The sequence below is a fragment of the Typha angustifolia genome, chromosome 10 (assembly GCF_048772165.1).
Source record: "Typha angustifolia cultivar Huaian chromosome 10, ASM4877216v1, whole genome shotgun sequence".
Taxonomy (NCBI): domain Eukaryota; kingdom Viridiplantae; phylum Streptophyta; class Magnoliopsida; order Poales; family Typhaceae; genus Typha; species Typha angustifolia.
Window position 1 is genome coordinate 12,502,633 of NC_133248.1, and position 102,518 is coordinate 12,605,150.

At 38.7% G+C, this 102,518-nt stretch overlaps 16 protein-coding genes across 27 annotated transcripts; 11 read left to right on the forward strand and 5 right to left on the reverse strand.

Annotated features, from left to right (window-relative positions):
- The first annotated feature begins 5,159 nt into the window (after positions 1-5,159).
- On the forward strand, positions 5,160-14,216 carry LOC140768484 (protein GIGANTEA). The gene is made up of 15 exons (XM_073108767.1): positions 5,160-5,323; positions 5,568-5,974; positions 6,820-6,891; positions 7,054-7,108; positions 7,205-7,347; positions 7,506-7,780; positions 8,117-8,175; positions 9,153-9,393; positions 9,468-9,618; positions 10,205-10,414; positions 10,542-12,065; positions 12,746-12,814; positions 12,985-13,203; positions 13,469-13,561; positions 13,652-14,216. Exons 2-15 carry the CDS (start codon positions 5,888-5,890, stop codon positions 13,952-13,954), a joined length of 3,501 nt encoding a protein of 1,166 aa, XP_072964868.1. The 5' UTR covers positions 5,160-5,323; positions 5,568-5,887; the 3' UTR covers positions 13,955-14,216.
- Positions 14,217-15,422: 1,206 nt separating this feature from the next.
- On the reverse strand, positions 15,423-18,315 carry LOC140769157 (uncharacterized). The gene is made up of 3 exons (XM_073109753.1): positions 18,023-18,315; positions 17,129-17,209; positions 15,423-16,164 (listed from the first exon to the last, which is right to left on the reverse strand). The coding sequence occupies exons 1-3, from the start codon at positions 18,179-18,181 to the stop codon at positions 15,790-15,792; spliced, it is 615 nt and encodes a 204-aa protein (XP_072965854.1). The 5' UTR covers positions 18,182-18,315; the 3' UTR covers positions 15,423-15,789.
- A 1,436-nt stretch (positions 18,316-19,751) lies between these two features.
- On the forward strand, positions 19,752-23,992 carry LOC140769255 (uncharacterized). Its single transcript, XM_073109916.1, has 3 exons — positions 19,752-19,960; positions 22,517-23,170; positions 23,718-23,992. The coding sequence occupies exons 2-3, from the start codon at positions 22,614-22,616 to the stop codon at positions 23,785-23,787; spliced, it is 627 nt and encodes a 208-aa protein (XP_072966017.1). The 5' UTR covers positions 19,752-19,960; positions 22,517-22,613; the 3' UTR covers positions 23,788-23,992.
- Positions 23,993-24,618: 626 nt separating this feature from the next.
- On the forward strand, positions 24,619-28,674 carry LOC140767979 (TSL-kinase interacting protein 1-like). 2 transcript variants are annotated; one of them, XM_073108046.1, is made up of 8 exons: positions 24,619-24,889; positions 26,175-26,360; positions 26,648-26,853; positions 26,923-27,164; positions 27,282-27,492; positions 27,587-27,964; positions 28,128-28,214; positions 28,321-28,674. In XM_073108046.1, exons 2-8 carry the CDS (start codon positions 26,246-26,248, stop codon positions 28,444-28,446), a joined length of 1,365 nt encoding a protein of 454 aa, XP_072964147.1. In that variant the 5' UTR covers positions 24,619-24,889; positions 26,175-26,245; the 3' UTR covers positions 28,447-28,674. The 2 variants fall into 2 exon arrangements, with proteins under 2 accessions (XP_072964147.1, XP_072964148.1); XM_073108047.1 differs by having other exon boundaries at positions 24,619-24,865.
- A 2,457-nt stretch (positions 28,675-31,131) lies between these two features.
- LOC140769402 (group 2 truncated hemoglobin 3-2) lies at positions 31,132-34,530 on the reverse strand. The gene is made up of 4 exons (XM_073110114.1): positions 34,290-34,530; positions 34,085-34,215; positions 31,498-31,642; positions 31,132-31,378 (listed from the first exon to the last, which is right to left on the reverse strand). The coding sequence occupies exons 1-4, from the start codon at positions 34,427-34,429 to the stop codon at positions 31,285-31,287; spliced, it is 510 nt and encodes a 169-aa protein (XP_072966215.1). The 5' UTR covers positions 34,430-34,530; the 3' UTR covers positions 31,132-31,284.
- A 649-nt stretch (positions 34,531-35,179) lies between these two features.
- On the forward strand, positions 35,180-38,549 carry LOC140769199 (FRIGIDA-like protein 4a). Its single transcript, XM_073109818.1, has 3 exons — positions 35,180-36,110; positions 36,897-37,072; positions 37,908-38,549. Exons 1-3 carry the CDS (start codon positions 35,228-35,230, stop codon positions 38,412-38,414), a joined length of 1,566 nt encoding a protein of 521 aa, XP_072965919.1. The 5' UTR covers positions 35,180-35,227; the 3' UTR covers positions 38,415-38,549.
- A 1,573-nt stretch (positions 38,550-40,122) lies between these two features.
- LOC140768646 (aldehyde dehydrogenase family 2 member C4-like) lies at positions 40,123-44,331 on the forward strand. Its single transcript, XM_073108996.1, has 9 exons — positions 40,123-40,297; positions 41,808-41,950; positions 42,201-42,584; positions 42,861-42,950; positions 43,067-43,240; positions 43,334-43,471; positions 43,545-43,682; positions 43,781-43,842; positions 43,940-44,331. Exons 1-9 carry the CDS (start codon positions 40,195-40,197, stop codon positions 44,211-44,213), a joined length of 1,506 nt encoding a protein of 501 aa, XP_072965097.1. The 5' UTR covers positions 40,123-40,194; the 3' UTR covers positions 44,214-44,331.
- A 3,148-nt stretch (positions 44,332-47,479) lies between these two features.
- Positions 47,480-48,152, forward strand: LOC140769117 (transcription repressor OFP13-like). The gene has a single exon (XM_073109680.1). The coding sequence runs from the start codon at positions 47,511-47,513 to the stop codon at positions 48,114-48,116; it is 606 nt and encodes a 201-aa protein (XP_072965781.1). The 5' UTR covers positions 47,480-47,510; the 3' UTR covers positions 48,117-48,152.
- Positions 48,153-49,460: 1,308 nt separating this feature from the next.
- LOC140769236 (DDT domain-containing protein DDR4) lies at positions 49,461-54,331 on the reverse strand. 2 transcript variants are annotated; one of them, XM_073109880.1, is made up of 11 exons: positions 53,919-54,331; positions 53,710-53,820; positions 52,985-53,071; positions 52,848-52,885; positions 52,683-52,752; positions 52,286-52,392; positions 51,734-51,899; positions 51,559-51,651; positions 51,327-51,447; positions 50,460-50,502; positions 49,461-50,218 (listed from the first exon to the last, which is right to left on the reverse strand). In XM_073109880.1, the coding sequence occupies exons 1-11, from the start codon at positions 54,090-54,092 to the stop codon at positions 49,606-49,608; spliced, it is 1,623 nt and encodes a 540-aa protein (XP_072965981.1). In that variant the 5' UTR covers positions 54,093-54,331; the 3' UTR covers positions 49,461-49,605. The 2 variants fall into 2 exon arrangements, with proteins under 2 accessions (XP_072965981.1, XP_072965980.1); XM_073109879.1 differs by having other exon boundaries at positions 52,671-52,752.
- A 2,476-nt stretch (positions 54,332-56,807) lies between these two features.
- On the forward strand, positions 56,808-62,200 carry LOC140768248 (heat shock 70 kDa protein 15-like). 2 transcript variants are annotated; one of them, XM_073108455.1, is made up of 10 exons: positions 56,808-56,965; positions 57,263-58,478; positions 58,959-59,186; positions 59,300-59,395; positions 59,496-59,711; positions 60,386-60,580; positions 60,673-60,819; positions 60,896-61,045; positions 61,476-61,606; positions 61,775-62,200. In XM_073108455.1, exons 2-10 carry the CDS (start codon positions 57,309-57,311, stop codon positions 61,989-61,991), a joined length of 2,550 nt encoding a protein of 849 aa, XP_072964556.1. In that variant the 5' UTR covers positions 56,808-56,965; positions 57,263-57,308; the 3' UTR covers positions 61,992-62,200. The 2 variants fall into 2 exon arrangements, with proteins under 2 accessions (XP_072964556.1, XP_072964557.1); XM_073108456.1 differs by lacking the exon at positions 56,808-56,965 and adding an exon at positions 56,977-57,101.
- A 1,192-nt stretch (positions 62,201-63,392) lies between these two features.
- Positions 63,393-72,363, forward strand: LOC140768032 (DNA mismatch repair protein MSH7). Of its 2 annotated transcripts, XM_073108110.1 has the most exons (17): positions 63,394-63,961; positions 64,933-65,470; positions 65,678-65,773; positions 65,980-66,035; positions 66,420-66,486; positions 67,217-67,312; positions 67,563-67,694; positions 67,773-67,806; positions 67,874-67,921; positions 68,305-68,513; positions 69,252-69,378; positions 69,512-69,789; positions 70,003-70,188; positions 70,311-70,727; positions 70,822-70,918; positions 71,001-71,128; positions 71,683-72,362. In XM_073108110.1, exons 1-17 carry the CDS (start codon positions 63,645-63,647, stop codon positions 72,133-72,135), a joined length of 3,279 nt encoding a protein of 1,092 aa, XP_072964211.1. In that variant the 5' UTR covers positions 63,394-63,644; the 3' UTR covers positions 72,136-72,362. The 2 variants fall into 2 exon arrangements, with proteins under 2 accessions (XP_072964212.1, XP_072964211.1); XM_073108111.1 differs by lacking the exon at positions 67,217-67,312 and having other exon boundaries at positions 63,393-63,961; positions 71,683-72,363.
- On the reverse strand, positions 71,150-74,731 carry LOC140768033 (uncharacterized). 3 transcript variants are annotated; one of them, XM_073108115.1, is made up of 4 exons: positions 74,640-74,731; positions 73,880-73,931; positions 73,648-73,807; positions 71,150-71,182 (listed from the first exon to the last, which is right to left on the reverse strand). In XM_073108115.1, exons 1-3 carry the CDS (start codon positions 74,707-74,709, stop codon positions 73,651-73,653), a joined length of 279 nt encoding a protein of 92 aa, XP_072964216.1. In that variant the 5' UTR covers positions 74,710-74,731; the 3' UTR covers positions 71,150-71,182; positions 73,648-73,650. The 3 variants fall into 3 exon arrangements, with proteins under 3 accessions (XP_072964216.1, XP_072964215.1, XP_072964213.1); XM_073108114.1 differs by lacking the exon at positions 71,150-71,182 and adding an exon at positions 72,447-72,545; XM_073108112.1 differs by lacking the exon at positions 71,150-71,182 and having other exon boundaries at positions 73,486-73,807.
- Positions 74,732-76,604: 1,873 nt separating this feature from the next.
- Positions 76,605-78,119, forward strand: LOC140768976 (uncharacterized). The gene is made up of 2 exons (XM_073109469.1): positions 76,605-77,054; positions 77,235-78,119. The coding sequence occupies exons 1-2, from the start codon at positions 76,652-76,654 to the stop codon at positions 77,981-77,983; spliced, it is 1,152 nt and encodes a 383-aa protein (XP_072965570.1). The 5' UTR covers positions 76,605-76,651; the 3' UTR covers positions 77,984-78,119.
- A 5,173-nt stretch (positions 78,120-83,292) lies between these two features.
- LOC140769323 (FCS-Like Zinc finger 8-like) lies at positions 83,293-86,124 on the forward strand. Of its 3 annotated transcripts, none has more exons than XM_073109993.1 (3): positions 83,293-83,758; positions 84,327-85,451; positions 85,597-86,124. In XM_073109993.1, the coding sequence occupies exons 2-3, from the start codon at positions 84,376-84,378 to the stop codon at positions 85,745-85,747; spliced, it is 1,227 nt and encodes a 408-aa protein (XP_072966094.1). In that variant the 5' UTR covers positions 83,293-83,758; positions 84,327-84,375; the 3' UTR covers positions 85,748-86,124. The 3 variants fall into 3 exon arrangements, with proteins under 3 accessions (XP_072966094.1, XP_072966095.1, XP_072966096.1); XM_073109994.1 differs by having other exon boundaries at positions 83,293-83,522; XM_073109995.1 differs by lacking the exon at positions 83,293-83,758 and adding an exon at positions 83,840-84,245.
- Positions 86,125-88,324: 2,200 nt separating this feature from the next.
- On the forward strand, positions 88,325-92,823 carry LOC140768226 (MAR-binding filament-like protein 1-1). 4 transcript variants are annotated; one of them, XM_073108415.1, is made up of 4 exons: positions 88,325-88,711; positions 89,124-89,191; positions 89,302-89,430; positions 90,975-92,823. In XM_073108415.1, exons 1-4 carry the CDS (start codon positions 88,453-88,455, stop codon positions 92,697-92,699), a joined length of 2,181 nt encoding a protein of 726 aa, XP_072964516.1. In that variant the 5' UTR covers positions 88,325-88,452; the 3' UTR covers positions 92,700-92,823. The 4 variants fall into 4 exon arrangements, with proteins under 4 accessions (XP_072964516.1, XP_072964518.1, XP_072964517.1 ...); XM_073108417.1 differs by having other exon boundaries at positions 88,568-88,750; positions 89,291-89,430; XM_073108416.1 differs by having other exon boundaries at positions 88,568-88,750.
- Positions 92,824-93,412: 589 nt separating this feature from the next.
- Positions 93,413-97,061, reverse strand: LOC140768704 (probable sulfate transporter 3.4). Its single transcript, XM_073109080.1, has 13 exons — positions 96,692-97,061; positions 96,550-96,598; positions 96,273-96,480; positions 96,026-96,197; positions 95,864-95,929; positions 95,304-95,417; positions 95,084-95,200; positions 94,870-94,996; positions 94,492-94,778; positions 94,220-94,410; positions 94,039-94,124; positions 93,863-93,939; positions 93,413-93,767 (listed from the first exon to the last, which is right to left on the reverse strand). Exons 1-13 carry the CDS (start codon positions 97,016-97,018, stop codon positions 93,624-93,626), a joined length of 1,965 nt encoding a protein of 654 aa, XP_072965181.1. The 5' UTR covers positions 97,019-97,061; the 3' UTR covers positions 93,413-93,623.
- Positions 97,062-102,518: the final 5,457 nt, after the last annotated feature.

The window sequence follows — 102,518 nt, forward strand, 5'->3', positions numbered from 1 at the left end:
CCTTTCCTGTTGGTAGTCATCAGAGTTTTTTCTGTCTTTCTCCCTCTAGCCTTTGGCTAGGTAGAGGGGAGGAACTTTTCCGTCGGCTCTAGCAATGCTCTACTAGGGTCTGGAGTTTTCCCCCTTTCTACAATGGTTCTCTGGTCGCCTTCGACGGTGTATTTTATCTTCTATCCTCTCTTTTTCCTCCCTCTCTTTAATCCATCTTTCTCCTAACCACTGACTACTCTTGCCTCTCCACTATTATAGGTGTCGTTGCCATCCATCTTATTGTTGTCCCCTCCTTGACTCTCCGTGTATCCATCGTTTGTGATGAGCGCTGAGGGCAATAAATCTCACCTCGGTCTCCTCTTTGTCCTATTGCCTTAGCTCAACTCGTCTTTGTCTCACTTTGCTCTTGCTCTACCCTAGGACCGAATTTTCATCTGAGCCTTTGAGGATAGGATTCTTAGTTTTGTGGATATATCATGCTCATCCTTCTTCTTGCGTCTTTTTCTTTGTTATTTTTTTTTCTTGCTTTCACATTCTGCTCAAATAGAGTTAGCAAGTAGATTTTGATAAATCATTGCACTCCTAATGTGCCTAGATTCCCCATCTAAAGGCTCTCCTTTATTGAGAGTTTCGCCTTAAAGACTCATGCTATTAAATCTATAGTGCTGCCGCGGTTGGCCAAGCGAGATGCTTGTTTTAAGAGCATTGCTCTATCTCCTTTTTCTTATTATACTTAAGTAATTGATCATTCTTGATACTTTATTTTTATTGTTGCAATGTTTGTAAGCCGACCAAGTGAGAGGCTTGTTTTTAGAGTTTTCTCATATTTTCCTTTCTTCTCTTATATCAAGTTATAATTGTTTGATTAAATTAATGATATGATTAGTCTATAAAATTTTCTTCAAAAATAAAATAATCTATCTCCTGCATGAATTTTTCACTCTCATCCACGATGTGATTGAATTTGAACTATTTTAGGGCTCTACTCATTTTATATTTGCAAACATGAATTTGTGAAAGCTTCCAAAACATCAAAAGTTTTAAGCAAAAATAGGCAACCCAAGTATAATAAGAGTAATCATCGATCATCAAGAAAATATATTGTTTATCTCCAAATCCTTCAAATATAGTTTGACCTATGAAGTCCATGCGAAGAAAGTTCTAAAATGAGTTGTCATAGGGATATTTTTATATTAGCAAGTTCGTTGACAAAATTATATTTATTTAAGTTGTATAAATTATATAGTTGATGAAAGATTAAATTATATAAATAAATTAAGTCAAAAAATGAACAAAATAATATTTCACCCATAGGTTTTAGACCTTATTTGGATGGGATTAGGGGCATCGGAACGGTTCACTTAAGAAAATGTAAATAGAGTTTGAAATACATACACACGACAATACATACGAAGAAACTCAAACTAAAAAACTGTTTGAAAGTTTTATTTAGTGGGTTATACTCGGCAGCCATATGTTGTGAGTAATTTGTTAATAATATCTTGTATCTCACTTAAATAATAATATTTATATTGTTAGTAAATATAAAATATTAGATGAAGTAAAGAGGAAATAGAAATAGATACAAATGGTTAGTATTAAAATAAATTACTCTTCAGTTATTACAGTAGTATGGACCTCAATGTGTTAGTAATAAACTTTTTGTCTGATAGGATATTTTTTCGTCTTCTGACATTCTTAATTGTTCTGATATTTTCTTATTCCGCCGTTGAAGGGCAGCACCGTAATATACTCGTTCCCACTACCCCGCCCGCCGACCGCCGTTGACCCTACCGTGGCGCACCCGCGCCTCGCGTGGTCCCCACAAACCATCCATATTCCATACGATGCCCCCCCCCATCTCCATGCCCATGCATGACATCATTATGCGGGGCCCGCCACATGAGCCCATCACGACAGCGATGGCGAGATATATTCCTTGCACCGCGTCGCGCCACGTAAAGGTCCGCCCGAGATCTGGGCCGAGCTTAGATATATCCTTTGCTGGACCCTCATTGGCTTCGCCATCCACGTCTCACTGGCATTACTGGTATTTTACCCTTTTCTCGTTTTTAATTTCCACTAGATAAATATCCTCCACTAGATACGCCCTGCCCGGGCCATCCCAGCCACCCAGTTCTACCACGTGTCGGTATCCTAATCGTAGGACCAAGATTGTTCCGGCAGCTGCCCCATATCTGGCACTAAAGTTTTTCTCCTCCTTTTTTCACGATTCACGTTGAACTAAGCATTAACCAGACGTTATGTCACCCTAAATTTTAGTTAATATATTAAACTATTTTACTATAAAGTTATTACGCTGTTAAACTGTTTCTTAAAATTATTTTACACTATAATTTATTTTATAATAATTATTTAAAATTATAGTCAAACTATATAAGTCTTTAACAATATAAAAAGATACTTACTAACTTTTCTAAAGTAGGTTGATGAATGTATAGCTTTTCGATATTCCAAGCGGTGGTCCTCCTTTTTCTCTTTTTCTTTCTTTTGATTGTTTTTTACTGGACTGGTTGGCCACAACTTTGGGCATCGGACTCTTCTGAGCCGTTTAATATGGATGGGAGGGTACTTTGATCATGATTGGAAGTTGGGCAGCGGTTCTTCTACTAAGAATGGAATGGTATATTCCTGGACCTCAAAATGGAGCGAATATAAGATGTATTTATATTGAGAGTGACAACAGATTGGTGCATTTATAATACTTACTCTAACCTCTTGGGTAACATAGAAAATTACAATTGATTCTCGGTTTTCTGAGAGGGGTCTTCTAGCCTGACGTAGCAAATTACAACTTATGGTAATACTTTTTAAAACCTTAATTAGCTTTTTTTTGTAATAGTTATTTGTTAGATTTTCTTTTTCTTGGTTAAAAATATCATGCGATTGTCATGTAAGTCAATTATAGATCATCTAGGGACCGTTACTTTTGTTTTAAAAAAAAATTTAATAATTTTGTTAATACGAGTGAAATATATTAAATAGTTTGAGACAGTTAAAATTTTGCAACAAAATAAATAAAAAATAATTATGTATATATAAAAGTGTGATGCCTATTATCCATATCAATTTTCTTTGTAACAAATACAAATGGCAGCCATTATCTAAAATGACGTGGAAGATCTAAATTCTCAATTGAATTGTGTGATAGCGTTGTTTGAGGTTGTTATGTTGCCGTGGATGATCTTACTTACGGAATGAAGGTCAAATGCAAACAGACTAAATAATTTATATGAAGCCAGCCCTTTTTAGGTATAAGATTTAACAATATATTACATTATCACACCATATCATCGTTGTATCTTGCACCTTCGTACTTTTTTTTTTTTTGGTTGCAATTTATTTATATTTTTGTAGCACATTTGATCAAATAAGTTAGAATTTTTTTTAGGAGATAGTAAATATTTACGACGTTCTAAAAGTTCTTAATAAAAAGTTTGGTATCTAGAGTGTGGCTTTTGACTGCATGATTTAAGATTCCTTAGCACCTGATATCACTGATCTGATGGCATATGTTCTCCCTTTGAATGCAGATCAGTTTGTCCGGTTCATTAGCTTAATTTCCCATGGGACTCAAAAAAATAATGTCCTTTTGTTAGTTCTAGTACTTGATTGGCTTTTGCTTTGTGGGACAATCTAACTACGTGTTCTTTTTATCATTCTAATTATTATTGAATGATTAAATATAAGCTAAATGAAGAGTTAACCTCTTCCTAAATATAAAGATACTCAACGTTAGGCTTTTCTTAATCGTAGGAAATATATCTATTAATTTTACAAAGAGTTGGTTGAAGGGAGTCTAGCTATAATTTTTTTTTTAATCATTCATGAGTCTAAAGGCTATATATAAGTCGGACAAAAGACTAACATTTCCTAAATATACTGCACTTAAGTTTCACTAAACTTTAGTTAATATAATAAGTTGTCTAGTATAAGCTTTAAGTTATGTGCGCTGTCAAACAATTGCTTCGAATTAAATACCGTCGAGACTTGCTCCAAGCTGTTGAGACTCATTCCAAGCTGTCGCACTGTCAAGTTATTTTCCAAACCAACCGTACTGCCAAACTATCAATCAAATTGAGCCGTTAAGCTAAAACATCAAACCACTAAACAGTTTTTCTCCATAATAATTATTTATGATTAGAGTTAATTTTATGACCTCTTTAGTCATAAGAAAAGGTACCTACCAAACTGTACTAGAAGTAGTTTGGTGTGACCCAGCCGGATAGAATATAGTTTGCACCTTTTTAATCCTAGGATATATGGGGATGTAGTGTTAAATGGTTCACACCAACTATATGCAACTGCTAATTTCTAGAACTTTCTAATGGGGGGGTTGTTTGGCATGTGAAGTGGACTTTGAGATGTGCATTTGTATTGATTCACCATAAAAGATGATGCAACTTGCAAAGCACATTGTGGACCCAGTTGTGGTAACAAAGAGTATCTATTACATTACATGGTGTACCTAACTTGCGAGTCTAATCTCACCCAAAAATTTCATTTGGCTACAAGTAGGCATAGGCATGCTCATCCAAATATACAGATCAATATCAAGGATGATGTTTTCAATCGATAAACTTGAATCTTGTGTCTATTTTGGTAGCAGAGTCAGTAGTATGTCGTATGATATTTCCCAACATTTATTCTAAAAAAGAAAAGAGAAAAAAGAAATATAATAATTATAAAACCTTTTTTTTTTTTTTTGGTTTTGGGAAACAAAAAAAAAAAAAAAATTGTATAATTGGATGGCCCACCGGTGTTGCACGGCATCCAACCTCTATTGCGTCCAGAGTCCTCTCTAGTCTATCCATTACACCGGCTACTTGTCCACTTGCGCCCCCCCACGTGACGAAGCCAACATAGAACTAGTTGCTACGTGTCACCCCACTAGTTGGTACACCGTCCGATCAGTAATCCAGCCCATCCAACGGATGAGGGTGTTTCGGACATTGTATCCCGTCGAAACTTTTACGTGGAGGGTGGATGTATGTGGAGGGGATGTCATGTATGTGGAAGGGATGGAAGTGGGCATGAGGCATGTCATGAGAGGGAGGATCCGCGAAAATATCAATGCCACGTCAGCGAGGGGCGATCAGGAGGGCAAAGCCTAGCCTCCAAAACGGATCGGCTAAGTATCTTGTTTGCTCTCCACCCAAAAATAAAAGTCTCTTCCAGCTAAAAAAAATCTAATTTTTCTCTCTCTCCTCCCTCCCCTCGCTCGTCTTCCCATTCCACATCTCTCCTAACTCCGCTTCAAACTAAGAAGGAGCTCTAAAAATCCTACACCCTGGCTTGAAGAGAGATCGAGGTAATTTTTCTCTTTTTTTTTTTTTTTTTTGGGGGGGGTGTTCCTTGATTTTTTTTCCCCGTTTAGCTGGAGCTTCAATTTACTGCTGCATATCTCTTGCTTTCTTTGTTTTTACTCTCAGATGTTCCAGGAGTGGAGCAATCTGGTTTTTTGATAACTCACTCTTGATACTTCTCAGTATATCTGTCTATTTAATTTTTACTTTTTTTCTTCTGTTTTCTTTATGTTATGTTTTCGGATGCAGAGATCTCGAAATTTGATGTGGTCGGAACCGACGTGATGATTCTTAGAGGCGTCATGGAATTTGAACGCTTTGCGGGGGTTTAAACAAAGGAGTAATTTATTTTATATTTGAAGAGAGTTGGTTATTTGAGGATTACCGGATTTAAGACATACAGCTGATATGCAGAATAGGATTCGGTGGGTAAGATAGATGTCTGGGCTCAATGGTTCTTAGGATGCAGTATTAGTTACAGGTGTTTTGGTTCTTAGTAGTTGAACAAATTCTGTTGCTTGGGTTGGTTATCGGGGGTTGTCGAGAAGAGCTCCGTTGAAGGACTTGATATGTCTGCTTCATGTGAGAAGTGGATCGATGGTCTCCAGTTCTCGTCCTTGTTTTGGCCGCCGCCACAAGATGAACAACAGAGACAGGTATTTGAAGGGTTCCTGATTTCTTCCTAACATTCTTTAAAATTTTCACTTTCATTTATACTGATACGATGTTGCCTGGTTTCTTTTTTCTGTTTTTGTTTTTTCAGTTTCTCTTTACTTTATAGCATAAGGTTTCTTAGTTACACGCTGAGTTAAAAAAAAAAAGAATCTCTAGCAGATTTTTAGGTCTGAGCTTTGCATATTAATAATTATCCTGGGAAGAACCTTAATCTGTCAAGTGAAACAGTTTCTTTAAACTAGTTGTACATAACTTCTGAAGTTTATCAGTCAAAAATGAAAATATTAGGTAACTACGCCATTAATGTGAGAAGAAGTTAAGTTGTGTGCTTTTATGCTGGCCAACAGGATGCTCATAAATAACAACTCCACTTCTGTTATGGTTTATTGTCTTGTTATCAAGACTTAAAATGGTCAGCTTTTTCTTATTACTTAAACAAATTATGACATATTTTGGGTTGCTAATTTCATACATTCAAATTCCCCACTTATGTAAATCTTTTTGCTGACGTAGAAACATCAGGGAAGTGGTTCATAGATGTATCAGCAAGCTATTCTAGTTCTTTTTGCTCTATGTTATTGTCTTCTGAAATCTGTGTAGGTGATGTTAAATAAAACTTGTCATTAACTTGAATTCATGGCTAGCATGTACTAGTAGTTGAATTTTTACAATACAACTGTTTCCTTGTAACTCTGAGTTGGCATTAAATGTAACCAGTAATATGGACATCTTATTTTAGGAACATCAAATACTCTTCTAAGCAAGTATTTTCTATTATTTTTAAATATTCATAATTGAAATAATATGCTTTTGGTCATTTTTAAAGGCACAAATTATGGCGTATGTGGAATACTTTGGTCAGTTCACCTCAGAGCAGTTCCCAGAAGATGTAGCTCAGGTATGTGGTTTTCTATTTTCATAACATGTTAAAACTTATTGTGTAAGAAGAATAAATCATAAGCACACCATCCCTTTGCAGTGTCGAAAGTATAAATGTGAATGAAAGATAAAGGATTAAATGATTTATTCTCTAACTTGCTGATTGGATAAAATTTTGCAGCTAATTCAGAGCTGTTATCCGTCTAAAGAAAAGCGCTTGGTGGATGAAGTTTTGGGTAACCGAATTTACTCCATGTCATATATGATATATTTTCATCAACTTGGTTTGTTATATACAATTTGCTTACCTTCAATATTTCCTTGATATCCAGCAATTTTTGTCCTTCATCATCCTGAGCATGGCCATGCTGTTCTCCATCCAATTCTTTCACGAATAATTGATGGCTCACTAAGTTATGATAAAAGTGATCCTCCATTCAGTTCTTTCATATCTCTAGTTAGCCAAACTGCTGAGGTAAGGAGCTCTAATATCTGGGCTAGTCTTCAATTAACTTTATGATATATATGGGTGAGGCTGTAAGATGCAAAACCAATAGCATATGTTACATTTGTTATTATCACATTATCACTGTACTTGAAAATCGTCATAATAGTTAATAATCCTAATCACAGAAAGACTACTCAGAACAGTGGGCTTTGGCATGTGGAGAAATTTTACGGGTGTTAACTCACTACAACCGGCCAATATACAAGGTTGAGCTTCAGCATAGTGAAGTGGAAAGGAGCAGCAGCGGTGATCATGCCACCACAAGTGACTCCAAGGAGATAAAAGCTAGCAATTCTCTACCGAATGAACTCGACCGAAAGCCACTGCGGCCTCTATCTCCTTGGATTACAGATATATTGCTTTCTGCACCTTTGGGTATTAGAAGCGACTATTTTCGATGGTATGTAATTGACATAATCGTTATTGTTCTGGTGCATGCTATCTTGCATTTATAACCTTCTTGATTAATATAGGCATACTATGTTTGGAAATTCCTGTTTGTCTAGAAGGCAAAACTATTTTATTTTGCCTCACTATACATTTTCCTTTTTGTTGTATATCCAGGGCTTCAAACATCATATTTACGACATGTAATTACTAATTACAGAACTTATGAAATTGCCTCCAATTCATTTAGTTATTGCCATTTCTTTACCTGCTGCTATCCATGAAAAAAAAAATTCTAATGCTGAGGATGCTTTACTTACCAGATCATTATGCTTGCATCCTTAAACAGGTGTGGTGGGGTCATGGGCAAATATGCAGCTGGTGGAGAATTGAAGCCTCCAACAACTGGTTAGTGAACTCCAGTAAATATCTTTTAACTTATTTGAAGTTTCATTGGTAGGAATGTTGCTCAACTTCGAATCAGTTGTCTTTTCTGAAACATTAATTCTTACTTCTACTTCATGAAGTTTTTTAACCATCAAATTAGTGTAATAGAAAACTAAAGCTATAATTTGTGGGATTTTAAGTTTGTCAGAGGAGGGGAAGAACTTGTTAATCTTCGAGTGTAATATTCAAAAGCAAAATATATGATAGCTAAATATATTGTTCTTAAAAGGCAAGGTCAGTTGGAAGTACATGCAAAACCTTGTCTCTAGAACTTAGTGGGTATAATCATAGTTAGCTCCATCTTGGTTCAGGAGAAGAGGACAATCAAATTAGACTTGATATCCCTTTTATATCATTTTTATTTTTGATGTTTTTCTTTGTTTCTTAGGTCAAAATAGATTCGTTTGTTCCCTTATTTGATTATTTATGTTGTGGAAGAGCAAGAATCGGGAGCATTCACATGTCTACTCCTTCACTAAACTAGCCTATTATAGCAGCGAACATTTACCTCTAAGTAGTTGATATTTACAAAGGATGTTCTGCTGCTGGTCTACTGTCCTGGACAGCACAGATGGGCCACTTTAACTGGATGGATCAAATTTGCTGTTTACTTGAATGACTGGTTATGAATTTATAATCATGTCTTGAAATTATAGATCATGGTCTAGACAAGTATGACAAATGTACTAATGATAGATAGCTAGCTAGCATGACTTCTATTTAGAAGGTAACGGACATATAATATGAAAGAAAACTGATTAAAGTTCCTACATTTATGTCAGCTAGATGACTCTTTTTGTGATCATTTTGTCAGATTTGATCTGAAGAAGAGGAGGAAATTATATGTTTGGACTCTTCCTATTTCTTTCATGTTATTAATAACCTTATCTGGCTTTAATTCTTCTGACTGGTAATTTCTTGTGAATTTGTGATGTTAGCTTCAAGTCGAGGATCTGGAAAACATCCCCAACTTATGCCCTCCACACCTAGATGGGCTGTTGCAAATGGAGCTGGTGTCATATTGAGTGTTTGTGATGAGGAAGTAGCACGTTATGAAACTGCAAATTTAACTGCAGCTGCTGTTCCTGCACTTCTGCTTCCTCCCCCAACTACTCCATTAGATGAGCACTTAGTAGCCGGCTTGCCTCCGCTTGAGCCATATGCTCGCTTATTTCATAGGTAGTATACTGATATTAGCTTCTTATTTATATTGTCAAGGACATACCATTTATATCTGTTCTTTTTTTTGTCAGGTACTATGCAATTGCTACTCCGAGTGCAACACTGAGGCTTCTCCTTGGACTTCTTGAAGCACCACCATCATGGGCCCCAGATGCACTTGATGCTGCTGTGCAACTTGTTGAACTCCTCAGAGCAGCTGAAGATTATGCATCGGGCATGAGGGTATGAAAATTATGTTCAGATACATTTCATGACTACACGGTTGTTTTGTTTAAATATAATGCGGTATTTGCTTGTCTCTTGATGCCATTAATAATAGACCATCTGTTTCTGGACTTTTGCTTCATAGTAAAGTTATCAAATCACAAATGCGCTTGAGGTCATATTTTCACAATCATCCAACTTGTGACTATTTTATGTGATCAATGATGCAACATAATAATATTTACTTGACATGTATTTTGTCAGGATTTGTTTGTTAAAAGGTTAAGCTACATTTATAGCGAGCACTGATCATTGTTTTAGATTTTTGAGTGTTCCACATAATAATTTTTTTCGTGTGTCAGCAAGTATATAACAAAATCTTTATATTGTTTGTAGTTTTAAAGCATTATCAGGCACATGGTACTTCCACAACATTTCCTAGTTATTTTGTTTTTCTCGTAAGGTTCAATTTATCCAAAAGCTTTTGGCAGATATCCTTTACATTTTAGCACGAGAAACAGTTAAAGTGTTATATTTTGAGAAGATAATGGATTTTGGAGCATAATGGACAGCATATGACTTCTGACATTATTTTCTTTTCTAGCTTCCAAGAAATTGGATGCATTTGCACTTTTTACGTGCAATTGGCACCGCAATGTCCATGAGAGCCGGTATTGCTGCAGATGCTGCCGCTGCTTTACTTTTTCGCATATTATCACAGCCTACTTTGCTTTTTCCTCCATTAAGGCATGCTGAAGGAGTTGAAGTCCAGCATGAACCATTAGGTGGCTACATATCATCATATAAAAAGCAGGTAAGTCATGACAATTTGGATCTTAATTCTTAACATTTCCTTTGTCCTTCTCTCATTTTTGTAATTGATCTCATCATTAGTATTTCTTCGATTTAATGTCTATCACTGGTGATGAAAATTTGACCAGTTGGAAGCTCCTGCTTCTGAAGCAACTATTGAGGCTACTGCCCAAGGAATAGCATCGATGTTATGCGCTCATGGCCCAGATGTTGAGTGGAGAATGTGTACCATATGGGAAGCTGCATATGGACTGTTGCCTCTGAGTTCCTCAGCTGTTGATTTACCTGAAATTGTAGTTGCTACCCCACTACAGCCTCCTACTTTGTCATGGAGCTTGTACTTACCACTTCTGAAAGTCTTGGAGTATCTTCCTCGTGGAAGTCCATCAGAAGCATGCCTTATGAGGATCTTTGTGGCTACAGTGGAAGCTATACTGAAGAGGACCTTTCCGATAGAGACCTCAGTTGAACAATCCAGAAAATTAAAAGCGCATGGCAGTATGTGGTCTACAACTAAGAATATTGCAGTTGCTGAGCTTCATACAATGATCCATTCACTATTTCTGGAATCTTGCGCATCAATGGACCTTGCCTCCCGATTGCTGTTTGTGGTTTTAACTGTTTGCGTCAGTCATGAAGCTTTGCCTGGTGGGAGCAAAAGACCAACTGGTAATGATAAGAATTCTTCTGATGAAGTTGTTGAGGACTCACAATTAATCAACGGAAAGTCATCTATGAGAAATAGAAGCAAGAAAAAACAAGGACCTGTCGCAATGTTTGATTCTTATGTTCTAGCTGCTGTATGTGCTTTGGCTTGTGAACTGCAGTTATTTCCTTTAATTTCGAGAAATGGTACACATTTAGATTCTAAAAATTCTGGGAAGTTTTCCCGAAATGGAAAAACCAATGGAGTTGTTAGCGAGTTACATAACAGTATTAGTTCTGCAATTTGTCATACGCGCAGAATACTTGGTATTCTGGAAGCTCTTTTCTCGCTGAAGCCATCATCTGTTGGTACATCATGGAATTATAGTTCAAATGAGATAGTCGCTGCAGCTATGGTTGCTGCTCATGTGTCTGAGTTATTTGGACGATCAAAGGCTTGCATGAATGCGCTCTCAGTGCTGATGCGGTGTAAGTGGGATGCCGAGATTTCCACAAGGGCATCATCACTTTATCACCTGATTGACATACATGGTAAAACAGTTGCCTCCATAGTTAACAAGGCTGAGCCCATTGAAGCACACTTAGTTCTTGCACCCATAAAGAAGGAAGATCAGTTAATAAAAACGAGTTCCGATAAGAGTGGCATTGTTGAACAGGAGGATGCTTCAACCTCACATCCGAAGGATGGTTGTTCAGGAACATTCTTGAAGTATGAGAAAGGGGTTTTACTAAATGATGATATTGTAGGTACATCAGGGAAAGTAATTGGAAGTTTGCCATTGGATGCATCAGATTTGGCAAATTTTCTTACAATGGATCGGAACATGGGGTATAACTGTCGATCTCAAACTCTTCTAAGATCTGTACTTGCAGAGAAACAGGAGTTATGTTTCTCCGTTGTTTCATTATTGTGGCGTAAGCTAATTGCAGCACCAGAAACACAGATGTGTGCAGAAAGTACATCTGCTCATCAAGGTTGGAGGAAGGTACAGTCACTTTCCTGAAAACTGTAGTCCTCAGTTATTTTGTTTTTCACTTTCTTCACCCAGCTTTAGTCATATTTCATTCTGCATTTTATGATGTTTATGTCCTTGGACTTCCTCAGCCTATACTGATGTGTAATTATAGACTCTTCTCCATCTAGAAAGAGAGAGAGAGTTGCACAACAAACTTTTCAACACCTTTCTAGGCTTGGGATATGCTTTGGGATTGTGGAAACCAATCCCAAGTTGGAGAGAGAAAGTACTCCACTTTTTTCATCTTGGGATAAGGTTTTATGCATCTTGAGGTGTACTCAATGCCTAAAGAAGTCTTAAAAACGATTGCAAGTGTGATTATGATGCACAATGATTTCTAGACTTTGCTGGGCAACTTGCACTTACTCTTTCCACAGCAATCTATTTAACAAGCTCTTAGCACTCAATTGATGAAGCACCATATTTTTTGGGCTATAAATGAATTGCTTTCATTGTCATCCATAATACTTTCTTGGTTTACAAGTATGAACTATAAGCTTACACTTTAGAATTTAAATAAAGTTAGATTATATATACCCATGATGATACTATGGTGGCATGGCAGTCTGAATGCTTTTATCCTCTAATGGCTGACTTGCTTTAGCATTTGACAGATTTGTGGGGCTAATCAATTTGGTCACTATGTGTAGGTGGTAGATGCTCTTTGTGATGTTGTTTCAGCTTCACCAGCAAAAGCATCAACTGCTATTGTTCTACAGGTCCAAATTTCGTCTTACTCTTCTTTCTTATCCGTTGCTAAATTGCTTTACTTATACATTTCAAGATAATTGCTTAGTTCTATTGTATTAAGGCCTATTGCTTGTACTACTATGTTTCAAATTTGCCCGTTTTTTCAGTCACTGTTTTGGACCCTTGTGTTCTTGGACAGGCCGAAAAAGATCTACAGCCCTGGATTGCGAGGGATGATGAGCAAGGCCAAGGAATGTGGAGAGTCAACCAGAGGATTGTAAAGTTGATTGTGGAACTTCTGAGAAATCATGACAGCCCAGAAGCACTGATAATTCTTGCAAGTGCGTCAGATCTTCTTCTTCGTGCAACAGATGGAATGCTTGTGGATGGCGAAGCGTGCACTTTGCCACAGTTAGAGGTAACATCTTTATGACCGATTACTGAACAGTTACATACAACCTACTAAGATTTCAACTCATTTGAATTGGAAACGGAATATTATATTAGTCACGTTAGAGCTGAAACTAATAAAAACCACAAGTTGATTTTACTTTAGGCATTATTTCGATATTCTGTCGAACCTTGTGTATTGTGTACTATACATTTGTACCTATATTATTTGCTTACTAACTATGTGCTTTAAATTTCCTATTTCTGAGTGCCTTCTGTATAAATGTGAGCAGCTATTGGAAGTAACAGCTAGAGCAGTTCATCTCATGGTAGAATGGGGAGAAACAGGACTATCAGTTGTTGATGGCCTTTCAAATCTTCTGAAGGCATGTTTTCTCACTTATTTTCTACTCACTGTTCATGTATAGGTATGAAACTTGTATCTGACTATGAAGGGAAATACATAATTTATGCAGTGTCGTCTATCGGCTACAATCCGTTGCTTGTCTCATCCGAGTGCCCATGTCCGTGCTCTCAGCACATCAGTTCTTCGTGATATCATGCAGAGCAGCCCAATCAAGTCCAATAATTTTATGCATGGCGATAGGCAACGCATTTTTGATCCGTCTTACCAATGCTTAGCTGTGAGCCTCATTAACTGGCATGCAGATGTTGAGAAATGCATAAAATGGGAAGCTCACAGCAGGCGTGCTACTGGTCTGACTCTCGCTTTCCTTAGTGCTGCTGCCAAGGAATTAGGTTGCCCTGTACCATGTTGAGATCTTTTCAGGGATCTATGGAACAGATGCATGCAAAAGGTGGTGCTGTAATTCAGCGACAGTAGGTTTCTAATCTCTGAGGCATTTGTTAGCCTTGTTAGCATCTGCGAAACTTGCAAACTATTTGTTGTTATAAGTTCTCAGCTTAGTTCTTGAAGACGGTAAGCCAAGAAGCAGGACCACGTTTTTTCATTGTAGATAAATAGCACGTTATTTTCATCATTGAATGATCCTGGGCAATGGAATACATTTCACCCTCGCATTTATTCTTATGTATCTGTTAATCATATTACTTAGTTCCAGGTGGATTTTAGATCCTGACTCGTTTTGCAATCTGATGAGAAGCTATAATGTATCTTTTTGCCCACAAATTGGTAGTGTTAACAGTGCATTTCTTTGAGGTTCATTTTTTTGCCTTTTTTTTTTTGAGGTTCTTGACCCATTACAATATGATTCTAACATCATAAGCTTTTGGTTTCTCATGCTTCTCTCGAACTGTAGAAGAACGTACTATCCTAAGGTACTGCATAGCTATTCGATAGCCCCATAGATGCAAAATAAATATATTCGCGGAATTGAATTCCAATAACAGGGAATACTAAGAACGTGAACTTCGAATATGGAATATATGCAGATTCACAATTTGTCTGTCCACTCGAAATAATGGTGTATGCGGATGAAACCTCTCAGAACTATCAATTCCCAAAGGCCAATTTTAAATTGCGCCAGTACTCAGATGCAATGAACGAGGACAAAATAAATTGATTCTATTCGGAGAGACTACTTTTTCCTTCACCTTCCTCCTCTAATTGCATTTTATCTCTCCCGACGTCGATCATTTCTTTTCCTCCGCACTCTTTTCCTGTCTCCCTCTCTCTACTTTCTAACCTGTTCCTTGGCCTTGCTTGACTTTTACCCCTGTCGGAGTGGATTCGGAAGATGGTATAGGGGTTAGGAGGGGCTCCCTCACCGGTCTCTCACTTGTCTTAACCGTGGAAAGTGGCGGTTGTCATGGCGTCGTCGATGGGGGTGTTCGGTGCTCCGGTGACAGGTTGACGTTAGGCTGTTTTATGGGTGGAGGTGGCCACTACCAGAGTATCTTCTCTGTTCCTGTTTTAGATTAAGGATTTTTCATTTGGGTTGTTCATCATATTGTATTTTGTTTATGCCATAGGACTTGGATATCTTATCTCCATTATAGCGTTGTTCGTTGTTGCAACCAAATGTGAGGGTTGTGTCAAAAACTTCATCGTACTTCTCCTTTTATTTAGTGTATTAGACAGTCTTCAATAAGTGAATGAAAGTGAAAGCTCGAGGCTCCTTAGTACAATCCCAAGAAAATAAAAGAACGAAAATTGGACTCTTCTAATTCTTAGATAATACACCTTTACCCATATAATCAAACAAATGCCATCGCATATATTCCATAATCCATGCCATGAATGAACAGATGTTGTACCCAAAGTAATGAGCAATCACGGATAAACAGCCTTTACTGGAGTAATGCATACAACAATTGCAACATTTACAGATTATCGGCAAAGAACAAAAGTTGATTGCACTAGACACACTAGGCATTCTTCGACCATCACCACCTATATAAGCTAACAAGTTCAACATATTGAAATGGTTCAATAATCCAAAAAAATTAAAAAAATTAAAAACACCTAAAATTCAAAGAGATCTGCTTCTTGAATCCTCGCAAACCAAATTGGAATAGCACATTAATTTCACCACGTTCTGGAGCTGTTGTTGCCATGAACCAATTCGAGGTAAGATTACTAAGCTTTGCAAAAGCTTGTAAACAAGCATTGACCTCTAAGATACCTATATATTCAGGGGCTATCTGAATGCATATCCATAGAGAAATCACCGAGACCAGGATAATTAGGTTCCTGACTTTGATTGGAGTAGCTGGCACCATGGTTACCATTCGGCACAACCCCATTTGAATTATACTCCCCACACTGGGAAAGGTGACAGTGAGTTAGGCCATGACGTACATGGTTCGAGAGATCATTTGCAAAAGATGTGTTTCTTGTTTGATCGATGTGGCCTGTCCGAGAGGCAACTCCAGTTGTCACTTGTCCAAACAAAGCAGAAGGATTTGGGATATTTGGGCTTGTAGAGTGCAACAAAGATTGAGAATGCTGATGTGGGTATTGCGACCGTGGGGACATTGACCCATCCTCTCCACAATCAATCTCCTTCTGCAAGACCAACAGGAAGGAATAAAAATACTAACAGCTCTAGCTCCTCAGAAAGTCCACCCACAAAATGAATATATACCATTAATGATTTGAGCGTATGTAATATTAAACAAAAGATAAAAAGACAACCAACAGCAGTGGCATATGAGCAACTAAACTGGCTAGAATAACAAACCTGAGCATCCACATAGAGAGCGAAGAAAGTACTATAATCTAGCAAGAAGACTTTGTTGGCAATACGGTAGGGAACAAGCATAAGCAAGAACTCTGGAAAAATAAATTTGTTTAAGCTCAAAAAAGATATATTTCAAAGAATAGGTTGATATTCTAGCATCCATAAAAGACGACGTGGTTGTGGCACATGGGAAATCAAGGGAACATAAATTGGATACATGATAGGTGGACACATATGCAATGTGCTTACATCGTAGCAGAAACTTGCATGTTTTGATCACAGTGCACAAAGATGTTGCTCCAAATTGCTCACATGAAGTTAGTCATGACTCCAATTCAAATACTGATACCTCATATCGCCTCGCCATTTCTTGCTCATATGCACTTCATGTTAAGATGGGAGACTTTTAGTATTGAAAGAACAAGTCACGGCTGATCATCACAACTCCAGACCATCATCCAGATGTACACAGTTTAGTTGGGATGGTGTAACAATCTTACTACCTTTCTAAATACAAACAATTTCAAGACCTGGCGGCAATCATCACTAGGGTAGGGTTATGTATGAGAAACAAAAAAAAAAGACCAATACCTAAAGTTCCATAATGAGATACAGAAAGGATGACCACAGCAGTAAGTCATACATGCAGTTGCATTTAACCAAAATGCTATAAATATGCTGCATCTGACCAAGTTAAATGATCACCATTAGATGTCCTAGAAGATACATAATAAGAAGAATAGCACACAAACACATGATTCGAAATCGAAGTATAAGTCATTGACGAACCTGTAGATAAGCAACTATATCAGGAACAACCACCCTTGAACCTTCCTCATGCTGAGTTAAAATCCACCTGTAGATTTTCTCCTGCACGAAACAAAAAAGAGAATTAAAAAAAAAAAACAAGTATAGCAACTAGATTGCTTAGTGCATTCCATTTGATTTAACTTTCACTGCAACAAACATATCAAGTTAGTAGTTCACTCTAACCTATAACACCAAAAAGTCAAACAACAGGATCAATAGACCGAAATTAATAATCCCCAGGTAATGGCTCACTATATAATGTTCCATAGAAGTATTATTAAAACAACCTACTGAACCCAATCATGCCGCATAAACAACCAATGAATGATTAATTGCAAATCGCCCACATACCCCACTAATAGATACATATATGTGACTGCATTCGTCGAATCTCTTAGTGAGGCATGTGGTCAAGAACAAATCTCCCATTTCATGCAATAAACTCCAACAAGCAATGCCTAAAACCCAAAGAGAAAAAAGAAAGAGAGTTGATCCTTCCCTCAATCTCACTGTAATAGTTCGCACCTAACAACAACTACAGCAAATCTACCTCACATTAAATCAAATATCCAAGCACAACTAACTTTCGCCCGTTCCATTGTGCAAGCTACACAAAACCCACAAATTAAACTATTGCACACGATCGGTTTATAATAACCCAGTGGTACAAAAATCAAGACAAAAAAACTACATATTTATACGGCGTAAAAGAAAAAAAAAATCATTAAGCAACCTAAGCAATCAAAAAATGCGCACCAAAATTTAGCAATAAACCGACAATAATAAAAAAAAATTCTCAATTATAAACAGGAAAACCCTATCCAATGGAAACCACAAAAGGGAAAACAGATCGAAGTGGTAAACGAAGTGAACCAGAGCGTGTCGCTCGCCGGCCTGGAAAGCGACCCTCTTCTGGGCCATGGCCTGCGTGTACATCTGCGAGAGCGAGTTGGCGGCGCCGCGGAAAGTTGCGTACATCGTCCGATCCACCTCATCAAGCCGATTTGCCTCCGATTTCCTCTTCTTCGTCATCGATTTCGACCCCTTTCTCTCAATAACTAAAACCCGTATCCTCTATCTTCTCCTCTCTCTTCTCTATAACGAAGGCGACGGGCAAGGAAGAGAGACAGACAAGGGAGACGAAGAGGAGGGTCCGTTTCTATTTCTATGGCGTTATTACGGCATCGTCTTTTAGATTCGGACATGGATCGGAGGAGACTTGGGCTTCATGGTGGACCCCGTGAGGCCCATCGTACATTGACACTTAACCGTACGATGAGAGTTGTAGATGTTTGGATGGCCGCGATTTACCTGCCGACTGGAACCGTGGTCCCCACCGTTGTTGGATGTTGGTAGTTGATAGGCCACGGAGGTTTCCTACTTCTTGCTCCGCTTGGGTAGTGCGATTTTATTAGTGGGTTATCGGGTAAACCCGTTAATTAAAACAGATCCTCCTTAAACCCGTCATCTGATGGGCTGACTGGGTTGGTCTTATAAGGGGGCCAGCACTAAAAGTCCTAGTACTCAGATGAATCTTTTGTTGGGCCGAGATTAATCTGATGAATAGATTGTCGCACTTAGGACAAGTAATAGTGTAAATAATATTCATTTTAGGTTCTCATCAAAGTGCCAAGCATGGTTAGGTTAACCAAATCCTTCACAACTAAATTAACGATTCCTGCTACTTTGATTCTTTGAACAAATTTGAACAAATGCACTGGTCAAATTAGAACAAGTAGTTAGCAAGGCAGATACGGATGAAAATATAATAATATGTAGGGTGCTAAATGAAGATTCCTAGCGATCAAATGCTCTCAGTAGGTTCAGTATAAGTCAAAATCATGACTATACGTGCAAACTATTCCCTCTACGTCTCAACTAACGCAAGAAATCTAATGGATTAGATTGGACGGACCAGATTTAATCCGAATCGACCAAATCGGATAGAGACTTATTTTGGCAATTTGGCCCATGCTTTTGTTTAATATTATAACCACCATGCTCGAAAAGGCCGCTTTGATCTGATGCTACAATCATTGCCATCATCAAGTGTTCGGCACCCAAAAGGAGTCGGTGAGGGTCCAGTACTGGACCACGCCTTAGGCCTTAGCCTTAGTGGATCGGATCATCTCACCTTTCGTCTGGGACCCGCGGTTTAGGACCAGCAACCGTCCGTAACCACTCCTTCCTATAGCTCATGGGGCCCACGTCATCTGGATTCACCCAATTCAAACGGTACGATGACAATCGGACGGCTGTAGAATACTATCCTTATAGTTTCGCTATTCGATTACTTGGTTGCTGTAGCCTTCTGATTGGTCTAAACTTGCAAATTTTGTATTGTATTTAACACCCAAGAAGTAATTTTGCGGTTTGAACCTTTCGTTCGACTATCTTCAGTGGAAAGGATAGTCGGGACTAGGGACAGATTAAATTACTCTCTATTATTTTAAAAGATGTAAGGCTCAAATTATAAATATCACGAATAAAAAAGTTTGAATCATAAATTGGTTGAAATATAAGGTGTTAAATGGAAATCTATTTATTTTGGGATAGTGAAGCTACTATAAAGCGGAACTTATTGGCGAAACATCCTACCGCAGCAACGAACCCCACTTGATTGGAATTACTCGGCGTACGGACGCGCGTTGTTCCTAAAGGGCGTCGATTTTCTCTTACCGCCTTTGTGATTGTGTCCGGTTTCGAGCAGCGAGATCTGTCGATCGTCGAGAACTCGGCCTTGTTCGATGACGCAGGGATCTCCTCTGGATCGCCTAATGTAGTCTCTACGGATTCGTTTATCTTCTCAAGGTTCGATCTCTTCTCCTCTTGATTTGTTCGTCGATCACTTCTTTTTTTCACAAAATTTTATCAAAAATATCAAAGATTCCTTTAGACAGAGCCCTAGGATTTTGGCGAGCAAAGGATGGAATGGTAATGGCATTAGGATTATTTAATCCCCAGAGAAATGCAACTTGGTCTTTTAGTTTACTTCTTCTCCAAATTTTAGCGCCGAAATTTCGATCTTCTTACGATTTCTCCTTTTTAGTTTGATATTTTTTATTTTCAGATTTATGATGCACAAAATTGGTTCTGTTTAATTTGGATGCATCATTCTTTCTGAGCATAATTCTCGTACTTTACGGATAAATTGGAGTGTACTAAAAGTTCCTGGCAGTGTTTAAGAAGTTGATGGACAGTGAGATTTCAGTGAATGTGGAGAAGATCGGTTAAATATTATCTCTTGCTTTTTCTGGTGCTTCGTTCTTTACTTTTTACTAAGTCGAAACTTAAGTAGATCTAGTTTCTTCGTTCACCTAGAGCGTCTTTACCTTTCTATGTTTATATATTGGGTGCTTTCTTCCCCATTCCCCCCACCATTTTTTTCCTAAACTGAAGACTGAAGGTAGTTCTCCTTCTACTTGTGAGACATTGTCATTTTCTTGTATCTCTTTTTCAGATTTCTCTATAATTTAATAATTGCTGTAGATCTATTTTTTCATGTTATATATGAAGTAAGAATTGATTGGATAAATATTTTTTGCTTGGAAGTCGCCTAGCGCAGTTTGTCTTCTAATCATTTACTTCTACTATTAGGAGGTTTACAAACAGGGCTGCGTCCTTTTTGTCAAAATAATATTAATAATAATAAATATATATATATATATATTCGGAGGTTTATGGTTTAAGAGATATTAATCATTGGCACATTGTCTGTAAGTGAAATTTGTACATGATTATATATTGAACTATTATTGGCAATCTACTTGAATTTTGGCAATATTGAGTTATAGCAAGCAGCTCCAAGCCTCCAACCATGAATTGTAAAGTACAGAACTATAAATGCGATAAATAACCCATAGAAGTTGTGCTCCAATCATATTCTGCCAACTCTTCTGTACTAAATCTTAGTTCTGGAGGTTGGTTTGTCTTAACTGAAATAGGCTAGTGATGTTGCTCGATATGAATGCTTCTGTTTTACTTGTATGGTTGGTCTTGCTATCTACATAGTACATACTTCAGTCCAAGGATCATCCCTATGATAAATACTATTTGTATGTTTGAACTAATATCTATTTTATTAAAGGAATTACCAAGAATCATTTGATTGTATAATCTTCATTATTTATTGTAATATCGAGCTTAGCCTGCTCTCTGTCTTTGTTGCTTTGTCCTCTCAGATCCCACACAAGACATTATTCAACTATATTTTCAGTTGTTTCAGGTTCAGTTTTTAACACAGAATTTTGTGTAATTCTATTTAGATTTGGAGCTATAAAACACGAACACTTCAAATAGTATGCCGTGTCCGTGTCCGACACTTGTCAGACACCGACACTCGTTGGACACTCATTGGACACGTGTCGGATACTTCTACGACATATCTCATATTTAAAAAATTATAAAATAAATTCGGACACTCCTTAGACATTTTTAGACACTCTTGAGAAACTTTTTAGACATAAGATTTATCATATACTATAAAAGTTGATAACATAAATTATCGATTTTAGGAAATTCCTGCATATGCCATAGAAATATAATGCAACAATCACAAGTTAGTACATACAAGAAAATTAATATTAATACAAATTATTGTAAAATCACAGATTCGCCTATGCCGTTCACTGTAGTTAAGTAATGGTAGTTAGTTATTTATTCTCAAGTAGTTAGATATTTATTATTATAATATAGAATTGTATTATCACATATTAGCATTATCATTTTTGGCTTTGTAGTATTATATACGTTTTGTTTTTCTCTCATGAATAATTTATGCATGCTTGTGTATTTATTTTATAAGTTTAGAAAAATATTTCTTTAAACGTATCGATAATATATATAATGCTTTTATTTATTTATTTTGCCGTGTCCTAAACGTATCGTGTCATGTTTTTTTAAGATTTGTCGTATCCCCGTGTCCGTATCGTGTCGTATCCGTGTCTGTGCTTCTTAGATTTGGAGACTCTAAGTAGGGCTTATATGAATATGCTTTAATGTGGTATGTGATTGTTTAGCAATCTTTCTATATTTATAGTAGAGATATAGAAAATGATATAGAAAGTGCAAGGTCAAGAAATTATGACAAAGCTTAAGGAAGCAAAATATAAAGCTGCCAAATTATAGCTTCCTTGACATTTCAATACCAAAGCACTCTTGTCAACTTCAGCCTTCCTTCTTTTCTGCCTGTCATTAATGAGCAATTATTAGCGATGAATATACTACTCATAAATGTACTTAATATTAACTTAATGGGTAGAGCATTGTAATTTCAATGATAATGTGACTTCAACATCTTTGTATAAGATCATATAAAGTGAATATTCTTTTCCTTGCTTTCCCTGATGCATTCTAGCTTCTGAGTAGGTGGGCAACTTCCAGAATGGAACACCTAACTTGCTACATCCTCAAGATATCTAGGAAAAATGATTCTACTTTTCTTTGACACGGATGAGCAGCTAAAATGTTACTGGCTGTGGAAGGAGGAGGATTTTTCTCTTCTTCAGCTTCAGGATATAGGAGTGGCCTTTCTATTATCCTCCTTGGACAGAGAAAAGAAGAAGGACACATGAAAGTATTACCGTGGAACCAATATCAGTTGACGAAACAAGAAGTTGACCCTGATCTTCAGCTGGCTTCAAGAAGAAACCGAGCCTTCCGTGGATGCGCTTCCTTCATTTGCTTTAGGCGCGTGTCTACAGGAGTAGATGGCCCATGTCCTCCTAAAGGGGGCCCCATTCAGCAGTCTAGAACTTTGCCAGATTTGTCTTCTGCTTCTGAAAGGAATGATGACTTTAAAACTAATGGTGTTGTTAATGAGAGTGAAAGGGCAATACCTTTCAAGAGCAGCCTTAAGAAGCCATCTGCCGACTGCTCTGTATTAGCCTGTCAAGCTGCTGATGCGCATAACTCTTTAAGAGAGGAGCCGAATGATTTGTCTTCTTGTACTGAGAGGAGGAAAGTGCAGTGGACAGATATATGTGGAAACGAGCTTGTTGAGATAAGGGAATTTGAACTCAGGTATGGTTGCTGGAGAATGTAAATCAACATAATTCACCTGTTCTCTCTATAGCTCAAAAATCCTTTTTACTTACTAAAATGAAGACATAAAAAGTTAGCATTAGCTCTTGATTAATCACAACTTGTTCTGTTCTAATTGTTCTATCAATGACTCAGGTCCTTAATGAAGTCAATACATTTCCTCCAAGAAGTTCTACTGCATTTATATTTGCTGGAAAACATTGTTCTGTATGTATCCGCATTCATATGGGCTAAATGTTCACATGCTCTTACTACTTGCCGAATAAGCACATCTTATCCTAAGATATGATACTGTAGAACTATTTGATATATTGTTAGTACTTGTGTTTGATTTGACCTAGATAAAGGTGGTTTTCAGTTGAATTTGGGTCTTTCATCCTTTCAATAAACTAGATGTTCAAGATCTAAACTTCACTTTGATTTACTTTAACATGTCTAAAAGAACAGATGGATGCTTTAACTAGGCACGTGTCTTCACAAGTTATTTGTCAATGATATTGTTTCTAATACTGCTTAAATGATGCAGTGACGAGGAAGAGTTGAATGCTGAATATGGTCATGATGGTGATAAAAGATGCGGATGCATTATTCAGTAAATATCGTCTCCTGTACAGATTGACTCTACTCGAATCCTTATGCAATCATCGCCATCTCGCAGGATCTTCAAAACCTAGCAACTGATTTGGCTGTCTATTCCCTCTCTCTCAACTTACTCGTGTAAAGTTTGACTGCAGTTGTTGGCAGCTAAAACATTAATCCAAACATTGCTTTGAGCAGTGAGAATGCAGCTTAATTTCTTGACGTTCTTCCCTTTCTGCTTGCAATCAATTTTTTTATAGCTAAATATGTATCTACTATATTCCAGTTCTAAAATGTGATTATCAAATCCTCACCTGCTCGTAATTTTATCTCTTGTTTTATTATTCTTTTGTTCAGAGATGTAATGTAACAACAGGGCAACCAACCTAGATACGAGAACGGCACAAATACTCTGCAGAGACATTAATCTGATTTAATTGCATTAAAGCAGAAAGTTAGAGATTAAAAAAAAAAAAAGGCAGTTATTTATTTCAGGGGACAATCCAAAGCCTGCATCACAACTGGGAATGAAATTTTTGCAGCCAGGATACGTGTCGCTTGCCTATTGGCTAAGAGAGTGTAAATGCTAATCATTCATCTCATTATTTGTCTGAGAAAAAGTATCATATATCCCAATTAATGATTATAAAGTTGTTTATGTACTAATACTACGGAATAGAGTTGTTTCTGGTTCGGGTCGAAAATTTCCACAAGTCCGAATTCGTAAACAAGTTCAACGCATCCGCTCTAGAAAATCCGACCCGTTAAGAGGGACTCGAGAATCGGGGCTAACCAGTAGCTATATTATACAGAGCGTATCCCGGCACGAGATACGCTAGTGAGCCCATATTCCTATTTCTCGAATACGGCTTTAAAATTCTCTTGGGGAAAAGGCGGCAACTCTCAAGGGAAGTAACGAAGCCTTTAAAATCCCAATTTTTTTTTTCTCGTCTTTCCTTTCATTTAGCTGAAGAAATCCCAACGCGTCCTCGAAGAAACTTGCTGCGTCGATCTCCCTTTCCTCAAGGATTTCTGGGGCGAAGACTGCGAGATTTCGGGCTTTTGTTGGAGCTAGGGTTTTCTCATCGGAGAAAGGTAGATCGAAGGCGGATGATTTGGGTACTGGCTTTCTTTTATCTTTTTCTCTTCTAAATTTCAATTTAGGGTTCTAACGAGCAGTTCGTTGGCTCGATCGATCAATTCGTTTGCTTGATGCAGTAAAACTGATGTCTTGTTATCTCATTCTGTTTTGTTTCTTTATTTTATTTTTCTGGCGTCTTGAAGTCTAACAATTTTGAAGATGACGTCTGCCGTCATTGACTCCTTTAATGTAGTTCAACCTCTTTCTCTTTATTGTTTTTTATTAGGTTTCTGACACAGTTCATGAAAGCAAGGATTTAGACGTGAGGAAGGCTGCTTTTAGCATAATATGAATTGTTTGTTAAACCTAAGTCATCGCCTTTTGCGATTATATTGTTGATCTGATGAGATATTGTATCTTTATCTAATTGACACCATATTAATATTTCTCTTTGGTGTAGCCTATAATTTGTCAATTAAGAATAAATATAAATGGTGGAAAACATGCAATCACATCCATTTATTTTGAAGCCATGGATGCAATTGATTAAGGAATCCTTGTGCGGTCTCGTGTACAATGGATTACCTTGGATAGCACCTAAGTGGTGGTGCTAAAGTGTTGAGCCATCAGACATCCAACTTTAGTTTCTGTCTTGATTCCTACTGCATGAGCATGTGCTCGGACATGAAGGAGAGAAAAATAGAGAGAAATTTAAAGCTGCCTGAAAGAAAGTAAAAGTTTGCAAGTGTTTTCGAGAAAAAAAAAAAGATTGACTTATTTATGGATCAGCTGATGCATGATGTTTCAGGGGATTAGAGAGAAAGAGAGATTTTCGTGATTTAGCCCAACTTAGAGAGAAGATGATTACAGTGTGGTGTTTTGAGGGTTGTTTAACAAATAGAGGAAAAGTATATAGTCGTATCTTGCAGAAGTATTGGTAAATGGATTAATGATGGTATGCGTGCTGTTGGAGAAGAGAATGAGGTTAGATTATGCACAAAGATCTAGGGAGGTGATTTTTCTGGAGTTCATAAGGTTTTCAAGGTAGTGTAAAGGCATCTGTTGGTGTACCTATTCTTGGTTTTCATAAAGAGCATAACTGCATAAATGACAGCAACCAGATTTTCTCTTGGAACTTGTACTGCATGTGCTGTCATGTTGTTGACTATTACTTTGTAGAAGATAATTGCATAGTTATGTTTATAATTTTCTTCATATTGTTTCTATTCGTAGTTATGTTTATAATGAGAAACAACAGTGAACTTTCATTAAATTTCCTGCGTACATTTGTGCTCAAACTTACTGTCATTTTTCTTCCTCCAGAAAGAAGCTGACAGTTAGCGTAAAATAGTGATCTATTTGAAAAGGAGTTGCTTACGTCCAAGCAAGCAGTCATGAAAACTGCTGGTCACCAGAGTGAAACAACTAGCGCTGCAAGTTCAAAGATTAAACTGGGCTGCTGTAAGTCGGAGATGTTGAAGCATGGCAAACAGAGACACATAAGATCTGGTAATATGTTGTCACATAATGTTAATGCTGAAATTGCATCGTATTGGCAGAATTCCTTTAATTGTTTTCGCTTAAACTCTGTCCACATCTTGTAATTTTAGAATGGATTCAAATAACTCACAGCATCTTTCAGCTCGAAATACTCTTTCTTCTGAAATTTGAAAACCATGCGTAAAACTAGAATTGATGAGTTGGCGTTGAATCATATTAGCATAACAAAATTTTCCACAAAGTAACAATTTTTCAAATAAGTAGTTAATTTTTCAAATATGCTCTTCTCTTTTCAGGAAAAGCAAATGTGGATCGCAGTGAAAGGCTTTTTCTTCCTCCTGTTCAACCATCAACTTCACAGATTTCAGTCAGGAAGACTAAATTGCATGAAACAGCACCTGTGAATTCTACAGTTTTACCATGTCAATCTCCTCATTTTTCTGGAAAGCTTAAGCTCCAGCTGTTTCCAATAGATGAAGCAACTCAGAAAGGGTTGGAACAGGTTAGAATCTCAGTATATTAACAAAGCTTCTTTGCAGCTTGAGAAATAATGAACTTTTCTATATTACAGGATCAACACAACCCTTACCTGGAGTTGACTTTAAGTACTCGAAAGAAAATATCCTCAGTGGTGAAACACCTAACTCTCAAGTGGGGCGGGTTGAAGTACGCAACAGGAGAGCTCATGCTCTTTCCCTACAATGCTAGGCTGGATAATATTTTGGGACTTAAAAGATGGACTTCCAAAAACTCTGATATCACTGCAGCTGATGTGCATGCTGCCGTTGGTAACCCATCAATTTTTCGCTTAAGGTATGACTGTTTTATCCAAATAGTATTTGGATTCGTGTTATCTTAGTTATACATGAGAAAATTATTTATCTGTTCGAGCTGGTTAGCTGAGGGGTATGTTTCTGTTTTCTTTTCAAGATATGGATGGTTCTCCCACCTTGAGCCAATGACCTGTGGGACGCCTCTAACATCTCTTCATAGTGAGGACGACATACTGGCCAAAGAGAGACTCTGTGATGAGAACAAACCTAACTATCCTGTTACCTGTGATGAGAAGGTCAATATTGATGGATCATTCAATCGAGGTGTAGGAACACCTGTGCTGACGGAAAAATCAGTACAAGCATTGGTATTCTCACTAACTTTAAAGTTTTAATTCTTCGCATCCAAATTTCCCAACTCTGTTTTCAATTCCTTTTTCCATTTTATGTTTTGGAAAATAGGATAATCAGAATAAACCCGCAGCACTTTCATGGATTGACTGTATATCTAACGTAAGCTTTGGAGCTCTACTATCTGAAACCTCACCATCTACCGATGGCAATCCATTACACTCACAAAAGAATTTGAGTCTCCATCAGATCCCTATCAACTGTGACTCATTTGATGCTGCTATTGCCGCCTTTGTTTCCCGCCAGCAAACGATCAATCAGCCAACGAGGATGTCTAATTCATCCATTTGGGATGCTGAAGAAACATGCCATGCATTTCCATTCCAAAATGCCACTTCGAGCTTATCTGGTCCAGCTTCATGCAAAGATGTGCCTATTCTTTCATCTCCCCAGAATGTCAGTCCCGATTCGGTGGAACTCAATGATAAGGTTGCGATTGGCTTCTTCTTAATAATATATTTAGGAATTTTCTTTTCCTCAAATCTCTCTTGAGTAGAGATTAAATTTGCTTTTTAACTATAATCTTGCTGCAGGGGTGGCTTTATGTACCACCTGATGATGTTTTACAGAGACCGATATTTCTGATTTGCAGGTTGACAACCATGATGATGTTAATAAGGAACCCAAAGAATATTTGAAGCCTTACACAAAAGATTTGCATAATGACGGCCACCATTCGGTACTTAAGTGACACTCATTTTCAATCTATTTCTGCTTATCATTATAATTCTTGGATTAATCTGGCATGAAATTCATGATTGTCATTTTGCTTATTTGTCTCCCAGCCTGATTCTTTGGGTCCCTTGGAACACACGGCGCTGTGCTCTAGACACCCAAGTGCTGACAGTATTGGTCTTGGTGGTCTGATCTCAAGCAGTCTAGATGCATTCCAGAACTTCTCAATTCTCTGAAGAGAAGTGTTTTCCATGAGAAATTGTTTCTTAGGTCTATATCCCTGTTCAGAATGAGCAATCCCTATTACCATAGCCATGTATCTCTGATTCAGATTGTTATTCTCTGAAACAGTTGAATTCCAAAACAAATAAATATCTAACATCATAATATGTTACGAATTTGAATTATTCCGGTATTTGTGCCAGTGAATTCACTATAATGAAAAATGCTTCGGGTTTTTTGTAGTGTTTTGTAAATACTATCTATCTTAAGTGTTTTTTATAGGACACCTTTACAAATGACTATTCAGTTTACAACTATCACATTTATAATTATTACACTTTTACTCCAATGAATACCCACTAAGAAAAGTGGCTTACTAATTACAAGAAACTGTGGTGTTTCAAAATAAATGGTTCCCTTCATCTGAACATCACAGTCAACAATCTTTCGCATGAAGGGCCCACTGATTGTTCATCAAAATTAATGGGTTATGGACCCAAACCGATCTATCATTAATGGTATTATCCCATACCAGTTAGCCCATTAATTACTTTACAAACAGTTAGCAGTTAGCACCCAAGGTTGACTTCTTAATTCTCTCTCTCTCTCTCTCTCTCTCGTATTATATCATTACATAGTACTCCCTCTCTAGGTAGAAGTGAAAGAAGGCTTAAGCTATGGATTGCAATCCAAATCTCCAGCATCGGATATCCTGCGGATGCTCCTCAAGGTTCAGACAACTAGCATTCGCCGCCAACGACTACTACGATAAGTACGATCGCTTGTATCACCCATCATCGACTCGATCCACCAGGACAAGATTGCAAAGCTTGTGGAAGAGGATTATGAAGGAGAAGAAGAGGATACTACAGTTTGCAAAGCAGATGCATGAGCCATATGATTCATACACGTATGCCCAGAACTTTGATGAAAGATCGATATGGGACGAGCCAGAAGACTTGTCTCGGTCCTTTTCGGCACGGTTCGCCGTCCCCTCCAGATTACTGTTGGATTGATTTGAGGAGGGTGTAATCTCGTTTTCTGGTAGTTGTTGGTATCTTTAGTTTATGTTATCAAATCATGAAGAGAATGCTGAGCTATGTTGATGTTCTCTCTCTAGTTCTTTTTATTGGCACATACGATTTAAGAGGGAGTTGAGACTTCGAATAAAAGATACCTTCTTTTTTTGCAGTTTAATCATTTAAAGATGAAGTTTTCTTAGACATTGTTTAGCATAAGGTGGTAGGACTTTGGAGAAGAAAAGGTGATCATTTAGTATAAAGTTCTTGCTGTGATTGGAGCTTTCACCTCATTGAGAATTTTAAGGGAATTAATAGAGACTAGAGAGAGGAGGCATCAAGGCATTGCAATTTTCTTCTTCTTTTTCAACTTCATCGAACATTTGGGATCTTATGAGATATTATCTTTCACTGGCTATTGTCCTCTAAATCAGGTATCAATTATGTAATACCTTGTTTGACATATAAGATACTCATTTACACCCTTAGATCTCTAAAAGCGTTGAATGTTCAGTCGCATTTAATGTTTGTAGAAACCACCTTCAGTCCTTCACCTCCACAATGTGATTCTCCCATATATTTTTGTCACCACAACTAGAAGTTAAATACTAAATGAAGTGAACAATTGAGATCTGTGCATCGATCATGATCTTGAAGTATATTTCTTAGAATTTTCTATGTGAATTTATCTTCATGCAAGTGAAGGCGAATCACGTACACCATTGGAAAGCATGTGAAGAGAGCGAATTTTAAGGTATTTTAACATGTCCAGTTGCAGAGTTCTGATTTTTTTTTTTTAAAACAGTAATCAGACTAATCAAGTCATTAATCTCATCAACGAGTTATAACTTAATACACAAGAAGAGGGAAAATAGGGTAAGATTAAGCCTTATATTGGACTGTATTACAGACTGAACTACACTATAGCAATTCATTAAGAATAAGCACTCATGCACAATAAGAGAAAGAGAAAATAGAGTAAAGCTCTAAAAATAAGCCTCTCACTTAGCCATCTATAGCTGCACTATTACAACAAGCCTAGAAAGAAATACAAGCATATCAGTGATGGAGTCCATTAATTATATCAAGATTGTCTTAAAGCTCTATTCGAGCAACCTATGAAATCAAAAACAGAACCAAGAACAAACTAAAACAGTAAGAAAATAAATCAGAATAACGAGAAGGGGCAAATCTGCTTATTATATTCACGAAACAAAAAATCTAAAAATCCAAATAAACAAACTCGTGATATATCCTAATGATCTAGGCAGACATCTGCCCTTGAAGAAGGGTGAGGCAGAGCGATGACAGCTTGTGCAGACCGATTGAGACCAGGGCTGACAATGTCCACGGCAGTCGGTGCAAATGGCAGCGAGGCGGAAAGACGGGAAGTGGGTTAAGGCAAGGTCCACAACCCTCGGCGCAGACAATGGAAACACGGACAACGACAAAGGCAAGGTCCACGGCAACCGACAGAAATGCATATGGCCGAGGAGGGGACAATGGCAAGATGGAGGAAGTCAAGAATAGGAATGGTTAAGTTCCTGAATAATAAATTGTGGTCCACAATTACAGCCTCAAGCAGTAGAGCAGGAGAGTAGTGCGATAGCATCATCCAGAAAATTTCTACGTATAAATCACAATGTGGAAACATAAATCCATACAACAAAAAAAACTCAATTAGTGCAACCTCTAACAGTACACCTAATTTCATATATAAATTTATTCTTTTCCCAAACTCATGTATACAGTATTTTAACCACAGTTGATTAAATTAAAATACATAGATAACTGTAATCAAGTCTAGAAAGTGGGTAGTGAGTAGGGACTCTCTTATGCAGACGGTTTATCGGTTGCATGTTGGCGGGGAACTCCTTGACATTGCCTTGTCATCTCATTCCCAGCAACAAGAAAGTATGCAGTGTGCCTGAAAAAAAGAAAAGAAAGGAAAAGAAGAAAGCAGATGTCAAGATTATTGTATGGTGGTAAAGTTCAGCACCAGAGAACTGGATTTAAAGGAACAAGATTCTGGGTGCTAATAATTACCTGAAAAAATTCATCATTTTGGTCTTTGAATCTGGGTCAATACTTGCAGTGCTGTCTAATGCTTGTTGCATGTGGTGTAACCACCTCTCAGCTGCTTGATGAGTAACTGGAAATGGGCGATGCCGTCCAATAAGTGCTGGATGGCCTGCAAAGGAAGAATAAGGCAATCAGCAATGTAATATTCTCAATCAAGTACCTAATGTTGTTCAATGAGGAATAAAGTAGGCTTGACAATTCCAAGGGACTGCAGTTTCTGCAAGGGACAGTCAGCACTGGGTTTGTCCAGCAAACAAGTTGATGTACAGGTACTAACCTAGATTCCGGTTTGTGCTTTATACATCACTTGGCTGCTAGAAATAGTCTTACATCGTCCATGGATAGTATATCAAAATAAAAGACAGAAGAATCACAAAAAGAATTAGAAAAATCAAGATTGAGATATGTTATATAGACCATCAGGAAAATCAAACTTAAGAGAGGTGGGCCAATGAACTTCTCACTAAACAGCATGGGTGGTGATAATTGCAGATACAAATTCATTAATAGTTCCAATACAATGCCTCTGGAATGCTCTCTCAAGTAATAAGAAAAAGAAAAAAAAAACATAGGCAAAAGAAATATAGTAAACAAAGGATTAGCAACTGACCAACTTCCTAAGCAGCACTAGCCACTTCTCAAGATAATCTTGAGGGCCCCGATATTCCAAAACAAATAATTTTCTTCAGAAAAAAGGAAATGACTGATTAGTCTAATTTGGTACTAAATCACTACTGTATCCATCACCATTTGTACACAAACAGTGATAGAGCTATATCAGCATTGACTGAAGTCCAGAAGCTCTCATCCATTTGTGGGCTCTGTTCTAGTAAGAATGAGTGTTGTACCACAATTACCACCAATTAATGCCACACATCGCGGAGGTACTAGAAGAAGGTTCAAGAATGATTCAATTAGAAAGCCAGAACAAATTCTTGTTGTTGATTTATGTTTTTCTCCCCCATTTTCTTTTATAAATGTTGGTTGTTGTCTTGTTGATTTACTGAGCTAATAGAAATGCAGGAATCCACATAGCCCATTAGCCCTAACGAAAGACCCTCATGGCATGACCCAATTAGATCGACACTAACAAGTCATGATTTCCTGTCCTCAGCGTAAAGAAATTTATGTCCTGAGCAACATGTAAGGGTGAAAATGGGTCGGATTAACTCCGACCCGACCAGCTATCCAACCCGACTCAGATCGGATTCGGATAAAAAATTTCTATCCGACTCGGATTCGGATTCAGATTCGGATATGGATAGAATTTTTGAAAAAAATTCGGATACGGATTCGGATACGGGTCGGATAAATTTTTCGGATTCGGATATGGATATCGGATATCCGTTTACCCATATTTTTTTTAAATGATTTACAGTTTTTAGTTTACTTATTTAAATAGTAAGTATTAATATTATTACTAATAATATATTATATATTATTTATAGAGATTAATTTCTCTAATTTTATATATTTGACATACAAAAAAATTATTTGTTGTAAAACTCTTATTAATTTTGTGTTGATTATATTTAAATAAAATATTATAATTATTTTAAATTTAATCAATATCCGTTTAAGATCCAATCATTTATCCGAAAATTATCCGTATCCGTTTAGTTAGGATATGGTTTTAAATTTTGCTATCCGTCCAATATCCGTATCCAAACTAAAAATATGAATCCGGATATGGGTTGAGCACTATCCGATCCGTATCCGATCCGTTTTCACCTCTAGCAACATGTAATAAGAACAAGTACAAAGAATATCTTCCATCTTGGAACGACACCAAACTGTACAAACTTGACAAATGTAAATCATCTTAGTAGTTGCATTGGAATTCATACTTCAAATCTTGACAACGTACACTATCTTAAAAGAGAGTCTCCACCAATTCACGTGCCAAAATTCAAAATCTTCAACATACCTCTCAGCAGGAATCCTATCTGATATACAACTTCTATCACTTTCTTCCAGTCTTACCTAAATTGTAACTCCAAAATCTTATCTGCTTCTTAGCAAGCAGATAAGTGATAAAGTATTAAACATCTATGATATATTTTTCACAGCAGCCTAACAGGAACTGTGCTGCATAGATAGCTTGTAGCTGACAAAAGAAACTTCAGCATAATTATATGAAAAAAAAACTTTTTCTGCAGTTTATGTTTAAATGGGTGCTATTCTATAGTAAATGCAAAACTTAAACTAACCAACTTGATGCAATTTCAAACTTTTGATTCAGTTTTCTGTTTGATGCTTTGATTCTGCCCATATGAAACTTTATCCAGGAATAGCTTAAAAAACAAATACGCTCATTAATCAATCAATCTGCAATCCCTTTGAACTAGTCTTCGATTTAGTAATTACAAAAATCCCTTGAACAACGAACTAACTCGAGATAACTGGAATCCACTAACTACATAAATAAAGATATTATCAGGGCTGCAAAAGATATTCTTTATGTGTCTCACCTGTGCCAATCCATCTATTTTCCACCGAAGAAATTTACTTGTTCAAATAAAGAGATAAAAAGAAGAAAAACTCAATTTACCTCTCCTCTGGGAAAAGAGGGGAGGCCCTCCCATCCTCTGCACGAAGAACTCATACTGGTTCCGAATCGCGTCCTCCTTCTTCGAATTAGCAAAGATCGACCGGAACCACTCCTCCTCGTCCTCGTAAACTCTATCGATCAACGACACCCAAGGTCACAATCGAGGACCAGAATCCAGAGGAGAGAGAAAGAAGCAAAAGAGAACCTAGTGTAGAAATTGGTGGACAGATCGATGAAGGGTTGGAGACCACCGAGGGATTCGAAGAGGTTGGTCTCATCGATCGCGAAGGCGTCGCTCGCCGCTACGCCACTCCATTCCGACGCCTTCTCCTGCAGCGATTGCATCCTGTACTTCGATTCAAACGCTACGAATTTTTTGAGACTGGCGAGAGGAGGAGGAGCACGAGCACGAGCATTTAAAGGACCACACGCTCTCACCAATCGGCGTCTCCGTAGGTCTCAAGCAGCTGCGCTTTCCTGTGGGCTGTAAAGAGTAACCCCTGCAGGCCCCAATGCAGGAGTTTTCTATGTAACCAAACAAATATACGACACGTACCCATCTCAAAGTTTGTGGGCCGTGGGCCATGGGCTCTGGGCCTAGTTGTCTGAGGTGACGCACGTCGGTACGTATGTGCGTTATTTTTTTTATTTTTTTTATGGAAAACATAGTGATTGTAAAATATGGTGACATAGTTAGCGCATGATCCACTCATGTCGACACTTCGCTTTGTAGATGGCGACATGGGTCATGGAAGAATGCTTGTTGTACTAGTTTCTATATTCTATGTTCTTGGTTTGTGTACTTTCTCCATCCTGGGATTCCATGAGACGAGGGATTAAACCACTTCTGTTAAGTTTGTAATTGAAGGTGGCAAGACACATCGCGGATTAGTTAAGTAGTGGTAAATACAACTCATCTGGTCGGATTAATTATAGAAACAGAGGCACGCAATCTACACCCCTAAGAACTTAGCATTTGGGCTGTGATCTGTTAAAAGATATTCAAAGCCCAATCCTATCTAGCCCAAAGCTGAAAGGCTAAGCCCAAAACTGGATAAGACTAGCTTTAGTTACTACCCCACCTGCTCCTCTTCTCTTCTCTTCTCTTCTCTTCTCTTCACTCTTCGTTCTCCTCCCTTCACTATGGCGGCCGACGTAGTCTCTTCCGACCTAATAAAGAAAGCCCTCGACGACCTCGAATCCCAGAAATCTCTCCTTAATAGCTGCACCCTCCTCTTAAACAATCTCTCCGACCACTTCGCCTCCTTCAACAAAACACTAACCACCCGCTCTCAAGCCCTAGACGCCGACCTCCAAAACCTCGACTCTACCACCCATCAAACGCTAGAATCGCTCTCTCAGCGCGAATCTTCCATCCCCGACCGCGAGTGCGCCGCCACCGAGCTTATCCGCGAACGCCGCGCCGCGGCTGTCGCTGAGATCGAGGCCGCCGGAGAACCTCCGGCGCAAATACGTGGCGTGCTGCAGTGGCTATGCCGCCGTATGGACTCCCCAGGGCTCTGGCAGTTCATGGTCTCCCACCGCCGAGACCTCTCGGTGCTACGACGGGAGATCGGGGAGGCCGTCGCCGAAGCGGTGGATCCGCCGAGGCTGGTGGTGGATGCGATCCAGGATTTCTTGGATCAACAGGACAGTGGCGGAGATGCTAACAGTGGTGGCGGAGGACACGATCCAAGCTGGGCTTTTGGAATGCTGCTCATGGCGTTGTTTTATCCGGATAGGCGCAAGGCGCCGGAGGTGTCGGGGAGCATGAGGGAGAGGGCGGCGGCGGTGGCCGAGGCGTGGAAGAAGAAATTGGATGGGAAGGAGGAAAGGGAAGAGGGAGTGGAAGGTGAGGAAGGGGTGGGTCGGTCGGAGGTGCAGTTGTTTCTCCAGATAGTGGCGGCGTTCGGGTTGAGTTCGAGGTTTGACGAAGAGTTCTTGAGGAAATTGTTTATGGAGCACTCACGGAGGAGGGAGATGGCGAGGCTTGCTCCTGCGCTAGGGTTTGGTGAGAAGCTCGCAGGTAAAATAAAGTCTTTGTTTGGTTTATCTTCTTATGAGAAGCATTTATTTATTCTAGCTGCTGTCAGGTGGCTGTTATTCTCTGTTATTAACTTGATGTTGAGAAATCAATGAAAGTAAGAAGAATTCTTGTTATATTGCACTACTTTTTGGCATTGCTTGTTTGGACTTCATTAGAACGTGTAGTAGTGTTAATGTTGTTATTTGCTTTCGCTTTCCCAAAATAAATAGGAAAATTCAGTATCCTAGGAGTCTTCATTTGCACCTTGAAGCATTAGAACATGATAGACCTTGTAATTTTTCAGACAGCAAGATATTAAGCAATGACAAGGAGGAGATTATCTCCTAAGTCATTCTTGTGGACACAAGAAAAACTATAATTAAGTTGTATAGATTGTAATACTCCTAATTTTATGTCACTGGGTGACTATATTGGGTTTCAACAATGACTATGCAAACTGTGGGTCAGTTAGTCAATTATCACAAGGAAAATATTTTGCATCCTCTGGTTGGAGGATCTTAGTGATGCATTTTCAATTGAAGAGACTATGGCTTAATTCTCTATTTGCATGTGTCATGTGTGCTACTTGATTCTGCAAAAGGATATTTTCTTAGTAGCTTAAGATTTGCAAATCTTGTAGAATATATATCGACAGTTTCATTTGCTGATTCTGACAATATAATACCTATTCTGTGAATTGTTACTTAAAGCATTTGGGGGAATTTGAAAAGGCAAATTCTTGCTATTGAGAAAAATTAATCTGAAGCTTATATATGGTCACCACAGATATAATTGAGGAGTTGGCAAAGAATGGGAAAGAGGTTGAGGCAGTATATATTGCTCATGAGTCTGGTTTGATTGAACAATTTCCACCTACTCCTTTACTGAAGTCTTATCTCCAGGCTGCCAGGAAAAAAGCTAATGCTATACTGAAAAGTGGGAATCGTTCAGTTGCTGCTATGGTATGCTTGAAATATCCTAGCTGTCTTACTCTTCTACCCTTGTTTAATTTGGGGGCATGCGCTTTCATGACATGGTTTTGTGTCATGCTGAGATAGATAATTCTAACTAACTGGAGTGGGCCATTATTTGCTGTTAATATCATTACTGTTGATTATTTACACTCTATTTTGGATATAGGATTAAATTAGTAAATAGTTGTGATGTCCTTATGATTTTTCACATTGTAAGATTGTAGTGCTGGTTCTTCTCCTCAATACCTTTTCATATCTGAAGGCACATTTTCTTTTATATCTTAAGTTGGCTTTCTATACCTTCTCTTCTTCCTTAGTGCCATTTGACACCTTATTGCCCTCTATGATCTAAAATGAAGCTATTTATTTTCTCATTAGCTCCACCTAATCTAACAATACCTTGGTATCTTGTCCTGTTGTCCATTTCTTTTCCCTCCTTTGTTTCTTCTCACGTCTTTTTGATCTTTGCCTATACATTGGTTCTTCTCCTTTTGCATTCAGTGGTAAGTATGCTTACTGCATCACCTAGTTTGCCGGTAGGTATCCGCTGGTGATGTGTAATCATGCCATGAAAAGTCCATCTCTGTAATAGGAATAAGGTTGCATATGTCCTCCCAGGACCAGCATTGGGAGGATCATTTTATGCTTTTCTTCATATAGATCTATTTAAAGGAATTAGCAAATGGATGAGCTTCGATATTGCTTCCTCTGATTGCAATCTTTATGATCACATGACATCACCCTAAAGGAACTTCAAGCCCATTTTTTACTTAGCCTTCCTTCACTTAGATCACACATTTACGAAAACTTAACTGTCTTCCAGGAAGAGTCAAGAATTTTAGAGTGCAATGCCATGAGGTCCATTATCAAGTGTGTTGAAGCTTGCAAACTGGAGTCAAAGTTTAGCATTGAGGGCCTAAGGAAGAAGCTTTCTCAAATGGAAAGGGCCAAGTCAGACAGGAGGAGGTCTGCAGCAGCCAACTTCCACAAGAAGAGGGCACGAACTACTGGAGATGCCCCCTCTTCCCGACCTGCCAAGGCAAGTAGGAGCTCCAATGCTGCTTATCCCTCATTCCATCGGAATCCAACTGCTGTACCTCCTGCTCCAGCCTCCCGCCATTCATACAATTATCCCGGCCAGGGCGGATTTGGTAGCCCTGTATCTGCATCATATGCCCAAAGCCCCACTGCAGCTCCTCAACAGTTTCATGTGCCCGAAGAAATTGGCAAACGACGCAGTGCCATGCCGTACGGTGGAGCAACACTTAACTATGGTGCCTATGATTATGCTGCTCCACATTCAGTTCCTCAGCCATCATATCCCCATTGAATGTAAACGAAGGTGCCGAAGTTACTTCACCTATATACTAGATCAGAAGCTATAGATGGGTGTACCTTTTCTTTGTCTCAGGCTTCTTGTTTACAAAGCTTTGGCTGATATTCTATAATTGACAGTGTTGCTTGATTTTTTTTTTTTTCTTTCGTATGCCTACGATCTCAATGTTTAGCTGATCGATAGTCTGCCGTGAGGTCCTATACACTATAGGGCAGATTTCTCAAAGTTACAGGTTACTTGTTCACTGCTACCGTTTAGTCTGCAACTTTGCCCTCTTAGAAGGCTTGGCATTCTCCCTCTCCTCGTGTTCTCTTGATCTAGTCTCTCCTTTCTCTCTTTTCCCTGTTGCGATCTATCCCCCTTCTTACTTCATCGACTCCCATTCATCCTCCATACCGTCGCTATTAGCGTCGCTATCGACTTATCTTTCTCCTCCTTTATCGTCCTACATCAACAGAGGCTGGATCTGTATGATAACTCAAGTTAGGTCGGTCCCAGGCGCTAGGCTTCCTCTGGTGTCGTCGTCATCAACCTCTAATCCATTGGCTTGACCTTCATCACCTTGAGTTGCCCACCCTTTCACCTTCGTCACCGTGTTTTTTCCTACTTTCCCCTCACATCTCGCTATCGTTACCACAAATGGAGCTATCAGAGTGTTTAATCTCTTTGTTTGTTGCAGTTGTAATATTTTGTCTTGTCGTTCGCTTTTATTATTTGTCTTAGTTTGCTTGGCACTAACCCTAATCCCTGCGTTATTCCTTACAAGAGTCTTTATGCATTTCTGAGTGTGTTGTTGACGTTAGCCAAAAAAGAAACTTGTTTCTGAGATTGTCGCCATTCCTCCATTTTCTTCCAACATAAATGTTTGTATTGGTATACATGTGCTTAATACTATTTCTTTTTATTGTTCTGACTGTATCTTAGCCAAAATGTGGGGTTTCCTTCTCGTCCTTCTTCCCATTTCTTTTTATATACCCGGTACAAATTGCAACACCACATTACATAGATAAAATAATATATTAATTAAAAAGATTAGATTACGTGCACTATTTTCTTCCGTAAAATTTTTTCTTAGATACGATTATACTTTAATTATATAACATATTACTTAAAACTAGACTATTTAAATTTAATTATTTATATTTATAGGAGATAGACTTTTATTTATATCTGATTCTCTATTTTAATACGTTATTAAATTTTAATTTAAATTAATCTTAAATATATATATATATACACACACATTATTCTCAGGCATATACGTTGAAGGGTATATATATAAGTATGAATTTTAAAATGATATATACATAAATAAATAAAATTGAGAGGCTATATGCAAAAAAAAAAACATAAAATAGTGTTGCCCTCAGTAATTATAATTTAGAAATAAGTAATCACCTGTTGAACCGGTTATAGGACTCAAATTTCTAGTGTTACTATTATACCCTTTAACTATATTGACCATTAGATTTTTTTTTTTTTTATTCTACAGAGAAAGATAGATAGATAGATAAATAAAGGGTATTGAAAGTATTAAAAGTAAGAAGTTTATAACAGTGAGTACTTTTTTTTCTCTCCACATTTTAACATTCAAAACAATCACATCACATATATTGAGAGAAAGAGAGAGAGAGAGAGAGAGAGAGAGAGAGAGAGAGAGAGAGAGAGAGAAGAGAGAGAGAGAGAGAGAGAGAGAGAGAGAGAGAGAGAGAGAGAGAGAGAGAGAGAGAGAGGGTGATATAGTTCAGAGTGGCTGCTTCCTTTCTTGCTCCTTATGGCTTCTCATTCCAACGGCAGCTCGGCAAATGGCTTCAAGTTGCCAGAGATCAAATTCACCAAGCTCTTCATCAACGGTCGCTTCTCTGATGCCATCTCCGGTACCACTTATCGTACCCTTTTCGTCTTTCTCCCTCTCTCTAACTTGTTAATCCTCTTCATTTCTTTCTCCCTTCTCTCCTTCTCCTTATTTTTCTTCCTTTCTTCTTTAGTTTGCTGTTCATTACTTTGTTATAAAGTTTTTCTTTTTAAACGTAGTTATAAACTTTATGTGAGTAGCTTCCTATCATCATCGTAACTGTTTTTATTTCATTATATTTCCTTGCTTGAAGTTGGAACTCGAGAGCACCTCGTTATGCTATAAAACGAGTGAACCAGAGCTCTTGGTTCCTAAACAATATACCTTATCCTGTAAAAAAAAGGTTGGAAACTTAGGCAGCATTATATTGGCTGCCAATCGGCTAATTTTAGCTGCCCCGGTTCAGGAGGGACCTACGGGCTGTAAGACAACCTGCTGCTAAGTAAGTAGTCTTGGACCAAACTAGTTTTATTTTATAATTTTTTCATTCATATTAACCGCAGTTTAAATTTATTATCGAATAGAGTCTAATTTACTATAGTCATTTTAAAAAATATTTTTTATTAAAAAATTATCTTAACCGCTAAATAACTAAATTAAAGATATTAAAAAAAATTAAAACAAAACTAGCTAATTTGGTTAAAAACTCACGAAGTGGCACAATTTTATTCTACCTCCTTAGCCAGGTTAGTTGTGGGTAGAAAATGTTTGCAGCAGTCAAAATACCATAAGATCCACAGAAAAGTGTTTCTTCCTAATAGGGTAGTTGTATTCAATCGTGCCAACTGGAGAGACAAAAACTAAACGAAAGTATTAGTAGGCTAATCATACTACTCCTTTCTAACAATCCGACTCTCTCTTTCTCTTGACCAAGGAGTAGTTGATACCGTCGTCGGTCGCTATCATTTACAGTGACCATGGTACCATAACTTCTGGAATGTAAGAATGGCGTAGTTGCTCACAACTCTTTTATTGTCTTGTATCAAAATAGTCCAGTGAAATCTACCCCCCCCCCCCCCCCCCCCCCCCCCAAAAAAAATCTCCTTTTCCTTGGAAAATAAGAAGACCAGTGAACAAAAGAGAGGACGAGGATTGAGCTTTTGACTTTGTGTTAGGAAACGGCTGCTATAATTAACGACTTTTTAAATTTAAGTTAAGCGATTTACGTAAAAGTTTGAAATGTTCTATCAATTTTGTGTAAGTTTTATGAAGAATTCAGCGAATTTATATGAGTATTTTTTAGAGAAAAACTCTCCCAATAGGGAGATGCAGTGTAACTCGGCACCTCCTCTTATGCCACGATATTTATCCAGGGCCTCGCACCGTTCCGGTGCCAGTCTACAGTGGAAGTGGGGCCCTTAAATTACAAGTATATATGAGTTAGCTTTATAGGAATACTTCAGCAAGTGTGGAATCGATTTTAATACTTGTTGGATCTACCTGCATGAAAAATTAATCAATTTTTATCATGTTATTTTTTTTAAAATTTTTGTTCTACTTTTTTACGTTATTTTTTTAATTTTGTTCTAAAGGGAATACATTGGAGACCAGAGATCCACGCACAGGGAATGTGATAGCAAGCGTTGCTGCAGGTGACAAAGAAGATGTGAATTTGGCAGTGAAAGCTGCCAGAGAAGCTTTTGACCATGGCAAGTGGCCTCGCATGTCCGGCTACGTATGTTCTCTCTCTCTCTCTCTCTCTCTCTCTCTCTCTCGTGTTATTATTTACTGATGGCATCTTTACAAATTTTAAAACATGAAGGTTTACAATTTTATAAACATCAAAACAGAGTCATTTGCATCGATTTACAACCATCCTGCGTTTCTTCATACAAGCAATAAAAAGTAGAATGGAAAAGATACCCGAGTATAAAACAGAGCCCTTCTGGTAACTCATATAACCTTTTATGCACAATGGTTGCCAGGAAAGGGGGAGGATAATGACGAGATTTGCGGACTTAATCGAGCAAAATGTTGACGAACTGGCAGCACTGGAGAGCTTAGATGCGGGGAAGTTGTTCTTCCTGACAAAGATAGTTGACATCAAGGCGTCTGCCGATGCGCTCCGCTACTTTGCTGGGGCTGCTGATAAAGTTCACGGCGAGACCGCGAAGATTGCAGGAGAGTTCCAAGGTTACACGTTGCGCGAACCCATTGGCGTAGTTGGGCACATCATACCTTGGAACTTCCCGTCTATCATGTTCTTTAGCAAAGTATCCCCCGCTTTGGCTGCTGGTTGCACTATGGTCGTTAAGCCTGCTGAGCAAACTCCCTTGACTGCTCTCTTCTATGCCCACTTGGCTAAGCAGGTCCTTCCTTATAAATTCTTATTGTCTTTTTCTTGTTTTCATGCAACGAAACCGGTATCGAATATAAAAATAGGATACATTTATCTTTTCTTTTATATCACGTGGTGTTAAAATTAGTATTGAATATAAAAATTGGCTATTATAGTCGATAGATAATAATTTTAAATTTGGGAAAGGTATTGAAGAAGTATTTGACTTACTATTTAGGTTTAAACTCTTCTCTTCAACTTAAGTTGCCTAGACTAATTTTATGTTCGCTAACTTCTCATGTTACAGGCAGGTATTCCTGATGGGGTGCTCAATGTAGTCACAGGCTTTGGGTCAACAGCAGGAGCAGCCATTGCTTCTCATATGGATGTCGACAAGGTAATTTGTGATGTATCAGTAACCTAGCTAGGAAAATTTATTCCTCAATTGGCATCGTCTTGACAAAGAGATTCCCTTCCTGCAATCAGTTTGTTGAACTAACTCTTTTGATTTAGGTTAGCTTTACAGGATCGACAGCAGTTGGACGTCTCATAATGGAGGCAGCAGCGAGAAGCAACCTAAAGGCCGTCTCACTTGAACTGGGTGGCAAGTCGCCTCTCATTATCTTTGATGATGCTGATGTAGACATGGCAGTTGATATTGCTCGCACCGCCACATTCTTCAACAAGGCATGCAAAACTTTCTCGCCGGAGAGTTTATTAATCCTTAAAAAATTGAGTAGAAAATAACCACGCGATGTCATTTGTTCTATGAACTTCTAGGGAGAAGTTTGCATGGCAGGTTCTCGTGTATACGTTCAGGAGGGGATTTATGATCAATTCGTGAAGAAGATCGCAGAGAGCATGAAGAATTGGAATGTTGGAGACCCTTTTGATCCCCATGTCCATCAAGGGCCTCAGGTAGCCTAAACCTTTCAGATTGTCTGATCAATAGATTCTGCCAGCAGATGATCCTCTCTTATATATAGTGCAGGTTGATAAGAAGCAATATGAGAAGGTTCTTGAATACATTGAGCATGGAAAGAGAGAAGGAGCTACCTTACTGACAGGAGGAAAGCCTTGCAGTGAGCAAGGCTACTACATTGAGCCAACTATTTTCGTTGATGTGAAGGTGAAACAAACACTTTATCACGCCGTGTTCCATATGGAATGAATTAAAACTTAGTCATCAGCTAAACATCATAAATAAATAAATAAATAAATTCACAGGAGGATATGCTGATAGCCCAAGATGAAATATTTGGTCCTGTGATGTCCCTCATGAAGTTCAAGTAAGTCTGCCACAACTTAGTAGACAATCTCAAAGACCAACTATTGTTCTTGAATTTCTACTCTTCCTTTTTTTTTTTCTTTTTCTTGTTTTTTGAGGACTATTGAGGAAGCGATAGAGAAGGCGAACAATACGAAGTATGGACTAGCTGCCGGGATCGTGTCGAAGGATCTAAACATTGCAAACAGGATGTCGAGATCGATTCGTGCAGGAACCATCTGGATCAATTGCTACCTCGTTCTTGACACGGACTGTCCTTTTGGTGGTTATAAGATGAGTGGGTTTGGAAAGGATAACAGCATGCATGCTCTTGAGAAGTATTTCCAAACAAAGACTGTGGTCACTCCTATCTATAATTCCCCTTGGCTGTAGTCTAATAACAGAAGCAAAAATAAATAAGAAAGGTGAGAGAGTGAAACAATAATAGTGAGTGCCATTTGTGATGACACATTTCTTAATATGCTATTCCATTTTACAAACTCTTTATATATGTTTCGCACTGAGAATATTTGTAGCATTTTACTAAGGATAAGCTTGCAAAATTAAGAGAAAATTGCATACGAAGAACGCCAAACAAAACGAGAACATCTCATAAATGTTCTCAATCCCAAACAAGAGTACCTATTCTTCGAGCACTAAAATGAGAGAAGAAGAATCAAGAGCTACAGCTGGGACTGAGCTGGGCCCCATTAATACTATTAGCCCAGTTGGGCTTTTAATTTAACTTATATGATTCCATGCTTAACATATCTTAATTTCATCTAAATTGATCGCTCATTTGACAGTAACTAAATAAGTCTCTGTTTCTTATCTTTTTTATTGATCCAACTCTATTTTTTTGCATTAGACCCAACTAATGAGCTATAATGATAGGTAAGCTAGTTTATCTTATACTGTGAAACTTTTAGCCACTTTTGTTAATATTATATAAAAATGATTATAACCTGGGACAAGCTACTCTATATATTATTATATTTATCTTCCTCTTAACCCATTCAACCAATAGAGACAACACTTGGCTGACGTCTAAACGTAGTCAAACTCTGACGAGATCAATAAAAGGGTTGTGCGAGTGTATCCAAAGCTCCAGTACGTCTACGAAAACTGCAGGCAAATTCTTCAATCTTTGACCTCTCATGATGCGAGTATGAAACAGCGTGGCCAGCAATTCAATTAATTTAGCATACTTATTCTATTCGAACTCTTATACCTCCCTTTATATAATCTAAAGCTAACACCTGCACTGCTCTCCCTCCATATATATTATATATCATTCCTCTCTTCTTCTCATCACCGTACTCTTATTAAGCTTAAAGAGCTAGCACAATCAATTACTCTAAAGTTACATTCTTGTTTAGTTCTATTAGTAAGATGAACACAGTCAAAGTTTATGCTATGATCTTCATCACATTCTTCTTGTCTGGCCTTATGCGGCCACCGAACGGCAAAGCGGCGCCGACATCTCTGACCAGCGAAGGGACGGCGGTCGACCAAGGAATTGCCTACGTGCTCATGATCGTGGCTCTCCTTGCTACGTATCTTGTTCGTTGACCCCTAAAGAAGCTTCAGTCATTGCTTGTTAGATTCAGTTTGTGCTTCTATTTTTATCTGTTTTAGAGTTTGAATGGTGTAAGGAATGCAATGCTCTGTCTTCTTGATTCGATAAATTATTTACTAACGCAAATGACGATAATATATAGTGCACTGTTGATAATTCGTTTGGCCTCTCACGTAGCATTCATACGCGAACCCATTAAGAGCCCAACAACAAAACTTCTGAGATTAAGCGTTAATTAGCTATCTAATACTATCCATGTGTAATGTAGAAATAGGACATGGTCAGATGTATAAAACAAGTAGAATAGAGGATCTCCTCGTATTAGATTAGTTATATATTATTTCAGGTTTATTGTGTTTAACAAACATTTAACCGATCACATAAATATACTCATGATAACAGGCCACAGCAAACACATCTCCACTCTCGATTTTCCATCCAACGGTGCAGAGGAATAGAAGACAAAATCTTATCCAGGAGATTTGACCGAAACTGGAGTGAGCTCTACGACTCGTTGACCAGTGACTGCCGTCCAAGCTTTCGGCAGCCAGGTTGTTTCGGTCAACGACTTGTCGTCCCCACTAGGCAACCAGGTACAATCGTATTAACTTTCCTGCAGCTAAGAATCTAGTAAATGAAATACACCCTATGAGATGTGGCATTCCATGAGTAGTTCCCGTGTGTTTGTAATCAACCATCGGTTTCCACATATGCAACTGCAGAAATTCTCTGCACTGTGAGATGCAGAGGACTAACCCATGCATCACTCAAACATCCAAACACCGCCATGGAATTTGCTAGGTCACAGCCAGAAACAGATCGAGTCAACGTTCAAGAAATTGCTCCAATCCTTTGTCTCTTCCTCCGGTGGAGAAAGAAGTGGTCGAAAATAGATCAACAGGCGCAGCAAGGAGGAGAGGAAGGGCAAACTTCCCTATAAATATGTCTACCACTTCCCTCTTCCAAATGCCAACCAACTCTACTTCATCTAAAAGCTCCATATATATATATATATACTATATATACACACACACTTCTCTTCCAAACCTTTTGAGTCTCCTTTTAAGAGAGTAAGATGGGTTGCATGAGAGTGTACGCACTGCTCTTTGTTGTAACTTTCTTCTTTTCAGGGCTGATTCAGCTCGGTAATGGCCAGGCATGGACGAAGTCGTCTCGTCGGATCGATGGCAAGGCGATTGATCAAGGGATCGCCTACGTGCTCATGCTCATAGCTCTCATCCTCACCTATTTGTTACATTAGCTTACACTTGTTACTCTTAGCTAGGCACTACGTCTACATTAACGTTGTATGAAACGGACTATTTGTTATTTATTGTCACATTTATGTTGGAAAATGCTGCATGGTTGGCTTCCTACCATGAACCCACCGCGTGTTGGCTTACCTCATTGAATGTGGAATCCAGGACATGGGTTCGGTTTGAGTTCCATTAGTTGGTCAAGGTTTGGCCCTCAACTTAACCTAACAACATTTTGGCTATAGCTCTAATAAGCCTTATGCAAAATGGTAACTTTGAATAGATAATTTGGACCAATGTTTCCTGTTTTGAAGAAGAGAACAAAATGCGCTCCCTAATCTTCAATCTTGGAAGTTAAGGACGAAACCGTCATCTAAATCTATGGGAGATTCTACTGGAGAAGAGTAAATACTTGCCTTACAATTAATGTAATCCAACGGCTCCCTTTAAAGATTCACAAACACTCCACCTTTATTTCCATCTATACATCAACTACCCATTTCGCACTTAAAAGTATAGAGCCAGATGTCTCATCCGTTACAAATAGAAAATAGGAAATACAACTTTATTCTCGGTAGAAAAATAACTTTTGTCCTCCACAAATGGCATGAAATTATTCTTAAAGATATCGGTAATTCCCTTTAATTGTAATACAACTCATAAGAATATCAGTTTACAATGACTACAAATAGGTCAAAGTAGGAAACTTTTCGCCATTTCATCCAACTTCCCTTTCAAGTGGTCCATCTACTCTATATATAACATTCTTGAAAACAAAGTTATAATGCAATAGATACAAGAAGAATATAGGAAAAGAAGGAGAGAGAGAGAGAGAGAGAGAGAGAGAGAGAGGAAATGGCAAAGAAGAGCAAGAAAAGACAAAGTGACACATCCCAATCCAAGCCAAAGACATCCCCGCCTCACTGGCTCTTCTCGGACTGCGACCACCTGAAGACCCTCTCCTTTGACCGCTACGTCGGCGCCGGGGATGACGTCACCTGCGGCAGAGGCCCGACGTACTGGTACGGCCCCACCGAGCTCTCCCCTCGCCTGACGGAGCCGCCACGGGGCTCCATCAGCGCCACGGACCGCTTCTTCGTGTCCCCCGCCGAGACTAGCTCGCTCGTCGAGGAGGCGCGGCGGAGCAGCGCCGCGTCGTCATCCTCCACCTTCGCCGACAACACGGGACACCACGTGACCGGCGCGTGCGGGGGCGTGGCGGTGGTGGAGTACTCGACGGACCCGCGCGGGGACTTCAAGGCGTCGATGGCCGAGATGTTGGTGGCGAGGGACGTGGAGCGAGGGGAGTCGTTAGATTGGGAGTTCATGGAGGAGCTACTCCTGTGCTACTTGGAGATCAACGAGAGGAGCGTCCACAAGTACATCCTCAGCGCCTTCGCCGATCTGCTGACGTTTCTATATCCGTCGCCGGCGCCGTCCTTGATGAGGGAGATCAAGTGACGTCATCTATTTTTTTTCCCCGTATGTATACCCGAAAGAATTCAAAGCACTTATTTTTAGCTACATGGCTCCATTACTTTTTGACAACTAATAAGTTAAATATAAAATTTCTAACCTCAGAAAATCATAGATTATTTATATTTGTGTTATGCAAAAAATAAGGAATTATGAGGATATTGCTGCAAATAATATATATAATTTGAAAGGTATTTATGCAAAAAGAATTATGAGGGTGTCCGTGTATTTAAAAGATATAAATACAAATACATAATATCTTGGTGTATATATATATATATATATATGGATTTTAAAAATATATATGCCGGAAATACTGACATTTGTGGGCAAACTTTTGGCCTACCTCATAAATTTATAATTCACTCTAAACTTAAGAACCAGTAGAGTAGTGGTCTACGTTGGTTATCACCTCATATTTCTAAAAGAAAAATATTGAACATTGATTTTAGTTAAGTTGTAAAGGGTTGAAAGTGAGCGTTTAGTTTGTTTTTATTTATTTTTAAATAATATAGAACCCTAATCAGAGCCGGGGAAACAGGCGGATGCTTGTAATCCGTGTAACTTACAGTTAATGCGGTTGATATGTGTACCCAATTATTTCATTCCATCTACTATCAGAGTTTGTGTATTCTTGGAGATTGTGCTCTTGGTCCGGTAGTCGATCTGTATCAAATGGGTGGATGTAACATAGGAAGTAGGCGCGTTAACGCGAGTTTCGTGACACTGACATAGTATAATAATATAAATTTTAATTGATTTAGGCAATTAATATGTACTTGCATTTCCCGTGAAAGGAATTGAATTTGAAATTAGGTTGTTAGATAAGCATCATGGTCTAATTTAGCCATATGTTTCAGATGGGTTGTACTTAATTATGCGATCTCAATGCCCATTCCCCTGTTGTAAGATGGTAGTTTGAAATTTGGCTATCTGGGGGTAGTTTAATAAGCACCACAATATCCAATTTGAATTCAGAGCTTATACTGATGGAGTATCTAATTACAGCAAAATGATAATAAGGTATTATTCAAACTGACACCACCCACCTCAAAGGAAAAGTCTAATGCTTTCCTTTCCATCCACAGATCCACTCAGTATTCCAATTGTCAATAATTAATTTGCAAAACAAGATACAAACGAGTAGAAGCAAATGCTTCATGTATTAAGAGATCAATTTCAACTCTCTGCAAGCATAGTCTGTAAGAATAAATATATAGAAATTTAACCTAGATCAAAGATGAAATTTACACTTTGTCACTAGTTTTGGCGAGGCAATTTCAGTTAGGAATGACATTATACAAGTTGTAGCCTATCTTTCAAGTACAGTTAGAAACAAAATAGGATCAGCTCTTGCTTACCATGTTATGATACCAGGAGGACATCTCATAGTTCAATCCTTCCACTTCTGAAAAGCAAAACAGTTCACAAGATATAACCCCCTTCACTATATACTTAATTATATTAAAGGCACCTAAGATCTATCACTGGAACCTGAGACCTCAATGCCTGAGCCTTCAGTCCCCTCATAATCAGAAAGATCACCTTCTGAGTTTGAAATAGTATCAGCAGCATAGTTTGCATTATGTGTTGGTCTTTGCCTCAGCCTCTTCTTCATCTCTGCATAAGTAGTAACTGCTCCATAATATTTTTCGTCATTATCACTGGCTGCATTCCTTCTACTCCGACGAAGTCCTACGCTAACAGCAGGCCTGTTATCTAATCTATTCTGAGCAGCTCCCAACCTTGTCTTCCTTGTAAGAACATTCTTCTCATTAGAGCTGATCTGATGGACATCATTGTTGTTGTAGTCGTCATCGTCATCGTCGTCGTCATCGTCATCATCTTCGTCATCGTTGCCATCAGCATTAGTATCATTTTTCTCCCTGTCAATCTCCTCATTGTGATCATAGCTAATCTTGCCTTGGCAATTGCCGTCCTTGCCATTATCATGCTCTGCAGCGGAGTTCACTTTATCTAGACGCAAAATACCATTGGAGGCTTTGCCCTCCTCCCTTGACAAGGACACATGCTCAGCTCGTCTGCCATCATCATCATCCTCAGGCAATGTCTCTGCCTTTAGTCTCCTGAATTAAGGAGCAAGAACCCTGGTTAATGCAAAGCATTGGAATACTTCCTGAGATTCCATCTAATGAACCATGATAGGGATTCTACTTAGTGCAGCATTTTAGATTTCAGAAGTATCTATCTTCCTGTTTCCAAATTTCCAACAGAATTATGGCAAACTTGCTCACATATAGCTGTGGTTAAGTAAATTAATGTAATAAAATAAAGGAAGCAGGTATTTGAGGATCTTGTTGAACTTACTTTGATATCTGTATAGCCTCATTAATACTACGATCAAAATCATCTGCACACAAAACAGAGAAAGGAGGCATACTTGGTGACGATTGGACATTTGATTATATGCATTACTATAAGAAAATCAAGAAACACCAAGTAAGACCTTTTAAGTGCTTAAAAGTTTATTTATAAATGCCCAACACATACATTAGTTGCAAACATTGCGGTTGCAACACATAAAACATAAAATTTAATCAGCAAAGCAGTTCAGCAAGTTGTTATTCACAGTAATTCCAACAAAAAGAAGTCCAGCACATATGTATAGCTCCACTTCCTTTTTGGTGATGCATGGACTCCAAGGATGTTGAGCTAAGTAGTTCTCGTCCACTAACTATTTAATTCTAAAACAATGCAGTGGTAAAGAATATTTAAATCTCATGCTTTACGAATAGAATGTAAATTCATGGCAACCATCCATAGGACTCAAAAGTAAATCCTTGTAGGTTGTAGTCTCACGCTCTAATTCTCTAAGATCTAGGAAATAACAAGGGACATGAATAAAGCACTGCTACAAAGGTTCCAATCCACAAGAAATACACCACTAAAGCACTGCTACAATACTAATGTGAGCATCCCTTCAAGTAGCAAAAATAAGGAGCAACACTCCTTAGCCTTCGCCCCACTGATTAAATGGCTCAATGTTAACTAGACACTAGGTATCTACATGAACCAGATCATCTAATCACCTAATAACATTCAATTATAATTCCAAACAATCCTAAACCCCAGTATTTATATAGAGCTACTGCATATGAAACAGAATACTAAGATAAATCCATGTATACATATGCATATGAACATCGTATGTATGTGTATCTGAATGCATCATACCAAAAGTGTAGTTCACTGGCCTGCGCTCCCGGCAGGAGCGAGTAGTTCCAACTCTGTTGATTGGAAAATCGCCCAACAGCATTGCTTGTCTTTGCTGGCGTTTTAGCGCCCTCATTTTCTTCTGTTTGGATACCACCAGGACAAGATTAGCTATTAAGTGAAGAAGAAAAAATAAAAGAAAAGGCCTAAAATATGATTGAGCCAGTCTAAAACAAGGTGGCTGGATTTTCACCTTTTGAACTTCCTCAAGAAGTGGTATGACTTCAGTTTTAATAATCTTCCCAACTGCAGCTTCCCCTGTAACTTTGCTAGATGACAACTTCTCCTGAATTTACACAAAGATAAAGTGTAAGAAAAACAAATCTCTTGCCAACAAAATAGAGTAAGTATTAGGTCATGGGGCTTACTGATATGTCCTGAAATTCCTCAAGATTGGTCGCAACTGTTTCCCATCGAAAATCCATAGCTGGCTGTGATAAATGGCCCTTCCCCTTTCCTTTCCCCTTCTTCTTAAAGTCAATCCTAACTTTTTCCCTATATAACCGATAACCAGTAACTGGATCCCCATCATACCTAGCAGAGAAAAGGTGAAAGGAAACTATCAGCATATAACTTCTCAAAAAAAAAAGCTTATGCTGTGAAGAAAAATGTGTGTATGACCATGCTAACTGACCATCTACTTTAAAAACTTAAGTTGTTAAAACACGGTAGTTTTAATCTTTTATATTCTAACAGAGCTAAGTATAGAAGTCACAAGATTAAGTCTAGACTTCATGAACCTTGTAGATTACAACCAACACTCTTGATTTGGATTCACAGCATAGTTCGATAAGGCCTCTATTTTACACCCTAAGTGTGTTAAGAACCATACCCATACATCTATTGTCTGCTAGAAACAATGACTATAAGATGGATAAAACTAGATGAACTATTATAAAGATTCTCAGCTTGTCAATTACCAATATGTAGTTCCATTGACGTCATCTGCTATTCTTTCTTTGCGGAAGCTAGTAATATTGCTTCCTGCTTTCAGTGCATCAGTGATGTACCTCAATACATCATCTTGCTGAAACACACAAGTAAATTCCTTAAAACTCATATGAGGACTGAATTAAAGTAAGGCCATGCATGGTATGCATCTGACCAGAAGCCAAGAAGAATTAAAACACGAGTAAAAGCACAAACTCAGCCCTCCCTCCAGTCAAGATAAGCTAGATTAGGTGACACATAGAACAAACAATATGCAATCTTTAACTAGCTAAAAGGACAGATAAGCTTATGTATAGCATGTCAAAAATCAAGTTGAAAAAATGTAAAAAACAGTTCATGGGGAAAAGGTGTTACTTCTGCACGAACTTCGCATAGCGCTTTTAGGATTAACAGACGTAGCATAGGATCGAGTTGTTTGTATGTCGTTATCTCCTTCCTGCACAATCCAAAAGAGTATTATGCCACCGACCTACAAACTTCTATGATATCAGATAAATATAGCTGAACAGGTGAGAATTCATCCATGCGTACCCATGATCAACTTTCAGTGGGTTCTCACCATCAGCAACCTGCCATAAGACAAAGCTACATGTTCAAGCAGTCCTAGGTTCCAATATAAACCTGAGTAAAGTTAAAAAAGATGTGCGTAATATAGAGTGGAATCCTACCCATCGCCACCACATTTCCAGCTTTTTACAAGTTGCCGTTACCCATGCACCCGGTTCCTTTAGCTTTCTGTTTAGTGGTGGTATTCCCTGTACAATAAGGTACAAAATTGCAGCGCATGTAAATTTTTAAGACACAGTATCATACATTCTGCATCAATGCAAAAAAAACAACCAGCTAGTACATGCATTTAAGAGGTTTTCTGTTTGAGAAAGATATCTTTACAATATAAAACGTTGTCTCAGCCTTTATATTCTGCACATGCAGCATTGCGAAAAACTACACTGCTAGAAAAATATGTACAAATACATGAGCATCTCTACGTTGCAAGACATGCTAAGAGTATTGTCACTATTCATATTCTGCATATTGCAGGTACGTGATGATGATCTGCTATTCCAATGCAGCACACCTGCTTCAGAAGTGAAGGTAGGCAATCGGCAGAAGTGAATAGCACAAGAACAGCTTCGACAGAAATTGGAAAAGGAACTTCCAAGCTAAACGAATCTCTAGATTAATGAACATAAATAGCACTTTCTTTCCTTCTTTCTGTATCTGCTAACTAACGCTAAGCCTCCAACCATGTTTGCTGATTGCAAAAGAATAGATGTTACAAAGAAACGAGCTCGTAAATTTACCACATATATTGACAAATTTCCGAGAAAATAAAAGGAATGCACGAATATCTTTAAGGAAACAAGGAGGAAGGGTAAGGGATCATCAAAACCTTCAACAGGGAAATGTGAAGCCGAGCCAGGTTATTATTGGGAGAGATCAGCGCTGTCTCTATCTCTTCCGCAGATATCTGTAGCTTGCTGTCAATCAAAGGCTCGAAAACCTAAAGAAACACATCCAAAGAAACCATCAAACGAATAAAAATATAGGATTTGCTCAAAAAAATTACGAAAAAACAAGGAAAAAAATACGCAATCTTACGTTTAAGAAGTTAAGAACGGAGGCGAGTTCCCATCGTCGACGAAGAAGACGCCGAGCGATCTGAGACTCGGAGAGGGAAGGATCGGAGGCGTCATCGTCGAGATGCACGACAGCATCCTTCTCCTCGGCGATCGTGCGGCTCGCCGACCTCGTTTTCCCGCGCTTTTCGGCCATTTCGAATTGGCAAAAGAGGGGGAAAATTCCTCGATTTAGGACATGAGCTTCTTAATGGAGAGAGAGAGAGAGAGAGAGAGAGATTTAGGACACTGGCGGGGTAGGCTTTTATAGGAGATCGAGTCGGTGGGGAAGAGGTAGATTTGGAGAGAAGAGGATGAATTTACGGCGCAAACTGAAAAGGGAAGGGCTCCCGCCGCGAGTTGTAGCTTTTGGTTCTTTTTTTTTTTTTTAACCCTTTTCTTAGGGTTTCTTAAACGTGGATAATTTGTACACGAAAAATAAAGAGCCCCACCGACAAACATATCCCAGACCTGTAGCACGGCGATCTTCCTTGCGGAGTCCAAACCAAAAGGCAAAAATCACACCAATATCAAACCACACACACAAAATTAAGTAGAATCACATCATCCAAAGTCCCACACCAAGGGGGCTCTCCTATCCAGAAAATCCATAAATTTTACCACCAACAAAATAATAAGCCATATAAACCACCACAAACTAGCAGCTATAACGTCGTGAACACAAAATGCCATTAACTAAGTCAGAGAGTCTCTCCTCCTGATTTACTAACCAGTCAGTAGAACGATTGGCTCTCCTACAAATATATGTAGCTTTACAAGTGTACAAGTTACAAGAAAAGTTAAGAATATCATCAGCAATGGTGTCGATAGCTAAGTAGCTTGAGTCTTGCTATTGAGCATATTGACAATATATAGCAGAAGAGTATGACTTGATTCATATGTTGTTGATCCTCTCGTTTTTTTCAAAAAAAGTAAAGCATCATATACACAGCAGTCGTTTCAGCAAAAAATGAGAGCCCCGTTAGTTTCTCTTCTCGGCTCAGGAAAGAAAGATTCATCGATAGTAACGTTCACCCAGTCTGAGGTGGAGGTTCCCATCAAAGTTGAGACTGGTTTTGCATACCAAACTAAAATCTAGTCAAGACCGTACCTTTTTAGAGGTCTTCCCCCTCATAACAAGACATTGTTTATGTACTTCCAGAAAGCCAACATACAACAACAACTATGACACTTAACCAAGCTCTCTGCTAATCTTGTAGACCATCTCCCTTTTTTAACAAGAGACCATCTGCCCACCCTTCCCAAAACCCGAGGTTAATCGCAAGCTAGTTCCTCACACAAATTTTGTATTGCAATTTAAAATGCTACAAATGGGCATAATGCCCTACATGACATATTAAAAAAATAGTGTTTACTTGCACTTAGAACTATGGGCCTAATGCCACAATGAACTCCTAGGGTTTAAACCGTAACTATCAACCCTTCTAAACTATTATTCTTTTCTTTTTTGTCGGTGTGATATTGTTCTTTATTTATATCAATTGATTGCATCGGTCATAACATACCCACTTTACCTTTCATAAAGATGGATAAAATATAATTTGATTTGGCAAGGACGACAGCAAGACACTTTTTCCCACTCTCAGTATTCTACTTTATATCTTTAAAGGTAATAAAACATTTTCTATTCTTAGCCAGTTTAGAGATATAATTTACTCCTAGTATTCTTAAATCATCAAAAGTAAAATATAAGAGCTTAATAATAAAATGTTTCTGATAAATTCTCTAAAAATATAATATATATAAAGTCAATATTTATAAGATAAAAGGAATAGTCTCGGGGCAAACCTCTCTTTATATATAGAGAGGCAAAAGAGTAATGCTATACTTATAAACCCTTTACACGATGATATAATAACATATTAAACTTTAATAGAACTTATTTTTATCTCATAACCATTAGTATAAATGGACGCGGTAATATCATATGCAAAGATTTTTGTAGAATGCTTAAAAGTTGTTCCTAAGCCTATCACTTGGTGAAACCAACGAGACTAAAATGCATCACAACTCACTAGTCATTAGGAATGGCTCAGATTATAATATAGGTGGTCTCCAAAGTTAGTGGCACAGGTGATCAGCATCATCCAAGTGATGCCCACCATGTATCGATGCATTAGACGCCTGTATCACTATCAACCCCCCCCCCCCGCCCCCCAGCATCACACACTTGGATTGAAAGACCCCCCCCCCCCCCCCAGCATCACACACTTGGATTGAAAGAAGACGATAGTGATTACTAATTAAGCTACATATCAATTGCAGCTAGAAAGCAGTACAAAAGACTTTTAAAAGTATTTTCTTAAATAAAATTGTCGTCGTGCTTTCTTAGGGGAACGGGGAATGTTGGCTAAAAGGGATTATAAGCATATAAAGAATAATCTTCCTAATCTTCTTATATGCATTCAATTTTTTTCTTACAATTTAACATCGATAATGGATAATTGTATTGACAACTATATTAAAATAAATATTTAAATTTATGGCAAATATAGAGAATACATCTAAAATGGAACATTAGCGTTCTGTTCATCAAGGAATTAGTGCACTCTTAAAGAATATTAAGTCTTTAATCGAATTATTGATACAATTAATATCCCAATCTAATTAATTTAGAAGAATTACAGGCCGTAGAACATTCTGGAAGCATTCCGACTTCCGAGTCCAACACCGAGAACGGTCGCTCGGTTCTCCAGACTTCTCCACCAGCTTCTAAGAGGGCAAGCCTTTGCTTGTAGATTCGGAAACAGCGCTTCTCTGTCGACAGATCTAGAACGCCCATTTGGTGTATCGTTGATCTCATCGTGACCACAATTGAGTCGACGGCTGTGATTCAGATCGAGGCCATCGAGATTCCAAGGAGGTATACGACGACCCGCACCTCTGAGCCGAGGATTAGAGGCTTCTAGAAAAAGCTACTCCTCTACGTTTAATCGCCGCCTCGGCTCAGTATTCTGAAACGGAAGAAGTGGGAGGCCTCCTCGCGTCGCAAATCTGCACCCTCGCAAGGTGTCATTTCCTATTATTTTCCCTTCGTTTTTTTTTTCTCCCTCAAAACCCTAACTTTTATGTAAGCTCGATCGATCCGCGGATCCAAAACCCTAGCTTTTTATGTCAGATCGTTTGCTGTTGATGTTGTCATCGAGTATGTGCTCTTTGTTTAAGTTTAGATCTCATCGAACGCACTTTTCCGGATCTTTTCTGTTCTGCTAGTAGATCGAGATGTTTATGCTATTTGAGACTAATTGATGACACCTTAGCGAAAATTTTGGTTTTTGTTAATCTATTTTGTTCATTGCTGTGTAGATCTGTTAATTTCGTACAGCGGAGATAGTACTTTGTAGCGGAAAAGATGAGCGTTGTCGGTTTCGACATCGGGAACGAGAGCTGTATTGTTGCAGTTGCTCGTCAACGAGGCATCGATGTGGTCCTCAATGAGGAATCCAAGCGTGAAACCCCTGCTGTGGTGTGCTTTGGCGATAAGCAGCGGTTTATAGGGACAGCTGGGGCTGCGTCCTCAATGATGAACCCAAAGAATTCCATCTCTCAGATTAAGCGCTTAGTGGGCCGGAAGTTCTCTGATCCTGAGCTCCAGCGTGATCTTCAATCCTTCCCCTTTGTGGTCACCGAAGGGCCTGATGGGTTTCCATTGATCCACGCTAGATATCTTGGCGAGCAGAGGACTTTTACACCTACCCAAGTTCTTGGGATGGTGCTCTCTAATCTGAAGAGCATTGCTGAGAAGAATCTCAATGCAGCGGTAGTTGATTGCTGCATTGGGATCCCGATATATTTCACAGATCTCCAAAGAAGGGCGGTGATTGATGCTGCTACCATTGCTGGATTGCATCCTCTTCGTCTGTTCCACGAGACAACGGCTACAGCCTTGGGTTATGGTATTTATAAGACTGACCTGCCTGAGAATGATCAATTGAATGTGGCTTTCGTCGACGTGGGACATGCAAGCATGCAGGTTTGCATTGCCGGGTTCAAGAAAGGGCAACTGAAGATTCTGTCCCATGCCTATGACAGATCTTTAGGTGGGAGAGACTTTGATGAGGCTCTCTTCAAGCATTTCGCGGCTAAGTTTAAGATTGAGTACAAAATTGATGTTTATCAGAATGCCCGTGCTTGCCTCAGGCTTCGGGCAGCATGTGAGAAGCTAAAGAAAATGCTCAGTGCAAACCCTGAGGCGCCATTGAATGTTGAATGTCTGATGGACGAGAAAGATGTGAGGGGATTTATTAAGAGGGAGGAGTTTGAGCAGATCAGTATCCCAATATTGGAGCGTGTTAAGGGGCCACTGGAAACGGCACTGACGGATGCTGGATTATCTGTGGAGAACATTCATTCTGTTGAGGTTGTTGGATCAGGGTCTCGTGTTCCTGCAATTATTAAGATACTGACAGAGTTCTTCGGTAAAGAACCTAGGCGCACCATGAATGCCAGTGAGTGTGTAGCTCGTGGATGTGCCCTCCAATGTGCTATTCTTAGCCCCACATTCAAAGTGCGGGAGTTTCAGGTATTCACTTTGTATTTCTTCATTCAAGTGGACTCTCTCTCTCTCTCTCTCTCTCTCTCTCTCTCTATGTATGTATGCATGTGCATAGTTTGAACTTGATTCATGTTTAAAACTGGTAGGAACTGCACGTTTGGTCTTTGTTAAGTTTGAACTCGATTCATTTCTTTAACTGTTCAATGTTTCTAGGGCAGTTCAATTGTGATGATCTTCTGGTTTTATATGCTTTTGTAAATTATAAGCATTAATTTATTGTGTTATAAATTAGTTTTAGAGTCTAAGTAACTTAATATTGACTCTGAATAGCGATTGAGTATTGATATAATTATATACTATGAGACAATCATTTTGGTGCTTCTCTTTGTATGCTATCTTTGTCAGAGCTATTAAACTCTATATGATCTTTTGTGTATGCATTGTAAATTACGATTCTTCTTTGATTTGCTTATTCACATATAAGGTGATATTCTCCATGGTTTGCAGGTTCATGAGAGCTTCCCTTTTCCAATTGCATTGTCATGGAAAGGATCTGCCCCCGATTCTCAGAATGGAGCAACAGAGAATCAGCAAAGTACTGTAGTTTTTCCCAAAGGAAATTCAATACCTAGTGTCAAAGCTTTGACATTTTTTAGGTCTAGTACATTTGCAGTTGATGTTGTGTACGCTGATGTTGGTGACTTGCAAGTTCCAGAAAAAATTAGTACATACACCGTAAGCAGCAGAAGGCCTCTCTTTAAATGAATGATGATTTTGAGAATTATATTTAATATCCATAAAATTTCCTTGGAGCCGTACATGACCATCTTTAGTATGTTGTTGTACAGATCGGTCCATTTCAATCTAGCAAAGGCGAAAGGGCCAAATTGAAAGTCAAAGTCCGATTGAATCTTCATGGGATTGTTTCTATTGAATCAGCTACTGTAAGTATGGCAAGAGAAGCGTAGAAGTAGTGGATTATTTTCTTGTTATCTTATTTACTAGTTCTCTTTTTTAATTTTTGAACGATTTGGTGCCATGCAGATGTTGGAGGAAGAAGAAGTTGATGTTCCTGTATCAGCTGCAAATGAAACACCAAAGGAATCCAAAATGGATACAGATGCAGCACCAACTGACTCCACTACTGGAACTGATGTGAATATGCAGGAAAATAAAACTGCTGCCGAAGCTGGTGTTAAGGATGAAAATGGTGCACCAGATTCTGGGGAGAAGCCTGTGCAGATGGAAACTGATGCAAAGGTTTGTTTGTTGTCACTTGTGAGCTGCCTGTCTCATGAAGTTAATTTTCATTGGAACCTCAATATTTTTTTTCTCTTATCCTTTTTAAGTCGGACTTCAAGAGAGCTGCTTTTTTTTTTCTTCATTTGCATTTGCATTTGCTGCACATATACACAATTTCAGTTGCTTGCATGTTTTTGAAAGATGCCTACCTACCTAACTTTTATTTTGCGATTTGGCTTATTTCTGTAACAGTTGTCTGATTGGTTCATGTGACTGGGACTAAGGGTTAGTCATTGGAGTTTTTTGGTTACATTACACAGAATAGTGTTAAGATTTATCTTACGATGATTCAATGAGCATTCATCTTCATTACTAGTCAAGCGGAAATTGGGCATCCTTCTCTTGACTGACAGTTTTGCTTCATAATTTTATCCTTGTATTACATCTTGAAGTGGCTTTTCGTCTTCTCCTTGAACATCCCACTTTAAGTAGTTAGTTATAGGTGCCCTGCGTAACATTCCTACTACTTTTTAATTTGATAATGGCATGGGGACGTCTTAGCATCATGTTGATGTTTCAACATTGCCATCCATGTCCGCCTTTTGCTATTATTGATTCTGGAATATCCCTATTCAGAAACCTGCATGCCAGTTCTTAAGTGCAGTTATTTACAGTGTTATGTTCTCTTATAGGTGGAGGGTTCAAAAAAGAAGGTAAAGAAAACCAATGTGCCAGTCTCTGAATTTATCTATGGTGGACTGCTTGCTGGAGATCTTCAGAAAGCCATGGAGAAGGAGTTTGAAATGGCTCTTCAAGATAGAGTAATGGAAGAAACCAAGGACAAGAAAAATGCCGTTGAAGCATATGTTTATGACATGAGAAACAAGGTACAATTTATTTGCTGCACTTTCTGTTTCTTGTTATATGTGCTCTAAAGTAATCGACCTAATGCTATGTTGGTACTGTATTCTGTTTTTAGCTTTACGACAAGTATCAGAATTTTGTTACGGCACAAGAGCAGGAAGTGTTTATAGCGAAGCTTCAGGAGGTTGAAGATTGGCTATATGAAGATGGTGAGGATGAAACAAGGGGTGTGTATGTTGCTAAGCTCGAGGAACTACAAAAGGTGCTGCCTTTTATATATTTTTTTTCAAATGTATTTTAGATTTTGAACGACTTCTTACAAGGTTTTCTGGATTCAGCAAGGTGATCCAATAGAAGTGCGCTACAAAGAGTGGACGGAAAGAGGGCCAGCAATTGATCAACTTGTCTATTGTATCAATAGTTTCAGAGAGGCAGCCTTGTCTAATGATCCCAAGTTTGATCATATCGATCTAGCAGAAAAACAGAAGGTATTGTGTTGAGTAACATCTTTGATTTCCTCTTATTTTGGTAAATGTGCTTCTCAACTCTATTCCATATGCTGCTGAAAAGCATGAATATAGGATTGAGCATGGCTTCTATAGTCAGAATTATTTTCTTTATGACATAGACACATGAACGTCAAAAGGGGAGATATGCAGCAATGCTTGTAGAATTCCTGCCTTTTAATTGATTAACAAGCAACTGCTTGTATGTAATCCTGCCTAGTCCCAATTTATGGGGTGATTGCTTGTTAGAAACGGTGGCCTTGATATAATTTTTTTTATGTGAAGCCTTGATATCATTTTTATTATGTGAGTTAAAATTATGAGTGATGCTCTGGTATATGAGTGATTATATTTTTGTATGCGGAGTACCTCGTTCCTTGTTCATGTACTTATCTTTTTGTCCATGTAATAGGTCATCAATGAGTGCTCAGAAGCAGAAGCATGGTTGAGAGAGAAAAAGCAACAACAAGATCCCCTGCCAAATTATGCAACACCGGTTCTTCTTTTTGCAGATTTGAAGAGAAAGGCTGAAACACTTGATAGGTACTTAATAATGGGCAAGTTTATCACTCATAAAAGTGTTAAATGTTCCTCTAAATGCTTGATAAACTTTCATGTTTATCATTAATGCCTATCTCTTGATACTCAAGAAAAGCATGTACTAGTAGTTGATCAAGTGTACTGCCAGGGCTTATACATCTCCTTCAACAGGTTTTGCAGGCCAATAATGACGAAGCCAAGGCCTCCTCCAGCTAAGCCGCAGACTCCACCTCCAACGGAGACACCAGCCCAACCTCAACCAACTGAGCAGCAGCCTCAAGGAGAGGATGCTGCTGGCGAGCAGAATACTGCGGCAAGTGCTCAGGCACCTGCAACAGAGCCGATGGACACGGACAAGTCAGAGGGAGCTGCCAATCCGGCAGCTTAGTAGGAATGCGGACTAAGATTTTGCAAATCTTTGTGTCATCATTTTCTTTGTCAGTTATGCCTGCATAGTTGGAATCTGTAGGAATGGATTTGGGATAATCAATAGTAAGTGTCTGAATATTTAATTATCTCTACTTTGTACTTGTATTCCCCATATCTAGGTTTTTTGGGAAGGTATCTATGGGAAGAAAGAAATATATTGAGATTGAACTGCGCTCGATTTTGATTGTGAATCTTCCTTCATTATTGTATTTTTCTCGGCCCACGCAATATTTTGGGTTCATTTTCTTGATTAATGACTTTTATATGGTGATTATCCATTGACAATTCTGTTGTTATATTATTTGGACATAAATGGACATGTTTTATGGTTTGCTTCTAGTATAATTACAGGCAGGGCAAGATAAGCTCTTCGTCTTTGTACTGGGATACTTGTTGTTTCCCCATAAGCATTATGGTATATTGATACTTGTGGACTTCAGTGTTATACATACGCAGGAATTATGACTGGATTGAGCCTCGCCTGTAAATGAACGCGATTGGTTTGCGAATTGTTAAAGGATCTTAATCTCGTCAGAAGCGGATGCTCTTCAATCAACATTGCTGCATGGATATTCTTTTGCCTAACCTTCCCAGCGATTGGTTAGTTTTCGATTGACACTCCTTATCGGTACGACGCAGTTCGTTCTTGTCCTGTGTCGTTTAGGAGAGTAAACAAGTTTGTCAGCGATGTTTTGTTTTGGTTGGATTCTTACCGAACTAATTTTGGGAGAAATGCTCTTTCTATCTCTGTCTGAGCATTTGTTTGCAGGTGGCGGCTTAGCTTGGCTCACGATTGTCGGCTTGGCAGTGCAGTGACCTAAAACACTATATTAGCGCGAGATAGGTTGACTCGTCTGTGACTCAGATTAATGGAAGGATGGGTTAAATTGTTCAACCTATTATATTATACGCTTTGAAGCTAAGATATCTTTATATTAAAAGACGATTAATTGTTCCTTCAACCTATGGTTAGCTTAATAGTTCTTCAGAGCTAAAAGAGAGAAAAAAGAGAGTAAAGTTGTATTTATCCCTATGTAGTTTGATCTAATTGCATGAGACTTTTATGTACTTTTAATTATTAACCTTCTGTGGCCTGAATTAATATGTAACTGTTATTTGTAGCAAAAGTATATTTTTATAACAAAAATAATCGAGCCAAGCCATGAGGATTAAGGTGAGATTTGAAAAGGAGAAAAGAAGAGCTTTGTCGCGTGGAAGAGAAACGGGAATGACGATCGATTTGAAGTATATAGAGGGTGTTAGAGTAATTGAGCCAAATCATGAGGATTAAGGTGCGATTAAAAAAAGAGAAGAAGAGCTTTGTCGCGCGGAAGAGAAACGGGAGACTGACGATCGACCTGATGATTCGTTGGGCTCTTTCTTAACATTCAAAATTAAATCTCAATGCCTTCAATTATTTTCGCATATCAAAAGGGTAATTTCGTCATTCGAGTGCACGAGGAGCAACAATTTTGTCCGTATATCTCATCCCAATTCCATTTGCCGCCAAAACTTCCCCCTCTCCTCGCACCACCCGCATATAAATATCCCACTCCACCCCCTCCAATTCCAATCTCTCTCACTTCACCGCAATCCTCCCTGGAGCTGATCGATGCAGCGGCAACGATCCATCCTCTCCTTCTTCCAGAAGCCGCCGTCGGGGAACAGCAAATCCTCTGCCGCCTCTTCGAATACTTGCTCGATCCATGTCCAGATTCCGCCGATCGGAGAGCCGCCTGTGACATCCGATCCCGATAAGACCTTGCAAGGTCCGTTTCCGGACATCCGGGGAACCGATACTCCGCCGGAGAAGCCTCGCCGTCCTTTGTTTCCGGCGGTTGAAGACGATGGCTGCCGCAGAGCTCAGCCGGTATCGAGCATCTTGCAGAAGCTTGCGAGGGCACCTGTTTCGGGGAGCTCAAAGAATGGGTATGCAATTCTTCTCGTGCGCTAGGGTTTCGAGCGTTCCAACTTTTTTGATCTCTCTGTTATGCGTCTTATTGTGTTTGTGTACTTTGAATCGTTTCTATTTAAATTATGCTCTCGTGGATGTACTTCACGTCATTTTAGAGTAGATCGTTTTCTTACTCGTTGATCTATACTTCCGAACGAGTAGACCTTTTATGGAGTTCTCTTTCACTCCTCGGGAAATTAGGGTTGCGTCTTCTCATTTCGGCTTTACTTGGTTTTTGATCTGAGGGATAAGCTTTGAAGATTTTTTTTTATTTGACGAATTTAGATTTCTTATGTAAACTCCTCTTATCTTTACGACCATGTTGTCGACGATGTTCAATGTTAGATAAGCAAGCTAAATTATTTCATAAGGCCTTCATTATGGGGTTTCCTGAACTTTTTTATTTAATCTTTAGGAAGTTTCAACTGAGTGTCGTTGTCTCGTGATCCTGGCTGCTGTAGTTATATGTAGAAAACAGTGATTAAGTTGATCGGTGGTTCTAAATCTTACGTACTTTCTCGCCATCTTCTGAATGGATAGGTGTTAATAGGCTGTTAAATATAGTCTAGCTTTACATTGTTAAGTCTTTATTAACTTGTTTCCGTACTTGTGTTAGCTTCCTCCTCCCTTTTCGGATAGGAGATAACTATTTTTTCGCATATTATTGGAGCTTGACTAAGATTTACGCAGCTTGTTTATTTTATGACCTACAAATATTTAAATAGATGGATCTGTTGTTCCTAGTAAAAGTTCTACTCCGAATCTTCCACATATTTGATTAATTTATGAATGCAATGGTAACTAATTTTTGGATATTTTAGCCTTAAAATCTTTTATAAATCAAGCACTCCATGGCCTAAAACTGACTGTGTAGTCATGACAAGTTTGTGCACGGTGATTTATGCTTGCCAAAAAGTAAGTGTAATACCTTTACTGGTTTCTGCAGGAACCAAGGGGACAAATACTCCCCTACTTTACATTCTAGACCTGCTGAAGAGAACAATGTGTCTGTAGAACCTGAAACTCCTTTTCAGGAACGTTCAAAGACATTCATCTCGAAGTCTTTAAATGACTTCGATGGAGTGGATCCTCTGCATCTTGAACTTGACTTTGATTCTTTGGGGCCAGAGACCCCAGCTATGCGACCACTTGTTCCTCGTTTGAAGCGGGTACAAGAAGATTGGCATGATATTGACAAAAAGGAAGTTTCTTCCCCTTTAGGCTCTAGCAAAAGGATGAAGCTTCATGACTCTCCATTTCACAAGAAGGCACACAATGAAGTTTCTGAAAGTGTAAGCAGCAAGTTTCAGTGGCTCAACCCTTCCTCCATTAGAGATGCAAGTGGCAGGAGACCAGATGACCCAATTTACGACAAAAGAACTCTTTACATTCCACCTGATGCACTAAAAAAGATGTCTGCATCTCAAAAGCAGTACTGGAGTGTGAAATGCCAATATATGGATGTTGTCCTCTTTTTTAAAGTAGTAAGTCTCTTTAAACTTTGTTCAGTGCTACCTAGTATTTGTAAACTTCTTCAATCGTGACCCAACTATATACCAACTATTTAATCTACAAACCTTTAGTGTGAAGAGTTACAATTTCGTCCTAAAACAATATTTCTACATCAGCACTATTGTTATTTATTACTTAGATCCTACTAACGGAAAGCTGTATAACTTCCTAAACTCTAGGGAAAGTTCTATGAGCTGTATGAGATAGATGCTGAGATTGGCCAGAGAGAGCTTGACTGGAAAATGACTATTAGCGGTGTGGGTAAATGCAGACAGGTAACTTCCCTGAATCCATTTTATTAATCCAATATCAAAGCCACAGGTTGAATCTTAAGGATAATATAAATATGCAGATTTTGTCAGATAGTTGATCGACATCTTCTGGAAATCTAGGCTTATGATGCCTTGAGAGTTGTAGTTTTAGTTTCTTATCAGTACATCGATCACAGTCTAGAATCTGATAGTACTTATCTTCTGTACAGGTTGGTATTTCTGAGGCTGGGATTGATGAAGCCGTGCAGAAGCTTATAGCTCGAGGGTAAGGATCCAATTCTAGGGATTTGATGTCATGGTACTTTTTGGAGCCTTATTATTTGAAAATGTATCAACTAAATAGTTTTAGTTTGTGTTTATGATTCATTATGGTCTAAAGGCACAAATTTTCCCAACATAATGTCAATATCAACTATTTTGTTACCCATAAAAAATCTTGTTCAACATAAACGTAGGTAGTTAAATAGCAACAGTTTCTCTGTAAGAGTGGTTTTTAAGTTTTAGTCAGACCTTTATTGTCTTTTTTCCCCATTCATCTGGTACTGTTCTTTGCCCAAAGGGTCAAGATATCCTTGCATGTATCTTTAAGCTTGATATTTTGGTTTTATGATTCTCTACCATTTCTTCATAACTGCTATCTTGATCCTAGGTATAAAGTTGGAAGAATGGAGCAGCTTGAGACCTCAGATCAAGCCAAAGCGAGAGGGGCAACTTCTGTAAGTACTTCTCCTTGCCTTGTAAAGGTTGAAACTCAACTTTTGTTCAACACATTGTGATGTCGACCCATGAAACAAAATGGACGCTTGCTATTTGCTCCCCACATCTCCTCATAAACTTCACTCTGCAGTCTATTGCCTACTTGGACATCATCAGATTTAATTACCGGCAACTGTGAATTCTCTTTGCTTTCTTCAAAAATTTTGGATACACCTTTCAGTTTAAGAACATCCACATTGTAGTATCAGTCTACTTCGATTATGTACAGTTTTCTTGCCTTACATTTATGTTCCGAGATTTCTGAGCCCTAAGATTCCATGTTAGGTTAACTAAGTTGTCAAGCATAATTATGTGGTGATATGCAAGAAAGAGAAACAACAGATTAGTTGAGAAGACATAGTGATTAAGTCATCTTCTGTCTTATGATCTTGAAGGTCATATTTCAGGAGATTGTGCTTAGTGCCCTTGTCTCTTGAACCCCTTGGTGACTGTCTAACAGATATTTCATGTGCAAATGACCACTTGAGCTACTGTCAATCTAAAAGAGTTTAGCCACCCAAGTATGGAATGCTTTTGTTTTGGCTTATTTATTAGTATTAAGGTTCAAATCTTGGTCTTCCAGAATTCTCTTGGTGTAATAGAAAGAAATGATATCTGACTACATGTTTTATTTATTTAGCCTTTTGCTTCTGTAATTAGCTGATGGAATATAAAATGTGATATTTTTAGGTTATACAAAGAAAGTTGGTTCATGTGTCAACACCATCAACGGTAGTCGATGGTAGCATAGGACCAGATGCTGTTCACCTTCTTGCTTTAAAAGAGGTGCTTTTACTCTGCAAATCTTGATATTCTTGGGACATTGTCTCTAGCTGCTGATTATCTTGAGGCATGGGAATTCCATTTCATCCTTTGATGTTTCTACGTTTGTTAATCCATTTGCTCATCATTATCCAAGACAGATTGTACGCTAAGCATCATAAGTTTACACTTCCCCACTAGTGTTTTCGTACTCTTTACTCTTTTACTTAGAAGAATTGCCACTCTGACATTATTTGTCCATCTCAACTTCTAGGGAAAACAACTTTCAGAGAAAGGCTCTGCGGTTTATGGATTTGCTTTTCTTGATTATGCTGCTTTGAAATTCTGGGTGGGTTCTATCCGTGATGATGATTCTTGTGCAGGGCTAGGCGCTCTACTGATGCAAGTAAGTTCTTTTCTTCACCTATTTTTCTGTTGTGGCCTCAATGAATATCCACAATTTATTGATGGTCCCTTTTTGCAGGTTTCTCCAAGAGAAGTAATCTATGAAGGCTCAGGTTTGAACAAACTCTTTCATTTAGTTGTTGAAATCAAACTTTAACTTCATTAATCTTGTCGCTTCAGGGCTTTCCAAAGAAACTCACATGGCACTCACCAAATATGCTTCAGCTGGTAAACATTAGAATTTTGCTTGTTTCATTTTATTAGAAACGATGCTAAAAATTGTAAATACAGTAGGTTCCCAATGAGCCAATCAGGTTGAATTAATGATAATCTCTTAGTTTCATTCTTTTTTTTTTACAAGGAAAAATTGAATGGCTGATCAAGAGTATTTGTGCATCTGTGTTTTGAAATTTATGTTTGTTTGGGAGAAAGGAGATGACCCTTAGAAAACCAGCATGAATGTTGTGAGAGGGTACTTCATTAATTTGGAATTAGTAATGGAATGGTTCCTAGATCTCGATCAGTAGCTAAAATGTGCAGTTGTGGCTATTTGGGATTAATCATAAAATATATTGCAGCATTCTATAACAGCAATTTTGCTCGAAATGCAGGTTCCATTAAAATGCAATTGACTCCTACACATGCTAGCACAGATTTCTTGGATGCTGCTGAAGTTCAAAAATTGAATCAATTGGTACATTCTAAAGTTTACTTTAGAGCATCTACAGATTCGTGGTCATCAGCACTTGATTATGTGGTGAATCGTGATATTGCTGTTTGTGCTCTTGGTGGACTTATTCACCATCTGTCTAGGCTTATGGTGAGTGTTACATTACTGCTCTCCCCCTTTGTTCAGTCACCTTCTGTCAGAAAGTCCCCCCTGTATATGCAAATACATGAAAGCCCCAGTTTTTTGTATTTGATTAATGTCCCAAAAGCATATGCTTGCTGTGCAACCGCAATTTAGATCCCATCCCATGTGATTTCTTATTCTATCCATGGTAGCTACCACTATGGAGGTAGATTCAATTAATAAAGACTAAATAGGAGTTTCTATGAGCAACTATCACAAAACAACCATATAATAGTAGTTCTACACGTCTACGCACATTTTTAGTTGTGTTATCTTTTTACCTGCTTGATGCTGGTGTCCTTTCATGCAACCTTGGTTAGATTCTTAGATGGTTATGCTATTGAGACCTTTAATTGACACATGCTCAATCTCTTACCATGTAATGATAGGAATAAAAATTATTCAACCAAGTAGTTATCATTATTGTTGTTGTTGTTGTTATGCTCTCCTTTGAGTTTCACTTGTTTCTAGATGAAGTAATTATGTTTTTGAGTTTGTCATCTTCCACAAAAGGCCTGAGTCAAATATAATCCATTTGATCTCTAGGTTTGAAGACACTAATCATGAGGTTGTGCATGGTAGCTTGAGGTTTTATGCAATCATTCAAACTGCAAAATTGCATCATTAGCATTTCTAGGAGTTAGTTGTTATACTTGCAACACAAAGCGGTATCTCATGTTCTCATAGTTGTCCATCTGAAATCAGCTAGAAGATGTTCTCAGAAATGGTGAAATTTTGCCTTATCATGTATATAAAAGTTGCCTAAGGATGGATGGTCAGACTCTCGTGAATCTTGAAATTTTCTGCAATAACATTGATGGTGGGTTGTCAGGTATGTGTGCTATTATTCTCCTACTTCCTCCTTTTTCTTTTTTTTCTTCTTTGATAGCTAACATATATTCAAATGGAAGGCATTTTTTTTTTCTATGCTGACTACTTGTTTTTCTTTCCTTTTTCTCATGAAGGAACCTTATATAAACATCTTGATCACTGCATAACTGCATCCGGCAAAAGACTTTTAAGAAGGTGGATATGTCATCCCCTTAAAGACATTGACGATATCAATGATAGGCTTAATATTGTCGAGGGATTCATCAAAGATTCAGCTCTAGTCTCCATCATTATTGAGTATCTTCGCAGAACTCCAGACATCGAGAGACTGCTGGGACGAGTCAAGTCTACTATCGGTTCATCATCTGCACTTCTATTGCCTTCGATTGGAAAAAGAGTATTAAAACAACGGGTAAGTTGGTACCTTCCCTTTTGAATGTGTTAAGCTTTCTTGGATGGGTGGCAGTGTTACATTTGTTCTTGATCCAATATAGTTATCATTTTTTTTGTCGGAGAAACAATCTAGTTATCATTTCTAAAGTTACATAAAAGGGTTAAAAGCCATGAGTACTTGGCTCAACTAGCGACAGTAATTTTGCTTCAACGTGCATCTGGTCTATTTCAGGTTAAAGCATTTGGTTCTCTTGTCAAAGGTCTTAGAACTGGAATAGACTTGTTAAATTTGTTGCTGAGGGAAGACCACGGAATCTTGTCACTATCAAAGCTGGTCAACCTTCCAACACTAAGCTGTCTTGGTGAATTCCTGCATCAATTTGAAGTAGCCTTGGATGAGGACTTTCCACAGCACCAGGTTTGTTAAATCTACTACTTATTACATCCGAGTTAGGTTTCTGCACCAAATGCTGAAGCCTAGAAGCATAAGGAGTTCCTTTTACTCGGCTCTGTCTTCTGACTTTATGAAAATTTTCCTAGGATCATGATGTGAAAGACTCTGATGCCGAAACTTTAGCTGTTCTAGTAGAGCTTTTTGTTGGAAAGGATACTAAATGGTCTGAGGTCATCAACGCAATCAACTGCATTGATGTGCTTCAGTCCTTCGCATCAACCACAGCGACATCATGTGGTTCTATGAGCAGGCCAGTGTTTCTGCCCAGGAATTCAAGTTCTGTGGGTTACAACAAAGAAGATAAAGGCCCCGTACTTCAAATGAAGGGTCTATGGCATCCTTATGCTGTTGCACAAAGTGCGAATGGGTTAGTTCCCAATGATATTTCTCTTGGTGAAGACCCAACTGGTCGCAATCTTTGCGCATTGCTGCTGACCGGACCAAACATGGGCGGGAAATCAACATTAATGCGTGCCACCTGTTTGTCTGTTATACTTGCCCAGGTTAGAAATGAAACGCCTATCGTTTGATATACTAATTTACTTAGCTATTGATTATAAAGTTTCGCTCTGCTTCCTGCCATGTTCACTATTGCAGCTCGGCTGTTACGTACCTTGTGAATCATGTGTGCTGTCTCCTGCTGATATTATCTTTACGCGGCTTGGTGCTAATGATCGGATCATGTCCGGTGAAAGTAGGTGATTCAAAACCCACAATATTGCTCTGCTGCAATTTACAGATGCTCTCATGTTTTTGGCAATAATACCTTTTTACAGGTACATTTTTTGTTGAATGTGCGGAGACAGCATCGGTACTTCGAAACGCCACTCAAGATTCTCTTGTGTTGCTCGACGAGCTTGGTAGAGGAACAAGCACATTCGATGGATATGCCATTGCCTACGCTGTAAGTTTTCCTTCCTTTTAACTTGTTACTATGTACGGTGTAATCATGTAAGTGCTGCAATGAAAAGACAACATCAATCAACAAAAGGTTATTAGGCATAACCCTATAAACTTGTCGCTCTAAGAATATTCTTCTCGCATCCTCGAAGAGGTGGATTAAGATGTACGTTAATTGTAGTATCTACTTGAGCATCAGTAGAAGTAATTACCAGTAAGGACTAAATTCCTATCTATGAGGCTATTAAGGGCTAAAGCTATCAAAAAAGAAAGATTTTATTATTATTATTATTATTATTATTATTATTATTATTATTATTATTATTATTGAATGTTAATGGACGCATACAGTTCTTACGTCTCTGATCTAACCTGAAGAGCCATCATCTTTTATCAGGTATCATCAGAAGTTGAGTCTCAAAGCATCTCATAATATCCTGTAGAAAAGAGTGTTAATTTTAGGATTCTCGCAAGTTTCATTACCTCCCCGTCTGTGCACCCACATACCTGTAAATTGTAATGTCTCTGGTCTAATTCTAATCTTGGAAGTCTTGTCAGGTATTTCGCCATCTGGTGGAAAAGGTCTGCTGCAGGTTGCTTTTCGCCACTCACTATCACCCTCTCACGAAAGAATTTGCTTGTCACCCTCACGTGAACCTGCAGCACATGGCCTGCGCTTTTAACCCAAGAAGCGGCGAGGAACTCGTCTTTCTCTACCGGCTCTCGAATGGAGCCTGCCCAGAGAGCTACGGTCTGCAAGTTGCCCTGATGGCAGGGATCCCGAGCCATGTAGTCGAAGCTGCGTCAAAAGCTAGCCAAAAGATAAAACTGGCCATCACCCAAAATTTCAAGTCAAGCGAAGGAAGATCCAAGTTTTCCACCCTTCATGAAGAATGGCTTAAAACCCTTTTGGCTGTTTCCCGGGTTAACAACAGAGGCTGGGATGAAGATACCTCTGATACATTGCTTTGTTTGTGGCATGAACTAAAGAGTCACCACGCCATCAGTTAAATAATGATAGGAACAAGGTAGGTAACCTTTTCGCAAGTTTAGAAAATTTTGAACAGATCCCATCTTATCCTAATCCTTAGGGAGCGGGATCCTGCCCAGGTGTCTTCTCTACGTAAAAGCTACAAGTACAATTATGTAAATTTTTAGTCGGCGATGTAAATGCGGGTAGTTGAAATCGCAATACCTATTGAAAGAAAGCCATTACTGCTTATGATGTTATGTGCGAGTAATGACTGAAACTAATAACCATAAAATCACCTCACTTGCATGAAGATTGGGAAAAAAAAGAGAGGAAAGGTTTCTCATATGTGGCAAAATTCAACGTATCCCTCGGACCTCGGTCCATATCTATCTGACCACAGGAGCTCCTGATGATGATTGTAATGGCAAATTCAATATATCCTTCCTGCCTGCGGTCAGATTAATAGAAAACAATGTCATAGGAAACGAGAATAATGTTCAGAATCACAGCGTTCCAGTGCTTGTCATTTGCACTTTTACGTGAATCCTACCAGCGACATGTCATATTATTTGTTTACTGTTCAAACTGCTGATGATGTTGAATGCATTTTAAAACAACCTTTATTCCAACAGCCATCATTTAAACCAACGTATCATTATGATAGATACTCTGTCAGAGGCATCTGGACTAATGCTGCACTAGGGACATTATGGACGTTTTGTTTCTCCAAGGCATTGAGAGTTATATGCAAGACAACAAATGCAAATGGTTAAGCAAAAGTTTGCTCTAGCTTCATGTTCTAAGGTTTTATATGCCTACAAATACATACTAGATAACTGTCTTACATGCTTACACATAACATAGAAATATCTATAGATGCAAAGACTTCAGCACAGTAGAAAAATTTCTGCTCCAAACTACAAATAAGGTCATCAGTTTGAAAATTCCAGAAGTGTGTGTACCTTGCAGGAAATCCATTGATTTGCAATGATGGTTTGTTAGTATAACTTTTCTCTCCGTGGCTAACAATTCTAAAGTAGGATTTGCATGAGCAATTTCAATAATACCATGGAGCTATTTACACAGCATATGAATTAATTTCACAACGATGGGATAATAAACAAGCAATTATAGATCACAGAAGGGCATGGAAGAAGCGAACAAGTCATCAACAATACTTAGATTGAACATAGTCAATCAAACTGCATAAAGTCTCTAAAGTTATCTTTTAGGACAATTGCAGCAAGGTGTATATATATATATATATAGAGAGAGAGAGAGAGAGAGAGAGAGAGAGAGAGAGAGGGCACAGAGACATGCTCTTTGTAATCAAACTCCTTTACATTCTAATTTCTTAGCAACTAAAAGGACTTCAAAACAGTGTAAAAATAGGGTCTGTGTGTGTTATGAAAGAGAAAGACAAGCCAATATCCACAGTATTCATATCCTAATATATGTGGGTTGGATGACAAGCAAAATATATGTTCAAGGATCATATGATGCTCTAGAGCTACACAATCAGAAAGCTGCAGATGACTAAAGTTGTCTACCTGTCAAATTGCGTCACTGCCATTAAGCATCTCTAACACAGCCATAGCGGCTTTCTGGAATCGTTCTTTCTCCTCCTCCAGGATCGTGTTTTTAACAGACGCAGACTCCTTGCACTTCTCTATCTCTTCCATTATCTCACCAGAGCTTTGCTCAATCTCACTATCCAACAGATGTTTTAATCAGGATCATTGTGAGATCAATAATTAGGAGTAGCAATCTTATGATGCTCACCTTGTCATCTTAAGCATCGTCTGAATAGCTCCGTGTACCTGCTTTGAGACATCTGTTTCATATATTTATTGCAAAATAAAGATCTAGTCGAAGAACAGTAGAATTGTGGTTAGAGATGCAAAGTAGAAATGCTCCCATCACCAGAGGAGATCACATAAGGGAATGTTGTTAAGTGGCGACTATTTGATTCGAGAGGTAAATAGATAATATTTTCAGTAGATAATCACATATCCAAGCAGAAAACATCTCGCCTCATCAGATCTTCTACATCTAAACAAGAAATCACAATGTTTTAACTCAAGAATTTTTATAGATAGGATTTAGAAACAGAATGCACTGAAAAGATTATAGCAAAGAACAAAATAAGGATATGGAGCGAAGGAATTTGTCAGGTCTCAATAATTCAACAGAATTGATGAATTAATGTAATATCTTGAACAAAAACAAAAAAAAGATCAATGAAATCATGGCAGAATTTATCGATCGCAAATCCCTCACCAGACCAGAAACAAAGATGCTATGGTACTATGATCTCAAGAAAACGGCACAATAATCTCGAAGTATTCATTGTTCTGATCAACTAAATTTACGAATTCCTTCAGATCTTGAACAAAAGCAAACAACTAAATCCAATTAAACTACTATATATCTTAACAGATCCTAGCAAATCCCTCACGACATTCCAGAGATGCAGCGGCGATTCGATGAGATCGCAAGGAAGCTTCACAAGAGAATCTAGGGTATCCGGAATAGATCGTACCGTGGAGGAGAGCTGCGATGTGGGAATCGGAAGGCGATGAATCCGCGAGGATCGCCTTCGACTGCTCCATCCCGAGCGCTCAACGAGAAGACGGAGACGAAGAGTGCTGTAGATATAGGCGGTGGCATCGATACTTATACCAGGACATTGGAGGGAAATGGTTTGATTTCAAATCTCAAATCCGACATTTCTGATCAAACGGCTAGGATTTCACTACTGGATTGATACTGGGCACGTCATCAGGCGGATCGTTGAGTAGAGCTATCAACGTAGGTCCTTTTCCTGAATAACTAGTTTTGGTTCAAAATTTTGTTCCAGATATAAACGAGTTTGACACGCTGGTTTAATAAATGAGTTGAATATGACTCAAAATTTGGGCTCAAATTATAAATGAGCTAAATACGAGTAAAATTTAGGTAGCTCTTGTTCAGCTAGATATAGCTCGAATACATACATACATACATACATACATGTTATGTAAATACCTAAAATTCTATCTCCCATACAAGTTTTTATCTCTTGCAAAATACCTACATAAAATTTTAAAACCCAACATTTTTATTTATAGAGTCGGTTCACATTGGGTTTTTCCGTGTCGCATTCGAATGCCCTTGAGGGCGCGTTCGAACGCGCCCAATATCAGAACAGCAGAACCAAAGGGGCATTCGAACGCAAGAGGAGATCGTTTAAAACACCTGTAGAAAATCTGTTCTTGGATTGGCTCACGTTCGAACGTGACTAGGCTATTCGAACGCCTGCATCACAAATTGCTCTTTGTCTGGAACTTGCGTTCGAATGCCCCCAGGGTCCGTTCGAATGCACTGGCACATTAAGCCTATAAAATGCTAAATCTGAATTTGATCCTAATTCCAACAATACGTATATACATATATATTATTGACTTTTATACTCAAGTCTAATAGTTAAAAATTACTTACTAAATAATAGGTAATTAAGTTGTTTGATGAAAATTTAATGGTTTTAGTCCCATAAATTTATTAGGTTTACTCTTAGCCTGTCAAGTTGAGCTAGCTTTGTACGAGTTTGTTTTAGCTGGTCAAGCCAAACTGCCGAATACGCTCGAATTCTTTATAAGCCGAACATTATATAAGGTTTCAGCTCATTTTAATTCCAAGCCAAACAATGAGCAAAGACCTAACTAGTTCTATGTTCGGCCCATTGACGCCCCTATAGTTGACAGGAAAAGGCCAACCAGACAGCATCGGACGGTTATTGACTGACGAACATATAAGGACCGTGTACTGCAACTAGCATGCATGACGGACTTGCTTAATTGCAATGGTATTTGTAGATTGTTATTGCCTAATTGGGTGATGTTCATATGTCTGAGAATATATTTAGTAACGTTGCTGATGTGTAGAATTTCCTCGGACTAGATGGGGGTTTTATCTCCGTGATGAGTTCGTTTTAATTATCGTTATGTGGAATAAGGTATCTTAGAGGAGGTTAAAACACACTCGTGTTCGCCTCTCCTAACTCGACAACCAGAATAGCGGGGGCAGTGAAGACTGCATGCATTTATTATTTGCGTACCAATCTTTAATGAAAAAGAAAACCCCAAAAGCATACACCAGCACGAGAGAACGCAGTAGAAACTAGAAAGAGGTCCAAGAAGAGAAGAGGTTTAATTTGCGGAACACTACGTCGTTTTCTTTTATATCCGGATGGGTTGCAGCTGTTCTTGTCTTGCATATTCCCGAGAGAAAGAAAAAGGTAAAAGAAAAGAGAATGATAAAGGAAGGAAGCCATGAATGCAGGAAGCGCGAAAGCTTCACGTAGAAGAGGAGAGATGGTCGTCCAAAAGCAAAAGGCGGAGCATTTAATCGCCGCTGCTCTACCGACTACCAGGAACCTTCACGTACCTTTCCCAAAGCCAATTAAATTAATTACACCAGCCAAAAGAATAGTTTCGAGTAATGGCGGGAGAAGTCCTATTTAAACGTTCCAGCTTCTTCCATCTTGCATGCAATCCGAAACACTTCGATCTTGTCATGGGTAAGCCTACGTTGATCCTATTGGTGGTCTTAGGGTGGGCGGTAATTAGTGGTACAGCTAGAAATATTGGAAATGGTGGGAAGCCACTGAAGAAGCCGGAGTCCTTCTTCGATTCTGGATGGGGCTGGAGTAGTGAAGGACGGAAAGGGCGGGGTTTTGGGCACTCGGTTAGTTTTAAGAAAGGTGGGAGTTTTATCTATGGGCTTGGGAAACTGGGGTTTGGTGTTGGTAATGGTGGGGAAAGGGTTGAAGATTGTGCGGGAAAGGGAAAAAAGGGTGGTGCGGTTGGTGGAGGTGGTGGAGCTGGCGGTGGAGTTGGAGGTGGGATAGGAGGAGGTGGTGGAATGGGAGGAGGGATAGGAGGAGGTGGCAGAGTGGGAGGAGGGATAGGAGGAGGAGGTGGTATAGGAGGAGGTGGTGGAATGGGAGGAGGGATAGGAGGAGGTGGTGGAATGGGAGGAGGGATAGGAGGAGGTGGCGGAGTGGGAGGAGGGATAAGAGGAAGAGGTGGTATAGGAGGAGGCGGTGGAGTAGGAGGTGGTATGGGAGGAGGGATAGGAGGAGGTGGTGGTATAGGAGGTGGGATAGGAGGAGGTGGTGGTGTAGGGATTGGTGCAGGTGTGGGCGGTGGAGGTGGACTTGTTATCGGCGGCGGCGGTGGAGGTGGTATTGGTATAGGTGGTGGGATTGGAGTGGGAGCTGGGATTGGAGTGGGAGCTGGGATTGGAGTTGGTGGAGGTGGAGGTGAAGGTGGTGGAATAGGAGGTGGAAGTGGAATTGGTGGCGGAGGCGGCGCAGGCGGCGGCGGTATTGGTGGTGGAGCTGGTAGTGGTATTGGCGCCGGAGTCGGCGGCGGTAGTGGTGGTGGTATTGGTGCAGGAGGCGGCGGTGGTATTGGTGCCGGAGCCGGCAGCGGTATTGGTGCAGGAGGCGGTGGAGGTAGTGGTGCCGGAGTCGGTAGCGGTATTGGTGGTGGAACTGGTGGTGGTATTGGTGCAGGAGGTGGCGACGGTATTGGTGGTGGAGCTGGCGGTGGTATTGGTGCAGGAGGCGGCGGCGGTATTGGTGGTGGAGCTGGTGGTGGTATTGGTGCAGGAGGCGGCGGAGGTATTGGTGCCGTGGGCGGCGGCGGCATTGGTGGTGGAGCTGGTGGTGGTATTGGTGGCGGAGCCGGTGATGGAATTGGTGGAGGCGGAGGAATTGGTAAGGTTGGTGGACATCATAGAGGTAAGAAGCGCATAGGAGGAAGGCGGGGTGATCATAGTGGACAACGTGGTGATGGTGGCATTAGCGGTACTCCTCTCAATGAGGAGGTTAAGAAGCCTTAGAGGAATTAATCTCCAGGAAAATATTCTGCAAGGTGCTGGCATATGTCTCTTTGTTTTGCTCGCATGAGAATAACGTTAGTTCATTCTCTATTATCCTTTTGTTGTAAGCTTGTTATGATCTCTTATTAATAGTCTCATTCGATGCATAGAAGACCACTTTGTCCTCTTACGTTCTTCCTTAATTGCGTACATTCACGTAGTAGGAGGCTGCCACGTACCACGGTAGTTTGGTCCACCATTTGCCTACAAACCCATTCGTACGTAGTACACGTCACGTAATTATTTGCCAACGTTTGGGCTTTCATATGGGCCGGCCAGTTCAATGGCAATGGGATAGAGCACTTATCCAACCCTTCTATAATCTAATTATATGGGATTAGTTAAAGATTAACACTCAAAACTGAGAGTGTCCTAAGAGAATTGAGAATGATAACAACAATATAGAAACCTACCTTCTCCGTTGCATGTTAGTCTCATTTTTTAGAGATCATCCTACATTCCAATAACTTTATTCAAATTTTAGATTCTTTCATAACTAAAAACAGAGCAACTTGTGCTACAAATCAACCCTCTGATGTATTGCAAACAGTTCACGCAATCTATTCCCACCTCCCACCAAACATACAGACAAAAAATAAACAAATTTTTAATGGTTTAAACTAGTAATATAACCGTCGAAAATATCCTTTAAAATGCCTTCCAGGGAGAGACGTTTATAATGAACTCCTCTATTGCTGCTATTTAATTCTCTCCCAGAGAGAATCTTGGTAGTATAGTAGGTAGCTGTGTATGTTTGCCAATGACTGGTACCAACCGGTTGATTCAGTCCACCAAATAACCAATTGGGCTGTTCTTTAATTTTTTACATAGTTTCCATTAAACTCATATAAGATATTCTTGGTGACCCAAATGGGGTTTTATTGGACTTCTATCTATTGCCTGGAAATTAAGTGAGCCCAAAGCATTGCACACAAAAGAAAGGGGAAAAAGAAGAGAGAGAGAGAGAGAGAGAGAGGAGAGATTCCAAGCCTTTATTAGATTATTTCAGGAATAAAAATAAGAACAGTTTAACATCATATTTAAGTTTATTATCTTTTTCAGATGAATAATAGTAATTTTCTCTCGGATAAATACTTCCTCATTCCATCTGCTTTAACTATCCTAAAGTTTGGATGTGAAAGTTAACAGAAAAAATAAAAAAGAAGAAGAAGAAAGGAAACCAACCTCACCGAGCTGTGAGTGGGTTAGCTAATGGCAGCAGATCATGTGCAGACCAAGCTGCAGGAACTACTGTATCATTAGAGTGTACCGAGTCAAGTGCTTCCAAGTACGCGATGCAGCTGAATGCCTGCAACAGGGTATGCAGGGAATCTAGACTCAGCACTGAGCTCACGAGTGGTAATTTAGAGTAGGGGCCCACGAATAATAGAAAAGAATTGTCCGGGCCCACTAGGGCAGGGCTTAAATGTACTAGTCTAACACAAACAAATTAGATACATGGAACCACTCAACCACCACTCACAGGACCACTATTCCATCTAAATAATGGAGGATTAAATCAAACTATCTGTCAGAATAACCCACTTATCCAACGATCCGCTTGCATAATACCAGTACTGCGTCGACACTCGAGAGCTAGGCCACGTACACTCCGATATTTTTTTATCTCCTCTTTTAGGAAAAAGAAGGGAATAGATTAAGAACACAAGCTGGGTTTAATTACTCCACTCGTAAAATAACACTGTCAACTAAGTATTAAATGCTTAATAATGCATATTTCTCTGGTTCTGTTCCTCTTATGCCACCCACTTCCTTGAAATGATAGAGGCATTAAAATATGGCACTAAAAATACATGGTAGGCCACTATCTGATGGAATTTCTTGTTCTTTGCGACTGGAAGCAAGCAGCAGCCTCCTCCTGCAATTATTACGTATGCAAAGGGAGAAAAACAAAATAATATAGTAGGAAAAAGTTAAAATACTCCAAACATATATGTGAAATAATCTTCTCTGATAACAAACAGAGCTTGAGCTTGTTTATATTCTGGCTTCTTTTTTTTTAAATTCCGTAGTAGGCGAATAGGTGTGGATAAGATACCTCGCTATTCCTGTGTAAGTACTCAAAATTACTACGGTCCAAAGCATCGGCGCGCTCTGGAGAACCGCCTCCTCCGATCGCCACACGTGCGGCGGGATCCACAATGCTAGCCACTCGCTGGGCCGTTCCATGCGCCGATATAAATCGGCACTCGTAAGGGAATCTTCTTACCTCGCGCCGTTAGTCCACCTCGTGATTCGGACCGGCACGCGAGGGCGAAACGGTTCGCATTCGTTTGGATTTCGGAAGCGTAACTGTGGTTAGCTACGGTTTGGCTGGCGCGCAGCGGAGGGCCCTGACGGAGCCGTCACGACCGTTACTATTTGGTCAGGGGCAGTTGGGTTTCTTTTTCTGGAACTTGATCGGAGAAAAAAAAAATAAATAAATAAATAAATAGAAAACACTCGGCGAGTTGGAAAAATCTGTACGGTCCGGGACCACCACAAAGTAAAATGTTTGTAGTGGCATCGATTAAAGACTTTGTAGTGAGCACATGTTGTACGTGTACCATAATTCCATGATGCAGACCCTGCACATAATTCCATGCATATATTAATATATAATGCCATTAACCAACAACTCCCCCTCTTCTCCCAATATTAACCACAATTTATTCATATTCTGAAGGATATTAAACAAATAATTAGAAATAAATAGAGAGGCTTTCCAAACGAAAGAGTTGGAAATAATTACGTAATAAAACAAAATGAATCTCGCCATATACATGCATTCAGAGTAATTACACCTTGAGATACTTTTATTGAGCACTTGGTGGAACATGATTGAGCTAACTATTTGGGCCCTCAGCATTTTGTACTTTTTATGAGCATAAAGTTCTCTTTTTTAATTTATTTTTGAATGAATTATGGGTATAAAGTTGACTCTTTCCTATCATGACTTTCTTTCTCTCTTTTTACTTTATTTTTTCCTTGCTCAACTGGGGTAGACCTTAGTGGGCATGTTGCCGTCCTCAAGATTTGATATTATTTCGCCTTTTAGTTTATATCAAACTAGCATGTTTATTTCTGACATAAGCTGATTCAATTATATCTGGGGATTCTGCGGTCATATTAGCCGATTTAATGTTCTTCGGAAATGAGAAACAGATATATTGTTATAAGAAAAGGAGATTTTGGTATTGTTTATGAGGAGAGCTATCAAAACCGATAACCTCTGAGCTACAAAAAAAATGTTAACAGTTTATAGCATTGAGGCTCAGAAATTATCAAATGGCATGGCATAATCTAGACCAGATACTGAAGAGGGGAAGTATAAATATAAAGAGAAATTTTGTTTTTAATATTTTATCTTTTCTCTTATTTTCTCTATACTCTTTATATCTGCAAATTGAGTAACAAGTTTTACTAAATAACTGTTATTTAAATATAATTAAAATATTAAGTTCAATTAACTATACTAAGAAGCTTACTGTAATACCGTCCCTAAAATATCTTATCCAAACAATAAAGAAAAGAGATTGCTATTATGCTTCATTTTTTGTTATTAAAGTTTGCCCGAACAAATTTGTGACGAAAATAAAAAGATAAAAATATTTTAGATAAATAATAATTTGTAGAGTAGTATTAACCCGACGAAAAATATGTAAGTAAACTGTAAGATAAATAAAAAATATAGGGTGTTAAATCAAATTTCTGAAATTATAACAACTCCGACTCTTTTAAGACGCTAATGAAGTGGGATGGCTAACTAACATCGATTGATCAAATTTATAGTAATAACGGCTTTGACTATACCTAGGTTTGGGTCAGTGATGGAAAGTTTGGCATTTCAAAATATATGCAATTTTTTTTCTCACTTAGATAAGATTTATTTAACCAACTACGTCGATGTATGATATAAGACATTAGGAAGAAAAGAAAAGAAAATAAACCGTAGTGTCATTTACGTAAATTTAGAGGGCTGGTCGTCGACCAAAACCCAACCATTCCTTGGTGAAGAAGCCCACAGGGGAGCACAGACATGCCTCTGGGCCCAGGTTGGGGCCCACCAAGGGCAGCTTTGTCCTCTTCTGCCACTGCCCTCGCCATAATGGAGAGAGAACCGAACCTTTCCTGTTCAAAACCGGGGCCCACCACAAAGGAGAGATCTCAGCCGTCCACTCCCAGATCCATCATACCTCGTTATTCTCTCGATCGCCGCCGTCCGTCTGGCAACAAGAAGGGAGGACTCCTGAGAGCGAAAGACTGCCTCCTTTCGATCACGACCGTCCACGTGGGAGTTTAGTAGTAGCAGCAGCAGTAGCAGTAGTTAAGGAAAAGGCCAAGATTGAAGCGAAGGGAAGGGAAGGGAAAAGAAAAGAAAAGAAAAGAAAAAGTTGAGGCCTCGTCAAACGGGGAAATCTGATTGGCTGTTTTAGCCGTTTCATGGTCCAGTCCTCGTGTACCGTGCCATGTCCGAACCGAGGAGGACATCACCGACCACAGCGACGAAGTGGGAAACGCTAGTTTCCGGAGGGCGTCCCCCCTCTTTATCACTAACTTAATTTTTAATTGAGAAAATTTCTGTTCATTTTTCCACTCACGATAAATTGATCGAAAACAATACGAGAGCACTACTAATTTATCTTTGATAAAATACTTTTAATTAGTATGCTTGCAATATATTAAATATGATCCAATATAGTTTTGGATAATAATTAGTAAAAATAGTGGTCCGATTATGAGTTGGATCCTAATAACACTATTAGGATAGCTAGTTTTATATATATATATATATATATATATATATATATATATATATAATTTTTTTTGGAGACAATCAATCCACCTATTACAATAGTGATTGCTTGACATTGAAACCCAAAAGGAATATCCTACTTTTGAAATATGCTTAAGAATCGATTTGAACCAAAATTAAAAGAGCATTAGAAAAGTGAAAAAAAGCGAAAACGAGAGCCAACGAGCCATCCCTTTAGAATCCTCTGTTAATTAATTCGCGTTTCCTTCGTCTTGCTCTTGTTTCCCCGAGCAACGTAACTATGTAAGTGGTACGACTTTCGAGTGGCCCACACACCCTTCTTTTTGGGCATTTTGTACGTACCAATCGTATAAAAGATGTATGCGATTTATCTAAATTTCTATCTTTTTTTTTCTGACAGTCATGAATGAGAAGAGTATATCAGAAGCCACTCTGATTTTGATGCATGCAGCCAAAAGATACACACACACACATATAGAGAGAGAGAGAGAGAGAGAGAGAGAGAGAGAGAGAGAGAGAGAGAGAGAGAGAGAGAGAGAGAGAGGAGTCGGGGGGAGAGGAAAAAAGAACGGTACAGTATAAGCTTTTATACCTTTCTCGAGCTATTTTTACTCCTCCTGGCTGGGTCTCTTCAGAGGCTCCATCTGAGAGGTTGTTCTCAGATACAGAGCCTGAGAGAGAAGGAAGGAAGCAAAAGCAAAGCTGGGGTTTTTCCTTTTCCTTGTGGGTTCCCTCTCTCTGCTCTTCTCTCTGTTCTCTGATCTTTGGCAGGCATGCATTTGTGGAGTCATGTCATTTGGGTTGTGGAACTTGACTGTCCGTGAAATACACTAATAAATTTCCTGGGGGATTTCAATGTATTTGTGTTATTTGGAGGGATGCATTGATGAAGATTCTGTATCTGGGTTGTTGGGTTTTGGCTGGAAACTTCAGATCTTGAACTCGACTGCTATTTTAATGTAATCCCAAGTTTATTTCTCAAGATCTTTGATTTCTATTGATTTCTTCATCCATCTAATGTTACTCTTTTACTATTTCAGTTGGCTTTGGCGAGCTTTATTTCTTCAGAAATTGCATCAATAGTTTGTCCTTTTGATGATTTCTACTTGTTAGTGCATACGAGTTTGATCATCTAGTTGCTGTTTTATTTTTTTATGCTGATTATTAAATAGTAATAAATACTGCTGTGGATGTCTATTATCTGCCTTTTATGTTGTAATGGCCCCCAGAAACCAGTGATAGAATAACACAACACGTTTCTATCTAAATCCTTTGGAGAGCCTTCTGTTGTTTGATTGGAATCCAAGAAAAAAAAAATATTTTTTATGGAGTATTTTTCAGCTGGATCTTTTATGATTACCACTGCATGCCTATTATGATTACCAAACTTGCAGTGTTCCTCTTTCACCTTCTGATCGCACTCTCTAAGGCTGGTTATGATGTTTTGTGTGTATCTACGATCAGTCGTACTTGTTAGTATTGCCATCTTGAAACTTAATCCTAAATATTTCATCTTTAACATTTCAGTTCAGGAATCTCCTAACATCAACGGTGGAAGAGGAGGGCATTTGACACTATGCTGAGGAAGAGGAGCAGACCAGTCCAGAAAGAGCAGAGCAAAACCCATCTGATTCCAGGTTTAGCCTCTGATTCCTCCTCTTTTGATGGGGTGATGCAGAAGGCCAAGAGCACCTCGTTCTTTAGTGTTCCTGGGCTCTTTGTAGGATTCACCACCAAGGGCTTATCAGATTGTGATTCAGCTAGGAGTCCAACGTCTCCTCTGGACTACAAGGTGTTTTCCAATGTAGGCAACTCCTTTGTTAGGTCTCCTAGAACACCAGGCCCTGATGGGCAACCAAAGAGCTGGGATTGCAGCAGGGTGGGCCTTGGTCTTGTGGGTTCTCTCAATGATGAGACTAAGCCATTTGGGAAGAGCCTAGGATTTCCTGAGAGAAGGAATATAGTGTTTGGATCACAGATGAGGATCAACATCCCAAACCCTAGTGCTCATCTGGGTGGTCTGAGAGGTGAACCTTTAGGTGCAGCTCCTAAATCCTTGCCTAAGGATTATGGGGTTTTTTCACAGACTAGGATAGGGTCACCTCATCATCTGGGTTCCTCGAGAATGGCACTGGGGCGCAAAGGAGATGAATTGGTATGTGGGGAATTTGGCAAAATGCGATCTTGTTCTGCGGATATCAGTGGATCATCTCTTCCCCCGAATCAGTTTTACGAGAACCCAAAGTTTAATTCTGAAAACTTTCCATTAAATTCAAAGAATTCTCCGTTGGATTCTCCTCCAGCTGAAGGGAGCACCAGTTTTGACAAGTTTTCGGGTTCTCTCCCTATATCTATTGGCGCATCTCATGGTTTTATAGGTGCTCTATCTGCAAGTGAGATCGAGCAGTCGGAGGATTACACTTGCATTATTTCTCATGGTCCTAATCCAAAGACTACTCACATTTTTGGGGATTGTGTTCTGGAATCCCACTCAATTCAGTCACCTGATTATAATAGGAAAGAGGGTATTGCTTCCTCCAAATGGCTGCTTAAGTGCCATCAGGATTCTCCACCGGGTCTTTCCGATGATTTTTTGAGCTTCTGCTTCTCTTGCAAGAAGAAATTAGAAGGAAAAGACATCTATATCTATAGGTTAGTCCTGGAATGGTTCTGCAATTCTTTTGATCTGCTCATATTCTCTTCCTGTTGTATGTATGGTAGTAAATCAGAGAGCATGCACATAGATACACTGGCAATCATGTTGTTTTAGTCTCTAAGTTTCTCTTATGCATTGCAGAGGTGAGAAGGCATTCTGTAGCTGCGACTGCCGTGATCAAGAAATTAGTACTGAAGAAGAAAGGGAGAAAGAGACAACTTATTCATCTGACTCTCCTGAATTGGCCTTCGACGATGACATTTTTCTCGCTGGGACGGTCGTGGCTACATAGCTAAACGATCGCTAAAGCCAACAACATCAATCTATGAGAAATGGAAATTTTTTAAGGTAAACAATTTGATCATCCGTTCATGAAGAGCTGTCTATGTGGATCTTTAGCAGCCATGGATGGTCACTATGTACATTCATTTGTTTGCTGATGCTGTTTCAGCACTCATGGTGGTGTTGTGGGTCATGGTCAAGACTGCGTTTTTCTTTTTATTTTCGGATATCTCAGTTTCCGGATAAACTTTGATTTTTGGTTTATAATTTTGATAAGAGGGGTGTTGCCACTGCATGGGCTCCCCATTTTTCCCTTGAATCTACTTGCAGCAGCTACTGTATAAGCTTCGAGAACTTCATTAGTTAATGATATGAGCTAGTTTTTACTTTTTGAGTAATACCTATTGATTTTCTTCTGATATGCATCTAATCATTTGCACCTGCTGTTGCCTACTCTGCAGCACTGACTGAGAAATGCTGGAATCATGGAATACTTGTTCTACAAATAGATGTCAAATAAGACAGCTTGCCGCAATCATATGAATAGTAGAATCTATACTTTTAGCTAATATCAATCTACTGTTATCTGATATGTCTCTTAATGAAATTGATAGTCTAAGTTTAGTCTACATGGATACACAATTGTAACACTCTGCTTCTCTAATATTGTTGCTGCATAATTTCTTGAAATGATACTTTTATGTTGATAGCACTCATAATAGTAGAAGTGATATCAGGCAAATATAAAAAGACTCTTGTATTTATGATCTCAATAGATAGATTTTATCCTATTATTGCCACATCGAGTCAAACTTCAATTGTGTAGTATAGCCAATCTAGTATTGAAACTATGTGCCCAAGATTGTCTTCTTCTCTTCTAATACTTGCTCTGTGTATTCTTGTAATGATAGTGATGGTGTTCTTAATCATACTATCGAGCCAGTGGGTATGAGTTATTCTGCTGCTTGATTGCTTTGATGATCTTGTCATCTGATATCTGCATTCATATTCTAATCCATCTAATAAGAGGAAGTTTGCAGCTCCCAGTAAATTATCAGTTCTAATTCCTTTTATCTCCTAACTTCACTAATCTGATAGTAGTTTTATACCTTCACTGCAGAAGTCATCCAACATTTTGAGGTACTCAATTTTTAGGTATTTGATTAGAATTTCTCCCAGGAATTTTCATCTCCAGCTCTCAATATTGCTCCCATCTCATGAACTGGCTATCAAACCAAGTGTCAGCAAAATCTGGACACAAACTTTTCCCTGTCTATGCAACACATTAATCTAGAAAAATTGGGACATAATTGTGCTAATTTCAAGATTTGGTCTCAGATTCTTCTCTTCATTAGAGAAAGTAATGGTAGATAGTACTCCCAGAGTAGACTTTTTGTAGCTAATCTGGGTAGCAAGTATTCAAGATAGGAAAACTCAATTATGAATAGGATTTTGAGCTCCTTAATTAGGCTTACCATCTCTAGGTACCACATGGGATAAACCACCATATTTTACATGATTAAATGTGAAGCTACTTGGATCAAACTAAATTTCTTAAAAATAATATGGGTAAAGGATAAATCACTCCTCTTTGTCCTCCCTCCTATGGTATGGTTTAAATTAAAGTGAAATGCTTAACTTTTTCTATCCCAAACTAAACTGAGAAAGCACAATTTCTTTTTTTAAATTATTACATAGAATTATTCTACCATAATAAGTATTAAAATGTTTAAACTGTCTTTCTTCTTTCATTTAGTTTACTCACCTATTTTATTATTCAAAGTTAAACTAAAATACAGTTTCAACCTCTTCTAGCTCCTATATAATATTACAGGCATTAAATCTTAATTATTATCTAACTATCACAATGCACATACCTGTAAATTAATAATATTAAAATATAGATAGAAGATTCATATTAACTCAAATAATAATATTATTAATATCATAGTGATATTACATCAATATGTAATTTCTTTGTTAAGTTTGGATGAAAAAATTAATATTTTTATATTAGTCTAAACTACGGGAGAGTAAAATAATACAAATAAAAATTTAGAAATAAGTAATTTATAATATTACGCTGAAAGCTCTAATATAGAATCAAACCAATAGCTTATGGTAATCTCATAATTAAAAGAGAAAAAGAAGAAGATGATCGAGATTGTTTACCTTTGTACGAGAGCTTAGCATAAACAAATCGCTCTATTAGTCGTATTATAAGATTAAGAGTCAGACTATCTCAACTTCAACTCGGGTGTGCATCATTCCATGACTCGCAACAAAAGAAATCTACGTGGTCCAAATCCATTCTCATTGTGAGGATAGAAGCCCTTCCCTTACTGCTGAGCTGGCAGTCAGCGAATGGCCAATCGCCAAAAAGATCACAGCGATGATGCTGACCTGGCGTCCCAAAGAGAAGCCGAATGTCGTCATGCCATTGTATTCTCCAAACTAGCCCCAGATAAACACTGCAACGCGAATGACATCGTTGCTGACTTCGGTCTGCGTAACTCAACTACTGTGACCGACCACAAGGGTAAAATAATAATTTTAGGTTGGATGAGCCCCTCGCGTTCTTTCGTTGTTCAGAGGAAGTGGATGCCGCTCTTCCTCAAGAAAAGCTAAGAGAGAGAGAGAGAGGAATTGAATGGAAGGAAGAGAGCACTCTTGAGCTTCTTCAAGGTTGCCAAGTTAAGAGGCTAAATCTCGTGGATGGGGTTCTCAATGGGTTGTTCCAGTTTCTTGCAATCACCAGTCTCCATACCCTTCTCTCCCAATGGCTCTTCGTCTCCTCTCTTGCTGTGGCCTCACAGGAAAGCTAGCAAGAAGAAGGTGTTTGCCATGGGATCGAGTGGCAGCGGCAACGGTAATCTCGGCGGTCCCTCGCAAAGGAGAGCTTTTCTCCTTGTTGGTATCTCGGTTTTGCCCCTCTTGCAGCTTAAAGCAGTAGCTTTGGAAGATCTCGTGCAAGGTTCTCTTTTCCTTCTTTTTTTGGCATATTAGTGATGAGGTAATTGGTCCTTTGTTATGTTTGATATTTTAGGTGTTAATTTGATGTGGATAGTGTCAGAATTAATCGCCATGATAACTTTCCTTTTAGTTGTTCTTGCCGAGGGTTTAATTAGAGAACTTTGGGACTTGAATGTTTCATGATAGAGTAATTTGGCGCAAAATTTGACTTCCATGCCAGGCCGCCGAGGCCAATAATTTAGGATATATCATCAAGACTTGTAAAACACAACCCCCTGTAGCAACAAGGTTGGGCTTCCAACCAGAGGAATTACTGTTACCTTTAAATGGTATCAATGGATCTCCTTGGTGATTACCCTTCTTGCTTTGGTCTATTTGCTGAATACTACTTGTCTATATTGTTGTGATGTCAGATAAAGAAGTGCAAGGTCTTAAACAGCCAGACCAGGAAATCTCATTGGAAGAACCTAACAAGTCTGAGGTGGTTTAATCCTTTGCTCTATCTTTGAATTCTAAAATGAGAAAAGTATTTATGATAAAAGATTTAGTCCTTCTTTCAAATCATCTGATATATATATAGCTTGCCTGCAGCAAGATGTACCCGGGGGTTCATTTTTATCTGTCCTGAATGCGCTTGGAATAGTTGGATCAGGTGTTCTTGGTGCACTATATGCCACATCTCAAAAGGAAAAGGCAGCTATGGAGTCAAGCATCGCATCTGTAAACAATCTGCAAACCTGTATTAGAAATTTTCTTAACTTATATGGTTATCATTAGTTAGAGTTGGTTGGAATTTTCTGATAATTAAATTATGCATCATTAAATATACCCGGAGAGCTTGATATTCAAAATGGACAGATGTATGTTTTGAAGTTCTTATTTGTTGGAGCTGTTACTAAGTAAGTAGAGACATGCGTACACGTGCCTTTTTCTCCAACATAGGACATCTAAACCAGGTGTTATCTGTAAATGAAATATTTTGGTGTATAGTCCAAAGCTTCCCTGTTGGCACATTATAAGTAACATATAATGAAGGCCAAATTTGATAGAAACTGCTAAATCAAGATTCCAGTATGGGCTCCAAAAAGATATATTAAAGTCTGGGAAATTTTAGATACCTATGTATACTATAAGCCATAAGATATTATTTTTAGGAAAATATCCATACTTTTCTTGATCTTTTATTTCCCATAACAGTTTCTAATTATTTAGCATAAATGAATAAGTAATCTAGTAAACAAGAATTATTTCAGTACAAATCAATACATTGCCCGGCCTTTATTTAAAGAAAAAATGGTGAATTGATAATTGTTGTATGCTGTCCTTGTGCTATTTGATGACCTTTGTTTTTTCCATGCTCGTTCATGAAATGAATGAGGAACATGTTATCATTACCAATATCCTTGTTGTGGTACTGAGCCTAATTTTGTTCTTGGCCTTATTTGTTCCTGGGACATGAAAACAAACCCTTAAATAATAAATTTCATCAATTTTCCTTGGGTATTGTAGCTTGAGGAACCAATGAAGGCCGTGAGCTCCATGACCATGGAGTTCCATCGAGAAGGTAGATAGAACTGATTTTATATCTTTCATGTGAAGCCTGTCCCTTGTTTGTGATTGAATTTGGGAAACAAATCTTCAATTCCTTTGGCTTTCAAGATGTGTGTTGGAAAGAAATATCTTGAAAAAATATTTGGCATGTTAATTAAAAATTTTATGATGCCTTCAGCGCAAGGTTGATTCATTGTTATATCCATGAAGTTGGTGAATGTTCATAAACCTAGATCATGTCTTTTGTTTACTGTATTTGTTCTTTCCTACTCTATCTGAGTAATTTTGCCTGCCCTTTCTGTGTTGTTGGACTGTTTTCCTACATTGCATTGAGTTCTTTTGTAGATGAAGAAAATTTAAGGAATGTGCAGATGCGTAAATTGGAGGGGATGATCAATGCAGGGAGATTTTGAGATAACAAACATTCTAATAACTTTTGGATTTTGAGGATAAGAAACTGACTAATTTTAGTGGAGCCTGTCTGGATCAAACTTTCTTCATTTTCTCTGCAATAAATAGTTAATGCGCTGCCAGGATATGAGTTTGCAGATTGCCTCATCCTAATTTGTGCATAGTAGTAGCAAGTAGACAATTTATAAGTAGGTTGAAGTCATTTGCAACCGTCCTTTATTGTAACGCCATGCTTGCAGAAGTTTCCATTAGTGCTTACATTTCTTGGCAGCTATGTCTATCTAACAAAACACTGAATGCAGATGGAGACCGCGCTAACTGAGAAGGAAGCAACAATCTCTTTATTGAAGGAAAACTATGAGAGAAGCCTATCAAGTGAGCAAGAAGAACAAATGAAGCAAGCGAGAAAATTCAAGGAGGAGGAAGCTATTCTGTTAAATCAATTGTCTTCCATGAAGAGGACTCTAACAGCTTTACGTGAAGAACTACAGAGTGAGAAAAAACTAGTTGAGGAGCTTAAATCAGAAATAAGTCAGCTTAAGGGTAGTATTACACAAGCTGGGGAAGAGAAAAGGATGCTTGAAGCCAAACTCAAAGAAAAAATGGACACAGCAGATGTCTTACAGGATAAAGTATGCTTACTTGGCCTGGAGATAAGTGACAAGGAGAAGAATATTAACGAACTAAAACTATCACTTGCTGGTAAGGAGGAAGATTATAGGAGCTTGAGATCTATCTTGGACCAGACTAGGGACGACTTTGAGAGTGCAAATTCCACAATAGAACAACTCAAGGAGGAGGTTCTTAGAACCAGAGAAGAACTGAATAACAAGATATTTTCAATTGATTCCTTGAATGAAGAACTTCAGTCACTACATGCAGCTAAAATTGTCGCTGAGAAAAAAGTTCAGGATCTCATGAAAGAGTATGATGATTTGAAGTCCTCTTCTGAAACAAGGGCAAATCTTGATTCTGAACTTCTATTGAACAAAGATGGCCAACTCCATCAACTTGGAGAAAAACTTGCCCTAGCATTAAGTGAAGCTACCACTGACCGAGCAATGATTGCGGAGTTAAAGAAAGAGAAGGATGATGCCGAAAATAAGCTAGAAAGAGAAGTAGCCATTGTAAAGAAATTGAAAGATGAACTTAAATCCACTGAAAAGTCATTAGGAGCTTCAAGGCTCGAGGTAGCTAATCTGTTCAAGGAACTTGATGAGACAAAAAGATCATATGAGGAACTGATGTCCAAGGTTTCAAATATTCAGGATGAATTTATTGAAGAGAAAAGACTTCTGACTAATAACTTGGACGAGGCAATGGCTACTAAAATAGCTCTTTCTGATGAGCTAGTCTCAAATAAGGAGGTAATAAAGAGGAGAGAAGAGGAACTTGAAGTGTCCTTCAATCAATTGAAAACAGTTGCCGAAGATCATGATAAACTGAAAAAGGAACTGCTAGAGATCTATAAGAAGCTTGAATCTACATCGCGTGAGTTGAAGGAAGAACGAAAGATAGTTGCTACTTTGAACAGAGAGCTTGAGGTTTTGGCAAAACAAGTACAAAGAGATTCTGAAGCCCGGAGAGCTCTTGAAGCAGACTTAGATGAGGCTACCAGATCACTTGATGAGATGAACAAGAGTGCCTTGGTGCTCTCCAAGGAGCTGGAGAACACTAATTCTATGGTTGCCAACCTTGAAGCGGAGAAGGAGATGTTATTCAAGGCACTTACTGAACAAAAGAACAAAACAAAGGAATCCCAGGAAAATATCGAGGATGCCCAAAGCCTTATCACAAGGCTTGGGGGTGAAAGAGACAGTTTTGAAAAGAGGTCTAAAAAGCTTGAAGAGGAATTAGCATCAGCAAAGGGTGAAATATTACGATTGCGGAGGCAGATTAGTATGAACAAACCTCCAAATAAGCAATCTGTGAATGATCACCATCAAAAGCCTAAAGAAGTTGCAGCTGGAACTCTTCCAGTGAAAAAGACCGCTACCAGAAGAAGAAAGGGAGAGTCGACCCTGTAGTTTCTTAGTAGTAGAACGATCAGGAAGAAGAATATTTAATATGTTTCCTCCCAATTTTATGTTAAAACTTTATATTTTTGGAACACCATATCATTACAATTAGATAGAAAATCCTTACTGAGTAGAGCCTTCTTTTTTGAGCCGAGCCTAGCTAGATTTCATTGAGCAATCTTTATAGAGTGGACATTGGCTTCCTTTTACTAGTACTTCCGTTTCTTTGCTGTCAATTATTGTGTAAAGGGACTGTTCTCCAAGAAAAGTTGAAGACATTTAAATTATGTAGATAAGGATTCGAGTTGCTATAGTGCATAAACTTTCTACCAACAGTTCGTACTGATCAACAGTTTTCTCTTCTTCTTTTTTCGTTTAAATGTAAAATTATCAACTGGAAGATGGAGTAACTTTTCCCTGCTTTTTCCTCGGGAACATTTTGCTTCCAAATGCTTCTTGCATGATTTGCTTGTAGACAGAGTATATTAACAAGTATTACAGGGACTGTTCTACATTGTCTCCTTTGTTTATTTCTTTCTAGAAAAATTTAGCAATATTAAAGTTTTGAGACAGCATCAATGGTGAAGATGACACGGATCTCCTTTTTGTTTTGGTTGCAATTTTGATCTAATCATGCTTAAAATGAGCCGCAGACCAAATATTAGATATGTTCAAAGAGAATGGATCATCTACAGACTACATCTCACAGAGAAAGTGGACAGAAGCAAGTTTATAAGACCAACTTCATTAAAATCTTCTTATATTATGGTATCAGGTTTCTTCAAAATCTCTTCTTGGAAGAGCTCGTACTAAGACACCATCATTGGAGTTTATATTACTAGATACCAAATACACATCCACTAATATGGAAATACTTTGTTTCTTCTCGGCTGTCACCTTTCTTTGGTTTGAATTAGATAAACAGAAGGATGCTCAAATCTGGCCTTTATATGAAGAAGAAATCGCAGCTATGGCTTCTGCAACGGTCATATAAACACACTCCGACCCAAATTGCTCCCAAATCACAGATTTGCATAGCTTTTCCGTGACACTTGCAACTGGATTTGCTAACACAAACTGCATTAAAACAAGCAAAAGTTATAAATTCTCTGTTCTCTTTGATTCTAGCAGGATAAATTTTAGTAGAATGAGAATAAATTCTTCTTAGTTACCTCCACAGATCTTTTATCCAGGATCTTCTTCAGCTCTGCAAGTGTTTCCATTCCACTTGTGTCTATAGCCGTCACAGCTGCAGAAAAGTTTGATATATACACTTGGTCAAAAAAGATATATATATATATATATATATATAATGTCAGTTATGTATTTAATGGTAAGTATCACTTACCACTCATGTCCAAGATGATGCATTTAATGGAGCTCTGGTTCATTTTTGCAACCCTCTCGTCTTCTTCTCGTACCCATCTCAGGATTCTGTATAATTATCAGACAAAATATTTATTTTTCTTCACCAAAAAATAAAATAAAAATAGAAACCTAATTCGGACCCTAAAATTAATTGAACCCACCTCTCTTGAAGGTACATCGAGTTAGCAAAGTATATGGGTGATTCAACTCCAAGAATGAGGAAAGGAGGGACTCTGATGGCCTCTTTGTAGTGTACTAGATCTCTATAGTTGTGTGTCCCTGGAACAACCCCCTTGATTACAATGTTTGGACGCGTCACATGTATCAAAATTTTGAGCATGGAGATGCCAACCTGCAAGAAATATTCACAAGACTTGTATCATTCTTTCTTTGTAGAACTATGCAGCAAGTCTAAAGTAAGAGAAGAGCTTACAGCTATTGCAAGGCCCATCTGCACTGAGATGAATAGAACACCGAAGAAAGCACTGATACAAGCCAAGAAGTCGAGTTTATCCACCTTCCACAGCCGGATAACAGCATGGAAATCTATGAGCCCGATAACTGCCGTAATAATTATCGCCGAGAGAATAACGTTGGGTGTGTGATAAAACAGTGGCATGAGGAATAGCATGGTAACGAGGACAGCAGATGCCATTACTATGTTTGAGACTGCCGTCTTCGATCCGGCGTTATAGTTCACCGCCGATCGAGAAAATGATCCTATATTTATATATATCATCAATCATATATAAAATTAACACTAAAATAATGAGTCTTAAAACGCTCAGTTGAAGCATATAATTTGCTATACCAGTAGTGACATAGCATGAAGCACAAGAGCCAGCCATGTTCATGATCCCTATGGCCATCATCTCTTTGTTTCCATCAATCTGGTAATTCTTTATAGAAGCAAATGTTCTTCCAACAGCAATACCTTCCTGGAATTAGATATAGAAGATGCTGTAACTTTATCTGCGTGGTTTTACGAATAGTGTGCTTATTCGATGAGGGTATTCTTTTCTTACAGTGAGAGATAAGATGCCTGTGACTATTCCTGTCTTAATAGCAAGACCCAAGAAAGAGCCATGGAAATAGAGCATGTTAACTGAAGGAGGATTCACCCCTTCTTGTAGATGCCCAATCTATTTGACAAAGGCATAAGAAAAAGATGTAAGTGTACCTGAAGAGGATTTAAGAGTTAATTAATTTACTATTAATTAGCTAATTAAGAGGTTCAGTACTTACTACGCTGATGCCATGGTTCTGAGCTTTGCAGACAAAGGAGATGACGGTTGAGAGAATTACGGAGGCTAGAGGAGCTGCTGCTGATACCCAGAAGAGCTTTGGCTTTCTTGAGCTCTGGATAATTCGTGAATTATCTTAATTAATTTTTGGATTATGAGCTAATAAATCAACTAAAAAAGAATCAAATAGAGAAAAAATAAATGGCAACTTTGCCTAGTTCTCCAAATCTGAAAAATATAAGGGTTTCTTTTGCAAAATTCTAATTCCTTTTCATAAATAATGGACAATAAGCAGGTGGCTACGAAATGGGTGGTTAATCCATCCTCTCTATATTTTTTTATATAAAAAGAAAATCCCATCCTCTCTTATTCAAGATTAGTGGAATTAAATTCCTCTTAGTGGCAAGCAAATAAGGGTCCACCACAATTCTGAGTACCCTGCAGAATTAATCTTCAGTTCATCATACCACCACCACCTCCCCGGCTCCCCATTTTGGGAAATATCTTTTATGGAAAATGCAAGATATGGTCTTCAAGAAAGGAATTAAGTAGAGAACTTACTATATGTCTTGTTATCAGTAGGAAACCAAGGAATGAGGTGCCCATCAAAATTGTTTGCCAAGCCCACTGCACATATACACATAGTTATATATGTACATATATCAGTGAATATAAACTTTATTCTATCTCGTAATATAAATTTCTGTATATATATGTGATTACCTCTGTCCTGTGCTTGAAAACTGAGAGCATTACAGGGATGAAACCCATCTTTGTAGTGAAGTGTACTATCCCAAGTAGTCCTTTGAGCTGCTGAAGTGATACTATGACGGCGGCGCCGCCCATGAATCCGATCAGCGTGGGTTTCGATAAGAAATCCACGATAAATCCTAACCTATAATTCCAAACAAGCATTAGTTATGCATTTTTTGAAGGGAATATATTGGGTGGAAGATAAGTTTTATTTTACCTGAGAAAGCCCAATGAGGCTTGGAATACTCCAGCAAAGAAGGTGGCAGTGAAAGCTAGTTGGATGTAAAGAGTAGGCTCGTGCTCAGGTGAGACCCTCTCTCTTAACATGGATCCCATCACCAAGGATGCAATTGAAACTGGCCCAACTGCGAGGTCCCTTGAGCTCCCAAGAACAGAATAGATCAATGGTGGCACAAAGCTCGAATCTGCCAACCAAATCGAATGAGATAAGAAACTAGGATAGCTAAGGAAGAAGTGCAATGATAAATACTCACATAGGCCAATGATGGGAGGCAAATTTGCAAGCTTTGCATAGCTAATCCCCTGTCAAGCATGAAAAAGAAGCTAAATTTCCATTGGTTTTGTCACGTGTACGTCAGGAAACTAAGTGGTCATTTTGCAAGTAATCTTACGTACTTGTGGGATGGCTAAGCTAGCAATGGTAAGGCCAGAGATTGCATCAGACTTGAGGAGCTGAAGATTATACTCAGAACCCCAGTGGAAGATTGGGAAAAAGTACTGCAGACCAAGAACTAACTTCCTGAAGAAAGATTGGTTCTTGAACTGGTGGAAAGGGTCATCAGGGAAGAAGACCTCACTTAGGCTCTGTTTGAGAGACTGGAAGGTGGTCTTCTTCTGAGGCAAGGAAACCCTGTGGATCTCCATGGGTTGCATGGCTGGAGTAGCTGATTCAAGATCATTGGCATCTGGGAAGCTCTCCACTTTGTTTGAGCTGCCACCCATTTGCTCTAGTTAGGAATTGAACAAGGGGATGGAATGGAATATTGAGGAGTGTGAGGCTTGAGGAAGTTTGTAAGAGAAGGTGGTACTTATATAAGAGGATGAGGTAGTGGAAGGTGGGGGTGAAAAGGAAAAGAAAATTCTAAACAAAGTATAATTTGTCTAATGTTTTGGTGTAGAAATAATTAGAGAGGATTCTCTATAATTAGAGTTGTAGGATCTTCCTATAATTAATTAACCAGATGTGTACATATATATATAGTTAGGAAGACTATGCAAATACATTGGAAATCGATTTAATTGAAAAGCTTAAGCAGCCTATTAGATTTGGCCTAATACTCTATTTTGATTCTTCTCATTTTACCTTCCTTTTAGATATAGGAATATTCCTTAAAGCATTACTCAAGAATCTCAAATTTCAACGTAAACCAATCATTATCTGCTCCTTTTCGTTATCGATTACTCTGCGCCAAATTATATACGGACCCTATTTATATTTCAGGATTGTCGAACTATACGTTCTATTATAAGTCAGTTAGGGGATATATTTAAGACTTATCTCCTACTCAAAAACTTAATGAATTACTAAGATTAAGCCTTCATGGCATTAGAATACAAACTTTGAATTATGGATTTTCTACAGTCCGGGTGTGTGAGAAATTCCTCCACAATCCACACATAGGTTGGACTAAAAAATTCCTCTATTTTTCTTCTCAATAGAAGCTTGAGCTCACTTATGAGCTATAGAGTGTAATTTAGTCAACCTGCAACTACGTTAGCACTAATTTTTCTTTTTTCTCCCATTGAAAATGTTCTTCATTAGAAGGTGAAAGTGAATGTTAATATGAAATCAAATTTTAAACCTTTCCAAATAGGGAAATCAGCATCACCTCTTTGTGGTTGTCAAATCAATAATGACATTCTTCTAGAGAAAAAAGAAGAACAAATAAATTTAATGGTGTTACCTGTCAATTCTCTCATACATTAGTAGCCAACCTAACATTCTAAGTTCAACGTAAACGATAAGATGGCCATCCTTCTGTGAGGGAAAAAAAAAAGAAAATCTTTATAGCGATGGTGTAAAAGAAAGATTAATCTTTCAAATTGGCCAACTTAGAATAGTTGCTATCAGAAGTTCCGTGAGGGGAAATAGAGCATCATCATACATGCCATATCTCCGTGATACTTATTCGTCACTCCACCCCATATGTAGATTGTAGAATATTCCTGGGCCATATGACAAACATGCATTCCCAGTTAGCTACATATAATAAATAGCTGCAACAATTATAATTTCAACATATCTCAAATCACCACCAAAAGTGAGATGTTTGAGAACAACGTTCATATCTCCATACTGAAAAGGATGGCCAACTACAGTGACACATCACAAGAGAAGAGTTCCTCATATCTCTTACCTTATTCCGTCAACGGTTCCATTGTCTTATACTGCTTAAGAACAGACAAACGAGAGAGAGTATAAGCAGATATTGGGAGGAGCGGTTTCAGTGCGGGCGGTGCTTTTTCGAGTTTATTTAGGCATATCTTCAAATGCGTTTCAATGCATCGATTATAAGCATATGCTCGGAAGATTGTTGAGGTGACATTTATCTGACTGATACCGAACGGACTCAGACTGGCATCAAATGTAAATAGAGTATGGCATTTGCACTGCTCTTGATGAGGAAATCTCACTTATTTGACTAGCAGAATAATAGATGGACAAAGAGAGAAAGAGAGAGAGAGAGAGAGAGAGATGATGCGGAGTTGGAATAGGAACTAGGAATCCACCGTACGCGGCGAGCAGCAAGCGCGATCGATGGACACGTTAAGAGAAGAAAAAAAAAACAGTACGCCGGGGCGAGTTGGAATCTGGTACACGACCTTCGATGGTCGCCGTTGGTCTGGCTATCAGCCTCAGCATACCTTTAGAAAAAGGACCACTTATGGAGGGAATCAAATCGTCTGGCCCATTTCCACCCTCTCAGATTGGACGGTGCTCGTTTGGTGGACCTCTCCTTGTGCCTGAGCCACTAAGGGCCTGCTTGCCTGCCTGCCTTACGGATACAAGAAGTCGTGGTTTACTTAGGCGTGAGGCAGATTGATTAGAGAGCTTTTTTAGGTGATTTAATGCCAGATATATGATGATATATCTATATGAATACCAACGAGTAGGCCATCAGCAGTGTCGCCATCGAATAGTTGCCGAGAAGCCTTTGTTGGTCACGTGCTACTTTCTTCACAGGCAGGTGCACTACTGTTGATATATATATATATATATAGATATATTTGCCTTGATAATGTGAGTGGGCCTAACACGTAAGGGTTAGGTTCTTGATCGCAGCCTCTTCTACATCCATGGCGTGGACTCGATCGATTGGACCACACGGCTATGGTTAAGCAACGCTTGACGGTGGTCTCAAAGGTCATCCACTCGTTTGGAGGTCAAACTTAGAGGAGTCGATCGTCTCGTCTCCGCCCTGACACTTGCTGACTCAGCAGGTCGCCTGCAGCCTCGACTCCAGGAATTTCCTGCATTCTTATATATATACATACATACATATATATATATATGATCAGTCTATTTTATTGTTAAAGCATAGGAACAGGAAAGCTAGCACTAGGCCCATTCTTTTTTGGCAGTAGCCCATGATGATAGTTGCACCAGTTGCCAGGGGATATACCAAGGCATATCCACACTAATGGGGGAAGACCGCCGAAATTTATTGGGTTGCCATCATAGTGCCATTGACTCTGATCTCTTTTACCAGTATCCATTCCTTTTTCTCTTTACATTTAGATGAAGCTTCACAATTAACTAGACAGTACGTATTAAAGCTTCGTTAATCAACTGGCCATCTTTATCTATCAAATACGAACGTCGCTTTGTATGTATGCATACACGTGTATTTTAAGTCGTTCAAAATCTCAGCTTATTTTATATGTTAGTATATATGTGTGTGTGCGTGCTTTTGTGCATATCACTGCATGTGCTTAGCATACTAAGACATTATATGATAAAGAAATGCAAAGTCTTACATAGGCCCACCATTGGATATCCTCATCAGAGAAGAGCACACTGTTGCTGGTGATCAGTAATCACACCTTGTCAGGGAAAATAAGTTTAGGAAATTATATCAACAAAGTCCAAAACATACTTTTATGACCTTCGGTCGATATCAAAATACACAAACTAGGGACTAACTACTTGTGTCATATCTTTAAATTTCTAACGCATTTTAAGATGGGTTGGGTTCTCAAAATTAACTATAGCTGGGGTTGACTTAGCTTAGCTACTTTTTTTGAGTGACAAGTGTACCGCCATAGAGATTTACATGAAAATCTACCGTAAGGACCCTATCGTATCATCTCCATAGTGTCACCTCATAATGACTCACAAAGGACCTATCTAGTTTAGCTGAGTCAATGGCAGTGTCTTCCTCTCCTCGTGTCTATCTTCTTATCTCTCTTATACCTAGCTTCCCGCCTCTCTCATTAGTCTTTAGAGCTGTCATGGAAGTAAAGGAACGGAGCTTGTCTCTTCCTTTACAACCTTCCTTTGTGCTGCACCTTTTAGTGGAAAGATATGCATCTCTTCCACTGACTCATGAGCTCCCAAAACAAATGGCTAGGGTGGTGCATGCACTAATTAATAATGACACCGGCCAACTTAAGCTCACAAACTATCCAATAATGGCATCTAAGTGCTGCGCAGTGGCCAGCAGAGTAATCACCCATGCACTTGCAAAAGAACCATTATTACTTTATAGGCGCAGATCGATCGCTTACCAGAGTACTTGTTTACTCCTAGTGATCGTTTTGCTCAGGCGCATCACGTCCGCATGAGCACAGGAATCCTCCCTAGTGACAATGGCTAGCTATATGATTGCAATGGACATGCACATATATATATATACCGATATATATATACCGTAGTTGCATGTGTCTTATCTTATTGCATGGTTAATTTTCTAAGTTTGTGTATCCCAAATGAACTATTTATGCAGGCGCAAATGGGCAGTGGCAGTACACAATCAGTACATATGTCCAAGAGATCGTGCGAATTGCTGTATTGATTAATGGCATGGCATATATACACTTCGAGCCGTTAGCACGCTCAGATAGAACATAGAAGTCAACTATCCGTTTTTCTTAATTTTTCTCCTTCTGTCGTAAGCGATAGAGAAAATTTATGATCGATGCTTGCTTAGAGTAAACTGCAGGCAGGTTGTGTGATCTCGGCCACCCATAGACCTGGAAAATTTACATGTGGGTGGTAGGTCTCATATTTTAGTGAGCTGTCTATTTTTTATTCTCAACAATGGGCCTCGTTTTTGGAAGGGTAAGAGAAATAAATGTGGGCCTAAGTGGGCCTACGGTGAGTTTTCTTGACGTGCGGCCTTTATTACTTATCCTAACCCATGAGATATGGACAAGAGTACGGCTCACGGGCTGCTAGGAAGGGCTAAGGATGGATGTCCCCTTAGTTGCACTTAAGACCAACTCTTATTGGTTCGCTTTAACAATAAGATCACTTTCTAAATCAATGAAAGCCGTAAAAGGATTTATTTAGTTTCCCATAATCACAGACGCTGCTGCAATCCAACGGTCAGTCTCTTAGTCAATCAACCAAGGCACGAGTATCCCTCGGTCGATAACGATTGTTAAGTCCTCAATTTGTAAGCCTGCAAGGTCCTTAATTCTATGATAAAATAGGATAGCTTGGAGGTTAATTAAGATAAACTGCTCTCCCTCGTCCAAGTCCTAGTTGCTATCCAGCTACACTGTAGAGCACTTCATCTCATAATCTAAAGTGTCTAGCTTGGAGAATGAGGACACATGTCGGTATCCTTCAATTTCCTATAGCATCCACTAAATTTAAGTCCTTAGAATCCCTAAGACATCAAAATCAAAATTTGCTTGGTTTGACATCCATTCAAGGCCCAAACGAGGTTAAATTTAATGGTTGTACACAAAAGCTTATACTAGCAAGTAAAACAAACAGCAAAGTATATATACGTCATCCAATGCAAATAACTTAAACAAAATATAAACTTAAGAAACAAAAAGATTCATAGACATTTATCATGAATATTGTTATGGATCTGATACATGGATATATCCACAGGTAAATGTGATATTACTTATATGCATGGCTATCTGCATAATTTATTTTTCAATTTTTAGAATAATAAAAAAGAGTTTTTGTGCATATTGGCGCACATTTGTTATGCAAATTGTGCGCATTTTATTATTAAAAAATGAATTCATATAATCTTATAATTACTAAAACTCAAAATTATTTTTATGCAAATAGGCCTTTATATACGTTACCAATTAAGAAAATATGTAGGAAAACATAGATATATGGATCAAATACATAGCCTAAATGGGCTTTTGTCGGCCCATTTTATTTGGACTTCCAGGATTTGGCCCATCTTCCTCCTCATTTGCGAGGCCTGGCTTTTTTTCTGTCCCATTTGAGGTTCTGGTTAAGACTTCA

Coding starts and splice junctions, on each gene's coding strand:
- LOC140768484 (XM_073108767.1), top strand. CDS start 5,888: ATGTCTGCTTCATGTGAGAAGTGGATCGATGGTCTCCAGTTCTCGTCC. Junction 7,348..7,505: donor TAGTTAGCCAAACTGCTGAG/GTAAGGAGCTCT, acceptor TCCTAATCACAG/AAAGACTACTCAGAACAGTG. Junction 12,815..12,984: donor CAACTGCTATTGTTCTACAG/GTCCAAATTTCG, acceptor GTTCTTGGACAG/GCCGAAAAAGATCTACAGCC.
- LOC140769157 (XM_073109753.1), bottom strand. CDS start 18,181: ATGACGAAGAAGAGGAAATCGGAGGCAAATCGGCTTGATGAGGTGGAT. Junction 17,210..18,022: donor CCGGCGAGCGACACGCTCTG/GTTCACTTCGTT, acceptor TGTTTCGTGCAG/GAGAAAATCTACAGGTGGAT. Junction 16,165..17,128: donor ATATAGTTGCTTATCTACAG/GTTCGTCAATGA, acceptor TTGGTCTTGCAG/AAGGAGATTGATTGTGGAGA.
- LOC140769255 (XM_073109916.1), top strand. CDS start 22,614: ATGTTACTGGCTGTGGAAGGAGGAGGATTTTTCTCTTCTTCAGCTTCA. Junction 23,171..23,717: donor ATAAGGGAATTTGAACTCAG/GTATGGTTGCTG, acceptor TAAATGATGCAG/TGACGAGGAAGAGTTGAATG.
- LOC140767979 (XM_073108046.1), top strand. CDS start 26,246: ATGAAAACTGCTGGTCACCAGAGTGAAACAACTAGCGCTGCAAGTTCA. Junction 26,361..26,647: donor ACAGAGACACATAAGATCTG/GTAATATGTTGT, acceptor TTCTCTTTTCAG/GAAAAGCAAATGTGGATCGC. Junction 27,165..27,281: donor CCATCAATTTTTCGCTTAAG/GTATGACTGTTT, acceptor TTTCTTTTCAAG/ATATGGATGGTTCTCCCACC.
- LOC140769402 (XM_073110114.1), bottom strand. CDS start 34,429: ATGCAATCGCTGCAGGAGAAGGCGTCGGAATGGAGTGGCGTAGCGGCG. Junction 34,216..34,289: donor TCCACCAATTTCTACACTAG/GTTCTCTTTTGC, acceptor GTTGATCGATAG/AGTTTACGAGGACGAGGAGG. Junction 31,643..34,084: donor CCTCTTTTCCCAGAGGAGAG/GTAAATTGAGTT, acceptor CTTCCTTTGCAG/GCCATCCAGCACTTATTGGA.
- LOC140769199 (XM_073109818.1), top strand. CDS start 35,228: ATGGCGGCCGACGTAGTCTCTTCCGACCTAATAAAGAAAGCCCTCGAC. Junction 36,111..36,896: donor GTTTGGTGAGAAGCTCGCAG/GTAAAATAAAGT, acceptor TGGTCACCACAG/ATATAATTGAGGAGTTGGCA. Junction 37,073..37,907: donor ATCGTTCAGTTGCTGCTATG/GTATGCTTGAAA, acceptor ACTGTCTTCCAG/GAAGAGTCAAGAATTTTAGA.
- LOC140768646 (XM_073108996.1), top strand. CDS start 40,195: ATGGCTTCTCATTCCAACGGCAGCTCGGCAAATGGCTTCAAGTTGCCA. Junction 41,951..42,200: donor GGCCTCGCATGTCCGGCTAC/GTATGTTCTCTC, acceptor AATGGTTGCCAG/GAAAGGGGGAGGATAATGAC. Junction 43,683..43,780: donor CTATTTTCGTTGATGTGAAG/GTGAAACAAACA, acceptor ATAAATTCACAG/GAGGATATGCTGATAGCCCA.
- LOC140769117 (XM_073109680.1), top strand. CDS start 47,511: ATGGCAAAGAAGAGCAAGAAAAGACAAAGTGACACATCCCAATCCAAG.
- LOC140769236 (XM_073109879.1), bottom strand. CDS start 54,092: ATGGCCGAAAAGCGCGGGAAAACGAGGTCGGCGAGCCGCACGATCGCC. Junction 51,448..51,558: donor TTCTTGAGGAAGTTCAAAAG/GTGAAAATCCAG, acceptor GTATCCAAACAG/AAGAAAATGAGGGCGCTAAA. Junction 50,503..51,326: donor GCCAGTGAACTACACTTTTG/GTATGATGCATT, acceptor TTTTGTGTGCAG/ATGATTTTGATCGTAGTATT.
- LOC140768248 (XM_073108455.1), top strand. CDS start 57,309: ATGAGCGTTGTCGGTTTCGACATCGGGAACGAGAGCTGTATTGTTGCA. Junction 58,479..58,958: donor TCAAAGTGCGGGAGTTTCAG/GTATTCACTTTG, acceptor CATGGTTTGCAG/GTTCATGAGAGCTTCCCTTT. Junction 59,712..60,385: donor AGATGGAAACTGATGCAAAG/GTTTGTTTGTTG, acceptor GTTCTCTTATAG/GTGGAGGGTTCAAAAAAGAA.
- LOC140768032 (XM_073108110.1), top strand. CDS start 63,645: ATGCAGCGGCAACGATCCATCCTCTCCTTCTTCCAGAAGCCGCCGTCG. Junction 63,962..64,932: donor TCGGGGAGCTCAAAGAATGG/GTATGCAATTCT, acceptor TGGTTTCTGCAG/GAACCAAGGGGACAAATACT. Junction 69,790..70,002: donor AAAGAGTATTAAAACAACGG/GTAAGTTGGTAC, acceptor GGTCTATTTCAG/GTTAAAGCATTTGGTTCTCT.
- LOC140768033 (XM_073108115.1), bottom strand. CDS start 74,709: ATGGAGCAGTCGAAGGCGATCCTCGCGGATTCATCGCCTTCCGATTCC. Junction 73,932..74,639: donor CATCGCAGCTCTCCTCCACG/GTACGATCTATT, acceptor TATATGAAACAG/ATGTCTCAAAGCAGGTACAC. Junction 73,808..73,879: donor ACGATGCTTAAGATGACAAG/GTGAGCATCATA, acceptor TCTGTTGGATAG/TGAGATTGAGCAAAGCTCTG.
- LOC140768976 (XM_073109469.1), top strand. CDS start 76,652: ATGGGTAAGCCTACGTTGATCCTATTGGTGGTCTTAGGGTGGGCGGTA. Junction 77,055..77,234: donor AGGAGGGATAGGAGGAGGAG/GTGGTATAGGAG, acceptor GTGGTATAGGAG/GTGGGATAGGAGGAGGTGGT.
- LOC140769323 (XM_073109993.1), top strand. CDS start 84,376: ATGCTGAGGAAGAGGAGCAGACCAGTCCAGAAAGAGCAGAGCAAAACC. Junction 85,452..85,596: donor AAAGACATCTATATCTATAG/GTTAGTCCTGGA, acceptor TATGCATTGCAG/AGGTGAGAAGGCATTCTGTA.
- LOC140768226 (XM_073108415.1), top strand. CDS start 88,453: ATGGGGTTCTCAATGGGTTGTTCCAGTTTCTTGCAATCACCAGTCTCC. Junction 88,712..89,123: donor TTTGGAAGATCTCGTGCAAG/GTTCTCTTTTCC, acceptor TTGTGATGTCAG/ATAAAGAAGTGCAAGGTCTT. Junction 89,192..89,301: donor AAGAACCTAACAAGTCTGAG/GTGGTTTAATCC, acceptor GCTTGCCTGCAG/CAAGATGTACCCGGGGGTTC.
- LOC140768704 (XM_073109080.1), bottom strand. CDS start 97,018: ATGGGTGGCAGCTCAAACAAAGTGGAGAGCTTCCCAGATGCCAATGAT. Junction 96,599..96,691: donor CTAGCTTAGCCATCCCACAA/GTACGTAAGATT, acceptor CATGCTTGACAG/GGGATTAGCTATGCAAAGCT. Junction 96,481..96,549: donor GCCTCCCATCATTGGCCTAT/GTGAGTATTTAT, acceptor TTTGGTTGGCAG/ATTCGAGCTTTGTGCCACCA.